Raw genomic sequence first — 137,525 nt, 5'->3', positions numbered from 1 at the left:
GTGGTTTACTGACCGTTAATATAGTAAACTATTAAAACCTAATTTTCGTAAAAGTTACTGACCATTTATGAAAAACTGGCCGTTTAATTTATTGCCTTTGAATAATAATATGAAAAAAAAAATAATATAAAACTCAATTATTTATTTCACACACTCATTTTTTTACTCCAGTATCAACAATTCAAAACTCGATTTGATATATGTACATATGTACATGTGTATTTTGTTGGTAAATGTGTAATTTGAAAACTATAACTTTCGTCTCCAAAATCATTCTTCGATTAAAGCTTTAATAATATTAATAATTTTGTTTCAAATTTTAATCATTATTTTATTCATTTGACTATTAATTCAGACCAAAATTTAAAACAATCTATATCATTCCAAACAGAGAAATGTAATAATAATAGAAGGGCCCTTACGAATAAATAATTGTTGTCAATATTACGCGGTAAGTCTCTATAATTACGCTACAACGCACGGAATACAATCGGATCAATTTACTTATAAAAATGTATCCCATATTGTTTATTGTGTGTTTTTGAATGCATTGTGCAATTTTTACCGATGCTTGCCCATCTTGCGAGTAATATAAACAAACAGAGAAGTTTTTATCGGACATACGTCGAGCACCAAGCATCAAATACGATTGATGCTAAAATTATTTGAGATTGTCTGTGGACAATCGTCACTTGACAACAATATGACGCCTAAAGCCACTTCTATTAATATAAAATTTCTCTGATTCAAAACCTCCTATTAATTTCATCAAAAAATTGGTATGCACATACGTAAATATTTCTGTAAAATTTGTAATCATTATGTACATATGTACGTGTGTAGTTATGTATGTGTGAATAAATAAAAGGCAAGGGTTGATTTCCCCGTGACCGGACATTATCGTGGGGATTATCAAAATTTGATGCGATGTTAAATGATTGTATCGGTTTGTTTGTACGGATAACGGGCGGTGGTAATAGGGGATGCATTTAACCCCAGTTTGGGGATGAACTCAACAGTATCACTACGCCCCATCAAACAAAAATACCATTCAAAGACGAATATAGTAACAAAATATTACGGCAGGTAAATTTAGTAATGTTGAATAAGTTGGCCACTTTTTAGAAAATAATATTCTGTAATATTCATTATAGCTTTTAGTATAAATATACATACAGATATATTATGTATACTAAAACAAGTTTGATATACATACATATGTATATATTCGGTAACAGTTTAAGAAGATTACACGAAAATGATTGGATTTAATTACCAAAATGTAAAACTGTACCGCTTAAAGTACATACATACGTACATATATCACTTAATGTATGTATTTTCGTATATAAGTAAATTGGTATCCATTGTATGAATTTTGTCAATAGCGTATTGCAATAGTATTCGCTGGAAGCAAGCTGTTAGTAGCAACTTTTTTCTCAGTTAGAGGTGGTATAAATTAGTATATGCAGTTTGTTTGTTTCGTTTTGTATACGTACATATGTCTGTTAATAGATGTGCGCTAACTGACAATCTATATTTAAAAAAAAAAAGCTCATGCAGCGTATTATAAGAAAAATATCAAACTTCCAAGTAGATAAAACGACAGCTAACTCTTTACAGTCACAGTCACATTATTAGTCGCTGATTATACATTCTATTCTATACATGGACCCATCCAAAACCAAATTAAATAGAAAAAAATTCTTCACATAAGCACAATTTAACCACTTTGATTGAATTTGCATAAAAATATTTTATCTATTCAAATTCTCCACCACCGCCTACTCAAAATTATATCCTGGATGCACTAGAGTATTTTATAGTATAATAATAATATATCCATCTAATATATAATTTTGAAAGAGACTTTATAACTATGTACATATGTATGTAAGCAGTGGCGGACTGGCCATACAAGCGAACATGCCCGATGGCATGTGGGCCCCACTATCTGTTAGAAAATATGGGCCCTCAGTAAAACTATTTCACGTGTGTAAAAATTTATAGGATATTGCACTTTGGGACCTAAAGTTTGGGTATTTCAACAAAGCAAATTTCTTACGATATACACAAACAACTAATATCTGCTTTAGCAGCCCAAGGATCGGTTAACTTTTTTTATTAGGCTCGAAATGTAAGTTTCAACATTTGCGTGGGCCCTTTTGCTGGGCCCATTTCTAACCTCAATATTATGTATATACTAATACCTATGTAACAACTACCTACTGAAATAAAAATGGGAATAAACAAATTTCCGTGAATTATTCCGTGAATAAACTGAATTGCTTAAAACAATTTTGATAGGACGATTCGTCATCAACCAGCGATTTAAATTTACTTCATACTTTCAAAATAACATTTGATTATACTTCGACGATTTAAATACACAATTTTAAACAGTTTCCGAATATAAAATCTATTCGTAATCTAGACAAATCCATGTATATAGAAATATAGGATAGGGGCCCCCTCCCCAAAATCCCGATTTTCGCATGATCACAAAACTTTATCTTTTGTTATTACGTACATATGTATGTATATATGTACATAGATAAAGTGAAAAGACAGTCGGTAGAAATTAAGTTAATTGATAGTGTTTTAGTGACTCGGTTTGATGGTCGATTTTTGCTGACCATGTGAAGATTTTTAGAAAAAAATTTTCGCCTGTGGCGCTTTTTTCACTTTTTACATAATATTTTTTTATATTTATTCTATCAAAAATAAGCTTATTTTTTTCATATTTTATAACTCAATAAGGTGTATGCAAAGAATATTTTCCATTTTTATTCCGATATAAAAAAGATTGTTTTCTACCGAAAGTAAAAGCCGCTTTTATGCCGCATTCTTTTATGATGCATTCTATTTACCTAGGACAAGGGTTAAAAAGAAATATACAATGTATTTTATGGATCTTTTTTGCTTTTGCCATTTCTCTTGTACTTAAATTTGTTTATTCCCATTTTTGAAATTTTTTTTTTTTTTACCCTTGATTTTTAGCGCGATGGAAAGAAGAAAATTTTGTTATATGGGGGAGGGGACAAATTTTTTTAACCCTGGGTGGGCCCCCTTCGACTCATGGCATGCACTAATTTCAGTCCCAGTCCGCCACTGTATGTAAGTATGTAAGGTTTGTTGGTAACATCGAAAACAAATCTATGACGACGATTCGATATGGTTTCGATTCGATATATATATTTTTTTCGATTCAAATAAATTTAATAAAAGAACAAATGAATAACAAAAGATAAAAGAACGACATTTAATATTATTAAAATAAATAAAAATAAAAACTATTCAAATAAATTTAATAAAATATTTACTATTAGATTCGCCATGTTTAAGCTGTTTATATTACAAATACTGAGCGAAGCCGTGTAAAACAACTAGTATATTATATGTACATACATGTAATGAAATCGACTGTATATGGTCAGAATTAAGGAAACTAGGTCCTGAGAGTTTTTTAATAATCAGCTGTTATTAAAATCGAAGTGTCAAATAGAATGGAGGCAGTGATAAAAATGGACTTAAAACAAATGTTGAGCAATTGTCCTACAGAGAGTGAACTATCACAAATTGTAACCGAAAACTTGTGTAGTGAACCAGGTTGTGGCAGTGTTTTCAAAAAACTGTCTAATTTAAAAATGCATTTGGTCCCGTATTTTTAGAAAATTCACGTTTGTGCGATTTTTCCGTATTTATTCACTTCTCAGTTCTCATTCTACTATCTTCTAATAATTTTCATTTTATTCGTTGACCTAGCTTTAAATTTTGTGTCTTTACGTTTCATAAATTATAAAGATAAATCTGAATTTGGAAAACTTTATCTAAAATAAATAGATGCTAAAACTGAACATTCTATTCGGTAAAAAGTAACATGAAAATAAAATTATAGATGCAATAAATACGGGTTTTTAAATTTAAGTCATATCTGATACAGACAAATGATTCAATGATTGACTTACTTTTTTTTAACTTTAAAGCACATGTGTATGATAAATCTTTCTATTATACGTAAAAGCCTAAGTTTGATTAGTTCCCATACAAAACTTTTTTTTGTTGAATTAAATATACATACATACATATTTACGCTATGTAGGATGTATCTACAGTAATATCTGATAAAATATAGCCATTAATCATATTGAATGATAGAATTTGTACGTTTTTATTGATACATTTAAAATATAATCACAAGAGTAAGGCATTGTGTACATTGTGCTAATTGTAGACAATAATGTGTAGGAGGGGGAAGGGTGTTGAAGCACAATCGTCGTGTTTGCATTGTTGGTAGCGCCGAACAACAATGGCGACTGACGCGCCCCCATTGTTGCCGCCAAATTAATTAAACCTGAAATGCGGTCGAGTTTTACAACAAATACAAACAACTCACTCTCACAAAAACATTTCTTACAATCTCTTTTGACGTAAAGTTAACTACATTTTCTTCTTGGAACATCAATCTCTTACGACGATTAATTTTAGTACCTGTAATATTTTTTTGTGTCACATCAAAATGTGATGCATAGGAGCGTTTAAATTTTCGTATTTGGCTTGATGCAAGTGGCAGCCGCACTCACAGCGGGAGGTCTACGGATCGATTCCCCGCAAGGGAAAACCAATTTTGGTTGACGAAAATTCATAAAGAAACTGCAGATAACTTGATCTGCAAAATCTTGGGGGTTCTACTGATCGCTTTATGCTACATAACTGCGTGTCAACGTTTGAATTTTTTTATTCTTCTTCACCTCTACTCTTTCTTGGAATGCAAGCAATAATTCATCATGGTATGATTTATCAATTTTATCATTAAGATTTATCGATTCACTCAATTTTTCAAAACTGAAAAAGTGCACGAGTAGTGCTTCTAATTATTGAATAGTCGGTCATTAAACATTATATGTATTTTTGAAATACAATATAAATGTGAATATTGAATTATTGAACATTGTGTGTATATTATACGTACTTTTAAATTGAAATTTTTACCAGGAATATAAGAAGTATAAAAAACAAAATTCAATAATGATACATATGTATATATGTTACACCGTCCTAACACATATGTATATATGTTACACCGTCCTAACACATATGTATATATGTTACAATCCGTGAAATTGTCTTTTACACGCATTCGGCAAGAGAATTGCCGAATGCGTGAAAAATGCAAACATGTTGCCCAGTTCACGGATTCCGTAAATTCTTTGGCGAATGCGTGTATTCGCCAAGAATTTGTCTGCTCAAAGCATGGAGTCGGCAAATAGACAGCAGCTCTCCGGTGTTGTTTTTTAGAACTGGACAGCGTATGTAGTCATATTATACATAATAATATGTAAATTAAACATCCTTATTCAGCTGTCACTTTGACACTTGGTTATAATATAACACGGTGTCCAGTTCACGCATTCGGCAAAGAATTTACGGAATCCGTGAACTGGGCAACGTGCTTGCATTTTTCATGCATTCGGCAATTCTCTTGCCGAATGCTTCTAATAGACAATTTCATGGATTCGGTGTAACATATACATATGTACATACACGTTCACACATGCCGGCCATTGAGAGCATTTTCGATACAAATTGAGAGCAAATGTAGGGAAACTTTCACGAGACAAAAGTTCTGCAACCGATTGTCTGATTTTGTTCAAAATTTTTTTAATACTTGGCATCCCTATAAATATTATAAACATCAAATATCAAAAAGATAGAAATAATTTAAAAGGTCAAAATACAATAATGAAATATTTAAAAAAAAAAATTATTACTTCCGGTTTACGAATTTTAGCCAAAACGTTAAAAATACAAATATAAATTTTCAACTCGATTCAAGTAGTGTGGAAAAATCGTATAGTCACAAAATTTTTGACTTTTCAAAGTGGAAAAAATCCCACTTCTGGTTTGTAAAATTTAATAATTTTTTTATATTTTCATCAAATTGATACAAGGATCGAAAAAAATAGTGAAAGAAAAATCGAAAAACCTATAACTTATTATCTTTTCGTCACATTTATTGTATATGTATGTTGCGGTCAAAGTATAATACGATGATATATTTTAACTAATTTAAATATGTTTCAACTATCGTAGCGTAGTTATTTCATGGAATTACAATCTGACCAGTCCGATTTAGTCAAAATGTATTCCGTTCTTTGTTGTATTCCGTTTCTACCATCCACTTTTTGAATATGATTTACGGAACATTTTAAATATGATCTAATTTTGATGTATGTATTTTATTCAAAGTACTGCTTTTAGTGAAAACCCCACTTATCTAGTAATTTGAGTCGGAAAGTCACATTTTTATTAACACATTCTTTGAGTTATCGCAATATGAAACTCTTTTCCATAATAGAAGTGAGTAATATTGACGCATTTTTGAATCCTAAAGAATTCTGTAAAAAAATCTAAACTGCTAAAGGTAATACAAAATACATAATTACTGGCGAGCACCGATGAAACTGTATTTTCGCCCGAAGAAACATACATACATATTATACATACATATATCTTCTAGTTAAGAGGACTGTACACCAGCGCCTTGTCCATACAAACGTATTACACTTCTCCCATCCTCAATTATGGCACTAGAGAAATTATTTTTTAATATGCTATGGATATCTACCATAGACATGTTTCTTTCTTTTTATTTTTTTTGATTAGTTATTTTTTATAGGAGCTAGGAGCCACCAAACATCTACAACATCGCCTCGTTTTTACTTTTAGCGTGCTAATTTAACGGTTGATTTAAAAAAAAATACGAAGACACAAACATAGAAAATATCTTTCTCATACCGATGATAAAATTATTTTTAAATTGTTATACAGTTTCGGAGGAGAAAACTGGAGAATATGAAACCTCGATTTTGTCGATTTAAAATAGGTATTATCTGGTCATGGTGCAACTGTCGCATTCACTCAATATATATATTGATATACAGTAAGATGCAGAGAAATCGCATCACTTTCAATTGTTCGATGTTTTCAATTTTTCGCAGAAAAACCATCTTTTTCCATATAACTGCCGTTAAAAAGGGTTTAGGGTCACTAAAATGTCCAGACAATAGTCCCGACTTACAACCTATCGAATATTCACAGGCTATTATAAAGCAAAGGGAATAAAAACAACACCCTGGGGCAAATTATGAGTTAAAAAAACTGTTGAAAATGTATGGTTTGAAGAAATTTCGGACGACATACTAAAAAAAGTCGTATTGTCCCCGCCGGCAGGTACCATCCCATCATAGAAGCAAGACGATTGTCTAGTAATTATTATATTACTATTTATTGTTGTCATATGTCCATTGCCTATGTATTTTAATTCATAGAAAAATATATACTGTAATATTATTTTAGCTAGAGACATTTGAAATACATATACTCACATACATACTCTTAGCGTTAGTAAATGCAATATTATGTCTTTTTCTCGGTCTTCTAACCCCACCTTATATCAGTATAATCTTGGTGGAACTCCACTGTGTAGAACATTATCCAAAAAAGACCTTGGCGTTACGTTTGAGAGCAGATGGAAGTTTGGTATCCATATTTCCAATATGTGCAATAAAGCTTCAAAGATGCTGGGTTTCGTTTTACGCAATGCTCACAATTTCAATAATTTAAGAGTTTTGCGTCTTCTTTATAACGCATTGGTCCGAAGCATTTTGGAATCTGATGCCATTATATGGAGTCCCAGTGAATTAACTCACTCTCTAAAAATTGAAAGAGTTCAAAGGAAGTTCCTCCGCTATCTATATATGAGGGAGTTTGGATACTACTCTCAACTGTTTCCTAGTGCTTTTGTACAAGGTTCTGTTGGCTATAGTTCCCTATCTCATCGGCGGGATATGCATCTTGTGTGTCATTTCTTCAAATTATTAAGAGGTGATATTTACAACCCAACTATATTGGAAGAAATGAAATTTTGGGTTCCATCTCGCCTCATTGATTATCGATTGCGTCCATTGTTCCAAACAATTAAAGCAAGAACTAATGTTCTTGCTTTTTCACCAATCGCTCGAGTCTTACGCTGCTTGAATTTGGTCAGCAATCACATTGATATTTTCAATATTTCACCGGATAATCTATCCGTATTTTTACTTTTAATTCAATTTAAACTATTTATATATGTGTTTTTTTTTTGTTTATTATTTTCAATTTGTAATTTTTCTTTTTTTTTTAAATTTTTGATTTTTCAATTTATTAATTCTCAATTTTTCAATTTTTAATTTTTATGTACAATTTTTTAAATGTTTTATTTTATTTGTTTTTCTATTATTGTTGTTTTATTTTTTCTTATGTATTTGATCTTTTATGTATTGTCTGGCCACAGTGTCATATTGGGGTGACCTGTAAAGACTCTGTGGTATACTTGTATATTAAAATAAATAAATAAATATAAGAAAAATGCCCTATTTTGCATGTTTTTTTTTTAATTCGTATCTCGCCTTAATTTAAAATATAAATAATCTTTTTTAATCGTAAAACATGTTAAATAGTTGAAATCAAATAATAAAACCAAAAAAAACTTGTGTATAGCTTCATGTAATTAAAAAAAATCAAAAACATCGAACAATTGAAAGTGATGCGATTTCTCTGCATCTTACTATATATTGTCTCATTCACTCAATATATACATCGAAGAAAGGAACGGCAACAAAATTAAGGTTTCGGGTATCCAGCCCTCTTAATTTGTATTCGAATGTGAATTATCTTAAAAGTCAGATAAAATGTATAACAACTAGTAATACACTTTGACGGTAACATAAGTATTAATATTAAACTTAACATTGAATGGCTAAATGTAAGTTAACCATATACTATTTTTACAAGCTTTTTATTATTTCTAGTACAGTTACCAAATTCACTTGGTAACTGTAATAATGTGTGTAATAGTTTTGTTGGTTTGTTACAATGACACTAACATTTAGTGATCGAATTTGATATAGCTATTAGACGTATAGGTGCAAGTCTTCTGTAAGGTGCGGCGCCCCCCGACGGTAATGTGATATCGGGGAGCTCTGCCCCTATGGGGGCTGCCCTGCCCTAACGAGCCTAATGAGACACTCGGCCTGATTGCTCACCACCCGCTGGTTGACCTTCATTGTCTCCAGCCCTTCGGCGATTCCCTACTCAATAAACACTTTACCAACGTCCTTGCTGATACTTTCTAACCGCATCATTGACCAGACACATTACCCAAAACCTAACAATATTCTTTATACGCTTGTTTGTAGTGATTTTTTCGATTTGCGATGGCGATAATGCTATTGAAAATGAAAGCGACAATTGGATATAAATTCGTCTGGGTGTATAATATTTCGAGCAGCAATCAGATTGTGGGGAGATTGCCGTTTCCACAGTCCCGGTTTCCGGTTCCGGTGCACTTCCTGCCCAGGAGAGACAAATTTCCTGACGCAAAACGTCTCGGCTGCTATCATTTATTCATTTTCTTACCGTTCATCGAAAACTCATTTAAAATTAGTTTTATGCATAAAGTATTTTAAATAAATTCTTCGATCTTCATGGATATATACATATACATACATACATATAATACATATTTGATATTAACATTGTCACCGAATGATTCAACGTAAATATTTCTATTTTAATTCAATTAAATGAAAAAATGTATGTGTGAATGTGCGGTTCATTTCATCAAAATCAAATTTTCAATTGTAGGGGATCATGAAATTGAATTCGTGAAAAAGGCGACCAATTCACTAATGGAAAAGTAAACTAAACAAACATACACACGGTTTTTCCATTGTAATCGGAAACTATTGTAGCCGCTTTTCACGCAGCAAGTAAATGGTCATTACTTTTTTCTATTAAAATAAGATTTGTTTCGTTCGGTGGAAAAATGAACTAACGTTCTTCAAGAAGAAATTAAAATATGTATAGATAATTAGTAGTTTTCGGAGAGTATGAGCGAAGATATCACTGAGCAACAAAAAATCATTTTTTTACTTACCGGAACGAAGACTAATCAATCTTTACTGATTTTGACCCACTCAATTCGAATATGACAATGATCACTCATTTACCGCTCGAATTATGTAGTACGATCGGATAAAAAAAATATTGAGATGAAAATCAATCCTTGCAAACGTAGTAAATAAAATATCGATATATGTATACTCGATTTGAGAAATAAAAGTATATTCTTCACTTTAAAAATTCGCTATATAATTAATTATAAGTATTATAAGTAATTATAAGTAAAAACATCTGATTTTTTATTCTAGTACTCAATTGGTACAGCAATACTATATTTTTAGTTAAAAACTACAAAAGCCAAAATTCTGTTAAAATTATACACTTTTTCAAACGCTCATATCTCATAAACAAGAGGAAACCAACAAAAATCATTATCATAATCATTAGTCTCCGCACTGGTATTTTTTTTGTTGCTCGGTGTATTCAGTTAATATAACCATAACCTTCTTCCTATGGTTTTATACAATTTAAAATTTAACTTTAGCCCTAATCCGAATAAGATGGGTCCAACGGATCCATCCGTTTCATTTAGAAAAACTTTAGTTAATATCCTTCTACTATACATTGAATATTTATAAATTATCTTTTCTGTTGATTGTGATAAAATATTTTATTTATTTAATTGCCAGAAAACAATAAATATTTTTTCGTAACGTAACCGGGCACGATAGTTCATCGGACCCATGACAATGAGAAACTAACCGTTCACAATGTATGTATGTACCTCTAAAAGATTTATCTAAAAACATGAACATTTTTTCGCATGTACATTTTTTCGCATATGTATGTATGTATGTATTTATTTTATTTTTATTTTATTTTATTTTTATTAATTGAAAAATCAACAGACAGGATGTACAGAGATAGGTATAAAAAAAAACAAAAAGTAAATAAATAATATATGTAACATCCGAGTCCAATAATAGATTTTTACAAAAATGAAAAAATGAAATGTATATTGGGTATGTAGATCTTTGAATGTCATCATCATGCAATGCTTCGACATCACATTTCCCTCCATCCCATTATTTTCGATGATAAAAATCAATGATCTTGAATAATATCTGGTTAAAAAAACAACACTCTGTACTTATATAATATGTGTGATTTATTTTCAAACGTTCAATTGAGGTTGCAGCGAACGCTGCGTATTGAGTTACCCGCAAATAAGAACAGTAACGAAGTACCCGCCCGATGTAGGGGGATCGGTAAATTTGATTTTGGAACTCGACGTTGCCCCCACGGGGGCACGCCCCAGGTGGGAGCCCCCATCTCATTCCCACGAAATGAGTGAAAAGATATTTAAAAAACCGAAATTTTAGTAACACCGAATTTGACCACAGCTGAATTATTTACACATCCATAGCCAATATATGAAGAACAAAAAGAAATGATGACTTTTTTCTCAAACTCTTTAAAGCTTCAGATGTCACTAGATGATGTTACAGTCAACCTTCTTTTCAAAATGAAAATACAAATATATCAATGATATCATAGAAACATTTGAAAAAATATTATTTTATTTCTTGAAATATTATACTTTGTATCTATTTTTCAAACTAAGCATTTTTTAGTCAAACCATGAAAGTGTATAAAAAATATTTTTGTCTCCAGCTTAAATACATGTTGAATTTAAAAACTATTATCTTTAGATATGCATATGTACCTACATATGTATGTATGTAGGTTCTCAATCTATCAAAAATCAAATTAAATTCATATTAAGCATGGTATTATTAAATCATTTATTTTACATAAAATATACATTAAAAACTTTCAACTGTCCCCTTTGCAAAATTCTAAATATGGGCGCAATCTACGTATAAATATATACATATGTATTCAATTATGTATATATGTATATTAAAATATATTACAGTCTAAGTGTACATTTCATTCGTTCGTGAACATACTACACGAAATAATCTAGCCAGTTTTAGTATACACAAAAGATCAAATTGACAAACGAACTAGCTTGTTCATGCACAAACTATTAGGCATAAATTTAAGTAATCTTAATCGTCTGTCCCATCCCTTGTACATATATGAATGCTTACCTTGAGTTGCAATATCATTAATATTATATTAACGGAAACGGGAATTATAGCAACTTTGTAATGTGGTTTCCATAGAAATTCCCTTTTAAATACGTTTTGACATTTCAAAGATTTTCACATCTCAAAAGCTTTCAGATGTGAAAAGATTCATACGACATCTGGTGAATTTATTTGAAGATAGCGTTAACTGTTAGCGCTTAAACTAAAACCAATAATTCGTATGTGAACAAACTAGTATGTTCATATACGAACTGGAGTGAACACTTGGACTTTAAAATATTCATTAACAATGTATAATATAATAGCTAAGATTGTATAATATAATATTTTGAATAGCAATTATAGCAATATTCATTTGTTTATTATTCAAAAATTGTAAGCGACATTGTTCATATAATATTTTCATTTCAAATATATGAAAGAAAAGATTTTTCTAAAATTAGAGAAATGCTGCGATAATTTTGAAGTTATAACTGTGAACATTTGTGTTTCTCCTACTGTTTTAGATCCACGTACATATGCATATTCATACATATTTATTTTAAAAATATATATGTATATGTATATGAACAAAACAAAGTTACCATTACTGTTGCGATTATTATTACAATGTATACATGCTATGGTAAAATTCGAATATGTACATATGTACTGATGTACATACATACATATGTATGTATGTATGTATGTTTGTACGTGCTCAGTACACGTTTTCGTTAATTCGGTGTCTTTCTGCTGTCACCGGCACTCACCTTTGATCTTAAACCATAAAAGATATTCGCGGCGGGATACCGTCGACTGTTACAAAACGCGGACCGGGTTCGTCGTAGCGAAGATTTTTCCCAAGACGTAGCCAAGCACGAATCCGACAGCGGGTAGGAGATCCATTCTCAGAAGACGAGAAAATTAGTGTTTGCGTTTCCACCGATTAACTCGACGCAGCAAAGTCAATAGGCTTTTATTATTGAAGAATTCGAGATTTATTAAAAAATGTAGCCTCGAGATATGTTTGTGTAACAAATCCAATAAGCTCCCTCCTCACACCCACCTCCTACCATCGCCTCTCTCTTCGTATCGAAGGGAAAGCAAATACCCCCCGACGTGCGCGCGTGTAAGGTCTCTACCATAATGGGACGATCGAGAAAGGGGAGGTTTTATATCGATAAAAAGTATAGAAGTATCTTTATTATTTATTGATTGATCAGCTTCCATATAAAGACTAAGTCAACTAGACATATATGTACATATATAAAAGGCTATATTTTCCGCTTGTTGTAACACCAAGTTAGGTAAAAAATTATGTAGGAAATTTGGAATCCTTACGATAACAGGCTGGAAAATTCTCACCTTCTCTCTGAGTTTTAATTTTGTCTTGAAAGCACCAATCATTTTTCAAAAAATCAAACTGATGAATTCTGAATCACAAATTAAAAATTGACCGGTACATTTTTATTCTTTAATTTTCAGTTTAAATTCGACATCATATGTATATCTACCCGGTCTCCGTCACGAGCCGGAATGTGAAACGCCCGAAAACGCAAATATCGGAAGGCAAAGATCGAAAATCGAAAGATCTTAAGTCGAAAGATCAAAAAAAAGAGTGCATGGTAAACGGTACATACTCACTTAATTTGCGCGAGCAGGATACAACAGGAACAAGAGGAACAGGCTTTTCCTCCCGTATTAATGTGCGCGCGCAGAATACGGGAGGAAAAGCCTGTTCCTCTTGTTCCTGTTGTATCCTGCTCGCGCAAATTAAGTGAGTATGTACCGTTTACCATGCACCCTTTTTTTTGATCTTTCGATTTTCGATCTTTGCCTTCTGATATTTGCGTTTTCCGGCGTTTCACATTCGGGCCCGTGTGGTAGACCCGTATTATATGTAGGTGGGAATGAAAAATATTTTTTCCGCCGTTTAGCATTTTTCTAGATCAATAATTAAAATATTTTTATGTAGATTTATGAAAAAAGTTTTGAACCTAATTTATACCATAAAATAAAAATTATATACAAAATATACATATACGTAGTTGTGGAATCAAAATAGAAGAAAAAAATCAATAAACATATCTGGGTATCATCATCGTTAGAGATCGTATACACGTGGTTTATTTTTTTTCTTAGTGATTGTCAATTTGTTAAAAAAGCTTGTTAATACATGTTCTGTAAGTGATGATCGTTATCATCATTTACAGCCATTCACCATCCACAACTGGATGATGGCCTCTTCAACACGCTTCCATTCGTCTTTATTTCGCGCAACTTTTATACATATGTATGTACATCTCACCCCACATATTACATATCCTAATTTCGCTCACCCATCTTTCTTTTACCCTTTTTAATTCTGACGGGTACCATTCTAGCACGTTTTTTGTCCATCTTTCGTCAATTTTTTAGTTACGAGGCCCACCCATTGCCATTTCAATCTCTTCGCTCTCTCCACTACGTCAGCTACCATTGTTATACTTATCAATACTGAGCAGACCGGAAGCGTGCCGTTCATTGTAAATTGTTCGCCGTGCTTCGTTAAAAGTTCGCCGAACTTTTTTTTTTACACTCTAGCTTTGTAAATAGACCCAAAACGCCCCGATTCCTGGTAAAAGCAAGCTTCCTATCCGCCATTTACTTATCACCCACGTATTCTGTTTCCTATCTCTACTTGTTAAGTCGAGCATACATCATTCTATAATGCTCCACAGTGTTCCATCCTTTGAGTGCTTTTTACTTTGTATAACATTTATCTGGGTATATGGAGAGTTAATTCAACAATTTTTACTTTTTCTATAACATGTCTATCAATAATTATACTATCGTAATTCGGTGAATTTTCACATACATAGATACATATCTTTCAAGGAAGCTTAAAATTTCAGAATATGTGCTATGGAATAAATCGTTCCTAGTAATGAGGACATGTCTTCCGAGAGCCTGGCAGACTGTTCTACGTCCAGAATTGAATGCTCGGCTGCAATCAGAACTTGGAACGAGTAATTCAAAATTTATTTTTATTAAAACTATTTTATTACAAATAAATTTAATTATTTATTCCCAATTATTTTAGCGAACCTGTCACGGTGAAAAAGGAACCTGTCGAAAAAGAAAATGAATGCGGTGAGTAATATTTTGCTTAAATATATAAAGATATTCTAATATTATTGTAATAAAAAATTTAAAGTTTGATAAGTGCATACGGGGACATTCAGCTTCAGTATCAGACATCAAACGCTTTCAGCCAACAATCACAGTCACTTCACGGGGGTGGCGACGCAATTTGAATATCAAGTCTACCCCCATAGTCACCTCATCCTGTGTCAATCAATTGTGTTGCCATCTGAATATCAATTATGGCAAAATATTGGGAAGAGATTCTTCTTTAAAGAATATTTTAGTTTACGGCATACATATGCACATGCATACATAGATCGAAATATTATTTTGCGTCCCTCCGACACATCCAGAGAGAGTGTATTAACTTTTGGGCTGACATGGATTATATATATGTATATATACATATGTATATTTTTATTTTGTGTATATATCCGGATTTAATTCCATTTGGTGCTATTGTTGTGCGGTTTTGCTGTGCCCCATTAGGCGACTCACACCATTGCATTAGGGTAATTGAGATGACTTGCAAATGCCGATTCACGTGTTTATACAATGTTTGAAATCTGAAAATTGTGTGTGTTATTTGTATTTACATTCGTAAGCGAAACGTATATTATATCCAAGTTGAATAAAAAATTAAAATCAATCTTTTTCCGCCCAGTCATGCGAAATACAATTTTGGCTGCCGTTCAATTACAGTTAAAGTAAAATTCAATAAAATATAATGAAATAATTATTTAATATGCAAATACGGAAATAATTAAGTATAACCTTAAACCTGCAGATATGATCAGCTTTATCACTATTTATTAAGTTGCAATGGCGACAATATGGCGTACTTTTGCATGCTCTCGTTTTCATAAGAACTCCTGTTCTTTTGAAAACGGAAAAAAACGTACTTTATAATAAAATGGATTCTTTAAGTTTTCGTCAATCAAAAACCGATAGTAAAATGAATATTAATCATAATCGCCTTACTAGATAAATTATATATGTATTCTGAAATATGTTGCCTATTTCCATAATCGTCGAGATATAATTCTGAATATCAATTCACTTTAAATGTTTAAGTGGAATAAATGCATTTCTTTTATTTTTTAGTTGAATACGTTAACCAAATTATATTTTAATACATAAGATCTATTATAATAACATTTAGTAAAGTCATTCCAATAAATTGTAGAAGTAAAGGCGTTTTCTACCAAAAAAATTACATCTTCCATTCATTTATGGAGTACGTTCACTTCAGGTTCACAATTTGATTAATAATTAACTGTGACACATTAATTGACGTTAATAATGAAAATATAAAGCCAGCTATTCACTTCATACATATATGTATGTACATGTTCTATTTTATTTTATTTTAGGTATACCTTTATTTTATTATTAACACGACGTCTATTTCATCATACAAAATTGTACATCAGTATTATTCAAGGCCAATTACAAACATCGATCATCATAAAGACATCTATGAACAAATTTTTGCAGCATTTTTAAACATCAACAGATGATGAGATATGAGAAATTTTGCGAGAAATAGGACAGGATTGTCAATTTGTTCGAACCGTTTCCAATGAAATATGATTAATTGACAAACTCTGAAAGGAAACGATCGACCATGGATATGTGACTGCAAAGTCGATCCTTGCAATCCGGTCGATCTGGCCAGCAAAAAGCCAGGGATAGAACCCCTGACCACACAATCGAAAGCATTAAACGCTAACCACTATAAATAAATACTATAGATAAATCGTTTCATTATTTTTAATGGGTTCTAACTGCACCTGTTTTAACTGTTAGTTAGAACCTATTCAAAGTAAGGTAACGATATGTTGCTGGTTAATAATATGTACATACATACATCCCCATAAAATATTCAATTTTATTGAAAGATTTTGAAATTTTAAATCAAACTACTAACCAAGTGCAATTAATAAAAAACTCGTAAAAAACTTTCAACTGAGTATTTTTTGAGCATAAGTACATATGTACATATGTTCTCGTAACATATGCCAATGAATAGCCGGCGTATTTATTCGGCTTATACAAATTCATACCTACATATACATTTATATATGTAAATTTTGGAAGGAGTAGTCACAGCTTACAACCCCATTTAAATGTACACCCTTATTTTCCTGTTTGCCCTTTTGATTGTTTGAGACACCCCAGTTTAACAATCTTAAAAGAAAACTACCTAATCGTGAAATTTCAATGTTTATATATGGTTATATCTGTATACGGTGTATGTACGTAATAATGTTCATTAAATTTAAATTTGAAAAAGTACAGCATATACATACTCGTTAAAAAACTGCATAATACTCTTTTATTTCATATTTTATTCTTCGTGCGGTGAGTTGAACGAGCGCGATGAGATAAAATATGTATGCTCGCTGATGTTTGCGAATCTGTATACTTTTTGTGAATGAAGTGGTTCGCATTACAACATTACATTATTAACTGTGCTTTGGGATTATCAACTCCCTCGAGGTATATGAAAGTATTAGCTTAAACGGATGAATAGGGCTACCAGCCGTATTACAATACAATTCGATTTAATATTTTTGCTCTTTTTTTTGTTACATTTCATATTTGTTATTTGGCTATGAATATTATACCAAATGCTTAAAAAAATAAAACAAGTAATGGGAAAATCGTATTTTTCACGATTCATTTCCAAGAAAATTTCCGGGGCCGAAGCGGATTTGCCCGCTGTATTTAAATGTAAAACTACATATGTATATACCCAGTGGTGTAGTCGGGCCAGGTCACCGACCTGGTACTTCTTTTTGAGCCAGGTCGCCGCCCTGGCACTTTGATTGATATAAACATTATTTTTCGAGCACAATTAAAAAATATTTTGCCTAAAATTTCATATAAAATTTTGTATTCCAAATATTGTGAGCAGACTCTCGTTCTAACACTCGAAGACCACAATCGAATAGTAATCTGAGCACATTCAAAACTTAAAAGACGTTTAATGAACTTTATTGGATTTTTTTTTATCTAAAACCACCCAAAACTTCGAAAGAAAACATGCTTTGAACTATTGACCATACGCACTTGAGGATAGATAAAATGAGAGAACTCAGCTTAAATGAATATTCATCTCAAAGTTCACGTTAAAATTCAAAATTCAAAGTTAAAATTTGATAATTTTTTAACATACATATGTATGTATGTATACATATGTATGTACATGCATGGTTTTGGCATTGCTAAAAGAAAATGTTGCTGTTGGCACACAAACACAGGTTTTGCAAAATCAAAGATGTTGAAGAGGGTGCATTATGGAAGTTTTTATAAAATATAAAAAAATACATTATAATTTCAAAAAGTAAGAATATTTATTAATTATTATTTGATATTTTTTTATAAATATTTGAACTGCCAATATTAGGATACAACTTTTTTTTTAGTAAGGAAAAAAGCGGGGGGGAGGGGGAATCATAAAAATTAAACACCGACCTGGTTCTTTTTTATTTAGCACTACACCACTGTATATACCGATACATATGTACATATGTCTCTCGTAGCCTAGGATAGTAGCTGTATTACTAGCCTAGGATAGTAGATGATGACAAAGATTAAATAAATTAATCTTTGTAATCATCATTTTACATACATACACCATACATATGTATGTATAACTAACACTGAAATTAAAAATAGTTACGTAAGGGTGGGTTCAGGATCCAAATGAAAGGCCAAAGTCGCTTCACAGCAGTTATTCAACGATTCTGGAGGTCCACACGAGATCACCGCTCGCTCCAGAATAATCTGATCTACCGTGTGTAATAATCCTTATAAACAACACGTTGCACACCATAGCTTCCGCAACCCATTTATGTATCTATTTCCTATACACGTACAGGTCTGGTGAGTTGCTCGCACTCGCCTGGGTCTGAGAACTTATCCATTATCCGGGCACTTACTGAGTCCCGTTAGTCTAATTCGGGATATCTATTGTTCACCCACGAATGCACTTAGACGGTGGATACTCTCTTCCATGTTCCTACGTTACAATAGTTTCGCTTCTTTACAAAATTTCATACATTTTTTTGCATAACTTAAACGCAATTCTACGTACTGACTGTAAGTCTCCGAAAAAACGAATTACATCCACATTAATATTATAAATCGTCTTGCTTTTATTTAACAATATGAAACATGAGTATTATTACTATGCAAGTGATAATCAACAGAAAAGCAACATGTGTCTAATGTACATATATATGTACATACATATGTAGGTACCTCCACAAATAGACGTAGTTCCACATCATGTCACACATATAGTCACGGTTTCGAATCCCACTGGTTGCTGCTGACCAGACCTTGGATATATGACTCCAGATCGGTCGTTTCCTATTAGAGTTTGCCAATTTATCTGATTTTCATTGAAACAGTTCCTGTAAGTTGGCATCCCTGTCCTTCTCAATTGTAAAATTAGAGTTATTCAGCATCTCGAATTTTCGCTGGTTTCTATAAATACTGCAAATTTCTCCATAGATGTCTGTCTGTGGATGTTGATCGTATTTGCCTTGTATAATGCTTACAATGCCTCTGTACAATGAATTTGACCATTGATGTCGTATTTGATATAAAAAAGCCGAGTAACGAAAGATTGTATTACAATTAGAAGGAAAATTAAATGAAATCAGTTTCGAAAGCAATTTAATTACTTAACAGTTAAATTATGAAACCATATTGCAATAGCATTTCCGTTGTTACCTCGTTTTGCTTTAAGTTTGTATGTGCTATACTTTTTGGGTGTACAAAATTATATATGTACATAATGTCTAGCAGCCCTGAAAGGGTGCAGAAAACAAAAGCTGTATCGGAAGTTGCATTACAGAGCTGTTGTTTAAACATTCATGGCTGGCAGACGGGGGTCGAGGGAGTAGCCGTCGGGGGCGCAGCACCACGAGACTCCATCCTCCATTCTCCCTCCGACGAAAAGCCATTAATTAATAACGTGGACTCATTAACGTTCACGATTAACCATCATCTCAAATATTCCCTAACGAGTACGTCTGGCATACCTAATTAATAATTTCCATATATATCTTCACAGCATTTGGAGTTATTAATTATAAATTTGGAATTATTAAAAGAATTTCACCCCAACTCTAATTTAAAATTTCCAAAAAATAATAAATCGCTCATATTATACTTACATATACATATGTAATGAAAAAAATATTAATTATGAATATCTCAGTTTGATTCATTCCACTGTTGATTTTATCAATAACTGAGCAAAATTCCAAAATTATATGTAACCCTTTCATATTCATCGATATTTACCCGATAATATTAACTATGGTAATTCGAATTAGACGCGTTTCTACATGTAGTTATGTGTATGTACATGTGTGTGTGTGCTTTGGTATTATATGCTCTTCTTTTTCCGTGTCAACAAATAAAGCAACAAGGGGAGATAATGTGCAAACAAAACGATATCCAGTTAATATAATTAATATTTACTCAACCCCTATACCGCCAACACACGTAACGAAAATTAATTAATCGTTGTAGCATAACTAGAACCGTGGCAAAATTGAAAGGGCACCAAACTTCTAATTCGAAGGTTAAAAATTCGTCTTAAACAATTTTTTTTCAGATTCCGAGTGCCCATTGCCGCAATCGTCTTGGAAATATAACGTGAGCTCGTCAAACTTTTTTAAAAAGCTGACAGACCCTTGTGAAGTATCAGGAAACGAAGTGGAGTGCACCAACACTAAACAATTACAATCTGGAACGTACAGTAGCCCAAACGAAGCTTGCTGCATGCCTCAGAGCTCTTGTTACAAAGGCCAAAGGCCAAACAATGTCAATGTCCACCAAGCACTGTCGTCTAGCAATGTCAATTATGCAAAATGCCCTGAAATCGCCAGGACTAATGTAGACGCGAGAACGAACGATTCGGTGTCCTTCAATGGATTCGGATTGTCAGCTCAACAATTTCATACAAATCAAGGATGCACTGTAAAAGAACCCATATCCAACTACCAACAACTATTGATACCTCAATTTCAAGAGCAAAATTTAGCCAAAACGCAAAAGGACAGTGTGAATAGGGACTTTGCGTATCAAAGTGATTTATTTGGTAAACACTGCGGATATGCCTCCTTGCTGAGTAACAATGTAAACCCAGATCAAGACACAAACAGACAATATAGATTTCCTAACGATAAAGACGCTCATGGCCAATATGAACGAGAGACAAACCCCGAAATCGCCTATCACCAGTCATCACTATTTCAATATCAAGATGTCAGCAGAAGTAGAGACGATGAAAGAAGAGATGTTGCCAAGTACGAAGGTTTTACGCTTTCAGACAAAGCGCCCAACGACGGTATTTCAATGGCAGCCATAAGCAGCTCGAGAAACGAAACTTACGAAACTATAGCGCCAGAAGTTCAAAGTACCAAAAGCGATGCATCTCTGACTGCAGGCAGAGGCAACATCCTCGCGAGTCCTGGAAATTCGTGCATAGTATCCAGCACGGACACAGGCAGGACGTACTCTGACGACGGTGTTGGTCAAAAACCAGCATGGTCCGACAAACCAGGTAAAATTCATACAAAATTTACTGTAATATTTAGTCGATTTCATTACATATATTTTTCTTCTAAAGGAGCTAGTGGTAGTAGGCAAGAAGTTTTGGTGACTTCTAGTACAAGATGCGAATCCTCAGCACCGCCTAGAGTTGATATTGTTTCCACTACGGCCCCAGGTAGTATTTTTGACAAAATTGAATTTCAAATATTTTAACATCAAATATTTTGGTATGGTTCAATTATTATTTTTAGCAGCCACAAACCCTGTCGTTGGACCAAACGGTCCTAGTGCTCGTCGAGGTTCTTTGCAACTTTGGCAATTTTTAGTAGCACTCCTGGATGAACCTGCAGCTGCTGGCGGATGTATAGCTTGGACTGGTAGAGGGTTGGAATTCAAATTACTCGAGCCCGAGGAGGTAGTTGCCGAATTAATATAGTTATTAAATTAAAAAATTAATAACTAAAATGAATGAGTTTATTTAATATTATTCTCAGGTGGCGAGAAGGTGGGGTATGCAAAAAAACCGACCTGCAATGAATTACGACAAATTGAGTCGTTCCCTACGTTATTATTATGAAAAAGGGATAATGCAAAAAGTAGCTGGTAAGTCATTTTAAAATTTTGTATATTTCAAAACTGGAAATAATTCAACAATGAAAAATTACAGGCGAACGGTACGTCTACAAGTTTGTATGCGACCCTGATGCTTTATTCAACATGGCATATGGACCCCACCATGCTACCACTGAAGTATTATCTCAGCATCACTCATCTAAATCTCACATAGGATCAATTTCTACTCAACTCAACGTCGGAAAGACGAGTAGTGAAAATCCTGAAAACTTATGTTTGAAACCATCACAGTACCCTTCCAGTCAAATTCCTAATATGGACTTGGCTAAAACGTCAGCTCACCAAAGCTATCATCAAAATTATGATGTGTTCAGTACGCTCTATAACACTACACATCATCTCAACTACCACGGTGCACACTTGTCTCTACAGCAATATTTGGGTGTAGGTCCTCATGGAGGCGGTATGATGAGTGGTGGTCTTCAATCGCACCCGGCTGGAGTCCTCGGACTTGACCAGCAACCTCATCAACATGAATACCATAATCAACACAGTCATCAGGTTCAAGCGAATCAAAACTGGAACGTGTCGAGATATTACCATCAAAATCAGGCTAATTACAATGGATAATGTTGCGATGCATTCAGTTAAATTATAGAAATGTGCATTTTTAATATATGCACACATGTGTATTTATGTACTTATGTATGTCTATGAATTATATCAAGTCTAGACAATATTAAATCATAACTGCATATAATATCGTACGGAATTGATTTTGTAATACACATTTGTGAATGTAAATTATGCACCGAAGCTGTTTATAATAATTATAATAAATGACAACATTATCACACTGTGGATTACAAATACAAATACACGCGTGTGATTTAGTTATTTTATCTTCAATATGTAAATATAAAATATACTGTACTTATAATATTGTTAAATATTACTATATAATTAAAGTGTATATAAATTTTGATGGTTGTGCAATTGAAATGTTAATGGTATACTGGTGACTAAATTCCAAATATCATGAAAAATATCAGTATTATAAAAGTTTTACAAAATAAACATTTCGTTTTATTTTGTGATATGAATATAATGTCATCTAAAAACCAAATATGTACATATGTATCAAAAATTAATATGAATCTTTAAGGTTCAATATATTTTAATTTGGTTTGTAATGTTTTTGGAAAATAAAAAAGTGGCTCAGATTTCAAAGCATAGTATATGTATATATACTTATATATGTAGGTGTGTTGCAAAACTTGGCACTACCACTGGGTACTGGGTAAAACTAGCCTTAATCTCGTAATACTACAATGGATGTTGGTAAAGGAATGCGCTGGTGATGTTAAAAAATAAGTTTAAATAAAGGACAATTTATTATCTATAATTACAATCGTTTAACATAGTGCAACAAAATTATTTTTTAGAAAAATATTCACTTCCTGGAGCCATTGTAATCTCTAATATGCACCAACACCCAGGCTGGAACGACCCAAATTCCGGTGAACATCATAGCTGCCAGTATAGCCATTTGCTGTAAATAAAATAATATCATATTAATAAAAATATATTAACAGAGCGACCACTATAATAACGATTGAAGTTGGAGCCTCCTAGCGGCGAAGACAGTAGTCGAGACGCAACTGTCAGAATTATATAATTTCGAGGTTAGGTGAGCGCGCTATTACGAAACGACGTAGTGATTATTTATAGGTAAGGAAAAGACGTGTAGACGAGGGCAGTCTTCGTGGGAGTGATGTTGATGTTGATGGTGATGGTGATGGTGATGGTGGGAGTGATGGTGAGGGTGAGGGTAGTGGGAACGAGAAAGGTGGTGAACGTACCGGAGCGGGAACCTTCTTCCTGGCAGGGATGGCCACCACGATGGGCGTGGCCGTCCTCGTGCGGACCGTCTGTTGGGTGACCCCTCCGGCGGCCTTCGCAGCGCTCAAGCCCGCGCTTCGCACAGCCGAAAACATGGACATCTCTGTTACTGTATGCTCTGTACTTCTAAACACGACAACTGACAGCCGTCGACTGGCGCACCGCTCCTTCCACCACCCCGCAACACCCCGCTACTTAATAATCGATAGTCGTATTGGTCGTAATATTCACGTGGGTAACCATACTCTTCCAAGGAGGAAAGGTTTTTGAGCTCTTTTTCCTACTATGCTGTAGAGTGTAGATTAACATTAGAATAATATTATAGGGGGGTTGAAGGTTTTGGACCATTTCCCAGCCTATGGAAATTCAGTTGAATTTTGAAGAGGATCTTTATTACTCGATTAATACAGGTGTATTTGTATGTACAGCGAAGTAGGTAAAGGATCCACTGGAACGAGCTAGGTCGAGTTCCTGAAGCTCACTGGCATCTGGGGACGATGCACTGGTTTATAAAGGTGTTGCTTGAGCAACGCGTAGCTGGGCTGGTGAGATCACGTTCTGGAAGATTCCGACGGGGTCGAGGTCTTCCTTTGTGTTCGATGCTCGATGCGTAGTTGCGCAGCTCCTTGGGATTTCCCGTGTACTCGTGATTGCGTATCTGGAGCGAGTCGAATCGCCTTTATGGGTAAGCTGGACGAAGTATTTCGGCCACGGCTAACTTTCGTGTACGAGAAGAGGACACGATGATGTCATTTGTACAGATTAAATTCGATGAGGGAAATAGGTGATATCACAAGTCGTGCTATATCTCTACAATATAATACTATGATTACTAACCAAATTAAATTAAATTTTAAAATAGAAAATGATCAGTAGATCAGTAGCTATTAAAATATATGTATATAAAAGTCTTTTCATACTTAACAGCACTGCACGGCTTCAGCACTGCACGACTCCGTTTCAAATATGTCATTTTATTACATTTCTATTAATATCTACCTACACGTCGCGGTCACGTCACGTTTATAGCAATTTGGCCGAGTGCAAGGCAAAATCGGCTTACTTATACATTAGAGGCCATAACGATACGGCGCAATATTGCTTACGTCGTATTGTCGAGTACTTGCAATATGAATGCATACACGTGCATTCGTAGCTACGCGTCAGAATACAAGTCAGCAAAAATGTTTCGGCGTTTATCGAACGAAAAATTATGTATAATCGCGTTGTTGTTGGAAGAAGAAGCTCAAGAAGGCAATAAAAAAGCACTGAGGCGTTTTGATGTGCATCCCATGTTAAAAAATAGAAAAACCGAAGGAGAGTTTTGGACACTGTATAAGGAGCTTGTGGATGATGGACAAAAAATTTTTAAATATTTCCGTAAAAAATTTTTTTTTTTTAAATATTTGCGCCAAAACCATGTCGAAATATTGAACAGCTGTCTACTGTCACTATCGATAATTGGTCCAAAACATCAAAGCGGCTGACTCATGACACGTAATTCGCGTGTATATTTGTAAAAAACGAATACGATACGTTGACGGATGTTGCTGTAAGGTATGAACAGAAAATGTCGGGTACTGCTGTAAGCCTGCCGTGGCGTAAACGTGACGGTTGGTATGAATATACCCATACAAAATGTACCAAAGAATACTTTTCGTACGGCCGGATACCTGCTGAAGTCGGTACGTGCTGACTAGGTATGAACAGACCTTAAGATGTATTGTGAACATAATTTCGTAATAATAAAAAGCATTTAAAAATCAAAAATACTCTTCCACTTAGAATCTATTGAGATTCTAAGTGGAAGAGTATTTTATAATTGTATAATAAAAAAAATGGGTACCTTATTTGTATATTTTTTCATAAAATTTTGTCTGAACGGCACCAACATTTTCATTTCATTTTTATCTTTTTCATTCTTCGTTTTGGGGTAATTCAAAATGTGCCGTCCCTCGGAATGTTCCGGTGTAACTTTGATGGTTCTACTGTTCACCACTAAAGGCGCTCTTCCACCGAATACGTTGACGCACACGTATCGTGACTGATGACGACGGCAGAAGTCCGTCAACGCGGCGTATGTGTATTCATATGCGTCACCGTCACTGGGCGGTGTACGTACTTCCATTAAAAACCACGTACGTAAATTGCATACTTTGGCGCAAACACGATACGTATGCGTCAACGTATTCGGTGGAAGAGTACCTTAAGGTCTGACGCACTATGCGTCTGCGACACGAACGGCAGTGTGCCGCCAAATATTGTTTGTATGAAATTGTATAATATATAACGCACTATGCGTCTATCTTATACAATCGCAACAGAGTTGCCTTTTGTATCAACTTTGCCGTGTTGTGTCATTGCAACGCAATAATTTTAAATGTGTTCGCTGCCTTCTATTGTTTTTAGAACTGACGTCAAGTCGCGACTTAATACGTCGCGGACTAAACAGACGAGCAACGGAAACGAAAACGATGTTTTCTGAAAAAAAATCGCCCAAAAATGAGAACGGGAATTGCATGCGTTATTGTGGCATTGCAACGCATGCCGGGTTCAACTAGTTATTTAATAAAATGCAATTTAAATTAAAAAATAGCACAAATTAAAATAATAAAATAAATTTTAAGATCAATTATTATTTTTGGCTATTGAAAAGGGATATTTTGAAAACTGTTTGTCAAATTTTATTTTACTCATCCATATTACGTTAAAAATCATCTAAAAATATTAGTTTAAATTCAATTTAAAAAATAATGATATCGAGTTTTCGAAATCCTAGGGTGACACTACTGTGAACAGGTCAGGGTCGATAATCAGAAAAAAAGTAGCAGTGCTCTACTTCAAGTCTAATGCTCTACTAAGTCGCTCGTGTTTTCAATGAATTCTTTAATTTTGCTTATAACTAAACAAGGATGAGTAAATGGCGCCCCCTTCAGCCGGCCCTGTTTACAAGTAGAAAAAAAGCAATGTTATTTCTTGTAGATATTCGTTTATTTTTTTATTTTATTTACAAAATTAAAAAGTCTAACGATAAAACAAAGTACTCTGTTAAATTAAATTAAGGTTCGTAATTATTAATAAAATATGCTAAATCATCATCTCATTGATAAGAAATGGCAGTAATATTACTGTTTTTGATTCGAAACGTACGATTTTATTCTTTGGGTAGGATCAAATTGTGTTCTTCGAGTGGGATTATTTGTTCTTCGGGTGAAATATTTTATGGAGAACTACTTGGTGGTCTGATGTTAAATGAAGAGGAGCAGAGTAATTTCAGAACCAGACCCGCTACATGAACCACTGTTATTATAATTACTGGGTTCCAAGTTTTCAAACAAATTTGGTTGATTGTATTTCTGTAATGACGATGATGGTGTTGGGTTTCTTGAAAGCGGCTATCGAGCTGGAGATGATACGTCTGTGGTAAATCATAGGAAGTTGATTTTGGAGTTCTTGAAGGTGGCTCATGAGCAGGAGATGAAGTTCTGAATTATGACTGGAGCGAATCATATGAAATTGGTGGATGTATGGAGGCAGCGTCAAAACTATAATTTGATTCATATCTTCCCATATCTGCTTCAAAAATAAGTTTTGAAATAAAATGCTCAACCATAGTCTTCGTACGCGAACTGTATGTTCTATGTTTATTTGCAATATGCTCTCCAAATGTACTACTAGAGTCCCTCTCGTTCCGTCTTTTAAGAGCCTGCATAATATTATAAGTTTCTTCAGCTCGTCGATTCAACGTAGCATTTCTGACGAGATTTAATTTCTTTAGCGATTTAAACACTTTCCTCCTGTTCATTGTAGGATTATTTAAATTCCTTTTATCGGTACTATCCCCCACTGATACTTTCAATGAATCATCCTGAAAAAAAAACACAGTAATTTAAGTTTTTTTTTGCAGATTCCTTAAAGTAGTAGACAATGGAAACAAATTGCAGAAACGTTTGAACAAAAATGAAATTTCCCACATTGCATTAGTGCACTAGAAGGGAAACGTGGTGGCAGTGACCAGGCCTGATCATCATGCCTGGTAGAATACATCAGGCCCTGATGAAAGGGGTGTATTCTACCTGCCGATGCAAATAACTAGGGCCGAGTCACATTTTATAATATTAAAATAATAGCGAATTATTTATCCGAAAAACCAATAATTAAAAAAAAAACTGAAAAAAACAATTTGCGCTAGTTGAAAAGATAAATAAAATTGTCTTACGCATGTGTAATGAATATAAAAAAATTCGGATGTGACCAACCCATGACTTTATCTATGTATTTGAGGAATATAAGAAGGTCGTCAAATATAAAAAACAGAATTTGGTAATGAAACATACATACATGATATGTATGTACATACACATTCACACATATCGGACATGAGAGCATTTTCGATAAAAATTGAGCACAAATGTAGGGAAACTTACACAAGACAAAAGTTCTACTTCCGGCTGTCGGATTTTGTTTAAATTTTTTATTACGTAAAATCACCTTAAATATTATAACCATAAAATATCAAGAAGATAGAAATAATTTAAAGGGTCAAAATAAAAAAATGAAATATTGTTTTAAAAAAAAAAAAAAATCCGGTTTACGAATTCTGGCCAAAGCCTTTTCAACTTTATGTTAGTACCTAAAGAATACAAATATAAATCTTCAGCTTGATAGGTTTAGTGGTATGGAAAAAATCGTGGGGTGAACAAATTGGACGAACGGAAAAAAGCCCGAAACAGCCATACCAAAACCTGATTGGATCCTTAATGTATTTAGCTACGAGTACACGTCCCGACATAATGTATTTAGTCTGCTATCTCAGCCAATTCAATAACCACTACTAGGAAAAACATTAGAAAAGCGCAAAAAGAGTACTAAGGTACCTAAAAGGAACAAAAGACATGGAAATAAATTTCCACGAGACAAATGAACCATTGGAAGGATTCACAGACACTGACTGGGCGGCATGCCAGATAGATAGGCGATCTTTCACAGGGGTTCGGCGATTACTAGTCAAATGTGAACGGGTCACAGGACAACCGGTCGCTCTAGATCGGTCACACGTGATCACCCGTCACACTAAAACTGGTGACACCCGAAAATTGGTCACGAAAAAACTGGTCACACCCAAAAATTAAAAATTGGTAAAATTTTTGGGTGTGACCAATTTTCGGGTGTGACCAGTTTTCTCGTGACCAGTTTTAGTGTGACGGGTGATCACGTGTGACCGATCTAGAGCGACCGGTTGTCCTGTAACTGGTTCACATATGACTAGTAGTCCGTTTACCTTCACAGGATACTGTTTCAAGTACGGCGGAATATTAGTGAGCTTGAACTTGAGTTGGTGTGAGGGAGAGGGTTAGGGCGAAATCACACAGCGTGGGATGCGGTATGTGGTACGTCGACAAGTTCTCCTATATTTCTTAAAACCGAGATCGATCACTGTCAATGAAGGATAAATAAAACCATACAATTTGACCGAAAAAGGTCTAAAGGGGCGGAGCGTACCGGTCCCACATAAAACACATACAACGTCCCACATACTACGCTGTGTGATTTCGCCCTTAGGGTGGCATGAATGCCTCCGACTTCTATACATATATACATGCTTATGACCAAAACTTTCTAATGTCAAACTGCACAGTGTAGTGCACTCAATAAACCGCTAGAGTTAAAACGTACATCATCTTTCACTCAACATTATCTTAAGCATCCCGCATACATCTTGACAGTATTGTTTAAAATAAAAAAATAATAAACCTAAAACATTTAAAATGTTGTTTTATTACTTACCGCCATGTCCATTGTATCTAGAAATACACGCGGCGTAAATTTGTATATCAAAAACTTCATTTTTTCAAAACCAAACCACTTTGATTTATATACTATATCGTCAGTTGAATCGCCTAGTTTCTTGGTTGCCTCACATCGTTGCCGCTCTCGTCGAAATGAAGTCAGTAGAGATTCCATTTTCTTTCTAAGATCGGTGACATTGCAGTTAAAAATTTTTGACATTTCCATCCAGCATTTGTATCTTTTCGATCTCAATTTATACTCATAATGAGTAGGATCCCATAGACTAGGCTTTTCTTTGTACAAATCAATTAATAAATACGTTTCTTCGTTTGTCCACTCTCTAATTTTATTCTGATTATTTTCCATGTCGTATTTTCCACGTATTTTAGTATGCGCCACAAATATTATGACAGCTACCACGTCCGACGTACGCGCTCGCTCGCTCCAACTAAACAATCGTTCGTTGGCCTTCGATGCCCAGTTCCCATATCCAGTTCCCAAATTGCAACCTGTGGTTACTATTTAGGAACTGGATATGGAAATATCGATAGTGTGGACGACGCCAATCAAATATTCGCACGATTTTCAGCTATTCGAATATTCGAATCAAATATCCGTAAAATATTAATTTATACTATTTCAAATGAAATTTGAAAAATATCTTAGAATGAATAAAATTGTGCACGAGCAATATATGTACATACATAAGTCATTTTTTCTTTCAATATTCCCGATCAATCATGCCGATAATGGTAAACGGGCTACATCCCAAATGTGAATCGCTACCAGGATAACCGCAGCTACGAAAATCGCTCGAGCGGATTCCTGTCGCATGAAAATTCATAGCACAGGAAAATTGCCGTACAAAAAACTGCCCAAATATTGCTCAGCAGATGCTTTTTTGTACTAGATTTGGGCAGTTTTGAACAATATTTGGACAGTATTCTCTACGGAAATTTTCTTGTGCGACAGGAGAACCGCGCGAGCGATTTTCGTAGCGGCGGTTATCCTGGTAGAGATTCACATTTGGGATGTAATCACCGATCCGCCTATAATGACCAGAGACTGACCGGATTGACAGTGATCGATAACGGTGTATCCCATATTTTAAGAAATGTAGGAGACCGCCTACAGCGGGGAGCCATGCACACGATGTGCCGTTCATCGGTCGTCTACATTCGCTCCTCCGTGTCCGCGTCCGATTTCTTTGATGTTACCGACATGTAGACGAAACCACGTTGGCCTTCGCTAAGCCGTCCATACTGAACCAACTTCCCCTTCCTATTCCCTTCGAAAATCCCCTTCGTTATCCTTCGTTGGGCCGGTATGTCCGCAGCATTAAAGTGAATCACAAACATCTTTCTACGAATTTGTGGGTGATTATAAAACCGGTTCATAATTATAATTCGACCTAAGGACTCAAGGAGTAGTCATTTAATATGTGGATTAAAATAAGGTACTCGTTTAGACGTAGCGAAATTAGTTTCGCAGCATATGCTCAAGGTAAGTACATAATTTACCGCTCGAATTAGTTCGTTTACATAAAAAAAAAATTCGGATGTGACCAACTCATGACTAGAGATAGGTAGGGGCCGCTCATTGTTCCATTGTTGTAAATCCTTTGTAAAAAAGGTTCGGCAAACCTTTAACAATGCATTTACAACATTTGAACAATACGCGGCTCCTTCTGGGTCCGGGCTTTACTCAAAAAATTATCCATGTAATTGAGAAATATAAGGTCACAAAACAAAATTCTATAATTAAACATACATACGCGTTCACATATACCGGTTATGAAAGCATTTTCGACGCAAATGTAGGGAAACTTGCACAAGACAAAAGTTCTACTTCCGGTTGTCCGATTTTGTTCGAAATTTTCTTATTACTTAAAATCACTAATTATTATATTCATTAAATATAAAGAAAATAAAAATAATTTAAGAAGTTAAAATAAAATAATGAAATATTGTCTTAAAAAAAATACTAATTCGATTTACGGATTCTGACCAAAACCTTATACAAATACAAATATAAATTTTCAGTTTGACACGTTCAGGGCTATGGACAGAATCGTGGTCTTTTTGATCTTTCTAAGAGGAAAAAATCCCACTTCCGGTTTATTAAATTTATTGATTTTTTTTATTTTCATCACATTGATACAAGAATTATACTTGAATTTTTTCGTGAAGAGCACACTTGTTGTAGGGGTCGAAAAAATAGTGGAAGAATAATCGAACAAGAGTAAACTGCCATTTCCGGTTGACGGATGCTTACCAAATTGTATACATAACTTGGTATTAAGCTCAAATTTCTAGATATGAAATTTCAGTTCAATAAATAAAAAGGTTTCTGAGAAAAACATAAAAAACCTCGATTCTCTAGAGTAAAAGTACTACTTCTCATAAACGAAAAGAAACCAGCAAAAATCATTGTCATATTCGAATTCAGTGGGACAAACGTAAAGATTGATAAATCTCCGCTTCGGTAAGTAAGATGCGTGGTTTTTTGTTGCTCAGTGTGATCAATCCACGAATGGATCCTAATTACATACCTCACATTTGATTAAAACAAGTACGCATTTTAAATAAATTTAAAAACATTCGGAATCAATTTACGATTTGAAATTGTTATTTAAAATATTAAACTTATGAAAAAATCTTCTATTTTATCGTATTTATTGAGACAGCAGCAGTTTGAACTATTTTCTGCCTAAGGGCAGAAAATAGTCTGGAGACGTCACTGGATAGATATTTGTACATAATTCATATACATATCCCTTCAAAATTTAATTAGGTTTGGGAAAGAATAGGGCAGGAAAAAACAGAATTTTTGCATTAAAACATTTATTTTTAAATTAATTATGTTTTGTGAAAAATCATTCTTATAAATAAAAGACCGAAATATGAATATACGAATAAAATTTTGATATATAGCTCAACCAATATTGCATGAGTTATAAAACTCATATACATATCAATTATTTGTAAATAGAATATTCAAGATTTACACAACAAATACTTAATAAAATTTTTAAGGGGATGGAAAATTTGCACATTTCAAAATAATAAATTATACAAAAAATTGACAATGAAATATAATCATCATTTATCAAAATTGGGAAATTTTAAGATTATCACGTATAAATTAAACAAAAGTATTTTTGTCCTGTGAAGGTTGTAATGTAATAAAATTTTATATAACAAATAAAGTATTATAAAATACAATAAAAATCACTGCTATTTTTGTATTTCTTAAATTATATATCTTTCTCGGTTTGAAACAGATTATTTTTTGTTTTTGTTATGATAACAATGACCAAACTTATTTTTGTTATTTGTGAAATTGACAAAATATGAGACATACATAATACGTAACTTCAGACAATCTAGTCTCAATATAAAGCATAGAATAAATTTGAATTTTTGAATATAATATAATTTTTGATTGAGCTATTGACAAATAGAACTGCAATAAATTCACAAGTGACATAAATTCCATTATTCTAAGTTTAAATTAATTACTGGGTTGTATATTATACTTTTCCTTATACATATGTATCTTAAACTATAAGCGCATGTTGGGTACTTAAATGCAAAAATTGCCACAATGAAAATAATATTATCATATTTAATCATTTTATAATATACTTCACATAATACATACAAAGGAATAACTTTTATAAATTTTACAATCCATGTAGAAACAATTCGAAATGATTGCAAAAAATGCAAAATCCAGTATTTTTAGACAATTTACATTACAAATTTCACTCTAAACGCCATTTTTACCTTTATATGAGTTCTTTAAAAATAATATATCACAGGAGGTTTTTATCAAATTCGGCTTCATATAATATAATGTAAAAGGCATTATTACTTCATATTTGCGTATATTGAAGGTTTCCAAATATATTTCTACTATAAAAACAATCAACATTATCACAATATCAAATGAAAGGAAAAACTTCACATGGGACGTATAAAAACTGATCCATCATTAAACGCAAAAACTACAATACTCAAAATATTCATTTGAATTATCAGTGGTGCGCCTCGTGTTAAATTAAATTATCGTGACAAGTTGATATCTTCATTTATGAGTTTTCATTCAATGCAAATACAAGTGCATAATACACATTAAACATTTGTCTAAGAGTAATCGAAGGAAATTCTAAATCATATACGTCATACACTTTCAACATATGGCACCTCGAGTTTAATATTTATCGAGCATTTATGATTTGAGCATTTCAAAAAAATAAATAACAACAGACTAGTTTATTATTAAAGATGAAAATACTGTGATTAAGTTTCAAGCATTATTTACTGCATTATACTAAGCAGACTTTTCGATATGGTATAAAATATGTGTGTACTTTAACTAAAATCCAAAATCCATTAAATGTAACTAATTGTGAATTTTCCATTAAATCATACATACGCAAGTAAACTGAAACCATAATCATTGAAAATACAAACATATCAAAAACTACTATAAATTACTAGTCTTTGATATTATTATTGTACACATTTATTGACTAATTAATCTTTCACCTTCATTCAATGTTAAGATTTTTATAAAATAATTTAAATGTATTTCCAAAAAAAAAAGGTCAACAATCATATTGCTGATTAAAATCAGCAATTTTTCAGATTTCATGGTCTAACTCAAACAAAGTTCATGTGTGATTGTCATATGAAAACCGTATGAATCAAAATGTCTAATTCCATTATGATAAAGTATTTAATCCCCAAAAATAATTAAAAACGTAAATATTGGTGTATCAAACGAAAAAAATTTACATCACATTTATTGTGTGTAAAATCAATTGTGTTTACATCGATTACTTTTAATAATAGACATAATATCTACCTATTGACAAATTATTGTTATTACAACTACAAAATAGTTATTAAATGGTCATATTCAAATTGTAAATGCAATATAAAATGGCAGCTTATGAATTTTTTGAATATTTTATATGACGTCCATTTATAAAATTCAAATTTTAAATAACTTACTGACAAAATCTTACAACAAATGTCTAATGTCAGAATTTGACCTTTGTCGATGTTGAATTATTTACAAGCTTATATATTAAATATGTTTTTATGTATTTACAAATGAATTTTTTATTATATTTGGCAATTATGTCAATATATTCGAATCTTTTTCTATTTACACTATGTATGGAATTGAAATTCTCAGTTTTATTAGTTTACAACTTCAATGTTTTACTGCCATATCTTGCTATTAATGAACTGGCTTGTGTTCCTATACAATTGTCTGTCATCAAATGGAGGTTAATTAATGTCAATTTCAATTATTATATACATATTTATAACTAATAAAAATTTTCAATATTTGTATTATATTCAATAAAATTATAATAAATCTATCATTTATTTACATTTAATAAATGCACAATTTTAGGCTCGCCAAAATTACAAAACGCATGAAAAATAAAATATAATTTGTAAAAATTGATTTAACATACATATTCCATAATTACAATATTTAAGCGTACACATAATTAAAAATATATAATTTAAAGTCTCTCATTATGTTAATGTTAATAGTATGCATTTAAATGGTTAAGAACAATAAATCAAGAACATACTAACCAACTATTGTACTAATTGTTAAGCGTTACAACTCTGCAATTTTTAACAGATCAAATGGCACTTCCATAATCATTAGATATTGTGGCTATACTCTGGGGTAGAATGAATTACGTAAATAAAGTTCTTGAAAGTCAGTGTCAAATGTCATAATTATAATCGCACAATTCCCACCCAAATATTAAAGCCAAAAATTATTTTTAAAAATTGGCATGATATATGTACTTATAATTTAATCTAAAATAAATGACTCTTCTGCAATAACGGAAAAACAAGTGAATATAAAATTAAGATAAAAGTTAATAATATATGACACATAAAACCAGTATGCAAAAATTTCATTAAACAGGTGCAATTTTACGTACTAGAAGACTTCATGTTATAAGCTAACAATTACATCAAAAATTAGATTCCATCTATATCAAAGGCAGGTTATCATTGCCAAGAAAAAAATTAATGTACTCATAAACTCCAGAGTCTTAAAGCCCATTTCAAAGGAAATAAATTCTATGTCAATGACCATGTTCCAAATATTAACATTTTCATACATACGTCAACGTATATCGCAGCACACAAGCATTTTGCTTGAACTGCTATAAATATAATAAACACATAAACCGTTTTTATTTTGCTTAAAAGTATAATTACTATGCATCACAGTAAAAAGAGGATATAATTAAAATCTAAAAACATGATATTTCAAGCAGAATTTCAGCATATGAAAGGAAAACAAAATCTTTGGTGGTGATGAAGCTTGTTAATACATAATATGTTGCACTTATGAAATACAACTTTGAAAACAGAAGTGCAAAATCTCTAAGTTTCTTTTTAAATAAACAATCATGATATACACATTTATCGTACAAGTACAAAAAATGTCAAAAATTTTAATAGAATTTTAAAAAATCATAAAGAAAATTACATCAATATTTACATATTTTCACATTTCTGGACATATGTACAAAACTTTCAATTTTGAATATATCTATTACTCTTGGCCAAACCAGCAAAATTGTTCAGTTCAATTTTTATAAACGTCAATTTCAAAATGGCAAACAATAACTATTTAATGGCACTTTCATCTTCTGATCCTCTATCTAAATATTGTTTTTGTACAATTACAAGTGTCAGCGATGCATATAGGGTACATGTATGTATATAATTGTGTCAACAGCGAGTAAAATAAATGTTCGCATCATACATACATTACATAATTACACATGAAATCGTAGCAACAGGTGTACCTTATTGAAGTGCACGTCTGGATGCAGCAGCGCGATGGTGCCGTAGAGCAGGAGCATGCTGTGGGTCCAACATTGGAGTATATCCACCAGCGATAGGTCGACAATGATGTGCATGGCGAGCGTGAAACACACGATAACCATCACGCAACACATATAATTCAGGATGTATTAAAGAAGGGTAGGAGTCACGATTTAGAGCACGGTCTGCCCGTCGCAAATATCGACATCTGCAATAATTAACATACGTCAAAAATCAATATAGATTTTTAAATTGGATATAATTAAGGTGTAGGTGAAATTTTTACTTACAATTTTGGACCTCTTTCAGATGAAAATTCGCAATGAAAAACGATAATATTTCTAGGGGTATCTCTAGATATAGGTAGAGTTTTAGATGGAAATGGGGCAAGCAATTTTTCATGTACTAAATCTTCTGTAAACAAATTTTGTGCTCCAACTATGTGACCGCCTTCAAATTCATAAGGATAACGACAATCTATAACCTGAAAAATAAACAAGACATTAAACAATGCACATTAAGATTTGTTTTTTTACTATTAATTTTTTTCTTAAGTTACATACCTGAAATGAGTCAATTGTATCTTTAAATTCGCCTTGAATAAGAGCTGCTAATGTGTCAGCCGAAATCGCTTTCAAATCTTGATGTTGACTTTCCTCTAGAGGCAAGCAAAAAGGTCTAGAAAAATCTCCAATTAAATCCGGTTCAGTATACGCTAAAATTAAAAAAAATATATTATTTACATATAAAACCATTGAAACACAAAAAAAAAACATAAAACTTTGGTTGACTAATAAATACATCAGATATGTAAATAAATAAACAAATGGTTTACCTCTAGCAAGCGCCATCTTTATAGTAGCTTCATTATCGGATATAGTTCGTTGAAGAAGCGGTCTACTTGTTGGAGCCTCAACAATACTTTGTAAAACTTGACTTCGACGTCTTTTAGGTAAAACCACACCTTCAGACCCCACCTATGTAACCATATAACAAATTTATATGGTGTCAACTATGTACATATTTTTAAATCAAGTGAGATTTATTTTAAATATAATTACCTCTGTTCTTTTGCGTGCTTTGCCAGGTGACCGGAACAATGCAGCTCTAACTTTTTCGACTCCTTCCTCTGTTTGCAAACTGAAACACCGTCGCAAAATGGGTCTGTCCATGGAAAAATTTTCTTTCGCAAATTTTTCTTCTGTTCTGTTTGGCGTGGTTTTTATTTCAGTTTTGATTTCTCCAGATATCAAAGCATGCAAACTTGAGGGGACTGTTGAAATATCATCATCTTCGCTTTCGTGGCAGTGTTCTTCCATATCAAACATACATTCTTCCATTTCAGTTACGCAGCCACTCTCCAACGAACTACTACTGATGCAACCGAATAAACGAGACGGTTTGACATTTTTGTTTGTTCTCGAATTATTTCGTTTCATCGATTTATCATCACAACCGTTATCTTCATCATCAAGGTGTCTAAGGGGAGATACAAATGGCGATAAAGTATCACCATCGATTCCTGAGTCAACCCTCATTTTCTTTGCTTTAGATAAATTGTTTTCCGTGACTACAACTTCATCTTTTTCGAAATGTGGAGACTTTTCACCAACTTTTCTCACTTCAGTTGGACTACTGTCATTAACTTTTGATTTGAGAGTGAAGAAACTATATGGTGACTTTTTATCATATTTACATGGACTCACCAAATCTGGTTTCTTAGGTGGTAACATTTTTGGTGGAATAAATTTAAAGCTTGTCGCTGTAGTTTCCAAATCAAAGTTTAACATTCTAGTTGTTTCCGATCTAGCAGGCATTTTCCTAGGTATTTTTGGAATGGTTTCGAAATTTTCAGAAGTTTCAGAATCCCCAATGGGCGAACCAAATTGAAAATTTCTTGCAATTATAGTGCCAACTTTTCCTGACGATGAACAAATATCAGGACTATCAGTGCTTATGATTTCATATTTGGAACAGGATGGTTCATGCAATTGGTAAGCTGATTCAAACTCTACTTCTAAGTCTTGAAGAGTATCAATAGATGAAAAAGGATCCGGGGGAAAGTGTGTTGTAGATGTACTAGGTTCACAGAAATCAACATTACTTTCAAAATGTTTTTCAGATTCATCCATTTCATACCTATCAAAACGAGTTTTTAGCTTTTGGAAATCATCGCAATAATCTGGCACAGTCTCGCCGATTTTAATATGATTATCAGCGAAACTTGAAGAATTTTCAAATCCAGAATCACTAGACGCAAAATCTTGATGCAACAGAGTGTCCGACAATTTTTTGGGAGATCTTGGTGAAAGATATTGCGATAAACTGTTTCGTACAACGGAAAACTAAAATATAAACAATGAAATTAATTATAACATAAATATCGGGTATTAATTTATTTGTCACTCATTATCATTGAAATATACCTTAGATGGAGTTTTGCCATTGTTCGGATCAAAGCTGCAAAAACTTTCAGACTCCCTCATTTCTAATGTTTGTCCAAAATGCTTAATGCTATTTTTACATATGGGATTAACATTTTCTTTTTCAATGAAAGATTTTGGTGAATCCAATTTATTGATATTCGAAGACGAAGTACATAAACCAGTAAGATCTGACTTACTTCTCCAAGAAAATGCACTTTTTTCCAATAGAGGTGAATTGCACAAAGTATTTTCTATAGATTTAAGAGGAGAAGAATTGCCTCTCATCAAAAATACACTACTTTTGATGGGCGTTTTTTTACAACTAAAATTACTAATAGCGTTTAAATCAAAAGAACTTTCTAATTTATTTTCACAAAACGCAGGATCAACACTATTGAGCATTATTGACCTCTCCATACATAGATCAAAATTAGCTTCCTCTTCCATTTTAAATTGCGATTGGTTTTTGGCATTCAGTTCAGATGGATCGTGCCAAGATGATGTATAATAACAATCGACTTCATCAAATGAAAGAGTCTGTGGCAACATTCGAGTAGCATATTTCTGCGCCAAAGATTCTTTTTTCCGTGATTGCGGTGTTTTTCCAGCAGAATTGATGGTGAATTTGTCAGATATTAAACTGAAACAACAAAAAATTTAAATTACAATGTTATCACTTATCAACTTAATTTACACAACGACAGAGTGATTCACACTATACATACATACACACATTCCCCATACAGAGAAATCAATTATAATAATATTCATGCAAATTAAATATCCTAACATAAAACTACCACAAGTGCCTAATTTTAATAATTATCCTATTAAAATTTACATAATATGCAACGTAACGAAAATTTCCCACCAATATTAAATGGTTTCAAATAATTTGTTCGAAGCTTGGAAATTAAAATGTACAAGAGACGATTTAAAATAGTCAATTCTCTTTGTAATACCCAACCACAAAAGATAATTTTGCATAAAGTCTTCATCGAAGGAAAATATGCACATATGTAGCTGTGTATTGTTTTCCAGTTTTTTTAAGTCGATATCAATTAATTAAAGATTAAAAAAAAAACAATTAAATAAATATTTTAAAATTGGGTTGAATAAAGTGATATCATATACAATCAAATCTATATACATTTATATAAAAAATGAATGTCTGTGTGTGTGTGTGTCTCTAATAGACTCCTAAGCCACTGAAGCGATTACGATGGAACTTTCAGGATTTGTTGTATGCATGTCTGGGAAGATTTCTGAGAAAAAAAAACGGGAAAAAACGGGAACGGGAACGGGAAAAACGGGAATGAGTGTCATTCGCTATAATTTCAAATGTGTTCGCGTCGCGACCAGGGTGTTCGCTGCCTGCGTTGTTCCGAAAAATGGGAACGGGAACGGAAACGAGAACGGGAAAGGGAACGAGAACGGGAACGGGAATTGCATGCGTTATTGTGGCATTGCAACGCATGCAGGGTTCAGCTAGTAATATATAAAACATTGTATCAACCAGAAGTAATCTTTTAATTGATTTACGAATCCTTTAAATAATTAAATATACAACGAGAGAAAACATTTTTGTATGATATTTTCCAATATATTAAAAATGTTGTCAAATAACTTCGTGACTGGAAATTCGGCACGACACAAAAGAAGTACAACCGAGAGCAAAATTGAGGGGTTATTATTTCCCTGGCAGTGTGTATGTGTGTGTATAATTTTTTTTTTTGAGGCGTGCTTTCGAGGGTGTGCGTACACAATAATGAGTGCGTTATGCAGGTTGCGACGGGGCATCATTCGAAGAAGAACGTGTTCCGAACAATGCAAGAAGAGGAGTCTCGCGCATTATTAGACGGGTTTATTGCAACCGTCAGATATGGTCGCCGACTGAGCTTTTACGGCCACCGGCTAAGCTTAACGCCTAAAATTCGCGCCATTCGATTCGCATGCACGACACGTCCTATCGTCATTCATTCATGTCTATCGCAGTAATATGCAACTTGTGCCGGGTCAATAGGCACGAGGATGATCTCATGCACACTACGATTCTTGAAAATTCAACCTTGAAATGTGGACCATGATTGAGGAGTCGACTTTTTTTCCTAACAGACATTTATTTGTACATTTGACTTCTCAATCGCTTGCAATTCTATTCAATATACATTTGTTCAATTTACGGCTGGAATTCGGGCGATACGCTTTGAGAATAATTGATTAGATAAAAGAAACCAATAAATGCCACCCCTCTCGAAATGGGCACGTATACAACACCCCCCAAATTTACAAAAAAATTGCTTCAAAAAATAATTAATTGTTTCTATACACCAAATTCCTGATCCAAAGTAAATTATGTGTTTGCTCGATATGGCAATAAATCAAACAGGATTCTATGCTAGCCCGATACACCTTCGTTTCAATCTCAATCTCATAAATCTGGATGTCGACGCTTTGAACAAAAAACTTTCACGTTTGGTCATTGAAATTAATTGCTAAAAATGTCTTGAAATCATAATTAATGGATAAATAATAAAAAAATATATTTTCTCAAAATTACTACTTAAATTCCAAATTGCACTAAAATCCAATGAATTTACCATTGACACGTTACAATATATTTTTCATTACTGTGGACAAACTTTACTTAAATTTTAACTAATTAAAAAAATCGACGTTTTATGACAAATCTCTAAGATGGATACCAAACTCGATATATGTATACATACGATGTATACGCAATCAGTCGTTTTATGTTACCAGATTATACGTATATGTATATGTAAGTCAACTAGTACTAAACAAAATTATTATTTCTATGCTTATACATAGTACTATTGTTCGACTAATGAGAGTTCTTGAGTTAACTAAAATAGTTGCTACGAAGTAAATGTAAAAGAGTATCAATCATATTTGACTTTTATTGTAAATACTATTAACGAGTTTTCAAATCATTCTAAATATGGATAATGTTTTGATAAAACGGAAGTTTATGTATGCCCAAAGGTTCGAAAATTAAAAAAAATATATATACAGAAAGACGTGAACGTAAACGTTGGACAAGCCGGATTTAGAAGCCGTGAGAATGATACACATACGTGGTGGTTAGTGGTAGGAAAAACTGGCTGGACTGGTTGGTTGGTTGGTTGGTGGGCCGCACCTCTATCGTCGACTCAATCATATCGAACGTCTTCGACTCCACCATCATCAGCTCGAGCAACCACCGCCGTCATCATCACCACCGATGGCGTTCGTCAATCGGTACGATGACCCTCTGCTGTCAGGAGCCACCCTGGTAGAGGCGGAAGTGGGAACCAGAACCAGTTTTTACCTCCTTTACAGATTCCTGAGAACTCCGGAGGATTGTGGTTTGGTCTCCCGGATCAGATATTCCCTCCAGATCGGCCGTTCGACTGCTTTTTCTTCTGTATTGCGGTTGGTCACAGTCTTCACCCTCGATAAAAGCTCTAACCGTGCTAAATGCGGATACATACCATATTTATTGTCGATTGGAAAAGATCGATATTCAACATCACAGCATGTACATAAGTACAATGGCAAATAAAAGTCTACCAGTAAAGCAATACAGAAAAACAAACCATAGTGCTTAAATACGAGTCTGGTTCAAATTGAAGGATCCTCATCGCACATGGGTTGCATTCCAACGGCTTTAGATTATGGTTTTCAACAGCATTTGAGGGGAAGGGATGAAGAAGATCCTTTTGCCCGAGGCATCATTTGATCCGCGGTCAAACCTGCCTAAATGGTAACCACACTCACCAGGGATATATAAGCTCGTTGAAGAGGCTATATGTAGACGAAAACAAAAAACCTTTCATAAATCCTACGGTTATACACACTAACACGCCAAGTTGTTCCAAACATCTGGTATGCAAATTCAAATTTTATCGTTCGATAACCAATCCGTCGTGCTTATTATTAAATAAACACCATGTGCTTAAATTATTTTATTTATTTATTTTAGGAGTCGGAAACATTTTAACGGTTATTTCATAGCAGATTACAGATCCAATATCCCACCGAATCACACGCTTAATTCGAACTGAAACAGATTTATGTGATATAAAATTGCATATTCAATAAACGCGTAGTTTTGAAAAAAAGTGATACATGACTCTACCGTTAATTTTTCAATAGTTCCCCTACGTATAAACGATGATAATAAGCAGAAAGGTCCCATATAAAAATGTCTGTTCGGGATTAGAAAGAAAAAGGGTGGGAAAAAATGTGTGATCGCCCGAATTCAATAAAAATAAAATCTAGAATGAAACTCTTGCAAGAAGCAGTACAATAAAATAAAGTAAGACAAAACATGTGTGAAAAAGTCTACACGTGTTAGGGACCGTTGCGGTTTGGCTCCACGCAAAAACAAAACCCGTATTAGCCCAATCTCGAATTAGAATCGAAGAAAAATATATGCCAGGGCGCGACGTGATTTCTTGAAGAGACCCCCGACAGTCATAAATTACCAAATGCACCGGATATCTGCGACAATGATCACGCATGGCTCTCCCTTTGTAACCAGAAACGACCGTTGGGTGTAGAAAAATGCGTAAACAGATCCCGTTTCCGAGAAATTAGTCCAAAGAACCTGCCGAAGTAGACCATTTCGGATTATAAAAAATCGACTTGGCGGTTGGTTGGTATGCGATTTTTCTCGCGACACTTGAAACTTTTGCGGTGGAGCAGGTGATTGGATTCCGAGCCCAGAGTCAACCCAGACATCTGCTTGCTTCTTTCTGATGGAGCAAAAACGAAGGAGAGATTTCCACAGGGTGTGTGAAGTATGATATTGGGCAAGAAAGTTTCTCTTTAACTTTCAACAACAAATTGATTTTCCCGTGCATAGGTACCTACAGTTGATCAAGATGGTTCAAAGATAAACGAAACCAAATTGAAAAAGGCGGGAAACTTTTCAATGTGAAGATTTAACATTCGTAACATTCACCCGTGAGATTATGTTCTATACGGCTATAAAGCCGAATAATAATTCTTAGCTTGTGCTTTAGAATGCAAAGACGCGAGTGAGACTGTCTGACAGGAGACCGAAATTGAATATGTAATCGAGTTCCTGTTGCTGAAATTTGCACCATGGTAACCACATATTCCAACGGGATTTGAATTGCTGCTCAATAACGCTCGAAAAGACCGTTACAGTCACGTACAAAAACGTATCCAAGTTTTGTTTCGCAACAAATTATATAAACCTATTTTAAGCAAATAAATCACGCCGACCATTGGTCATATTGATTAATAAACTAATATTAAAATCAAAAGAAATCATATAAATAATTGCTACAATTATCAAAAACATGCTTGTATCTAGGGATGGTGGTTATGTTTCCATTATTACCAACACGTGCATTCTATGCCATTCACCTGACCTTACACAGTATCCTTTCCTCGTCCTCTTGTGCCACTACGTAACTGAACCAGAATTTTGTGAACCAGAAGTATTGAGATAAACTGTGCAGATTTTTATATAATTTTATCTTTAATTACTACCAGGAAGACCTAACAGGTAACCCCAATGCGCCTTCCTGGCCAGAAACATTGTACATTTGTTACAAATATTATTAGTATTATACATAAATACATATCAATTAATATCCACAGAGACATCTATAATATATGGTCAAATTTGTTATATTAGCGAATTTCAGTAAATACATCCACAGAGATATTTATGGTCAAATTTGTAAATCTGCAGCATTTTTATACAATTCAGCGAAATTTGAGATTGCTGAAAACTCAGGATTTTGCGAGAAACTGGGTAAGGTTGCCAATTTGTTGGAACCCTTTCAATTAAAATCAGACAAATTGGCACACTCTGATAGGAAACGATCGACCTGGAATCACAAATCCAAGGTATGGCCAGCAGAAACCAGTGGGATTTGAACCTGTGACCACCATGTTCAAAGCATTATATGCTAACCACTAGTCTATTCTTCTGGTTAATAATGTATGTATGTATTATCATACTTTCTTAGCAATGACAGTAATGTTTCAGGGAGTACCCACACGTTTTGTACATACAACGTAGTGTGACCCGTTTGCGCGGTTGAAGTCTTCCAAACAATAAAGAGCATGCGGGTCGTTCCCAGAACAATGCCAGCAAATAAAGACAAAAAGAAAGCGAGACGTTAACGAGTCGCGAAAATGTCGCGAGCGGAAAACTCGCGCCGGTACCCTTGATGATGCTGGACCGCTGAATAAAGATCGAAGATACGAGGTGTTGCCGACCGTTGGAGACGGACAATGGGGGTCCTCCTGGCGGCGGGAGGGTCCTGGGGCCTCTCAAGAATGTAGCGGTACAATAACGGCCACAGCAGAACTCCAACCGCAGAGAGGGAAAGTGAACTCGCCACTTCTCGCCGCTGACTTTTTACCCGAGGAATACAAAAAAAAAAGGAAGAATGCTACAGCCGAACAGCCATCGGCCAGATCCAGTCGAGCCACAGTCAAAGCTCGCTTTGAACTTTTTCTGTTTAGAGCGTAACCGCCAAAAGTGGCAGAAGGTGACTTACAACTTACAAGCTTCCCAGCTCATCCACCCACACACAAGCCCAAACGGCATTAATCCAACAGCATTAGAGGCCCAACCGAAAGCAGTTCAAATTCAAAGAGGTTGAATATGCTTTCCACATAGATATATAGGTTCGGTGATTATTGGTCACAAAGCGCTCCACCCAAAGTCACTAAAATCTCTATAACGAAACAACTGGCAGCCGAAAAGTCCATCATACTAACGATAACTATCATACTAACGAGAACTCGAGTGCCAAATATTCCGAAATTCGCGATTTTCATGGCAAAAATTGTCTTTTGGGCGATCACAACGCGACTAATAATCCAATTACCAGATATATAAAGCTCACCTTCCTTAAACTGCTAAGTGATGATATATCTGTAATGGGGGCCATTCTCGTAGATGTTTGTTGGTACCAGGGCTGTGGAGTCGATTTTTGTGAGATCAACTTTTCTTGCCAACGTATAAAATTGTTAGTAATAAAAATAATAGCGATTTTCAAAATATAAAAAGTAAAGGAATTAAAACAAATCGCTAAAAGTTAACGCGTATCATAATTTATTGAATTATTGGTAATTAAATAGGTATAAATAAAAAGTAAGCACATTAAGAGTATGTGTATGAATTTCATACACATATAGTTCAGTGAGAATAAAAAAAATTATGAGACGTAGGAAACAATCGGTTTTGGCCACAACACATCGAAATACGTGCAATTCAACGATTTTATTTACAATGTAATTTAAATTAATGATTTTTTTTAAAGAAATTATTAAATTTAAATTTATTAATTACAATAAAATTGGAGACTCTAGTTAACACATACCGTAATATAATTATATTAACTAAAAAAATAATAAAAAGGTTGTTATCGGTTGATATTTAACGACTCTTGACTCCAACTCCGCTTGAAATGCTCCGACTCCACAGCCCTGGTTTGTACACAAGTCTCTCGTAGGGTCTTTGGCTACGACATTTATCACGTCGTAGGCGGTCGACAGATGATTTTCAAATAGCAATAAACTACCCTATTAGTGTTCAAAGCAAGAAAACAAAATATAAAAGCATTTAAAAAACATGGCTTTCTATAAGAAATTGACAATAGTGAATCATTTTTTGTGCGAAAAGCATCCATCGAACGCCGATCTTTATTAATCACTACGTCAGATCCTGCGAGGGACGAATCTCTAAACTTCGTCGAATAATTGTATTATCGAATACGAATTTGAGTCTTAATTTCGCTGTTACAAATATATACATACATAAAAAGATCAACAGCACTTGTTAAAAAAAAAATATGTGATTGCAACGTCCGTTCTATTATTCAATTATATTTTGAGTCATTGAGAAACGGCGAGGGCGCATCTAGGATCACTCGACTGATAAGTATGTATTGTGTCGAACTTTTAAAAGTCTGCAAACAAATGGATGGATGGCAACTTTAAACGAAACAGTTCAAAGTTTATACAAACTGTAGACTCTTACAGCACATGACATATGTATATATGTATAAAAGGTAAATCTAAAGCTCATAATTTGCAATTAAGGTGCCTGGGCACAATCAAGCACCATAACACGTAATCGTAAAAAAAATAGGCGACACGGAGAGGAAATGCGATACGACAATTTTTAAAAAGGAAATTGCGGTTCGAGTCCTGCCGGTGTACTCAATCGCGGTTTACCAGTGTATCAAGCCCAAAAACTATAAATAAAATCATAACAGGTTTTAAAATAACAAGAATTAAGTAAATAAAAAGGTCAGAACATTTGAAAGAAAAATCAAGATACAAGGATATTTATGTATGTATGTACTTAGAAGCTCAACTAAGTTTTCCAAGAAAAACGGACCCATCGACGAGGATGTGATGCATTCCTTGTTTCAGAGTTGAAACGTGGAGGCATTTGTTTGCATTCGTATCCGAAAACCATCAACAACTGCAGCCGACTCCAATTAACATCCGTTTCCGTTCACGTCTCACGTACATATTCCACAAGAGTAAGCCCGCGTTCAACAAGAACATTAATTGCCGTAGAGCGCGTATTGTCAAAAATTATAAGGCAAAACCGACTACTACGTATATGAATGAAATTCAGGTTTTTGACAGGTGTGGTGAAAGCCGCACACTTCTCATAATGAGGGCAAAATTTAACCTTGAAACATAAGTATACTATGTATATGAATCTAGGAGTGTCATTGACGAAGATTTAAAATCTTATGCATACAAATTAAAAGCCCATGCAGTTTCGACGAAGGATGTCTGGTCAAGTGAGATAAATTGTGAAAATTTAGATAAGCATTTTCGGCTTGGTTTTGATGCGGCCGTTAAACGACCAACATGTGTGCGATAAGCTCAGTAACCGTTATAACGCGTCCACGCAACCCCAGATAACACCATACACACTAACATACACAGCTTATGCATACAAATTTATTCCTCATCTACTCTCCCAAGCATTTGCAGAAAAGTAACCATGTATGTAATGTATATATTTGTACAAATATTGACAAGGCTCAATCTTTAGCGCTGTGTCAAGTCAATTAGCCGTTTCCTTTAGCGGGCAGATGGCGGAGCCGCAATTTTCAAACGATGCTGATTTTGCATAGATCACCAACAAATAAACCAAGTCATTATGCAATTTCACAAATCAACAATTAAAATTTTATGGAAACGAAACTTTTTTGACAACAAAAACAATGAAAAATATTACGAATCCTCTAGATTCTACACACAATAACAAAACGCAGTGTACCTCGGCTTTTGCGTTAATGCTAACCACCGAAATGTTGCCGGGTTCGATCCCTGGATTGACCTTGATTGAAAATAATTTATACCGAGTATTTCTGTAGAGCTGCTGTTAAGACTTGGATATTTGTAACTCCAAGTCGGTCGTTTCCTTTAAGAGTTTGTCAATTTATCTGATTTCATTGTTGGAACGGTTGGATCAAATTGGCAAACCATTCTACCGATTGTGTCACCATATGATTTCAAAAATTTATATTCTATAAATGGCAAATTTGATTTTGAATACTTAAAACAGTAAGTATCGCAAGTCTAAAAAATTATTTTTTATTTCTCCTACCAAAGTACAAACTAATAGACTTACTTGCCTTATTCAAATTATTTAATTCAGAACAGTAGAAATGAATGCAAACATAAGATGCTAAAGGATATGTTATTATTACAGATTGGCGCCAGCGTGCAAAAATGGGCTCGTCATATTCAATTTCTCTTGTTTTTTTTTTTTTGCTCTCTAGCTTTGTAGTTTGCCCTCTTTCCTGGAAAATAGCACGGTCGCGCCTATCCTTAGTTATTAATCTTATTATTATATTTTAGGTTTTAATCAGGGTTGTGAAAGTCGGAGTCGTTTAAATTTAATAATTCTTTTATAAAAATCATGAATTTAAATTACATTTTAAATAAAATCGTAAACCGATTTTTTCCTCCGTCTCATACGTTTTATTTATTTAAAATTTTACTCTCGTTTTTCAATTAAATTGATTTGTTTATGTATGAAATTCATACATATACACTATGAATGTACTTACTATTTATTACCAATAATTCAATAAATTGGGTTCCATATCAATATTTGGTGATTTTTAAATCTTTATTATTTTTTTTATTATTGTTATTAAAAAATTTATACGTTGGCAAAAAAAGTCGATATTTCTATACGGTAAATTTTGAAGCAGACCTGATTTTAATATATAAAAAATGAATTTGTAAAATTTTTGTTTTGCCACATTTATCACATTCGCATTTTACCATGTATGCATTGGTTCAATGCGAGGCAAAGAAATATTATAACATGTCGTCAACTGTAACAATAAAGCATAATATATACACATATACATATATTGGGTATAGAAAGCACATCGCATAAATTATAGAAACTTCAAATAGATAACTTCAAATTCAGGTAGATGAAATAACAATCGACCCCATACATTTAACAGAAAAGACGGTTTCAAACCTGACGAAAGTGTTTGGAATACATATCACCCATTTGCATAACAACTTTGTAGATCAATCGGCGTTTAGATTGTCGGCGATGTGCTACCCTTTTACAATAGATTATTTCACTGTAATTGTTGACGTCCGGCTGAGAAAGACTTGGAATAGTAGAGGTTGGCGACCCGCTCACGGGAAGTGGATATTGCGAAAGCTACTAACTACTACGCATCGCAAAAACAAGCATCTTCCCCTTTTGCAAAAGTCGTATATGGCGATGGTGGTTGTTGGTGGTGGTGGTTGTGTTGTCGACGTTACGGTGTGTGCACTTTATGAAGGGGGGGACTTCCCCTGCACAAACGGCATTGACCTCCGTATGCAACTATTCTAGTGGTGGGGTTGGGCCGCTAGACGTGCAGTTTCATTAGCAAATTAACGGCCCATGGGGTAGCTCGACGCCAGCTGCCAGAAAACGACTAAAAATAAACGTTAGCGATCGATACCGTCGGATCGATTGGGGTTGCAGCCTCCCCTGCTCTTGCGTGTCTCATCTCGAACGAGATAGCGTGTCACGACCAAGGTTAAGCAGTTGGGAAAAAGTTGGCTTTTACGTAATGACGCAGCGCTGGTCGGACAAGAAGACATCTGCACTTGAAAAGTCCGTTGAGAATCCAGCAAATTATTTACAACGAAACGAGTCTCGGTCGGTTGAAGCAATTAAAAATACCAGACATCTCATATAACGACATTCAATCTCCTTGCGCGCCAGTCTAAACAAACTTTATTACTGTAATCGTTTTACTTATACCCACTTTGTCGTTGTCATAATCAGCCGTGAATTATTTTGGCAACTATCGGATTAAGGATTCTCCATGATTAAATTCAATGAACAATAAGAAAAGCAACTTCTTTGCCATGTTTCAATATATGTACATAGCTACAATAGTAGAAGTAGTCGATGATTATTTATATTTAGAGCAAATAATAGACATGTCCGGTAGTAAAGAAGAAGAAATAAAGAGACATAAATGAAATTAGGATGGAGTGCATTTGGACGAATGAATACCGTTTTTAAAGCAAAAATACCACGTAGTCTGAAGAAAAAGTTCTTCGATCAATGTGTTTTGCCAGTGATGACGTGTGGATGTGGAATACGTGGGTGAGAAGTATAACAAGGGTAGTGTACATATACATATAGTGGATAGTGAAGAGATTGAAATGGCAATGGGCGGGCCACGTGGCTAGAAGAATGGACGAAGGGTGGACAAAATAAGTGCTTGAATGGTACCCGAGAGAATGCAAAGGGGTAAAAGGAAGACCGCAGAGAAGATGGTTGGAGGAAATTAGAAAAATGTGTGGGGTGAGATGAGAGTTGCGCAAAACAGAGCGTGTTGGAGAGGCCTTCACTCAGCAGTGGCTGGTGAATGGCTGTAAATGATGACATATGAAAGAGTAGGGAATAAAATAATAAATGGCTGTAAATAAAGTAAGACCCATCCAGAGTATACGAACATCTCGTATCTTTTAATATTCCGCAATTTTAAAACCTGATAAATTGAGCTATTATTTTTCATTAAAATTTTAAATCGTTAATATATAAAAAAATCTAAATAACCACTTATGGTAAAAAGACAAAAAATAGACTATAGAAAGGATTCTCAAATGCGCGTTAAACATTTAAGTTACATATGTACTTGCATTAAGCGATACTAAAAAAAGTGATTCAGTAATTGTTAAATATATACATATATACATACATACATACATACATATTCACATATGCTTAGTTTGAGTTCACATATGCATACATTTATTTTCCCCTAAAAAAAGTAATCGCATTTAAATAAAGAGGGATGATCCCACCATTTTTAGAGATGACTGTTAGTTAATTTTAGCTGCCATTGCGATCTACAAAATCATTAGTGGTTTAATGTATCGCACGTCACGGCGAGAGTTCAATAGTTCGCTCTGGCATACGCATACATATATTGCAGAGTCCAATAGCCTTGATCTCACGCGAATTCCTCTCTAGAACCAACCAAAGATTCTGAAAAAAAAAAACTGGTTGTTTATCAGACGAACGGGGGAGAGGGGAAGGAGGACTAAAGAATAACACCATAGATTTGCGGTATCACTTTGTAGTGTTCGAGAAAGAACACCTTGCGGATGGTTGGGTGGCCATGGACCACCAGATGATTATTACATATTGATTTTTTATACACGAAAGATTTTATCAATATTGCTTTGATACAATAAGAACGTGGATGTATAATTATTAAACCACGTTCAAATTATATTTCAGTTTTAAAATTTGGTTACTACTCTCGAAGTTCGCCCACCAACATTCTGCTACCAAAAATTGACCCCATCAACACTAAAAATAAAACAAATTACTGCTACAATTTCTTTCAAGACTAGCCATTGAAAAAGTATGGAAAAGATTTTATCATGCGACAAACTGATATTCCGAACAGGTAGGTGAACAATTAGATTATTATTTATTTATTCTAAACAGACCATTGTGGCATAACAGGAATTCCTAAAGCGCCACAATGGTCAAAAAATATAACACAAAAAAAAAAAAAAAAATAGCAATTAAACCTGTACATACAAACATCGTATAAAATACTTCATTTCCACTAACTTCGCAGTATGCAAACTCTACCTCTCGATTACTATTGGTTGTTGAGCTTTGTTTTGAACTTCTAGCATACACGAGTATAGCATACGCCATTCCTATTTGTAAGAATATCTGGTTGACCAGTAGGAAAAGCGCATATTTTCTTCCTACACATATAACTGGACTTATAAGGCGGAGTAGAAGGGAAATGGCTCAGAAGAGTTAAAGCCTAACGTAAAGCTCAGGTCGTTGAGGTCACTGGAGCAAAACGCATACACCTTTCGTGTTCCGGCCACGTGCTCTACAGAGCGTGCTTCCTACCCTATGCGCACACTCCACCACCAACTATCGTTGCGGGGGCAGATGGTTTAGTCGTTTTGGTCAATGTACGGCACGAGCCATGCTCGCAAGTGGTAATTACACATTTGCAATGGTCAAGTAGATCGAAAACGACGATAATGGAAACCCATCCCTGCGTTTTACTACGTCAGCAGGACCCTCAGTGTCAACGACGCCTTGCTTCCCCTACCACAGGTTACGAGAGGACGACTTTCCTCACTGAAGCGTGCCCACGTACGAAACACACAACTTCAAAGAATAAATTTTAAAAGGGGTCGGTCAATTGAGGGAGATCTTGGAAGGAAACAACCTTCAAGACTTCCGTTCCATTCAAGAAAGACATACGAGATGAATATCTATTATACATAATACACACGTATGAACAAGCATGATTTTATGCTTAGGCTTATTTTGTGGTAAAAATTACAACACAAACGTACATCATCAATAACAATATATATCTGCTTCAAAAGAATGGGTCGATCTTCAATTGAAGCCCGAAAATGGACCAAACTACCTGTTCCCTCCCTTGACACACCTTGTTTGCAATATTCAGGGTCCAACAGTTTTTCTTTATACACCCGCAGAAAAAAATGAAAGAGCACTCACGCAAACGCAGAAGTAACAATTAAAACATGATTTTCCAGTGAAAACCTAAGAAAAGGGACAATCTTTCGGGTATTCCTATCAAAAATATAGCTAAGTACTAACGGTAAAAGCTTTCACCTTGACAAATTTTATCTGCATCGTCTATTCACCCTACCTGATATACCTTTCGAACACATACATACAATTAAGGTGTCCCGAAGTGAAAAAATCCTAATTTCGCTGTCAATTCATCGATTATTCAATTCACAACTTCCAAAGTTAACCGAAAACGGTACCCAATTGACTTTTCAGTGACCCACCATATCTGTAGCAGTCATCACAAGCCAAAAAAAGTTTTAAAACTGTTCAAATTTTATGTAAAATACAAAATAACGCGTATGACCAAATCAATAAACATGAAGGTTAAAAGTTCAAGATTATGTATACCCAGCAGGCATGACGATATACACACATTATATGTCGAACACAATGAAATTTGCAGATAGATAACGCAAGAAATGTTATCTGGCGGATAAATATATCATAATTCGGTTTAAATACGGCATACATAATATACGAAGCAGCTGACAAAACATTCAAACTACAAATATATGTATGCAGGGCTCTACGTGTGGTCGACATCAACGCGGGAGACTTAAGATTAAAAAAAACAGACGATACTTGGGTATACTGTGATAAACTTTAAACGAAAACTCGTTCTGAACAAAATCAAAAAAGATCTACAAAAATATACGTCGATACTGATAGCGCCGGAGAAGCTCTCAAATGGGAAAAGAGGTATAGAACAAGACAGATATGTGTGTAGATCCTTTTAAGATAAAGTCCTTCTAATATCTAATTGAACAGTAGTGCTGTTATTGAACACCAAACCATTCAAAAATGATCAAACCAAATAGCCTTGTAATAAAAATACATATACACGCACAATTGGGAAATAGTTACGAAACTACATAAGTACAAAATTGGGAATATATAGGTAGATATCGTGTAGAAGTAATATATAGATATCGTGTTATCATGTAATATATATATAAGAGGTATGTAAAAAAATGGATGGATGTATGAGAGTATGTGGCGAGTGCATCGACAAGTATGGAGATTTCAACAACAAAAAAATTGAATTACCAAGAGTTGTTTCATCGATTTCGATTCGGGTTCCGTTTCCGGTTCCAGTTTCGGTTTCGATTCCTATTTCCGGTTGTGCGACTTCGGTTCCGATTGCAGTTACGACGACAATATTGCTGTTGTTTGTTATTATTATTATACATATAACTTTATTTTAATTCTTTTTCCGAAACCAGCCTTTGAAACATCGACGGGCACAATACTAGTGATAATAATAGTATATAAAAAACGGACGGAATGTTTGTGTACATATGGCGAGGGCATCGACAAGTATGGAGATTTCAAAATAAAGATTCCCATTTCCTACTTCAGTCCAGATTCCGATTCCAATTTCGGTTCCGGCGACATTTGTTGTTAGTCATTATTATTATATTAAGCATGTAGCTTTATTTTAATGTTATATGTATGCCCCGAATCCACCCGTTGAAATATCAAAGGTCACAATACTAGTATTCAAGAATATTCTTCGAAATAAATATTAATATATAATTTCGAAAGAGACTTTGTATGTTACTATGTAACTATTGTTGGTTCGTAGAATTTCAATTTAAGAAAAAAAAACAAATGAATATTTAAATAAAATCAAAACTATTCAAATAAATTAAATTAAATGTTTACTATTAGATTGACCATGTATAATCGGTTTATATTACAAATACACTAGTAAAACCACTAGTACTATATACATATATATACATTTTTCATAAGAAACGAATACAATAGAAAACCTAGCTTTTTACTTGACCATTTTGCATGATTTGTTGTTTTGTTTGATCAAAATTTTATACGATAGAAACATCTTTACTAAATAAAAAATCAACTAGAATTGCACGATTCATTTCTTTTTTTTATTATATGGATCTAGTTCATCTGCAAATGTCGTCTGCAGCGCTGAATATAAAAATTTCAACCACCCCGCAATTAAAAAAAATTAAGAAAGTTTACCAATGGAAAAAGAAGTGTAGGGAATATCGCCAAACGGGAACTGCGGCTACAACAAGAAGTTTAAACAGTTATGTGGATGTACATTTTTTAGAGTTGCAAATGGCAAACCACCAGCTGATGCACGGGTCGAGATCAGTTCGGCGTGCAGCTGATCGTGATGCAGCACATCAGCAGAGTCGGTTTTCAACGCAAAAAAGAGTCCACCATTCCACTGACCGACGACAAAAACTAGTCAATTGTCTCAATTAGACATACGTATGAGTGCTTTCCATCAACGATTGGCACAACTTTTGGTTTGATTTTCTCGTACAAGAACAATTTTACAACACAATACATATCATAATAAAATAAATACAATAACATTCTGACCAGTTTTGTCGGCAACCGGTCTTGTCGAGTTCCATCTCTAATAAACGCGAATCAAAGCACGAAACTACCCAGAATTGAATATCCAAGATATAATAATAATAATCTCCGATGAGTACAATATTTTGATTCATTCACCTTTTCCTTACACGCTTTTGCGGTGTTATCTCATACGACAAAATAAATACGTATTAATATTCGCGGTTCACCGCCACGATGTACATACATATATATGTATGTACGAGAAGATATTGCAAATTGCGAAAATAAAATTTGTCGTTTGCGGTGTCTCGATGTGTGTATCTCATCTCGAGAAGTGTGCAATAAAATAAATAGTGTGGACGTATGTATGTAACGAAGTGTGTGGTAAAATTAAAGTCGAGAACGTTTTCGCTTTCGACGCGCGATATCGAAAGTCGCCATTTGACCGCGAAAACCCGGACGGGCAAACCTCTCACGTATTCCATTACATTACGTTTCGATACGATTTGCCTGAGTTTTTGCAGTTTTGTTTCGAAAAAGCGATCTTCCAGCATCCGATCGACATAGACGCAAATAAAGATCGACGAACAAAACCGTCCCCGTCTTTTTCATCCGTTCGAAAAGATTGATGAACCCTGAAGGAGCGCGATGCGCACCAAGGCTAGTTAGTGCCAGTACAAGTACGAGCACAATTCAAACGTGTTTAGATGAATTATTTTTTAAATTGTAAATTAAATCGTGTAAACGAGTGGCGTTACCGAGAAACGGCAGCTGTCCGTCTTAACTATCTGTGTGAGATTCGACTCAATTACGGCCTATTCAAACACAACTCGAAGACAAGATATAACGATTGGTACAATTATAGCGCCTATTATGTACATAGATACAATATTTTAATATAAAATTTCGAAAGAGACTTTGTAAGATTTAATGTATGTAACTATGTAAGGTTTGGGTGGTAGACTCCGTGACGTTAAATTTAATAAAAAAAACAATTGAATATATTCAATTAAAGTTAAATAAAGTAAAACTATTCAAATAAATTTAATAAGTTTACTATTAGATTAGCCATGTTTAAGCGGTTTATATTACAAATACCGAGCGAAGTCGGGTAAAACCACCAGTATAAAATATTCATTTAATTTTATTCATATACATATTGAGAGGTAAACAAACAACAATGCGCTTTCCTGGTGGATATTCATTAAGCTGATTTTTCTCAAATACACTTCACATACATCTTTCTTTTAATATATAAAAATTTCAGACATAAAGTAGAACATTCAAAACTTAATCGACAACATGATTTCAGCTCAAACATTCATATTTGAGAGATCAACTACTAATTGTTTCAAAAGTATGAAATTATTGGCTTTTAGCCTTTATTAGTAAAAAAAAAGGTTTTTAATTAGTTTCATTAACTGGTTGCACGTTGCGCAATCTTTGTTCATTTTGAGCCACTTCACTCTTCCGATAGCTTTGATATTTTACCGTGAGCTCGGATTAAAGTAAACAAATATCTCTGACATAACACTTGAGGAATTTAACCATTAAGGAAATCATCAAAATTTCATTCGAATCGACTATCAGATCGACGCTATGACAGCTGGCTATCAGAAACGCCTGCTCGCCGCCCCTACTTAATTTTACAGATTATTTAGTTGAACAGTTATCGTGCAATTGCAAATAGCAATACACTGTTCATTAGTGTACAAAGCAAGAGATCAAAAAGCATGGTTTCTCTATGAAATTAACGATAGTGCACTGGTTTTTTCATATTTCATATAAACATTTTGAATCTTTGAAACTCTTATATGCCATACAATCTGAAGTTGATAAGGACGATTCAACGACAAAATTCACACGATTGCACATGCACAATGTTTCAGATGTTGTTTACGATGCAGTTTTTCATTCGATTTTTTTTTGGATGAGTAATTCAAGAGATATAGTATCTACGCACGACTTTCAATAGCCATCGAACGATTCGAACACTCGTTTCAAAGAAACCCACCGTTTCAAGCACCAAAAGTCTGAAATTACAATACATTCAGTGCAAAATAAGGCGAGAGCACGAACACCGCTCGGGGGGAGATCGGCGGGTGGCTTTTATCTCGACACAGATTCACCAACGAACTCGCATCAGTATTGATTTACAATACACGAAAAAAAATTTAAAAATAAAAACACCAGTGAACACTCAAGCAGAGTAGGATGTGACGGAATAAAAAAGCGCTCACACACTGAAAGGACAGCGGGGAATATCAATCAGTTAATGAATCTCTATTGACGAGAAACGAGTCGTTAACGAGAAGAGCGCGCGTCTCATTAAAATTGAATAAGAGCCGGAGAGGGACGAGGCAAAATGGCACTCGAGTATGTAAACATGCAAAGAGGGCAGATAGACAACGAAAGTTTAAGACAATGAGCGATACTCGGGGCTTTTCATAGTGGTCGTCAACCTTTTCGAGTGGCGGCGGCCAACATCAAGGGATAATAACACTTGTCAGGCAGTGTGTGCGCATACGTGCGTGAGCGCTCTTTCGAAGACCCCAACAACATAATGATAACGTGTCCGAGATGAGAGGCTGCGGTCTCCTCACTAAGTACCAACATTGCAATTCAACATGGCTTTTTGTTCTGTTTTTACCACCACGACGACCAAATTTAGTCAATATCGTCGAGCGCAAAACACGAAACTCATTCTTAAAAATGTTCGGATAATACAGAAAAATTATACGTATTTTCTGTGGCGGCATTGAAATAACCGAATATAAATACACCCGTCAAAAATCTGTTCGTTTGTACTGTTTTCATCAGAAAAAAGTTAAAAAAAAATACGTATGTATATGACTCGTGAGATAAAATACATCCCAACTTAATATATCAACATACATATAGAAAATGAGATACTTTTGCGTATTTATTGACAATGTTTTACCATCTTGAACATCCTGTCTCTATTATACATATCCTGTAAGAATACTAGAAGACTTTAGTTCTAAAGGGGTGTATAGAAACCTGATAAGTTCCCAGTTTTGTATAGATAAATATGTACATTTAGTGTACAGTATTTTTACTAATTATACCTTCGTATAGCGATATACAAATCTAGAAATGAATAACAAAAAATATAAGCATATCCCTAAAAGACGTATTATTATAGATAAACAGTCAATAAAAGAGACATTTTCTACATTTAAAGAATATAAAGTGCTTTGCGAACATCATCAGTTACAATTCTGGTCATAGCTGAAAAACATTTCACAGATATACAAAAAAACAGTGATTACAATTCTTGGCGGCCTCAATTTTAAAATCCAAATTATGATGAATATAATAATATACGTACACCTTATCAACAATTTCTTCCACAAAATTACATTCAAATCGAGAGTCACCCAACTGTTTACGAGGTTCGGTAATTAATCCACAAGAAGCGATCTCGCACACGTCACTAAAATCTCGATCACGGAACATCTGGCACCTGAAAACTCCAACCATACGAACTATCATACTAATGAGAAATCGAGTGCCAGATATTCCGTCTTCGCGTCAACGATTGTTGTGTGCGCGATCGCAATGTGCGAAATAATCAGTTGACCGATTTACGAAAACACTTCCGAGTGATTCAAAACAAACTGCTATACGAACAGTGCAGGGGGGCGGGCACACGTGTTATTGAACTTCCTTTCAATGATGGGATTGTTTTAACTTTATTACCGACTGATCAAGTGTGATCGGCGTTTCCGCTCAACCCTTTGCCAGTCCGACGAGCGAGATTTTTCAACGGCCAATCGTCAATACCATCATCATCATTGTATGGTAATTCAAAAAAATAAAAAAATAAACAATCAGGCGCGACCCGAACGAAGGGTGCGCCACTTGTCCCACATTCTCGAAGAGAAGAAAGGGCCAATTAACATTGCAGTACTTCCACAAAATAAAACATGAATGTACTCACTCGGTGAGATCGCACCCGTCTTGAACATCCATGATGGCTCCGAGTCTTCGGATAAGAGTGAAGGGATCTTCGGGTAAGAGCGGTTTCGGATCGATTAGAGCGCGCGCCGCACTTTGAGCGCCGCCCGGCTGCACCGTTTGACAGCCAGCGGCGCCTTTGCGAAACGCATTATTCCAAAAACGCGCGCCAAAATCCGACACCAGACCGAATTCAAAACTTCATGGTCAAACGACGAGAGCGGGCGAAATCGTCTTCGTCTTCGGCTCTCGTTTCCATTCACGACGGAGCCTGCAACAACAATAACAAACACGGTTTACAAATATTCGCATCCGAAGTGCATTCATGAATGAAAATCGGTCGACCGTTGCAGCGGACTGGTGCTGCATAAGTCAGTGTTTACAACGCATGCATCGTGATAGGGGAGGGGACGAGGCAAAAGGAAAGGGAAGAAGAAGCGACGGGATTGTTTGTGTTGTTAATGTTGTAAATATAATGAGGTAGTGCGTAACGATGTGGCGAGGATCGTGGTTGAATTTTGGCGGGTGTTTGCGAGTGTCGATTTGCACTGACCGTTGCGAGAGGTGGTCAGTATATTCCGTGATCGACGTTCCACGTTCGACGTTCGACGTCAAACGCCTGACGATTGAGGAGCGACGAACGAAGAGCGACCGTTGCGGACGGAAGCCTCGCCGCGACTGGCTAGGGTTCGCGGCAAACCTCGCGACCCGACTGGCGTGGCGAACCACCCGACCCAGCGACACTGATCGTGGATAGTGGAGAGTCGAGAGTGGATAGTGGCTACGACAGAGCGGTTGCTCGTGCAGTTTCGTCCTTTGGCTCTCTCGCTCTCTCGCACTCGTCGGCTCTCTCGCCGTCTCGCTCCCTCCGCGTAACGAACGTCTGACCCTATCGCGGCCGTTCAGCTGTTCGCTTATGTAACCGCTCGCGCCAATATCGCACTACATTTGAATGTGATGCAACTGAAAAAGCTCGCGGACTTTTTCAGTCGCTTGTGTTGCCGCGTCGCTTTTGCGTTCGAAATTGCTCACACGGTACCAACTTACGATTTTTAAGCGCTCGTAAAGAAAACAAAAGAGTGCATTTAAATTGTTTGAAAATCGATTATTTGCCGGTATCACCGTCGATTCAGACATTTATCCACATGTTTCTCTAGTTCGTTTGATCAGCGTGACTACGTTCGAGTAGTAGTTGATTAAAGATTTAAATCAGCGTTTTTCAAACTTTTTGGACCAGTTTGAGCAAAGTTTGAGCACCTTTTTGAGTTCAATATTTTTCTGTGCCCTTCCTACCCATAATAGTTGCTCGAGAGAAAAATAAAATATATTTTTAATGAACCATACTCATACACATACATATATTGGTACTGACCATTGATGTAATACACATTGTATTATACATCAATGGTACTGACTGTTGATGCAAGACATTCCCAATTTTTCTCAGTGCTAAATAAAAAAAAACCAGGGCGGTGTTTAATTTTTATGACCCCCCCCCCCTCTTTTTTCATCACTTAAAAAATATGTATCCTAATATTGTTAGTTGAAATGTTTTAAAAAAAAAATCAAATGCTAATTAACAAAAATTCTTGTTGAAATTATGATGTTTTTTATATTTTCTAAAAACTTAATAAAATAACAAACGAAAATGAAAATGTAGAAAAGATATTGGAAATGAAGAATTACAAAAATCTTCAGGTTTAAGAAAGACATCTAGGTTGTTTTTAAAAATATTATGGTTTTCAGAATTTACTACATTGTTGGGAAGATTATTCCAAACTTTAATCACTTTTTTTAAAAAGAAGGAATCTCTGATCAATTTGTTCGATTTTTCTTTTTGGAGTTTGAGAGTGTGACCTCTAAGATGAGTGTTTTCATTGAACGTTATGAGTTTGGACATAATCCAATTATGATGATTATTTGTTATTTTAAAGATTTCGATTAAGTAGCCTCTTATTCTTCTCGTCTCAAGTGTTATTAATATTAGCCAAAATATTTTTTAATTTTACTCATAAAACAATTTTCATATCAATCAAAGTGCCAGGGCGGCGACCTACCCCGACCTGGCCCGACTACACCACTAAATATTATTATGTATGTATATGTTATGTGACTACTTTCATTGCTTGAACTTTATTTTTTTTATGAATGTATGTACATATAATATGTATTTATTTCTGTATAGTTTAATTTTAAAAATAAAATGAAATAAATATATTCTTTTTGACAAACAAAATTGATAGACTTTATTTGTTAAGCAAGATATTCCATTGTCCGATTAGATCTCTCCATAATCCTTCATTGTTTCACATTAATCCCTGTTCTACCAACTATTCCTGTAATTCCATTTTACAAGATTTTTTTTATACATATGTATATGTTCATCTTGCTCTTTTCTTCACAGTATTCCTCCTCATATTGCTCCATTTTATTGCTTTCAATTTCTACTAATTAGTCACTATTCTTAATATCACATATATCTCATATTTCCAACTATTTAAACCTTTTCTTCTTTGTTTTTATTTTATATCATTGTCAGAATTTATTTTTAGAAACTTTTTTGGTATCAATGTTATGTTATGTACGTTGTAATGTAGTTTGTTTCTGTTAAAAAAAAAATAATATCGTAATGTAATAAATTTAATAAGTTTACTTAATTTAATGTTGGCAATGACATGAGATAAATAACTCATTTATCTCCTCTCAAAATACTCCAGATTAAACGAGATAAGACAATGTAATATAACCTTCAGCCCTTTCTCAGAGCTGTGGAAACGTAATCGCCATTTCAATGATTATCCAGAAATTTAGTTTAAATCTAACTTGATCTCTCATATTACTTGATTTAAGACTTTCTTGCAGTTCAAAATTACTATCAATTACAAAATTTATCACTGTTTCGACTTCCACCTGTCTTTGTTTATGAGATGCAAATGTCTGAAGACAAATAAAACATTTTAGCTTTATTTTGGAATATCATTTAAATTTACTTTTATTTTAATCTGATTGTGACTTCACTGGAGCTTGTCATTCCTCCCCAAAAGTTGATCTTTGACTTGTGCCTCCCTTGAAATATTCTGGGGCCCCAAGTAGGCCACGTGGACTTGAAAAACGGACGGTTGAAAAACGCCGACTTAAATAATCACTTATGTCTCAAATACTTGTATTTCCCAACAACAATTTATACTACATCTTCAAGTACAAATACAAATGAAGTTTATTATAGACGATCAATATTACTAACGCGTTTACTTCTATCTCTATTTAAACTCTATTTTTTCTATGTTTAATATTTTATTTTATTTCTGTTTAATACGACAAATCATTTAAATTAATATGATAATATATGTACTCTATACTGTCAATATAATAAGGAAGCGTCAGCAAAATTAATCGTGTAAAGTGCTTATTAGGGCAATGGAAGTACTTATTTATAAAATCAAAATAATAATTTTACCCAATCGCAGAATACAATTTTAATAAACAAATTCTTGTGTAGGACAGCTACTTACTAATACTTACTAGATTTATGTATTCTTAGTCCTTAAGTGTTAGAGATAACATCTTAAAATTGAGAAAAAAGGTGATAAAGTATGTGAAATTGATTATACACATTATCTATAATATGATTATGGATAGTGAAATATAATTCATTTGAGGGTTACATAGGTCGTAATTTACGACTAATATAATTCACAAGCTATGACCCATGTAACTCTGTAAGTTATGATGAAAAAGATAACACAGATGAAACTGCAGCAATAAAAATTATGAATCTTTTAATAATATTTAAGAGTTATAACAGGCTCTAACTACGAACATTGACGAATCATTGACAGTATTTTGTATCATGTTACACTTTTCAATGTGAATTTTAATTCAAAAAATATCAACCATAAAATGCAGATATTTTTTTCGTAAATAAATTTCTACGATTTCGGATGGCCAATGAATGGATGAACTAAATTTTTTTATTGGAATACATTAGATGAATATTATATGTACATACATATGTACATATAACATAGGCAGGAATGAAAGATAGAAAAAGCTATCATCCATTGAATGATGACGAAGGCCTGACATAATTTATGATAATGGCGACTTCGTTTCAATTACCAAGACACTATGGAAATAAATGTGTACCGTTTTTCCCCGAAAATAAAACCCTGCTTTATATTAATTTTACACTCGAAAACTGCACTAGGGCTTATTTTCGGGTGTACCTTCTTACCTTTAGGTACATATACCGATAAAATCTTTTAAAATCATGGTAGGGCTTATTTTCGGGGTAGGTCATATTTTCGGGGAAAGACATGTACATATAATACATACATACGTTGCCGATATTGGTCGAGCAGGACCAATAAGGACTGAATTTCAAGCCACCCTTATTAAACTAGCATTAAATATATTATATACTAGTTGTTTTACCCGGCTTCGCTCAGTATTTGTAATATAAACAGCTTAAAAATGGCGAATCTAATATTAAATATTCATCTGTTTTTATTTTTTATTTATTTGAATCGAAAAAAATATATATCGAATAATCGTCATAGAAACTTTGATTTGTTTTCGACGCTATCAACAAACCTCACATACTTACATACATACATACATAGTTACAAAGTCTCTTTCGAAATTATATATTAGATGTATGTGAGTCGGGATCTTTACTTTAAAAATGTTTTTTTTTGACATATCGTTCGAAAAAATAGTTATTACGAAAAGATAAAATTTTAATTAAAAACTATTTTATGATGTTTTCTGCATTCAAGGAATTACTACTTTAAACCACTTTAAAATTATCATCTAATATATACTTTGTATGTAAGGTTTGTTAGGAACATCGAAAACAAATTAAAGTTTCTATGACGACGATATCGACATCGTTGAATTTTTTTTTTGATTCAAATGAAACAAATGAATGTTTACTCTAAGATTGTTTTGCCATATTTAAGCTGTTTATATTACAAATACTGAGCGAAGTCTGGTAAAACCACTAGTATTTTATAATTATATTATAATTAATTATATAAAAACATATTTTGGAAACAAAATTGTAGAAAGCTAAACAAAAACTATTCCTATCTCGGCCCACTGTATTCCTATCTCGACCCACCCAATATTATATTCGCTGTTGTTGAAATAAGAAAATTACAAAAGTGATGTAATAAAAGGTTTAGACTTTAAGAGATAGGTAAGAAAAAAATGGTCAACAATAGATTTCTTCGACTTTTATTTTAGTTACTCTCGTCTATGAAGATGAATTGAGGTGAGTTATTCTTTCATTTATAATATAGATTTCAAGAACGAGTCAAGGAGAACTATTATTGACTTTATCGGGTCTAATCAAGGCTACAATCGATCTGTATGTACACTCACATACATTGTCAAATTGTAGAACTGGACATGTGAAATAAGAAAGTCACGGAATGGGAACCGCGAACTGGTACGTAGCGTATGGAGAAGTCGTAAGGCAGATGGCGGACATTTCCTAACGGAAACTTATGAAAGAGAAGAAATAATGGTAGTTCATGGGGGAGTTCTTACACTTACAGCGAGAAACTAATAATTATAATTATATATGAAAACCAAATATATGTAAGTATGTACATACATATATGAAATTTCAATTCAGCTCAAATTGAGAATTAAATTTTAATACTGGTACTCAAGGTCGAGTCATTCTCGAGCAACATCTTATTAAACATTGCAACCATAAAACTGGCTTTTTCCAGTTTTTGAAATCCTTTTACTAAGTGATATTCTTATCATCAATTACAGATAAAAGTTTTATATTTATTTATTTATTTATATTAACATTTGTATCTACTATGTTTGTACCAAACTATTTTAGTGTGGTACAAACATAGTACATACATAGGTACAAACATTTTGAAGACCAAAAACAATATAAGTATAAGAAAAAAAACGAACGAGAGAAAACTACCACTTCCGGTGAAGAAATCTTCATCAAATTAATTGTATCACTTAACTTTGAGCTGAAACTTGTAGATATGAATTTTCAGAGAAAAACTTGAAACTCACTACTTCCGGTTGAAAATGTATTTTCTAAAATTAATTATATGTATGTATTTACTGTCCATTCAGTAGTTTAGAAGGGAAAAGAAAAGTGAAAGAATACGTATATTTATGTATTATGTACTTACAACATGTAAGAGGAGTTACAATACTTAAGTTTACAATAAATTAGTTGGATAAGTCTTAATAAAAAGTTGTAAAAAATGAATCACAATATATGTACATGCATATGTACCTACGTATATACGTATATGTATATGTATATGTACCTACATTGCTGCATATTATTACGTATGTACAGACGTACATGAGCTTATCTCAATTATATATATGTATGTATATATTTTCGGAACGTTATTTTAATTAATTTATGAATGAAACATTGCAAACGAGTTCAACGGTTTTTATTTTTTTTTATTACACATATGATATCTATATTTGCAATTGCAGTGCATTTTTTTACGCATTTTTTTATTCCACATTAGCATTGAACCGAGAACTCATCTTCATTTAAATTTTTACATTAATAATTTGAATGAAAACACGTTGAGAGAATATAATCGATTATGCACATTTTTTTTATACATTTACATTATCAGCTCAAGACATTTAGAAAACAAATCATGAATCGTAAAAAGAGCTAAATAATATATACAACGTCATACTTCACAAGAGGTAAAACTTTATTTTTAATAATTAATCAACTGGCTTTGAACATTTATAGCCAACACGTCTTAAATGAATTGTATCGTATAATATGCCTGCAGTGATGAATCTCAAGCAACAAATGTCGTTTTATGGCATTAGATTTCAAACGAAAGCCGGTACGTTTAGAGGTTATAAATTACTAGACGTCCAATCCGGTTTTAGAATTGGATCTGGGATTATTATCCAGATTTGTACGCCAAATATCTACATACTAATGAAGATTTGAATAAATACATACTTAGCATCATCATTTGATATATGAAACAATTCTAACTACATAGGGTTATTTACAGGTACATTTTCGAATACTACTTATTATATATACATTTATACGCAGTGAGTAGAAAGGCATTGATATATGAGTATGCAATATATTACGATACCTTAAAGGGAAATGTATTCATTAAAATAAACGAGATTAAATGAAAGCAATAGTACATTAATATTAATGAATGGTCTTTTTTTAGGCGGAACTAAATTCGTGTGTAATTATAAATTTATCATTATTAGATAGTTTCATTTCAAGAAGAGAATAAATAATATTTATATTTTTTCCGTTGGTATAAGGTCGTCAAGTGAACCTCGTAAAAATCGGGTTCACAATCATAATTGCGGGGTCAAACTTTGCCAAAAATCCTACACGATAACCAGACCATAGATACATTTGATTTTCGTGCGTACATAAGCCTAGCGTATATAAATATGTGCGGTTTGAAAAATATGGCCAGGTTCAAAGATCTTTGTTCTGCTTGGAATTCAAAACCTGATCCAGTATCCTGTGCCGTTGGCTTCGTCTACTCAACAGTGTTGGCCGTGTTTACATGACTGCTTGTATCCTTCTAGCACTTTTTCATTAACTTGGGCCTATTAACTTACATAGATTTGAAGCTATACGTATTAAATAGGATAAATTGAAATAAGGATAGAGAATATCTACCTGTAGGATAAGTACGTCAACGGATATCTTCTAGCATTGATAGCCTTTTAGACAGATAGAATGAGATGCTTCTACATACAATCTACGACCGTTACATTGACTCAAATATCAATTATCCCAACGACGTTACTTGAATATCAATATTCTTGAAACTTATACTGCTTTTTACATACCTCTTTTACGTTTTTTTGGTGATTTTAAGGTGAAACAAAATTTATTGAATGTGAAGCTTTCGTTCCAAAGTCATGCACTGATTTGAAAACCGTAATAAGAAACACCAAATTATATAGAAGTGAACGTGAGGTATTCCTGATTTAAATTACACACTTGTTGGTAAGCTCAGGTAAAAGGTAAGGCAAGCAATCAAGTATACTTATACGGAACGCCTCAAAAAATTAAGTTTCTCAAAGTGAAACATGACCAAATTAAATTCGAAACTTTCATGTTTGATGTATCCGTACGTCAAATGCATGTACATACAATGCCAAATCGTCGAAAATAATCATCATTGTTATTGCGATTAACGTAAATAGACACTTTTCCCGCCAAATCGGCTCGCATATGTTTCCCGCCAAAATCAGCTGACGCCATCCCACCGGTCATTATGCCGGTGTGGGTGTGTTGTGTTTTTTTTTCCTGGCGAAAAACCTTCTGCTTTGTTGTTCCTTTTATTTAGCCAAGATCAATACACTTGTCCCGAAAGATCTGGGTGTTTGGGCCATTTCCACTGGAATGCTGTCTCTCCAGGGCTCTCCAACTTTTTAATCCAATTCACAATTAAACATATAAGTGATATCGAAATGCATATGGAGTGTATACAGAAAAAATAAATGATTACTGAAAGTAATGCTATGTATATATTTTAGACGGGTAGCACAGCACACGTGTAGGTTATTGAACATCGAGAAATTTCTTCAGAACCGGTTATTTCAATATACAATCAAACAAACACTATTGGTTCTCATCAACTTGACACTTTAATGGCTCATATCAGTCAGGACTATTTTTGTTTGATTGATGAGTGTGTATACATATTATTGCTATTTTAAGATAAAATTTAGATTTTTCAGAAAATCTATTGCTTGCAGTTCCCTGTGGATGTCAGTCACTCCTGGGAAATGGCAGAGTATTTCTTGAAGCTCTGAAGACGACGTTATTCAATAGGAAAAATGGCGTTAGCGCACAGTCTCATGCGCCATAATCTTTTATTCAAATCTGACAACGGTCAGGTTGAATTAGCGGCATCCCTCTCTTGCATGCGACACTTGTGCAAGTGCAACAGAGATGCAAAGCGTGCAGACGAAGCATTCCATTGAAAGCCCGCACAACAAGAGACCGCCACCTTCCGCGGTGAGCTTTTTGTGAAAAAAAGAAGAGAAGAGAACCTCCTCGGTAATTTCTCAGAAGATCACCTTTATCTACTGGTTTGGAAATACCTCCATTATCAGCTGTTACCTGTTGTTGTGTACACACTCACATAACAGGACTGCACATATACACAAACACATCCACAAGAAAAGTATTGGAGTCCTGATGGGACATTTGAGTGTTAATAAATCTTACAACTTTTGACAATCATATGTTTCCATTGGTACTCAAATTTATAATACCTAAATGTCCTAGAAAAAAATATACACATATATACAACAGTTCCTGAAATCAAATGTGGATTGTTTATATCAAATTATTAGTAGGAGAACGATTGGATGTACCGGTTTATTAATTACATATTGACCGTTGTAATGTAAATCATTAAAATTAAATAATACTGTATTAAAAAAAATATTTCGCAATTTTCGGGGCATGTATTGTCATTGACATGCCTCAAAATAAAGACATGCCAATTATTTTACGTAACTTGCGACACAAAAACACGAAATTGGTACATACGCATCAAAACGTGTAATCACAGTGTATAAAAAGCCCATTGGTAAAAAAGCGAAAATGCCGCACCCGTCTCGTTGCAAGAAATATCGTTACATATATTACGATACGTATTCGATAGGTAAAACATGTATTGTTTAAACAATAAATCGATGTTTCAACACTCGGAGAGTATTCATGAATTATTTATTTATTTTATTCATATGAGTGTTTAAGATTACATTCAAATTAAACTCAAAAGGGGACCAAAGAGGCTTCAACGATTGTTGCTTTCACAGGTGAATGTGCGTGCATACCCACTGAAAAATCGTTCCATTGATCGCCTTTGAAAAGCCCTAAAAAGTTGTCGCAAACGAAACATTTCAATGCAAAGCCTCCAAAGGCCGTACCGAACCTGTAGGATTCTATTCACGATCTCGCCATAAAAACCCCAAAACGAGCTTCATCTATAAAAGTGTCATCTCAAGTTTTATGACCGACAAAATTTTATAACAGATTTGATTCACATCGCTACATACATATTTTGTAAAAGAACTAGGTATTAAATTTTATTTATTTATTCGGTTGATATCATTCGGATGAGAGTAAATATATTGAAATGGCAATTGGGCGGGTCACATAGCTAGAAGAACGATATACATATGTAAGTGATCGAATGGTACCCGAGGGAATATAAAAGGGTCCGCAGGACAGGTGGGTGGATGATATTAGAAAAATGTATGGGATGAGATAGATGAGAGTTGCCCAAAAAAGAGACGAGTGGACATGATGATGATATATTTATACGAAAAATGTACTGGAGTAAGGAAAATTCTGACGTGTGTCCATTTTATGTACATACATACATACATGTTACATTGATTTCATAGTAGTAGTGAAAGTATACTTTCAATGGCGTTTTAGGGAATTCATATTCCGAAATTTTACATTTCCTTCGTATACTTCTATTAAAATTGTGTCTTCTTCTTCTACCTCCAACAAAAGTTTTTCGATATCTTATTCAGTGTATAAATGTTTAATTACATTAGAAGGTAATTTGATAATGTTTAACCAAATTTTACAGTTTGTTCAAAGATAGCTTCACGTGGGGACCGTTTATTTACTGAATGTAATTTCCAATTTTTCATAAATTTCATAATTCTAGCATCTAAGTTGACAGCAAGTTTTCAATGTCCTGATTTGTGTGATATGCTTTCACCGACAGAGTTGGAGAAATTATACTTCTACTAGTATAATTTCACTGGGGAATACAGATTCACTGTAACATACATATAAAATCTTATATATATATATATATACAAGATTTTATATGTATGTTACACTGAAAACAACATCTATCTTAACCTTATTTTCTGCCAAAGGCTGCAAACACGTCATAAATAATTTATTTATTTAACATACTTGGGGGAGGCGGCAAAGCCGATAGACCCAAGGGGTTTGACTTATAAGTGCATATATATAAATGAAATGAGAAAAAAGAAATAAAATAAAATACAAAGAGATAAATAAATAGAACAGTAAATTGATAACTAAAACATAGATATAGAAAAGGAAGAATTATAAAAACCATTTAAGTCTAAGAAAGACATCTAGCTTGTTTTTAAAAATATTAAGGTTTTCAGAAATAAGCACTCTATTGGGAAGACAATTCCAAACATTAACCAAAGTTATGATCAAATTCGATGGATGCTTTTCGCACAAAAATTTGTTCACTATTGTCAATTTCTTAAAAAAAACCATGTTTTTTTGCTCTCTTGCTTTGAATACTAACGGAGCGATTTATTTTTATTTGAAAAGCATCCATCGACCGCCTAAAACTATGTAGCTATGATTCATAACTTGGTGAAATTGAGTTTTATCATCTCCATAAATATCAACAAAACAAATCAATTTAATTTATTTCTTGATAATATTAGTAAAATTCTTTGGAAAAGTACTGGAGTGTTCTCCGCCTTGAAAAAAAGTACAGTGAGCTCTGGTTGTGACTTCATTGTACTGCTGTTTAAAGAGATTTTCTATAGATGTAAAATACTTATTAATAGGACTAAAGCTGGTACCAGCACAAGAAAAACATTATGTTACCCGTTTCATATTCATGAAAATCTTCTTTTGACTTGTTAATACCTGAATGTTTCTGTCAATTGTTGCTTCTGAATTTATAATACAAGTTATACAGTGTGTAAAATATATTTATTTAAATTATTTTTAATTTGTTGAACGGTTAAAACAAATGAAGTTAAGAAAATTCGAAATGACAACACGGGTAGAATTGTTCCTGGTAGTGGAAATGTCATTTATTTTAATATATGGAAACATCTCAATAATTGTTAAATTTCTAACAAAATATTTAATATTATCCAAATCCTACTGGACGCTTTTAGTAGATACTACCTATGTTAGATAAAGAGCTTCTTCACTAGATGCATCTAATCGCCGCAGGACTTGGTATTGGTAACCGTTACGAACGTTGTGCTCCAGTGGTCTTATCAACCTGCAGAAGACCGTTGTTGCTTGATATGTACTACATTTATATAAGTGATCGTTGTTTTCGTTCATTTGTCTTGTCTTCACGAAGAGACCGGTTTTTTGTTCGAAACTGCATCCCGACCGCATCACGCACCTTTGTGCATGCAATTCGATCTATTGATCTCAATTACTCGGTCATTTGGTTCTCACGGTGCTTTTTTATCGTCGGTGCAATGCTTGTGGCTGTATGTACTCTTTCAATATTTCGATAAACTCGAATGAAGCAACAATCGTACGGCAGCACGAAGGACGATGGGTAGATTACCTGCGGAAAAGTTCAATTGATTCAATTGTATGAGCTGTGGTTTAAACTTTATAACATTACGTCGGTAATTGCGACGAAGAATACTGAATACATTTTTTTCGGTAGCGATAGGGTTAATGACGAAATTGCTGTTCAAGACAGCCCAAACGAGTCGATTAACGAACTAATTTCAAAAATGGACATGCACGTCTCTCTGATGAATGAAGAATGCAGTTCATTCTCGTTCTGAATCCTTGTACGTATGTATCAGCATTTCGCCGAATTTATATTTTTCAACTATCAGCGGTTGTGTAATAATTTATTAATAGTTTTGCATGCTTTTTGATGGTTCTGCGACGGTCACATTTTTGTTCAATGACTTGTGTCAATATTTTTTTATAGCACAATGCTGTGCAAGTGTATCATCTTTAATGACATGATGTTTTTTGCATCATATTTTTTTATAGATGTTTTAGAAGTAAACCACATATTGAACAATACGAAGACGTTTCTGGCTATTTTGGAGCACCGAGACGAATGTTTAGGGTGGGTGTGGTATACCCAGCGTGAGGTAGAGGTTGGTCGAGGGTCATTAAGGTTAGATTTTATCTCACCAGAGCAGGTAACAACATCACCACGTAGAATCTGTTCTTTTTATTGTGGACCGCGTCGTCATAGAATAATAGCCACTAAACCTTTACAAGCAAGACTATACATTTTTTCTTTTGAAATAATAGAACTACACTACACTATCTTGACAGCATACGATGAATATGTGAACGTGTAAATATGTTAATTTAGTTTTGAGACGATCCAATTCATAGTGTGATGTTAATTTTGAGGCTTAACAACCCCAAATTGTGTGTTTGGGAAGAATGAAGCCAGTATTGATTGACGCCTGCTGCAAATATTGCATGGGGAATACGATGAAAGGCCGCTTGATTGGTATCAGAGGGATGTGTTATGAATGCACAATAAAGATTAACATGGCTAACACTCTTTTTTTTATTATTATGTGATATGTGTACACAAACGATATTGGATTCAATACACGAATGTTTTTTTTCAACATTATTCATACGTGTATGTATTATATACATATATATGATACATAAATCGGTTTGAAAATTGACAAAATTTAGTTAATAAATCTAACTTTCAATTTGATTTACCTCGGAGGGACTTGATTCCCTTCTACTCTCAATGGCATTGAAAACGTTAAAGACCGTAGATTCAAAATAAAAATAGAACATGAAAACCTCGTCATAGTATAATTTACTCTTGAGTTACCACCTGGACTTGAAACGTGTTATTCGATCATACGAAAGTAATTTAACCCTTCCACCCAAGACAAGACCAAAAAAAAGAGTTTTTTTTAGATCTAATGGTTCTTCTAAATTATTTTTTTTATTACAACGAAGGACCACAGGCAATTAAAGGTCAAAAAAAGGCCCACAGTGTGTGGGAAATTTTTGACCGTTCCTACGGCGATAACCGACATTACATGAAGGCTTTTCTCCTAGGAGTAGCAATTCAGACTCTGTCTTAGTATAAGTTTTGGTAAACGGTCGGTTCCCATTTCCCAGAAGTGAATGTGAACATATGAATATATACATAATACAAAATACAATAGAACGTCCTCAAACAGGTTTGGTTGTTCGTTGTATCGGTGACGACTACGTACAATATTTGCTCGTGAAAAAAGGCTGGAAATGAAATGTTTATGTATGTAGTATATGTACATACAGTACACTCCATGTGACCAGTTGTCCAATGTCAAAAGTGCAAACAACGGGTCAGATAATTTTTAAAAGTCGTGGAAATAACCACTGTCGACACGCCGTCCTTTCAAAACTGATCCCATACCCACGGTATGCCAAAAGCAATTCGGCTGAAAAGACGGCTAATGCAGCTGTTTTGATATACATAGATAAGCAACGTCCATCACAAGATGAGACTGATCTTAATTAGGAATCTTAAATTTTAATCATATTTACATACATATGAATGTATCGCGATACTGAATATAGATAGCTGTAAAATATATTCCAATGGATATATTTGATAATATCATGTCTCATATGGCCTTAATCTTCTGTATGATATAGATTTTAGTTAATTTTAATTAAAAACAGCAAGTTTAGAGCGATTTGAACCGCTTGCACATATCCGTCTAAACGGGGGCGTATTTAAATAGGGTAGATAAGCAGCAAGCATGGATGATATCAGACGGAAGAGACGGAAGGTCGCGTGAGAGCGATTCGATGCATTGTGTTCCGGGAGCATCTTGGTTGTTTCCTTGGGGGAAACTGGGGTGGCTGGGATGGGGTGCCAAAATGGGGTGAAAGCCTCACAGCTGCTCCGCCAACACAGCTGCTGCACCAGATTGGCACAAACGGTCGTTCACCCTTTGACAGATTCTTGGCGAATTTCGCACACGAGGACATTGGCTACCGAACAAGCATCCCCCAAGTCAGACAATCCGGAAGAATACAGATCCGTGAAAGGTACGCTATAAATATCACAATAGAATTGGTTCAGAGAGAACTTATGTTGCCCAACTGCTATAATTTACGAGTAAATACTTGCAAGTAAACTGCAAAAATATCGATCAAGAACTGCAAGTAAAACTGCTAAAAATATCGATCGAAAATTTTCAAACTGAATTTAAATTTTCAGTTTATATACATGTAGGTATTTATAACTATGTTCATATGTACATACAAAGATTAAGCAATATATATGTATAATATGAATGATGAAACGCTCAACCAGAGACTGCTCTTTCAATTCAAATTGAATGAATTGAATTATTTACATGATAAGATTCAACGTGCTACAATATCAATCATGAAAGAGTGCAACATGAATCCACTATGTTGATTAACAATTATCTTGATAAATCTGAGCATATTTACATACAATGTACGTAATATAAAAATGTGTCAACTGCACAGCTGATTGTAAATGTCAGTTATTATAATTAAAACAGGAAAAATGCACCGCGTGTGAAATTTTTTTCTGATTAGTATCAATCTGTATACGTTATTTTGTTCTAATTTTTTTAAATAAATTTGTTTAAAAAAAGTATATAGACATTTCATTAGAAATATAAATATGTCGGGGCAAAAAAGGGTATCTCTAATGCTGTATCCAACGTGGTGGGTTGATTATGAATATGTTCAAGTTTTGTATGATTTGTGATGTTATGAAGAATGCATATGTATGTATGTAAAACAAAAATAGTAATAAACACAATAGGGCAGACAGTAATATTATAATAATAAATGGTAAATGAGGGCTTGTAAGATTATGTCGAGCGAATTGTTGAGGGCAGATGCGTGGAATGGGCCCGTTTGAAAATAATTGTGATCCGCTTTTGCTTTGTAAAAGTGTTGGTGCAAAAAGGAAAATGTCACATTTTTTTATGTACACATATCGAACATACTGAAAAAATATATATGGGCCACAAATAAGGGGAAGCGTACGATAAGGGTCATGGGAATTTGGGTGCCGAAGGGACGGTCGTTGAACTCTTTATCTGTGACACCCCTCTTACAGACTGCAATGAAGACTTTTGAAATTTTCAGTACCACGTGGGTAGATTCGTGTAATCTAAAGTCAGATGGGTTGCGTGACGCTGGATTTATAATTTTTCAACGTCGACTCAGTTTGTTAGGGGATGTGCCAATGAGGACGGACAAATTGGCGGAACCTCGAGATGATGATGATGATGGTGTAATCAGCACTGTACCAGCATGGCTGTATGCAACTCGATATGTAAAACAGGTCGGTCGGTGTCGGGTTCTTATCCCGCACACGAAGGAAACAGGAAGCTTAACCGTGAAATCTGTCTCTTGTGAATGATTTTTGCGTTAACGCCAAATTCATAAAATATTACAACGTTTGCCATCTGTCGAAATATCCGGCGTCCAAGAGAACGCTGTTTATAGTTTTTCTTTTTCTTCAAAAACTCAAATTTCACAAGGATGGAGATAAGATAGATAGGTTTAATAATTTTACAGTCTATATGGTTGAAAAACAGTCTCTATAACATTGTTTTGTCATTCTTTCATTTAATTCAACATCAATTCTAATTTTATCAATTCATTTCAAAAACACTTTTTTGAATATCTTCAATCCAATAGTTTAGTTATATATTCTGCACATTTCAACCTCTATAATGCATTCAAAATGTAAAATTTTTTATTAACAAATCTATCCTACTTAAAATATCCGCATTAATTCCTATGTATGTATGTACTTTCCACCTCAGAAGGCAAATAGGAAAGTACTAGAGAATAAAAGTTTTTTCACACACAACGAATGGTTTTTTTTTATATTATATGGATACATAAGGGAATCGGAATTGAAATTTGAACTGAAGAAGGAATCCGTAACCGGAACCGAAAAAGGAATCCTGGACCAGAACTGAAAAAGGAATCCAGAATCGGAATTGAAATCAGAACCGGTAATAGGAACTGAAATCAGAACCGGAAATCGGAACTGAAATGGGAATCGGAAATCGAAACTGAAATCGGAATCGGAAATTGGAATCGAAATCTGAATTGAAAACGGAATCGAAATCAGAATCGATATCGATATGGTCATCATAGCAAATTAGATTTTTTCGATAACGTCAGGAATTCTACGAACCTAACCTTACATAATTACATACAAAGTCTCTTTTGAAATTACATATTAGATATGATGTCTTTCCATTGATTTGATACCCCTGAAATGTAATAGCATGGATATAGAGTAAGTCGCATGTTCACACGCTCTTTGCATTGACACTGCTCCGATTAACAGTTAATCACCGATACCAAATGATGAAAATTACGAAGACGATACACGTTTGATACATAAGTTCGAATGTCAACACCATAAGTACATACACAAAACGTTTAGATGATTACATATTAAGTTTTCACCATAATATATTTATACGCAATTTTTTTTGTAAGACTTTTTTTTGAATGACAGTATATTATGATAGTATGTACATATATTATTATATTTTTGCATTCCAGGGATGATGATTCCGAAAACTTTTTTCGATTTCTTATCCTAATTAGAAACTTGGGTTGATATTACGAGTCAACGCCGTTATTTATTGACGTAGCTTTAAAGCCACGTCAATAAATAACGGCCCTATCGATTTTATAACAACCAACACCCTATTTTATATCATCGGTCGATTTATGCGGAGCTTTTGTCGATACGTTTCCACATTTTGAAGAATAGTTTATTTGACTTTAGCAAGAACTTTGCAATGGTCGTAGCTTTTTTTTTGTACAGGAAATAAAACTAGAAGTGACATGGCTGCATGTTTAAAACAAGTTTTTTTTTATTATTATAAGCGATTTCAAGTTTTTTAACCTTTTTGATTTCATTCATGAGTGTATGTAGCGAGAGGTGAGCTTGTAGTGTGATGTAGTAATGATACGCCAATTTCTATCTAATGGTTGTTAGCAGACTTCTCACGAACTATTGAATCATTTCCGTCATAGTCTCGAACTGCTAAATTCCTCAACGTCCGTTGGACGTTCAACAATTACACGTGTAAACAACTATGGCGTCTGTGCACATGCGAAAGCTCCCAATTATTAAATTTAATCAACATCTGACAGGTGTTTCGATCGAATCAACATATATATTTGATATTAAATCTGATTATTCTATTGAATCTCATTAAATCTGATAATTCGCTAATGAATTTATTAACATATGTACATACATATCAGTCAGCTGTAAAATTTGAATAAAAAGATAATGAATATTTATATAATAGTAAACAGGTGCACACATTTCTGCACTTGATAAAAGGTGAACACCGTTTACTGTCTGTACGAACTATCAGTGTCAGTTGACAGATTGCGGATGCGCATTGTAGATATTACGTCTCCATAAATGTAGATACTCCATTATGTATTAGATATTTACTATTCATCATTATCATCATTCACAACTATTCGTCATCCACTGCTGGATGAAGGCTTCGACAACACCTTACTATTCGTCTCTGTCCTGAGCAACTTTCGTCCATCTCATTCCACATTTTTTTCTAATTTCATCCACCCATCTCATTCCACATTTTTTTATAATTTCATCCACCCATCTCCCTTGTGACCTTCCTTGCACCCTTTTACATTCTATCGGGTACAATTCAAGCACTTCTTTCGGCCATTTATCGCCCGGTCTTCTAGCTACGAGACCCGCCCATTGCCATTTCAATTTCTTTGCTCTCACCACGTATTACGTTTTGTATCTCTCCTTGTTATGCGAGTCATACATCGTTCCATACTTCTTTTAGTGCACTGGACCTTATGCAGCATTCTGGCTTTCAATGTCTATGTTTCGAATTCATACGTGATCACTGACAAGCATGATTGTGGAGTCGGAGTTGGAGTTGTGGAGTCGGGGTCGTGGAGTTGGGGCATTTCAAGCAGAGTCGGAGTCGTAAGAATATAGAAGAGTCTTGTAAAAAAAAACTTACAAGAGTTATTGTGTGTATGTCCGCGATGGCTTCTGTAAAAAAAATCTCGAGTTAGAATTTTTACATGGTCGCAAAACTTCATCTATTGTTACTACGTACATAGATAAAGTAAAATCGCCCAAAAACGGGAACGGAAACGGGAATGAGTGGCATTGCAACGCAATAATTTCAAATGTGTTCGCGTCGCCACCTGGGTTGCTAGGGTAAACAATTGAATAACTTCCGACAAATTATCATTACTCTAATTCAATTTGATTATTGAGTATTAATTTGAAACTGAAGCATTCACTTATTGAAACACATTGAGAAACGGGAACGGGAATTGCTTGCGTTATTGTGGCATTACAACGCATGCCGGGTTCACCTAGTTTCTTTATAAAAATCATGAATTTAAATTACATTATATATAAAATCGTTGAATTGCACGTATTTTGATGTGTTGTGGCCAAAGCCGATATTTTCCTCTGTCTCGAACTCCATTATTTTTATATTCTCATTGATTTATTTGTGTAGGAATGTAGGAAATTCATACACATATACTTAATTTTTATTTAGACCTATTTAATTACCAATAATTCAATAAATTGGGTTACCTATCAATTTTTGATTTTTTCAATTCCTTTATTTTTATATATGTATTTTGAGTAATTGAATCACATTGCGATCGCCCAGAAGACAATTTTTACCATGAAAATCGCGAATACGGAATATTTGGCACTCGAGTTCTCGTTAGTATGATAGACTTTTCGACTGCCAGATGTTCCGTTATAGAGATTTTAGTGATTTTTGGGCGAGCGCTTCATGACCAATAATTACTGAACCGTATTTTGATACTCGCTATTATTTTAATTACTAACAATTTTACAGGTTGGCAAAAAAAGTCGATGTGACTAAAATACATTGACACATTGATCGAAGATCTTTTTTCTTCAGGCTCAATGGCATTTTAGATTTGAATACTGCATTCATTCTCCCAAATGCACTCCATCCTAATTTCACATTGGAGACGAGAAGAACTAGAGGTGACTTAATCGAAGTCTATAAAATTCTTAATAATCACTATAATTGTCATATGTCTAATGTTATTTCATTCAACATTAACACTCACCTCAGAGGTCACTCGCTTAGACTCCAAAAAGATTAATCTAATAAATTGATCAGAGATACATTCTTTTCTAACAGAGTGGTTTCAGTTTGAAATAGTCTTCCCAACGATTTAGTAACCTCTATTAATATTAATATTTTTAAGAATAAACTTGATACTTTTTTTAAAACCAAAGGATTTTTGTGATTCTTCTTTCCCATAATCATATTTCTGTATTTTATCTTTTTTGTTTATATATTTTATATTTTTTTTCTTCTCTTATTTTATTTTATTTTAATATTGTTTTTTTAATGTATTTTAATTTTTCTCATTTTTTTATTGCATATATGTATAATTTGTAAAATATGTTTATTCAAACCCCTTGGGCTTATCGGCTTTGCCGCCTCCCCCAAGTATATTAAATAAATAAATATGTCTCTTTATTACCAGACATGTCAATGATTTGACCAAGATATAAACAATTTTAACTACTTCTACTGCCCTATTAATATAATACAATACTATCAGGCATATATCCAATTTGTTTTCTATAACTTTATAATCTGCCCTATAGAATTTTCAAAATATATCCTTGTGAGATGAAAACAGTATAAAACATAAATAGACCACATCAATTCATACATACAAATATAATGCAAATTTTTTGCGTTCAGAAATCTACAAGAAAAATATATAAGAATATATAGTGCCTATAAGAAAAATAATGAGGTCAAACGTTCCCCAAAAATATGTCTATCAGGTATTAGTATATCATATGTATATTTATAAGAAACATAATAAAAAGCTTATGAAAAGATACTTACTACTTATATTTATTTAGGTTAAAAAAAAATACATTAAATGAGCTTAAGTTGTAAAAAATATACAAAAATATTTTATTGATATATGTAGTACGAGTATATAGAAGTATATCAATATTAGATAGTTAAAAGAAGACTATTGAAGACTGAGAAATGTAACAAACATTTCTCTGATTGTAGATAAATAATTCAACCTCTCAATGGTTTCGTATTTTCTGCAAGCCAGGATTTGGCTGAACCCCATTGAAGACTGTCTAAAACTGGACTCACTTTCTTCAAAACCATGCTGTGATAGTTGTCAATGTATTGAATCTGTGAATTCATTCATATGATAAGTAGGTAATATTTATTTAAATAAGATATTGTTGCAAAATTTATAACACAATACCTCCTCATCAGTGAGCATATTGATATCGATCATTTTCCTTTGAATGGGAGACATGGTGATTGTCTCAAACCCAAGCGCCCCTTGTCCAGCAAAGTTTCCTCTGAGACCGCGAGGTAACGGTGTATCTTAAAAATGCATATAATTATACAATCTGCATATTCTATAAAAATTAATCATAGCTAATATATTTTACCTGTATTTATGTCTCCTGGTGGCACCAGTGTGACAATTCTTATTATGTCTTCGATACGTATACCATATTCTCCATTTTCGTAATATCCCGGCTCTAAATATTAACATGATAAGATTAATTTTGTTTATGTAATGCATCAATATTAATATATTTTTAATTGAAATATCATTACCGTTACTCAAAAACATATTGGATACCAGGCCAGGATCATCGGGCATTTCCCTCCATGAAATTCCCATTGGACCTTCATGAACATTCAAAAAGTAGCCTATTCCATGACCAGTACCATGGGCATAATTCATTCCTTTTTGCCATAGATACCTTCTTGCAAGTGTGTCTAATACGTTTCCCTGAAATTATTATGTAGTGATTTTAAACACACTTCTTTAAATAAAGAAATATTTATCTATATATTCAATGTTTATTAACTTTAATTCTAGTTGGGAAGACTGAAGTACCGAGTGCGATTTGGCCTTTAAGTACAAGAGTGAAAGCTTCAATTTGATCTTTAGTCGGTTGTCCAAAATGCATGGTTCGAGTAACATCTGTTGTGCCATCCCTTTAAATGAAATAAAAATTAAAATACACTGAGCAACAAAAAAAAAAAAAAACGTTTTTCTTTACTAGTGTGGAGACTAAACAATCTTTACTAATTTTGATCCATTGAATTCGAATATGCTAATGATTTTTGCCGGTTTGGTCTCATTTATGAGAAATGAGCGTTTAAAAAAATGCACAATTTTTACAGTATTTTGGTTTTTGCAGTCTTACCTCAAAATTAAGAATTGTTGTGCTCAAAGTGAGTATTTGAATCAATAGTCCGATGTTTTTTATATTGATTGTGATTTTTTATTGCTTTAAAATACCTATAATTATTTATCTAGTGATTTTTTTTCCTGTGCTATTTTACATTTATTGGGCCAGCTTTATATTTCTCTGCGTTTATTTTCTACCTCAATATTTTTTTTAATCTAAAAATACTGATTCGAGCGGTAAATGAATTGATTCCAATACCTACTTTTGACATGGAAAAACTAGATTTTGAGTTAAATACTGCAAAAGTCAAAAATCTGTAAAAATTGTGCATTTATTAAACGCTCATATCTTATAAACGAGACCAAACCAACAAAAATAATTGTCATATTCGAATTCAGTGAGTCAAACTTAGTAAAGATTGATTTATCTCCAATCCACTATTTTTTTTTGTTGCTCAGTGATATTGTTACAGTATTTATGGAAAATATAATTTAAGAGCGTTCATACCAAAATTGAGCTCCCGAATCACATAAGTACAAATCATCAACAGATAGAATTCTATTAGTCTCAGGTTCTGGATCGTAATGGATGACAGCACCGTTGGGACCCGATGAGCTTATGGTATTAAACGAAAGACCCACATAGAGTGGTAGTTGGCTGTAAATTAAAAGTATCATCAGTATTACGTTTATACAATTATTCATAATATGTTATGATAATATACATATGTACCTTCTAAATTTCTCTAGCGCGTCAGCAGCTGATATTTCTGAAATGCTTTTATTACCTTTATTAACTAGCTCGTCTTCCAACCACGAAAAGAATTGTGCGAGTGCAGCACCATCTCTTACATGAGAGTTGATCATTCCCTAAAATACACAAGTAGTTTGAATGAAAAATAAATATCATGTACGAAATATGTACAAATGGTATTTGTTGAATAAAATGTATATTGACCTGTGTCTCAACATCATTTTTGACAGCTTTCATAGCATCAATTGGTGTAATATCAGTTACCAAATCGGTTTTAGATGAGATAACTTTGGCAGCTAAATGAATAGCTCTACTAGAACCATGAGAAACCCATACTATTGTATCTTCATCTGATTCACTTTTTGCTGTCAAATATGTTGTAACCTGCATATTAAATATGATTGAAATGTATATTGTTGAAACTCGTATTTTATTAATTTTACTTAATCAAATGAGCACTAACTATTTCTTGAACCACGTTAAGGATGTCGGTATAAGGATGTATCTTCAATTGTTCTTTTATTCCTTCTTGGTCGAAGTGAGCTTCTACACTCTGATCAAATAACTCTGGTCTTGTTACAAAATGAATTTGATCTGGTTGACGCGTTACAATAACATAACTGTAAAACACAGGATTGTATGGAATGTCAGAACCACGCAAATTCAGTAGATCTGAAATTTAAAACTGTATTAATACAAAATTATAAGCTTTTAAATATATGTATTTACATAAAAAATAAATTAAAAACTTACATGCGACACTATCCAAAGCTGTTATGATCAAAATGCTTGCATTCTTTTCTACCATCTTTTCTCGAATATCGTTCAACTTTTCAGATATAGATTTACCTGAAAATTTCAATGGCAGAGGAAATATACTATTTGATGGTTGTTTTGGTCTTTCAATTTCATCCTCGTTCCAAACTGTATCTATCAAATCTGTTTCAACCGGAATGAGAGTATGACCAGCTTTGTGCAATGCAGTCTAAAAGACATAAATTTGTGATCATTAGCATACTACTTACCTACTTATAAACATGAAATTAAGAATGCAGTTTGTACTAATTTATGCATACTTGCAAAGGTTCCCATTCAGCATTAGATAAAAGCATAGGATTAGCACCTACATTAGATTTGGGTGGAAGATTTTTAACAAGCCACTTATCTCTAGACAAAGTTGTTGGAAGCGCTATAAAGATAAAATACACATAATCATATATTTAATGAACGTATATGTACAAGTTTCAATTAACATAAAATGCAACAATATATACTAACATTCCTTCATTAATTGCCAATTACTATCCAACTGAGTGCTGGCTTGAAGATAGTATCGACCATCAGTCCAAAGCAGGGCTTCATCTGGGGTAACTATAACGGTGCCAGCAGATCCAGTGAAACCAGATATGAATGCCCTCTTCGAATCATAACTGGAAATGTATTCACTCTGGAAAATTTGAAAATAATTAGTGCTAAAATAGTTACAGAGTTTAAACATACAGTTCATTTTTAATACTTGATGAGCATCTGCTGTAGGTATGATGTATGCTTTCAGTTCTGATGAGCTTTTCATAAGAGCTCTGAGTCTTGCGAGTCTAACGGCAGATGAAGCCAGCTGGGAAGTCATTCTTTTCGATAGCTGATGGTCGTCTTTATTGAATGATGACGACTGACCTTCAGTCAATGAATGATTAAATATACTAAAAGCTGAGATACTGAAATTAAAAATATGAAATATATTATTTACATGTATGTAAATTAGTTAAAATTTTAATAAATGTGCGAGAGTTAGAATTTGCAATAGACTTGATATAATAGTTGGAAAAAAATAATACACTTTTTTTTTTTAATTTATCACTTTTCCACTGCACATCTGGTATTTGTAGTGATAAATTTATAGAAGCTACAATATAGTCAAGAGTCTCAACTTGACTGTATAGCAACCATTATAATATTACAAATCTGATAAATTGATAAGATAAAAATAAAGATGGAATATAAAAAAATAATCTGATTCGGGCATAATCGTTTTATAGGGATGTGTCTTAACTTAAAAATATATTAAATTATTAATTATAATTATAAATTAATAGAAATTAAAGTATGAACATTTTTTTAGTATAGAGAATTATATAATTTATTTTTAACTTACTAATGCAAAATACAAAGGAATATTGAAGTTTTTCCAATACATTTGAATATCATATTGGAAAGCAGTGAATATGTGCGATGTGAATGAATATCTGCCTTCTACTGGTCTATTCAATAAGCAAGCTGTAAATTGCAACCACCAGTAGTTGAACATACGGTAAAATTAATTATATTTCTTCAATATAAAATTTAAAATATGTTATTTCCCTAAGCAATTGAAATCATGTTTGGATTAATTTAATATTTATATTATACATATATAACATCATGTGGTGACTTACTCGATACTACATACATATGTACATCAGATCTAAACCAGTTTTGTAGTAAAAAAACTGGTATTAAGCACATGTTTGATAATGATTTAAATATTCAAACATATGGTTTTAAAAATTGCTAATACCTATTGTGAATTTTTTGTAATTTGCACAATCAATAAAGTAGCATGCATTTGATCGACACATGAGTAGGAAAATTATATACAAACTTATTTGTAAACATATGGAAATTATAATGCTGATTCAGTTTGTCACTGGAGTTGTTTTCACTAAGATGTGTAAAATATCAACTTAAAAAAGTATTGAGTACATCTGTACATTGTGTTAATATTCCAGTCACACTTGCCATTATTCACAAGGACATTGAGAATTAACATATTTCATTGATAAAAAAAATACGATGTACTTGCCTTAACAATGCATCTTTTTGATTGCTATTACATCAAGGTTCTTTAAAGTAGCAGTATGAGTTCACATAAATATATTTATGAATTGTGCAATTTTTCTATTCTTTAGCGATATGTATGTACATACCATATATGGTTTTAATCAGATATTTGGAAATATTGCAGGCAAAATATGTATAGACAGTTCTTGACTTAAGACGATCCGTACTTATCACAAAGAAATCAACGATTTTTAGAAAATTATTTTTTTAAATGACTATTAAATCAGAGGCGGTATGAAATGGCGCATACTTTCGAGATTTAGTAGATATGACATAATTTTCTTTGTTAATTCATTATTTTTTTTCAGTCATGAAGATAATACGTTTGCACAATTGATTCATTTGTTCATTATTGTTTTTAGATGTGTATCTATGTATATTTTGTCAATCTTGAATTTTCATTTATAAGACGATTTATTACAATATATGTACATACAATATACTTTATATTTTTGGTGTGTTAACAATTAACAAATTGTGTCCATAATGCCTGGTAAAGGAAATAGTGGTAAAAAGGTGATTTACTTAGTTTGTGACCTAAAATTGTCTCATTCAACGATCTCAACTATTTTAAAAGATATGGAACGAATTCGTGAAGCCACTAAAGCGATTTGGATCGATTATAAGATTGAGAAACAAATTCCATTGCGCCTAATAAACACATGAACAAAATGAGTGAGCATATCCGAAGCTATGAAGTAAAGGAGAAAAAAAAAACATTATAAAAAAGGCGAATTACAATGATGTAAAAAATGGTGACAGCAAATGACGAATACAAAGCTGTTAAAGACTTCATTAAAAAATTCGATACGTTGATTAGAAATGAAGAACATATGATGGAACAAATTTTGAATGAAACCATGCTATTATAGTTTGCCTTCCTCAGGCATTTTCTTCCAATTAGTTCCATCATGCCTGAGGAAGGCAAACAATTTAAGAAATGGATGTAGATAAAGAAATATTTTCAAGTGTGAGCCACCGAATTCAAGAAAATATTGAATGCTGCAGAAGAAACAGGACACTGTTCGATCAAAATTAGACATCGTATGTACCTATATTTTTTTATATATCCTATATGTATAAAAAAAAAAAAAAAAACTGACACTGCTTCACCTCTCCTTGAAGATAAACAAATTTATTGTACTTATATAAGTATAGATGACGAGGAAATTTTATTTGTTATAAGTCAAGATTCATTTGAATTATTAAATATATACATTTTCAAATAAATGAAATCGATTGAATTGAAATATTTTTATTATTTTTTTGACGATTCATATGAAATTCGATTTATGACCGACGTAAGGCAAGAACGTATCTTCGTCATAAGTCAAGGTATACCTATATTCAAAACTTGTTCTTTAATTAGGGTATTTTCTTTCAATTTATATTTATTTATTCTAATTTTAAGATAAATAAATTTTGTTAAGCTATCGAGTCGATAATACATACATATATCTACAGGAAAATTAAATTAAGGCAGTCTGGAAATTTCTGGAATTATGTTCCACGAGTGCATTGATTATCAAGAAAATTTTGAATAGGCGATAATCAGCTATTTATAAGAGCGTTTCATCTAATAATCATTTTAATATGTTTAAATGTATTTTCGATTAACTTTGATTAACATGGTAGGAAAAGTACATACATAATTAGAAGAAATCTAATAAAAAATCTTGATATAGAATTTTCTCAGATCACAATACTCCAACTATTGATATGCACACAGAGAAATGTTATAATAACAGAAGCGCCCTTTCGAATACATTTCTTGTTTCAATAACACGCGTACCGTTTCCATAACTACGAAATATTGTACGCGTATGCGTATGCTAGCTGTCGCCAAGACGCTTTCATGAAAACTTTCATATACGATGTTAATTGAATAATATGTTACTTAAATGATCAATTTACTTATAAAATGTATCCCATGTTGTTTATTGTGTTTTTGAATGTATTGTGCAATTTTTAACGATGCATTTGCCCAGAGAAGTTTTTAATGGACAAACATCGACCACCAAGAATCAAATACGACTGATGCTAAAATTATTTAGGATTGTCTGTGGACAATCGTCACTTGACAACAATATAATGCCTAAAGCCAATTTTATTACTATAACATTTCGCTGTATGCACATAAAGTAAAAAAAATGAAGTTGAATAAATAAATAAAACAATGGTCAGTGTTATGAAATTTTATTATTAATATCAAAATAACTTTATTATATGCTACATACATACTTCTCAATAGAATCACAGATAAAACTCTTTGTTCTATTTAAAGGAAGGAAAAATAAAATATTTTGAATTTTATAAAAGTGAATGGTGATTCTATTGATATCATAATTTGACGAGTAAAAATACTTAAATTAAGTTTTTTCGTTACATCAATATCACACTTCTATTCTTTAACCTTTTTCGGACCCTTTTACATTTTAATATTTTCAGAACTGACATTCCTAGTTTTGCACTGCCTTCGTTATCATATTATACAATAAATACATATTATATTTGAAAAAAAAAAAAAAATTAAAGAAATGTGAAATGAAAAATAAAAATTTCAAATGTAATACACTAAAATAATAACAAAATGACTTATATAAGCGTAAGTTCAATAAGCAACAATGTCGATATTTAAAACTGAGGAAAACGAGTATCAATAAACTATAAAAAACATTAGTTGTTAGATAAAAATTATAATGTACATATATATGTATTGTTAAAATAGCACTTGAAAAACTTTATCAGGTATTCATCTGGTTGTTGACATATAAACTATGCCTATACATACATAATATTCTATATTATATATAGGCATAATATTCTATATACTATACTCTTCTGAATCCCCACTGCATCACTCTTATTTATGAAGTCTCTATGCATTTACAGTCTATTTATGGTCAATTTTAACGTCAACACTCCAACGCAGCTACAGAATTTGAGTTATCCATGTACGTCGATATCGGCGGTGGAGGTGGTTGAGCAGGCGCATTATTCGAAGGTGCTTCATCCCAATTCACTTTGAATCTAGTCACTCTAGGTTGAGAGCCCAAAATATTCCTAATAACCTAAAAAAAAAAACAACAAACGAAATTAATATTAAATTATTATTTACATAGTTGATTAATTTTACACCTTTCGTAATAATAATCAGTTATACGTAAGCACTTTCTAAAACTGCTTTGTTTATTTTATCACATTTGATTGATTGTATGTTTGATAAACCATACGATAAACCAACTGCCTATATACAATACATAAGATCTCGTTGAAATTTTTCGTAATTGCTAATTATTTTAAAGATTTAGGTCAAGTAATTTGTATTTCCACTTTGTTTAAAACATCTGGTATATAATTGTGGTGCAGGTTGAGTAATAACTTAACCCTTTGAATGCTGACCTATGTCGATCGGCGTTTTGCTTACAAGTCCATAGGCCTACAATACGTCGATAGGCGTTGTAAATTTTGTAAGTAGAAAGTAAACAAGAATGCTAAGCCTTTAAAGGTAGCATTGAAAAAAATGCATTGAACATGGGTCGTGTAATCCGTGTCATTCAGATGTCAACGTTTATAAAGACTCGAATTTATAACCACAGCAGAATTATCCGATGGAAATCCCTAACTGCTGAGTATTTTAAATTGTGACTTGGAATTTAGATTGTGAGCATTAAATTTTAACAACAATAAAGAAGATGGAACTAGTTTTGGAAAAATACATTCATTAATAGACTTCTTTTGTTTATTTTATATTGTTGCAAGATATATTAGAGAGTCTAAACACACCTTCATAAAACTCGAAATCCTCGGCGTTAGTTATCTAGGGTTTGTTTAGACTAGCTACAATTTTTATACCTGCTTCCTATTGGATTACTAAATAATTCTAGTTGGAAATATTGGCGAAATTTTCAGCGTGGCGGGCTTTCAACAGAAAAGACGTCAGCACTCAAAGGGTTAAGCATATAAAAATAAAATGTTTCATTTCATTGGAGTCAATTCATAATTACACTAAAATAAAAAGATACGTGGAATATCGAGTTGAATGGAACCAATATTATTTAAATATATAGGTTTGACTCCCTTCAACTGGATACATCATCAGAAGAATGCAGACACAATCATAAGGATGAATTGAGTGATTCATTCAAATCTGCTTCATAGAGACCACCAACTGAGTGAGGCAGGGAAGTATTGTCTACGTAAAATTTTGCTTCTAAGTTTAACTAAAAGCATTTCAAATGAGCTTTACACATTTTATCTGTGATTATAATGGAATGAATGAGCAAAAGTTACAATTTTATGCACTTTCTCTTTAAATTTATGTAGATTTCTAACGGTATACTACAATGTTTTGAAATCAAGCTTAATTCATGCTTTAAACTTTAACCAGTTCACATACTATCTCTGCTAAAACTGATTGAGTGAGATACAAAGACGTAATAAAATTAATCTATGGAAAAAATCTGCATTTTTCAATATAAATATTGAAATTATATATGTATAAACATGTGTGTGAATAAACAGTTGGATATTTTTTAAATACATATTTTGAAAAATGACAAATTATTCTCATTAAACAATGACGATGATCAATGACTTAAGAGGGCTGTACACCCGAAACCTTAATTTTGTTACCTTTCCTTTCTTCGATATATATATTGAGTGTATGTATATATTGAGTGAATGCGACAATATATATCAATATATTTATTGAGTGAATGCGACAGTTGCGCTTCAACCAGATAAAACGAATTTTAATTTGACAAAATCGAGGTTTCGTATTCTACTATTTTCTCCTCCAAAACTGGACCAATTTTTAAAAAAATTTCATCATCGGTATGAGAAAGATACTTTCTGTGCATCTATCGGCGTATTTTTTTTTAAATCGACCTTTATATAAGCACGCTGGACTCGTTTCGTGGGTGTAAAAAAATGGCGATTTTATAGATGTTTGGCGGCTCCTAGCTCACATAAAAAATAATTAATCAAAAAAATAAAACGATAGATGCACCCCAATGGTGGATATCCATAGCATATTAAAAAATAATTTCTCTAGTGCCATAATTGAGGAAGGGAGAAGTATAGTACGTTTGTATGGACAAGGCGCTGCTGTCCAGCCCTCTTAAGGTCATTTATTGAACTGATACTTTCCAATAATAAACCGTATTTCCAAGTTGATCATTTTGTTTCAAATATATGAAAGTATTTTGTTTAATGCTAATAAATCAACTTATGATACATTATTTAAATAAATTATAAAAAAAATGAATTGAATATAAACCGTCACATTTTCAATTATAAATGTGACGTATTAGTTAGTGCATTGATGTATATCATTAAGAACAAAGTAATTGAAAATATATGAATGTATACCTTATCAAAGTGGGGTTTGGTAGGTGGGTTCTCTCGGAGCTCGGGTTCGGTATCGGCGTACTCATTATTGATGAAATATCCGACCCGGACGAACTCCTGGCCTCTGTAGGCGCACGTGAGCAGGACAACGGTGACTCCGAGGGCGTCTCCTTCGGGGATGCGAGACACGTCCGGCGGGGGGGCCTGGAAGACGAACATGTGCCGTCCCTCGGGGATCGGCCCCACGTAGATGGTGTCGAGGACCTGGTCGTGCTCCTCCGTCTCAGCCGAGCCCACGTAGATCATCTTCCACTCGAGGTCCTCCTTGAGCTCTTCGATGCACTCGAACGTCAGCTCGAACTGGAACGGGTTGAGGAAGGGGCTCGGGTTGTCCAGCACCACCACGTTGGTGATGTGCACTTTGGCCATGACTACAAGCACAAGTTACAACTGGTCGTTCGCAATTGGCAAGTGGCAGTTTCCAACCGGCAGTTCGGTGGCCGAATGACAGCTGCTATTTGTGGCGCGCGATTGCCGCCATCGGCCACACGACGCAATATTCGCGCACTTTCAACCTTTTCCCTTTTACCTCACCTTACTTTACCTTTTCTATCATTCCTTTTCGTGATTTCGAAACCACGCCATAGATGAGCCCTTTTCAAAACTTTGTCTTATCGCAATGTTAAAATCGGTCGGTGACGAACGTAAAGAGTGACGAACAGGCACTTTTGTCTACGTGTTCAGCGAGCAAGTTTCGACGTGTTCGTTCAAGACTAAATATATAATGGGGCAATTTAAAGTTTTTTAATGTATTTTTGTCAGTATTTAAATATGAAAGGTCGGCATTTATATTGAGCGGTCCGTATCCATCATTCAGTATAAATAATAAAGGGTCAGTATTTATAATAAATAGTCACCGGACCCAGAAGGTGCCGCGTATTGTTCAAAGGTTGTAAATGCATTGTTAAAGGTTTGCCGAACCTTTTTTACAAAGGATTTACAACAATGGAACAATGGATATCACTGTGACTATACTAATAATAAATGGTCAATATTAAGGTCTATTCATACCTATCCAGCACGACCTGTATCCTGCAGGTGTCCTGCAAGTGCGGATAGTATTCTTTGGTACATTATATGGACGTATTCATACTCCATTAGCGCATGCGCATTTACGCATTCATGCGCGTCCATATATTATGTACTAAAGAATACTGTTCGGGTCGTGCTGGATAGGTATGAACAGATCTTTAATGTAAAATGGTAAAAGTTTCATTGTGACGAATGTACATACAATATTACTTTTTGGTTGGTATCGCCACAAGGTTGATACGATCTTGAATGGCGTCGTCCACACACACACGGTATCTACACCCGATATTTACGAAATTTTCCATATCCAGCTCCCATATTGCAACCTGTGGTTGCTATTTAGGAACTGTTTATGGAAAATTTCGTAAATATCGGGTGTAGATACCGTGTGTGTGGACGACGCCATAGACACATATAGATGTAATAAGGTAATAAGAATAGAGGGGCCCTTACGAATAAATAATTGTTGTCAATTTTACGCGGTACGTCTCGCACGGAATACAATCGGATAAATTTACCTATAAAAATGTATCCCATGTTGTTTATTGTGTGTTTTTGAATGTATTGTGCAATTTTTACCGGTGCTTGCCCATCTTGCGAGTAAAATAAACAAACAGATAAGTTTTTATCGGACATACGTCGAGCACCAAGCGTCAAATATGACTGATGCTAAAATTATTTAGATCTGTCCGTGGACAGAATGTCACTTGACAACAAAAGAACACCTAAAGCCACTTCTATTAATATTACATTTCTCTAGATAGACAATTCTAGCCAACAGGTATTGCTATTTGGGTTTGGTGATTACTGGTCCCAAAGCATTCGTCCAAAAGTCACTAAAATCTCTATAACGGAACATCTGGCAGCCGAAAAGTCCATCATACTAACGAGAACTTGAGTGCCAAATATTGCGTTTTCGAGATTTTCATGGCAAAAAATTGTATGTGGGACCACCGCAATGTGACTAATAATCCATTTAATGTGTTCCGGCAAATGAACGTTAGATTTTTGATAAATGTATTATTTCGCACATTGCGATTGCGCAAACGAGAATCTTTGCTACGAAAATCGCGAATACGGTTTGTCTGGCACTCGAATTTTCGTTAGTATGATATTTCACGTAGGTAAATCTCGATGGATGGAATTTTCGGGCGCCAAAAGTCACTAAAATCTCTATAACGGAACATCTGGCAGCCGAAAAGTCCATCATACTAACGAGAACTTGAGTGCCAAATATTGCGTTTTCGAGATTTTCATGGCAAAAAATTGTATGTGGGACCACCGCAATGTGACTAATAATCCATTTAATGTGTTCCGGCAAATGAACGTTAGATTTTTGATAAATGTATTATTTCGCACATTGCGATTGCGCAAACGAGAATCTTTGCTACGAAAATCGCGAATACGGTTTGTCTGGCACTCGAATTTTCGTTAGTATGATATTTCACGTAGGTAAATCTCGATGGATGGAATTTTCGGGCGCCAGATGTTCCGTGATCGAAATTTTAGTGACGTGCGCGAGATTGCTTTGTATGAAATAATCACCGATTATTTGAAAAACTATAAATCATTGTTTCAATTAAGTCAGCATTTTATTACATATATAAATAATAAATCCGGGCATTTGATAAGTTGATTTTACAACATAAAAATATAAAGCAATCTAAAATTAATGAAATGCGCACTAACGCATCCTATACATATGCGCATCTCGCATATATTCACTTTCGCGACGTTGCCACGTTTCTTGAGCATTATAATGACCAAGCACCATTTTTTTCATTTAGCATTTCCTGTTTTTTATCTGCTCATACTAAAAAATAATAAAATAATGTAGTAAAGAATCTTTATACTACAAATAAAATACTGCTCAATGTGACATTTTATTTAACAGAAATGCGTATTTTTTTTATTACTAAGGAGCAAAGTTATTTTTTTTTAAATGCACCGTTAAAGGCCTGCTTATACCTAATCGGTACGTATCGGCAGCAGCAGGCAACCTGCAAGTACGGGCAGAATACTTTTTTTTACGAGATTTTTTAAAAATCTCGTAAAAGAAAAGTATTTGCGACCAATTATACAAGCAGTTTTCTTGCGACCAACTTTCCTGTGCGACCGATTTTCGTGCGACTGGAGATCCGCGCGAGCGATTTTCATGTAAGCGGCTATCCTGTTAGCAATTCACATTTGACAAGTAACCAGTTTACCGTTTGCAGTGCTGTCACCCCAATTTCGGAGCAAAGGGTTTCCAAAAATGGTTCGGTGATTTTCCGCTCAAAGCGATCGTCACTAAGATCTAGTTCACGGAACATCTGGCACCCGAAAATTCCATCCATCGAGAGCTACAAACGCGAACTATCATACCATGTAACGAGAACTTGAGTGCCAGATATTTCGTATTCGCGATTATCGAAACAATCCGTTTACCTCCAAAAATATAATATAATTTTTGTGCAAATATATTATATATTTGCGGAGGAGCAGTATATAATATAATAAAAAATATATATCATAATAAAATTTAAAAAAAAGCGCCACTGAAGAATATTTTCATCAAGACATTCTTCGGATTTTTATCAATGGGTTTCTGGAAACCTTCGGAAACCCGCTGTGTTCATAAATAAAAGTATATTGATGGAAGAAAAGGGTACTTGTTTAGTAATTAGGCTCGCGCTTCATGCTACAAAGTCAATTATGCGACATCACGTTTCGTACTAGCTAAATGTCACGTTAAGACAGAGAAATGTAATATTAAAAGAAGTGGCTTTAGGTGTTCTTTTGTTGTTAAGTGACATTCTGTCCACGAACAGATCTAAATAATTTTAGCATCAGTCGTATTTAACGCTTGGTGCTCGACGTATGTCCGATAAAAACTTCTCTGTTTGTTTATATTACTCGCAAGATGGGCAAGCATCGGTGAAAATTGCACAATACATTCAAAAACACACAATAAACAACATGGGATATATTTTTATAAGTAAATTGATCCGATTGTATTCCTAGTGTATTCCGATTGTATTCCTGTATTGAACTAGTGTTGTACCCGATGACATTATTATCGCATGGGTGTTGGCATATTAAGTTATTAACATTGATGTATAATACACTAGATCCGCCCTCACGTCTTATACTGGTCTCCCTTTTGGCGCATGCAAAATACATGGCGCATGCACAGTTTCTCTCGGTAGGTAGGTAGGTACCGCTGCGTCGTAGGGAAAAAAACATTTTTTTTCCCAACTTCCCCGCTAGTTAAGCCCCCCGCACCCCTCAGTTAGTGAAGACAAGATCTCCGACCAAAATCACACGTCAGGGCCCATCTATGTGTATTATACATCAATGGTTATTGAATAAAAAAAAATAAAAGAAATGTGTCGGTTCGATCCGCCGCTGTCGATTTTTTTTCAAATACCTTAGAAATATATTTATATTTAATTGTTTAATATGAAAAAAAGGTAAAAACTACCCACTTACCTACATGTAAACAATATAAAACACCAATAGAAAAATTAGTTAACAAATAAATTTTCAATATATTGCGGTAAATTTTCTGCCAAGAGGAAACATTAGTAGCAAATAGTATATATGGAAGTTTTTTTTCTTTTGTTATTGTATTGTATATACGTTTTGGCAGTGGTTTAGCTGTGACGTACATATGTACATATGTCGGATCGAAACGACTATTATAGTACGGCGAGCATTATCTCTCTCACACAGACAGACAGACAAACAGAATAGCGATATTATATATATGATAGTCATCTAAATAAATGTGTAAAACGAATAAAAATTTATTGGAAAAATAAAAAAAATCACATAGATGGCCATCAAAATGAACGTTACGACAAATGTCGAATAGGTGAAAATTTGACAATCGAAATATTTTCCCGAAAAAAATCTTTACAGATCATGATAATTCTTATTGCAGTTTGAGAAAATTAATTCACGAATTGATTATATTTAAATGTATTTTTCAGTGTTATGTTTTCGTCGAATGTCGCTTTTCAAGATGGAAACAACTTTACTAATACCAGAAATGATAATACAATAATAATGAAACGTAAACAAACCGTTTGTTACTCCTAATAACCGTTTGGATGAAGAATCGTGCAGTTCAAGAAGCTATTTCGAGACGATCGGATACCAATTCACCAAATAGACATGCCGATGTCACTTCAAACTGTATTTTCGCCGGTGGCCCAAAATAATCAACTATTCGTCCATGACGTCCACTAGATGTGTCTTAAATTTTTTTTTCTCGATATAAAATGTTTTTTTACTTTGTTTAATTTCATTACGCACTTACCTACGTTCTATAAAACTTTCCAAAACAAAAAAATAAATAACATCTTTGCCAAAATTGACAAACTCGATCCCAAGCCATTTAAATTCAGCAAAAAATTGTATTTGTAGTATCGTGTTATGCTATTTGGTTATATTCTAACAGAAAATTTTGATTCTTAAGAAACTATTGCAGCAATACGATGAGTATATAGAATAAGCTGTTGCTTGAATTATAAGAAAACGCTGTAACAATACACTTATGTATATCATATTTCAATTTTTTTAAATTTAATATTGCTACACCATTTTCTATAAACCAGGATAGTATCAAACAATTGAAAATGGCAAAGAATAAGGCACTTCTAAAATGTTATTTTGATGTAACCAATTGTATATTTATTATCTGATTATAATTGAATAGGTACATACATACATACATATATAGTGTGAAAATTTAAAACAATTTTTGATTGAAACTTATATTTTTTTCGCATTTATTAAATTTTTTGATATTCTGCCGCAAAATTTTAGTTCATGTTTTGTTAAATTTGAACGATAATTTGTTTTAAATAGACAATTTGTACATGAGTATTTTTGTTCATTAGCATGAGAAACTTTGTGGTTCCGTAAACCAGAATCTGTTTTCGCTCTGAAAATTATAATTTAAATTAATAATTAAATATTTTTTTATCTATTTTGTATTATTAAAAAAATTAAACCTGTAATCACACAGATCGCATGGATATGGTCGTTCACCAGTATGTTTCCTTTTGTGTGCTTTTAAACGGAAATTTGAATAGCATTTATAATCACAGATATCACAAACATAATTTGCATCACCAATATGTCTTTTTCTAAAATATTAGAATAATGAATTAAAAATTGTTTAGACTTTCTGATTTTCAGAAGCGTATCATCAATTGTGCAAAGTGGTGTAACTGCACCAGGGCTCTAAGCTATTTTATAGGACTTTCAATTTATGAAAATATAAGAATAGTAGATTTTAGTTAAGCCCATACTTTATGAACTATAAAAAATTAATTGTCATTTCAATCTGGTATATTGAACAAAGTTGATATATGTAGCTTATAGCTTAACATTATTTATTTAATATAATTCATTAAAATTAAATATGAAAGTTTTCATATGGGCGAAATTTTGTGTTATAAAAATTATTTATGGAGGGGGGGAACTTTATGGGACCCACCCTGTTGATGATACACCAGTTCTATTTTAATACACAAATTTAAATTTAAATTTACTTATGTATTTTGAGGACGCTGTTTGAGATGCAAGAATAATTACACATATCACATTTTACAGGTTTTTCTCCAGAATGCTTCTTTTCATGGTTTTGTAATGTATATTTGCTCTTTGCTGCAAATTCGCAAATGGAACATGAGAATATTCTTGGACTATCACTATGTAAAACATTGACATGCTTTTCCAAATTTGATTTCTGTAAACATAAATAATGATATTATGTACATATAAACATTATATTATATGTATAATAAAAATCACTTAATAAATTACTTGTGAAAAGGCCAAACCACACTTATCGCAAGCATATGGTTTTTCACCGGTGTGTACCCGCATATGAACGTTTCGATGTGATGCGTTATAAAATCTTTTGCCGCATACTTCACACGCATGATCTCGTTTCTCATGATGTTTGCGAGCTATGTGATGTACCAAACTATAATTTGTATTTTAGTTTAATTAAAATAAATTACGTGTAATAAATTAGAACTGTGAAAAATCATATTATATAATATTTAAGTACTTTGCAGGATATTTGCAAGTGTATTCACACATATTACAACTAAATGGGCGGACATCTTTATGTGTTGCTGAATGAATCTTAAGTGCATATGAAGTGGTTGCACGGTATGGGCAAAATTCACAAGCGAATGGTTTCTCTCCTGAATGTTTTCTTTTGTGTTTAACAAGTGATTCCACAGCAGAACATCTTAATAATGGATTTTAATACATTATTGGGCATATTAAAGATCAAAGCAATGTTTACTAATTATATTAAAATTTACCGATAATTGCATTCATCACAAAATATGGGTTTGTATTCTGTATGACATCTGTTATGTTTTTTGAACTCGGTTAACGTTTTACAACTATATTGGCAAATTGAACATTGGAATAGAGATTTATTTGAGTCATAAATTTGATTAGCCATTTGAACTTTAGAATTTTCTATATTATTTAAATCAGTAAAATTTTTATCATCCGTTATATAAGATGAAAAATTTTGATGTACTTTTAAATAATGCTTCTCCAATGTGTTTCCACTTTTAAAAATTGCATGGCAATTGATACATTCAAATCTATAAAAAAATATCAAATTAACGTTTGATTTATGATTTTTATATATTTTATTATGTAAATTTAATGTATGTATGTTAATATTTAAAAAATAAATGTACAATTTTTTAAAACTGTTTTCAGTTGAAAGCCTGTCTTTTTTTCGTTTCTCATGTTTTTTGGAGCGTTTTTTAATTTTCTTTTTCAAATCATTTAATGTCCCATCATTTGCAGAAGTTTTAGAGGTAAATTCTTCAACTTTTTCAACTCCAATATGATTACTTAAAGGCATGTTATCTTCAGAGTCAAATTCAATGTTTTTTTCATCATCTCCATAAAAGAAAGGATAATTTTCAGATTTTATCCGTTTTTCTTCCATTTTAAAGGTGGTATTTATAGTCTACAAACAAAATTGAATTTTAAACATATGTATTACAAAAGCATGAGTTTGTGTATGCAAGTGAAAATAGCATAGTTGAGAATTTTATATATACGTTTTTTTGAAATCGTAGTATTTTATCAGATTCTTCGCATTTTGTTTTAAAACCATATGCGGTGATGACATCCGATAAACATTTAGGGCATATGTAATGTGTAAAGCCATCTTCTTTGGAAATCTAAAAATGTAATTTTAAAATCAATTGAGTATTAATCAAATTTACTATACAGAATACAAATAGACATAAAGGTATCGAAAATTACTGTGACGGTTGCTATGTTCATTATCATGTCTCGCACTGTAATGATAGAGTTCATGGCTTCTTCGAAAATGGAATATAGATTTTCCGTAGTCGATAGGCATGCTCTGCATTTACCATTCATTTTTAAGTCTTCAAAGTGTATATTCTCATTCATCGTCTCTAGTTTACTAGTTCTTTTACTTATTCATTAGGGAACACTATTGAAACGATTACCACAAAAACGGATTGTTGACAATCGATTTGTTTACATCAGTTTTTGGTCTACGTACGACGATTGCTGAACATAACATTAGAGGAGGGGAGGGAAGAGGGAATAAAATTTTGAGATGAAAAACATTATTTTAGAATATGATATAATAATAAGTTTATATAAAAGGAGTCACAATGGAAAATATGATCATAAATTTATTGCCTTAGGTAAAATGATTCACTGGATCGATGGCCAGCTGGTTACTTGAATTTTTAATGCAAAATAGGAACCTATTATTGCAAAGGTTTTTTTGTGCTCTCGATGGTTCTTCTGTTCACTACTAACTGATAACACAAAATTAATTTAGTATAAGTTAGTGCCAATCAGTGGCGGCTCGTGAGAATTCATAGAGGGGGGGGGCTGCAGAGGCTAATCGGGTTGTATGAGCTCGTTGACCATACCGGTGATCAAATGCAGACAAAAATAGCATGCATATGTACTATACTAGGAGGTCTGCAGCCCTGCAGCCCACATGGACGGCAAAAATAGCATGCATTTGTACTATACTGGGAGGGCTGTAGCCCCGCAGCCCATATAGACGAGCCACCACTGGTGCCAATGTATTATTTCAATTCAAATGGCCAGCTACTATTGCATGGTCAACGACTGTACTGTTTCCCACACCTATTGTGCGTGATTTATATTTATTTATCTAATTTATAATTTTGAAAGAGACTTTGAATGTATGTACATATGTAAGTTTTGATACGTAGAATCCGTGACGTTATCGAAAAAATCAAATTTTCTATGACGACGATATTGATATCGATTTCGGTTCAGTTTTCGATTTCGATTCCGTTTTTGATTCCAATTTCTGTTTCGATTCCCCTTTATGTATATAAAAAAAACCTGGCGTCGTTAAATATTATTTTTTTTCGATTCAAATAAATTTATTAAAAAAATAAATAAAGTTTACTATTAGATTAGCCATGTTTAAACGGTTTATATTACAAATACGGAGCGAAGCCGGGTTAAACCACTAGCAATTTATATTTATGTACATACATATATGTATATTTGAAAATGAAATCGACAGTATATGGTCAGAATTAAGGAAATTAGGGCCCGAGGGTTTTTTTTAATAATCAGCTGTTATTAAAATCGAAGTGTCAAATAGAATGGAGACAGTAAAAATGGACTTAAAACAAATGTTGAGCATTTGTCCTACAGAGAGTGAATTATCACAAATTGTAACTGAAAACTTGTGTAGTGAACCAGGTTGTGGCAGTGCTTTCAAAAAACTTTCTAATTTACAAATGCATTTGGTGAAACATCATAAGATTGGCCAATTCGAACCCAAAACCAAATCTGCCAGATATTTTTGTCCCCGGGATGATTGCGTTTATAATATTTCTTTTAGCAATGGAAAATCTTTCAATGAAAAACGGTTATTGAAGCAACACTTTATGAAAGTGCACGCCTTGAAGAATTATTCTTGTGATAAATGCGGATTGAAAACTTCACTCGCTTCTACTTACAAAAGACACATTCAAAATTGTGGTGTCAAATTTTCTTGTGGTGCCTGTGGGTGGGAATATAATTCTAATGAATCCTTATTGGTACATTTGATGAGAAAACATCCTAATATACACCAGGCCTATATGCAAAATAAAAATACGAAACAAAGCGGTCTACATGCCAGAAAAGAAAAAAATTCTGTTGACCGGTCGAATAATATAAAAATAATACGCAATGTTAGAGAAAGCCAAGATAGTATTATTCAATGTGAAATACCAGATGTCATTTATAGAAGTACCCCAAGTGACGTGGAATGTACAAAGAAAATTTTGAATGTTTTGAATGATATTTCAACTACTCATGTAATAAATGAGGAATCTTTAATCGAAAATAAAGAATTTGGACATAAAAATTTCGAAAACAATTCATTAACTAATAAAGAAATTGAAGTAAATATTGAAGAAAGCAAACTTGTTGAACTTTATAACAATATTAAATTAGAACATAATTATGTGACTTTTATCGATTGTAAAAATGACAATATAAAGGAACAATCATATAAAAATTTAGGTAAATATTTTATGATATATATTTATTTATTTATTTTACATACATACATATATACCAGGAAGGCCTAACAGGTTAACCCCAATGTGCCTTCCTGGCCAATTACAAACAATGCAGCATTTTTATTACATACATAAGTCGCTTAATTACGACACACAAAAAAAAATTCGAAATTAACGAGACATCGTTGAATTTAAACTTGTACATAAATCATATTCAAATAGTGGTGACATAGTGGGTGGAATGGTTTTTAGCCAATTTAATCGATGAACCGTTTCAACAATGAAATCAGATAAATTGGCAAACTTTGATAGGAAACGATCGACTTGGAGTCACAAATATCCAAGTCTGACTAGCAGTACAGATAATATACTCGGATTAAATTCTTTTCAATTAAGCTCAACTCATGGGATCGAATCCGGCCATACCGCTGGCTATATATATAATGGATTTCTTTATTTATGCCAACAAAGTATTTTTTTTTATTTTCAGATTGTATTGATCAACTAAATAATGAGATTCACACTATTCAATATGTTAATGTAGTAGAGCAAAATGAAGGTGATAAACTCAACATATCACTCGTGTTGGCGGAAAAGAATCCTTCTTATGTATTAGTTCCAATTAATTTATTCAATAAGAATAATTTTTCCAACGTCAGCACAGTAAATGGTAAGCATTTAAATGAATACATTTTATTTTAATAATGAAATGAATGTTGATATTAAATTAAAATTTTATATTTCAGAAAATATATCATCGTGTTCAAGCAATGATGGAAATTGGATTACATTACCCGAAGAAAAACAATTATTCCAACCACATTGCTTTGACTCGAAATCTACAAATGCGATTGAACCAATGACTAAACGTGTAGAACACAAAGACACATGCACACAAACAGCTTTAAAATTACGTAAAAAATCTAAAATTTCATCAGTTAATAAATCCAGTGTCGAAACTCAAACTTTTAATCAAATGTGGAATCCTTCAAAAACAAAGAATAAAATTAAACATGTCGATGCGATGACACAGTCTGTTCATCTTAAAAAGCAAAAACATAAACAAATGATGTTGCGCCAACTGGATTTAACTATTATGAAAAATAAAAGGAGATTCAGGAATATTCAAAGGCATTGTAGTATTAAAAATATTCATAGGAAAAGGAACGAATGTAATGTAAACAAAGTTTGTGAGAGTTCTAATGATATTAATTCAGATTTCAACGTTGAATCTAATGAATTATATACAGAAAACAATCAAAACCATATTAAAATTTCAAAGAGCAGTAAAAATGAAGTGAAATTGCGTAGATTCGGTTGTATTGAGGCAGAAAAAAGAAAATTTCCAATTATTCTTAAATCTCACAGTGAAACCCTTGATGCTATTATGAATGATGATTTGAACAATGAATCCAAGATAGATTGTAAAATTACCGATGATAGCTCAAATACTTTTACCTGTAACAGTACGGATTTCAATTGTCAATTTGACTATGAAGACACTATAACTCAATCGTCTGATATCGAAACTCAAACTGCTTTAGATGAGTTACTATATTCTAACACATCTAAATGCGATGATATTCAAGATATATTTTCAGAACTTATTAGCTTATCAGATATTCAGACTCAAACAACTTGGCCTTTAAATTACGCTGATAGTATATTAGAACCCGATGAACTGACTTGTGCAGAAAATAAGTCACATGGTTCTATGCTGATATCGACAGAAACGCAAACAACAGATGATATAGCACAGGATCAAAACAGTCTCGATTTCGCGACATCAAATTATGTATACGAAATGGATAAGAGTTCTCCATTTTTTGAAGGTACTTCAGCACATTTCTGTTTCAAAGAAACTCAAACATGTTTCTGTTTTTTGGATTCGCCCAAGTTTGAAGATTCATTGAATCATAAAATTATTCAAGATGTTAGTTTGTTGGAAAGTGCCCAAAATGATATCTCAAAACCCACTTACGTTTGCTCTAGGAATTTAAACGACAATTCAAAGTTATCATTATGTGCATCGACATCGGCAGAGACTCAAACTCAGTTTTCTTTTGAAAATTCGCAATTTTTAAGCAGAAAGAGTGATGTATTACTATCGTGCAGTACAATTGAAACACAAACGTGTTTTGAGGGTGATTATTTGGAGGATATTATAGATGTAAATCGAGCAAAAGACATTTGATATTGGCTAATTAATTAAGTACAAACGTTATTTCATATCTTTATAAAATTAAGTATTTGAAATACTTTTTAAACTATTACTTTACTACACAATAATTTGAGTAATGCTTACCATAATATTACATTTGAATCACCTACATACGTACATATGTATATTTTATATGGATTTTTAGTTACCTTAGTAAAAAAACTTTTTACTAAAACGATGTTTAAAAATTTCTGTTTGTTTTGTTTTATTTGTTTAATAATTTGACTATTATGTAGACAACGATGGATTTTTACAATAAATTTTTGATCCAATTACACTGACTTAATATTCTTGAAATTTTGCATACATGTTGATTTTTAATGGGGCCGTCGACACCAACAATATCACTAACAATATTTTCCATATCCAGTTTCCATATAGTAGCCTGTGGTGGCTATTTAGGAACTGGACATGGAAAATATTGTAAGTAATATTGTTGGTGTCGACGGCCACAATGACAGTACATACAATATTTTAGTTAATCTCCTCTCCCTCCTCTACCCAAGTTTGTTTATAAGGTTTTTAAATTTTTTTATTTCGAAATTTAATAATGAATATGAATATTGAATTACTAACTACATGTTATACATTAATACCCAAATGTAAACAGATCTGAGACGCAATGTTTCTATATTTGTCCAGGGATGCCATTTCAACTTTTTTCAGAGGGCGGGTAAAATTTGGTTAGTCTGTTTTTGTATTTTATTAGACTATTTTTTTTGGAAGGAGCATCTGATCGACGAGTTTAAAGTTGTTGCAGCTTTTGCTGATTTAAGCTTTTAGTAACGAATAATAAATTTAATTAAGATTTTTAGTATTTATCAAATAATATGTACATTCCTGACTTGGCCATATCTGGAGAGGGGGAGGGGAGACAATGCTCCTCCCAAATGACGTTCCTGTCTTTGTCTCTTTGTCATGTTTAGGGTAAAATTGAGGAGAGAACTGATATTTGACGAATTCATTACGTCAAATTCGTACATTTCATTAATTTTATGTATGTACATACATATATATTCGTAAATAAAAAATTAAGAATTTTAAAAATAAAAAAATTAAAAGTCAACGATTTACATACATCAGCTCACTACATAATATTGTTGCGTAGGGGTGGGTTCAGGATCCAAATTAAAGGCCAAAGTTGTTTCATAGCATTTATTCAACGATTCAAGAGGTCCACTGCTTACTCCAAAATAATCTGATCTATGCACCTTGTGTACAGGTCTGTTGTTACTGATAGTTGGCACGTTCTTGCACTCACACAGAAGCGCGCGAAAGGGACAGAGCATATTTTTATTATTGAATGCAGTATGACAGCTGCCATACACTTATTCACCGACACAACACAAACGCATTTGTTTGCGTAACATGGTAACTCTCGGTAACAGACCTGTACCCCCTTATAAAGAACAAGTTGCACATCACAGTCTCTCCGATCAATTTATATATCTATTGTCTAGGCACGTAAAGGTGTACCGTGGTGAGTCTATTGTTTACGCACGCACTCACCCGGGTCGGAGAACTCCAGCGTATCCTTTGTTCGGGCACTTACTGAGTCCCGTTAGCTTAATCCGGGGTCTCTATTGTTCACCCAAGAATGCACTTAGACAGTAGATACTCTGTCTCATGTTCCCACGTTACAAAATGTATGTATAAGCATCATTTTTCATTTTGCGACTTTTGACTCTTCACAAAAACTTATTTTGCGACTTTTGACTTTTGACACGAGCACAAAAAATGATATATTTTTTGTGCTCGTGACGCTTAATTTAAATGTCAGCATCATTTGTATTAGCATTTTATAATAAGTAAAGAGGCGATTTCAAAAAATGAATAATATTTTTGAAGAGTTTTATAAAAATGCATTGGTAACAGTGAGGCTTGTGAAGTAAACAAGCGAAAAGGGGTTGGCAGCAGCAGCAGCAGCAACAGTGGGAGCAGGTAAATTGGTCGAATGCAATACACCTAAATCAATTCACCTAATGCAATTCCACTAATGACGCTTTTACCGAAAATCTATTGACCTAATGGTAAATTCACCTAATATCTTTATACCGAATGACACATTCACCTAATTTCGAGTTTCAAACCAGCAGTAGCCGAGTTTCAAACCAATAGTAGTAAATTTTATTATTTAGTAATTTTTCGACGCGATATCAATAGATGGCGTAGTAACATAGACAGATAAATGTTATAACATTTCTTTGCAAATAGCCCTTAAACTCTATATACACCATATTGCGCCCGACAGAAGATTTAAAAAGGATTTCCCACCTAATGGCGACTGAACTAAATTAAGGACATTGAAAAAATTAATTGCTTTTGTAGCTTTGTATTATCTTTTGCTATATATACTATACTATATTATATAGCAAACATTGTACATATTTACAATAAAATTTATGATAAAACAAAGTAATAAAAAGGAATCAAAAAAGATATACAGATTTTTTTTATTGTACATATATTAAAATTGGCTTTCCAATCATCAATATTAAAAGAAGGTGAGAAGAAAACGCATGTATAATAGACAAACTAGTACAATTTCTACGATTGATACAATTTCCATAATAAATAATTAATAATTTTAAATATACGTAATAAATATAAATTATGATGAATACATAACAAATATAAATCAGTTAGTAATTTATACGTAGATTGCAAAACACAATGAAATATAAACAATAATAGCAAGACAAGAAACAAGCAATACAATAAATAATAAATAATTTATTAATCAAGTTACAGAAATAAACCAATTTATAATAAACATTTTCATATAATAAAAACTCATGAGTGGTATTACAGATGGTCAACTTATTACAGACAACACAGAACACATATATTCTTTTCAATATATGAATAATCAATATGTAAAACAACTAACGTTAAAGAAAATTGACTATTGTATCAAGTCATGTAATAAAAATACTCTTGTGTGAAGCTATAGAAGTTTTTTAAAAAAAATTTGGTACGTATATAAACGAAAAGACGTTTGCTAATTTCAATGACCATCTCTTCTCCACCGATCATGGTATTTGGTTGTTCTATTAGTGACACCACACAGACCCTAAGTAAATAATGATTTCAATCAATAACTGTAGCTTGTGACATGTCTAATTGTTTCGCACAAAATTTAATGCTTATCAGCTCATTCACACAGCGATAAATAAAATTTAACATTGGAAAGAGTTTAAAAATTTGAAGCCGCATATTTTTTCGAAATCCTTTTTTAGTTCAGAATTTAATATCACATTTATAATTGGGTTTCAAGCGTGGAGCTAGGATTCTAAACGTACATTAAATCCAAATTTCAGTTCTAAATATACTAGAACGAAAAATTTAAAAATAGCATAGTATAAGTAATATTTATCAATAAATTATGGAATTCAGCATTTTTAATCTTGACATATTCTCTAACGCAGATTGCCTCCCTGCGACGATAACTGTAAACGAAACAGCTCCCATATCAAATTTTGCTAACACAAATGTGATACTGTTCCATTAGTTGTCGCATAAATCTACTAACAACAAATTTAGGATATTCTTGGCTCGATGAGTAGGACCAACGGGTCCTCAGTAGTTTCCACAGTTATTCCAACCCTTTCCTCTTCAGAAATAGTTTTCCAATGTCTAAAAAAAAAAATCATTACCTTAATTGATCCCATGTTATCAAAACTTAATAAATAAAATAAGTAGGATGAAATTGATTATATTGAGTAATGAAATGTTTCGTGCTATTCTAAGATAATGTGATTGCAATTGCGAAATATAACTTCACTTAAATCATACGTGTACTTCATATTAATGGTTGTGGTTGGTGAGAACAACTGCGGGAAAGCTTTGCTAGCGTTTAATTATTACATTAAATAAAATAGTGAATTTGGCATTTTTCTAAAGTACAATATTCTAAATGAATTATTACTGGTATGAATTATTTCAAGTTTTATGGAGTGATTTGGCATACAATATAACTGTATATATGAAAGTATTGAATTTTGACATGTTACATTTCAGCACAAATAAAAGTTGCATATTATATATTTTCTTGAAATGTTCATTATGAGTATAACAAAAGTACATTTAAATGATAAAAAAGAGCCTCGTAAAAAAGGCTTCATTTTGACTATAGAACAAATGTACGACTTTTGCCGTGCAGAATCAACAAGACTTGAGTATGCATTGCAAAAAATATTTTGATTTTTCAATGGAGAAGTTATCTGAATACCAAAATCCGACATTTTGAGCAATCCAGATGTTAGGGTTTTTTGCAGACACGGGTTGTTCCTTATATTTAGATATGAATTTCTCTAGTCCACCGTATTCGATTTCCTGGTCTTCTTTTAAGTACTTTTACAACATTTTCACTGTTCTGGTAGGATAAACAATCTGCAGTATTATTAATGGTATCTGCATCTAAAACAATACAGCATTATAAATAATTGTACTAGTTCAAGAACGTATTATTTACACAGTTTCATTATGATTTTATTGATGTGAATAATTTATCTCCTGAGTGATATCACATTCATAATAATATAACATCATCAGTGATTATAATTACTTATAGCTAATGATGATAGAGTATGAATTAAAATATGAATAGAATGAAAAATCAGTCCCACCGTATCTAAAGTGGGAGGTATAATTAATTCAACATTCGTGTACATATTTTGATTGGCCAGTATCGCAATATCCTGGGCCCTGGGAAAATTTATTCTGGGTCCTATGACAAATTAAAAAAAAAAGATCTTAAAAATATATTTTAATGAGTTAAAAATCTATCAGAAATATTATAAAAGTACCTATATGTTAGTTGCTATTTTTTAATTTAAGATGTCGGCTGCTCTGCTGTCCCTTTCTCCATCGTAGTGTGCGTGGGATGCGTGATGTGGAAAAAAGGGAGGAAATTGTAAACCAATGAAAACAGGGCGTAAATCTGTTTATGTATTGCGACTGTATTAAGTTATACAGAGATCAAGCAGAGCAACCGAGGAAAGGGGGGGAGTAAACAAAGAAAGCAGAAAGCACGCGTGCCTTTTGAGGTTAGCCACGCGTAGCTGGCTACGAGTTGTTGAGTAGCTGCCTTCTGGACGACAACTGAGACAGACCCTCTGCAGACAACTGCTTCCTCTGGCGCACACCGCTATACTGGCGATACTGGAGCTGGTCGCTGGTCTCCAAGTATCGTCACAACCCATCACCAGTGGCCGAGCTGGTGATTTCGGTGGCGACAAAAACTACGTGTTTATGCCGAAGCCGTTGGCGCGCGACTGTCAGTCAGTCTGGGGTGGCCAGCACAAAAATATATCGGACAAATCGTGGAAAATTCTCGAGAAAGTATAATTTTTTTTTTTTAATATAGTGAATTGATTTTTTAGCATATAAAATCGACAACATCAAAAGGACACAAACACTACATATGTATATCATATCAGGGGTTTATAACTTTTCATGGTTATTGTGTGGTGAAAAGACTGATTAGCTTTAATACTATTGCATAAATCGCCACCCCATGAGTTTTTTTTATATTTTAAATATTTGTATACGAGACCAATGATTAAATACTGTGTTTTCGTTGATTTCCGAATTGATATGTTGTTTTGAATTGTTGTTATTGTGGAATGAATTGTTATGTAATGACTGCCACTTAAAATCAAGTTTTGCAAGTGATGTGTCACCGCTCATGGTTATTGTGTAGTGAAAAGACTGCCAATAAATCACCACACCATGAGTTTTTTTATATTTTAAATATTTGTATACCAGACCATTCATTAAATACTGTGTTTTCGTGTTTATTAATATTTGTCATAACTATTGTGTATTAAAAAAATTTCAAAAGACTCTATTTCTTTCAATTTAAAAAATTTTACTGTGTACTTTTTATTCCCATTATTTAAATAATTAATATATATTTACTTTTTCTTTATAATTTTTAACTTCAGCAAGTGGAGACTCTTGTCTTCTACAATCTAAGACGAATTGTCGCCGGAAGATAAAGAGTGATATATATTTTCTAGTTTATTTCCGTTCGATTTCTTGTTTGAAAATAGATTTGAAATGTTGTTCAGTAAAACTCAAAGATTGTTAATGATAACAATGCCAGCTGTTCTCTAGAGTAAGTATCAAATGAAACACAATGTTTCCACAAATCTTTGACTTTTTCTAGTGTTCGGGTAAAAAGTATATATCTATATAAGAAAAATATTAACAGAGTACATATGTATAGTAAAAGTGTATTTACCTGTTGTAATATATTCTGATTAGTCACAATATGTTTCATCTATCCCATATATAATAATTATTTCATATGACAATGGATTTAAAATATGACTTATCGGAATTAGTCGATATGTAAAATGGTAAGTGTTCATCGTATGACATTTCTTCGCTGAATTCCGTTTCTTCTATCTACTTAATGAATATGATTTATAGAACCTAGGCTTTCAATGAATGTAACACAGTATTGCTTATCACTTAATAAAATGGCACTTGACTTGCAATTCGAGTCGGCATGACACTATCAACTATTAGTTTAATGTGAGTATCCAATAGTTTCGAAAAAATCAGCAGCATCGGCAGCAGCAGTCGCATCATTTTTGAGATTTGTATGTAATAAAAGGCTCGTTTCCGGTTTATAAAACTTATTGATTATTTATTATTTATGTAATATTAATTGAAGGACTATATTTTTTCGATAAGAGTAGACATTTAATTAATAAGTCCAAAAAATAGTGTAAGTTCGAGCGTACAAGTTAATACAAGTTATAGATATAAAATTTCAGTTCGATACACGGTCTAGGATATATAATAATTCAAAGAAAAATAATGCTACTTCCGGCAGATTTGAAAATGAAAAAAAAAATTATAGCGCAACGATTAAAATTTTATTACACAGTAAAAAGTTTCAGTGTTTCAGTTTCAAAGATATTTAATGGTGTTTGAATTATTACTAAAATACACAGCCAAACACGCACATTTTTTAAAAACAGTGATCGACTTCATCTATTAATAAAATATAAATTTTAAAATACAACTTAATATTTTATTTTGTTTTAAATAATCTTGAAATTATCAATGCAAAAGTGCCATCTATCCGTCAACGTAAAACAACCTTCATTCGATCAATTTGTATTAGGTAAACTGCAGTTAGGTATGTATGACATTAGGTATGGTCGTCGTTCGGTATGTTGATATTCGACCAACTCGCTTAGGTATACTCGAATTAGGTGAATTGCATTAGGCGAACTTACAGTGAATCAGCAACAGTATCGGTAGTGCGGCGAGGGGCGGTCGCGGGGGCCGATGCGTCGCTGTCGGTGACATGTGGGGCGAGGGGACGGGGGCGCGGGGGGCCGGGGAGGGGGCGGCGGGGGCGCAGAGTCTGTGCGCCGCTTGCAGTTTGCGGGCGGCGCAGCCCCCTCGAATTCTGCCGCCACAGGTGGCCTCAGCAGCTCACTCCATGGGACTTGAGGTACTCGAGCCTACTTCTAACTCTCCATTCCATCTCCAACTAAATCACCAACACCAACCGAATGTCTAAATAAATTACCTATTTACTATTTACTTATTTATTTCACCCCCCCAATCGCAAATTTATTTGTGCAATTGAGCAATGCTGAGGTGTGTGAATGCAAATCGTACTTTTAATTTGCTATACAAAATATTATGATAAATCCATAGTAAGAAATATGTAATTATATACTTATCAGATTTTTTTTATATGTTTATGGATGGCATCAGGATGGATGACTCTGATTGAATCTGTTATTCAGTCTCAAAAAATTGAAATAATTAATATAAGTGGTTTTATTATTGGGACAAACTGGGTCTAATTAGACAATAATATGGAGATTTTCTTTTAAATTTATGTAGGTTATTGTGAATAATCCTAATATCAATTGTGATAAATATTTAATTTCATACTTTCAGATATCCGGTTTAAACAGTCTTCCCACTGCAGTTTGTAACGAATGTTTCGTGTCTATTCACAAATTTTATTTGTTCAGGGAAAGAAGTAAAAAATCTCACAGTATCCTTGTTAATTATCTTAAAACTCTCAAAGCCAACGAAGCGGTAAATATTTAATTTTTCTTATCTTACTTATAATTTATGTGTTACTAATTTATGATTCGTTTATCATTACAGATTAATTTTGATATTTTGAAAAGTGAACGAGAAAAAATATTTCCACCCCTCACTCGTTCTAAAACTCTAGTCTTCGATGTAACGTGTTCAGAAAATCCAAATCGATGTAATTCAGATGAAGTTGAATCCATCAAAACAACTGGTGGATTGAATTACCAAAGTAACACAGTAAAAGATGAATGTTTTGAAGAAAATTTAAATAGTGAATCGGAATTTAAAAGAACCGAGTCTAGATCCAGTTCTTGTTCTAATAAGGTAGATATGAATCTCGGCATGGATTTTTTATATGAATTGCCTTTACAAGTACCAGTTAAAAAAGAAAATGAATTTGAAAATGAGATGCCAAATAACGACGAGAGAAAAAGGGAAGCTAAAGAAGTGGGAGAGCGAAAACGAGCATTAGATACGTCGTATCAAGAGAGTGAGAATGAGAATGATCTTTTTGATTTCGGTGATGATGACTCGAGTATGGATGTACCGATAAAAACTAAGAAAATAAAAAAATCTCGAGATTCAAAACATAAAAAGAGAAAAGAAAAAGTGAAAACAAAAACTGATTCTACTCAAATTCAAATTGTGAATTCTACTCAAAATGTAATAAGTGATAAGAAACTGAGTAATCGAATGGTTCTTGAAACAGAACAATATAAGGTTTATAAAGAATCACTTGCTTTTATTTTAAATTATTAATTAATTCTTCTAATAATGTTTCTTTGTTGATTTTAGGTGATAAAATTAAATAGAGATCAAATTTTAGCCGAAATGGCAACAAATTCAAAAAGTAAACGATATTTGAATTCACCCCACAAGTGCACTCTTTGTGTGAAAGGATTTAATTATGAAGACGTTTTACAAAATCATATGACAAAACACGAACCTGTTAGTTTAATCTTTTTATCTTATTTGTCTATATATATGAAATATCGATGGATATATCGTGTTATTTTATGTAAACTACGTAAAATATATTTTTTTTTAGAAAAGTAATTATTTTGAATGTGATCTTTGTCATCAATTTTTGCCATCAGCAGTATCGATGCGAGGTCACAAAAAATCGCACAGTACCAAGTATCAATGTAAGATTTGTGACGTTATAAAGGCTTCTCGTCAACACCTGCTGGAACATTACATGTTGGTTCATGATGGTGCCCCGCGTACCTATATATGTAATGTGTGTGGAAAAATGTTAACGTAATGATTTTTGTTATTCAATTTCTAAATTAGTAATTGACTTTTAAGTATATAATAATAATTACTATTTTGTTTTAATATTTCAGTAAAAGAACTATGTTTCAAAAACACATGAGAATACACTATCCTTCAAACAAAATAGCTTGTGATAAATGTGGAAAATTATTTAAAACCATTGAAACATTAAGAGCTCACATGCTGTAAGTATTTTATATATGTATGTACATATATATATATATTTTTTATTTATTTATTTTACTTCATTCTTTTGTAGTTTTTGAAATTTTTATCGTTTCTTAATGTATAAAATATATTTTTAACAAAATTTATCCTCATTTCAAGCCATCATGAAGGTGGATCATTAACGTAAGTGTAAATTCGATATTAGGATCAACGGAAACTTAGATAAACATAATGATGAAAGTTGAAACAATATTCATTTTATTAAGCTGTTTGTTTTTTGTTTCAGTCGACACACAGATGTAAAACCTTTTTCTTGTGATCAGTGTTTCAAAGCTTTCCGGTATGCGTCCTTACTATATACACACAAAATTACCCATCTTACCACTCGTAATTATTATTGTGTTGAATGTGATGTACGATTTAAAACACAGTCTAATCTGCGACTTCATTTGAGAAAATCTTTAAAACATGTCGACCCTGATTTGTTAAAGTATGTTTCAATATTACTTACAATACTAAGTGCAAAAAATAAGTTGTCGTTTTCATAAGCGATGTATTGTTTTCTTTACAAGGTTCGGATGTGATCAATGTGACCGACGGTATGAAGACGAAAAAAGTCTACGGCGTCACATAGAATGGGTTCATCTGCGTCAGAAAAATTATAAGTGCTCGAAATGTGAAATGCAATTCGGCTCTCCAGACGGACTACGTAGTCATATGAAGAAAATCCACGATGGCATTAGACCACCACCTAATCACGTCTGTAAAATATGCAATAGAGCCTTTAGGGTGAGTCATAAATATGTCCTCCGAAATCATACAATTTTTTTGTTCATTGCTTACTTTAATTTAATTGATATATTTATAGGCGAAGGCAGTGCTTGTAAAGCACATAAGGGTGCACACCGGTGAAAGACCATATGAATGTCATGAGTGTGGGAAGAAATTTGCTCAAAATTCGACAATGTCCACTCACATAAAATTAGTACATTTAAAAATGCAACGGCAGGTCAACAGAAAAAAGTCAACGGATATTGTCCAGATAGAAAAAAAGCCACTTCAGGAAACTGTAGTGCCACCCACTTTTACTTACCATTCATCTCCTAGTGAGAATCCAGATTCTACTTATTTTTATGGAACCGGTTCAGCACAGTCAGCGCAAATAATGCGGCCTAATCCTGCTGCACCGTTTCCATAGTATCATGGTGATCCTCGACAAGCAATATAGTGTTGTTAAAATCAATATATGTATTATATTTAATAATCTCAATGTTCAAAAAGAAAGTCGAAAGATCTTTCGTTTCATGCATTAATATATAGTATTACTTCTGTACATATGGACTCGATGATAAGATATTTTTGTCTATTTATTTTTTGTACGTGCTTCTATGATTGCAAACATGATATGATTCTATCATCCAAGAACTGTTTAGGGAATTCTCATCTTAGTTTTTAGGGTAGTATGTAGTAGTCGAAATCCTTATATAATCTGCCCAGATATCGCACTTTACTACATTTACCAGCATTTTATGTTTTCAGAATCTGGTGAAATTAGAATTGTGCCATTTGTAAATATTATGTATGTATTAGGTTCCATTTTTTTAAGGAATCGTATTGTTTATAAATCGCAATATTGACTGGAGTTGGTCAATCAGTAATTTAATCATATACAAATATGTATTATTTAAAATTGTATTATTTAAATTGATTTTGATATTTTGCGCTCTGGAGTTTGAACCTATAATGATGAATTCGTTAATGCAAAGCTTAAAATTATTTATTGATCATTTTGATCAGAGTTTTTTTTTTGTTATTCTAGGATTTGTGAATTTTTTATATGCTCAAATTTATATGCTTTAGAAAATCATGACAAACAATATTTATTTAATCTCTGCAAAATTTGCAGTAAATCTAGTCCCAAATTTGAATCTCTGAGATGGGTTGTCTGTAAACTTAATACACATTCTCAAATAATTATTATACATATTATATGTACGTATATTTCAAATTTTGAATGTATCAGATCAAAATTAGTTAATAGCTTTAATGGATATATATATTTATGCATAGTTTGTATTTTTTATACAATTTATTTTAACTTGTATTGTGATCTTGTGAATTATGTGTACTGATAATATTAAGTTCAGTATTAAAATACTACAATATCATAAGGAGTTTGAACTGAAATAACTTTGTATGGAAACGAGCCAACATAATAGTTTTTATAATCATCAATAAACTTATTGATCAAAAAGTATTTTTGTTTTCTTTTAATTCTTCACTGTTGTATGGTGTGTCAAGAAAGCACATTTTTATATAGAATCTTTTTTTATTTATAATTACAGTTACATTCATACGTTAAAAAAATACTAACAATAATTATAAGTATTTGTGCTAAATAATTAATTACATTTACAAATCGGAACAATTTCACATCAATATAATAATTTCCTAAAAATGTAATATGAGATCTATGTATGTATTATATTATAGGTTTATAAAATTAATCGCAGATTACATATGGAAATCATCAAATTATAAAAGAAGCGGTAAAATATTTCTATTTTATTTGAATTGTATTTTTTTTCGATTTGAATATTACGACAACGATTCTATGTTTTGACTACGGTAAAGTAAGTGAATTGAAGGAAGCAATCTTATGGTATTTATTGCAAGAACTTGTAAATGTATTCCACTCGACGTAATGATTTTCAGTCGAGGTCACCAATTGATATGTGTTTATCAAAATGTGCTCATAATAAATAATAACAAACTTTGGAGCGTAATTTAAAACAATATCAGCTCATTGCATGCACATTTACATATAAAAAAGTTTAAAATGTATTTACATCACTTGGTAATATGTGGTATTTATATATAATATATTATATATACCATATATACATTTAGAGAGAGATAGTCTAGCACATTAAAATCTAAGGAAAATAATACCTTATTTTTTACTTCATTAACCTATTGATAATTAATAATCTTACTATATGCATGTCGAAATACACTTATTATTGCTTAAGATGACTTAAATTTATTCCAAAATTTGTTTAACGCATAATTTAAGACGAGGTTACAGGAAGATACATACTAAATAATCTCATTAATTAAATTATACGTATATACAAATGATTGGGTAATTAGTGATGAGTATATTTAAACTAAAATAAAAACTTAAACAATTGCTTTAATGGCATTCAAAAAATATATAAATATAATCCATATAAATTTTCTCTAATGTCTTTTAGATATTAAAAATATCAATGATATAAAAATAAAAGGTACGCAGAGCCAATAAGAGGCATGACAACATTCTACTTGATATAATCTGTGGAAACACTCTTGTTTCCAATTCCCCTATAGGCATTAGTATTATATTTGCATAATAGTAAATTAAAGTATCACGGATTTATTTAAAATGCAATAGTCGAGAAGAATATTTGAGCATTATTACAAATAGTTCTACAATCTTCACATAATATAGAATTGTATGCACACATTCAATTGAGTTGGTCTTTATTTTTAATCCTATGGCAGTTAGACATGTGGTTAGCATGAGGTTCTATGAATATGACAAGTGTTAAAATGATATACCAGTGATTATCTTATTTCTATGGCGTTTTTAAGTACTATGTTTATTCACAGTTGAAATTTCATTGGTGTGCATTCAGATTGCTCCCTTCAAACCTGTTCTTTTTGGTTTTTTTTTTTACTAGGATTCCATACTATCTAAGTATATGAAAAGACTAGATAGGACATGTTTATATTTTTTTACATTTACAATCATGCAAAACAAACAGAAACCGTTATCTTTCCTATGAAAAAATATATAATTAAAATTTGCGGCAAATATAATATTTGCTTAGTTTAAGTAACTTGATAACACATTGCACTAAATAGCCGTATACAATCTAACACATATCTAAAATGTTATATATATATATATATATATATATATGTAATATGTATGAAATAAAAAATAATTTATAGATGTAATTTTAAGCGTGAAAATTCCTAGTTAGATTTGATGTACACACATACCCATTCATACATTACATATTCACACGTTTTTATATGACGATATTAAAAAATTGAATCTTTCTTTTAATGGCGGAATGTATACATTTGGTCAAGTCATCTAGTATAAGCAGTCACATATTTTTTCAATGAATTAATATCATATCAGTGTAGATTTGAAGGTCGGGTTAATATTTCTTTGGAATAATTTATTGATTTATTTTATTTTTTTATATGAAATTAGCAAAATTCAATCTGTATATTGCGTCAGTATCAATTAATGAGGTGATAGTATTCGAATGGCACCAATTAGATTTTCAATAAATTATAATATTATCAAGTGTTTCATTTAATTTTACTTCAATCATCAATAGGCAGGGTTGTAGAATAGCCGGTACGCGCCGGTACAGCGCCCCGCCACCTTTTATCGGCACCGGTACGCGACCCGGCATAAAAATTTCAAAAATCAAAATAGTGTAAAAGTTTAATTTTTTCAAAAAGTTTTACCACGTTTGCAATATTTTTAACCCAAGCTCGATGACAAGGAGCGCTGTCATGCATAAAAATGCTGTCAGGATCAAGGATACCACCAGGCCTTAAGTGAGGCACCAGATGTATCTCTAGCACATTTAAATATTGGTCCCCATTCATGGACCCATTGATGAAATAAATGGGTCCTGGACCTTTTTTTCGCTTATGACGGCTCAAACCATTGTCTAGGGTGGATGTTTAATTGTGCTATCGGTACATGAGGGTAGGTAGCGTTCTCGGGGGCTGCAACTTAAAAACGGCTTTGTCTCATGAATTAAGGATACATTCATCGCTCGAAGATTGCTTTGAGGATACACTCGATGCATTTCTTGCATAATGCAAAAAAAGTGCAAAATCGAGCGTACCGGCACCTCAAAATTTAGCACTACATCACTGCTGACAATAGGTATCCATAGAGTTTGCATTATGTGGATCTTTTTGATATCATTATGAGCATTCGACAAATCTTTCTTTCTTTTAATATTTGCATGTAAAACACTTACAATATATCTCTTTTGTTGAACAGTCTATAAACGACTCGCCGATATCGGTGTCATACAAATTATTTGCTTATAAAAGATATGCTTTATATATAGATTAAATTATTATATCGACTTCTCCTGGTATTGTTTGCATTTAAGTCGAGAGTTAATCAAAACATACTATAAATTTATGTATTAATAAATTTATAAAATTTAAAAATTATTTTATAAAATACACACGTCTTTCATTCGGTAACAAAAGAGAGCATTTATATTGATAATCATTTTTTTGACTTTTCAAGATAAATATACAGAGAAGGTTTCACATTTATGTTTATGTTATTATTATAAATATAAATATTCATGTAATATATATCGATGCGATACGAAGTGTTTGGTAAACTGTAATCATACGATATATATATTAATAAATATTATTTAACACTCCGCCTAGGAATATGTCATTTTGTGAAGTGACGTAAAAATTGTTATAATAAACGCTATGATAGTAGTTACTAAATAAATAGGTCGAAATTTATTCGCTGCATTGAAGGGTGGAGGAACACCACCTTCGGCTGCGTGCACGTCCATGATACCTCGTGTGTGAAATTGAAATATGTCACTGACCTGAAAATGCAACAGATATAAATTTTCTATTGCTAAAACAATATTGTAATTCATATTTTCCATTCAGATAATATTAACCTCGTTCCATCCATATCGGTTTTTCGCTTGAACAATTACTTCATATACAGCACCAGCACGTAGGCCACGTAACTCGTGTGTTACTCGATGTGAGAGACTTCCTTGCACACCTAATCTCCCTACTAGAGATACATCATGCCATCTTCCTGGTTGTTGAAATGATTCATTCACCTGTAATCGTTCAATTGATTTGACTTAATGGCATGATACATATTTAAATAAAAAAAAATGTATATTGTTTACCATTAGTTGTCTGTATAGTAAACGAAGTTCATCGAGTGTGGGATAGCTATCCAATTCAAATGTCAAATTGTACGCGTGAGGATATCTAGAGAGAGGTGGAGAGTGGAATGAAGCTGGACCTGGTCGCCCCGATACTTCAACATGTTGTTTTGATCTTCCCAAAGGATTATCAGCGGCACAACTGTAAAAAATTTAATTTTTTAAAATTAATTCTTATCATTTTTTTTAAGTGACTGATATATTATATTATATATTATTTATATTATTATATATTACTGACTGATATATTATTTATTTTATTTTATTTTATTTTTTTATTATTATTTTTTTTTTTTGTGTTATATTTTTTGACCATTGTGGCGCTTTAGGAATCCCTGTTATGCCACAATGGTCTGTTTAGAATAAATAAATAAATAAATTATAAATATTACCTGTAATTTCCGAAATCTTCAGGTTGCACATTAGTTATGAGCAGAGAGTGATTTTGATGACGTGATGACATTGTGATTCTATCATTGGGTGATATTGGAAATGAGTCTTGATACCAAGATACCTAAAATTTTACATTACATTATGCAAAATAAACTAAAACTGTTCATTTAAAAAAAAATCATATTTATAAGCGTGAGAAAGTAATCACATTAACCTCTGCTGGAGGATCGGCTTCCACAGTGCAAACAAGCTCCGCTTGAAATCCCTCACCACTGTGTACCCAAGATCTTTCTACTGTTATTTCTGGAGGGACTAAAAAAATAATAAATTAAAATTAAATCATATTTCAATTTAATGACACATGTAAAAAAATTCAACTTACATAATACTTGTAGTACAAAATCTTTGTTTAGGGCTGGACCTACACCGTTATCTACTATACACCGGTATTTACCAGCCGATGCTCTGGTGACTTGATCCATCACTAATTGTTGCCCTTCTCCGACTCGTGTACTGTCGTTCTACAATTAAAATAAATATGAATACATTTTTACTGAATGACTAAATAGATACATAACACATGCAATGTCAAGAACTAACCAGTCTTAACCATGTAACGGCTGGGACGGGATTCCCAGAGGCTCGGCATTCTAACGCTGCAGCACCACCTTTTCTTGCAGTGGCTCTCAGTGAATCTGGAGTGGTTCTGACTGATGCCGGCACCAAAATTTCAACTGTGTGTATTTGATCACGATTTTCACGATCGCTAATTTGACAAACATAGTCGCCTGCGTCCTAAGAAAGTTTAATAAATACCATCATCAGCTATTATATTTTATTAAAAATATTTAAAAATAAAATTCAGTAGTAAATAAATACTTGAGGGCCGACTTGGGTTATTTGTAAATTATAGCCATCGACTAAACGAAACCGATCGTCTCTTGTTACCATAAGACTTGCAGCTGTGAGAACGGCTGCTCCCCTCCTCCACAGAAGCACCAGTGAACCTGAGGATATAGAAAAATTATGCGTCATTACAATTAAGTTGGCTAACCAATGATATTTTAATAATACATAATTGTGTTGGAATATACCGAGGTTTTGAACTTGACATGGAAGTAAGAGAGTATCTCCGATAACCGCTCTGTATGTTTGACCTCTTGACAAAAATTTTGGACCATCTTCTGAAAGTGCAACGATTTTATATAGTGCATTATAAAAATATGATTTTTTTTTATTTAACGTCTAGAATTTATATTAGTGGGTACATATTATATTACAGAACATCAAAATATTAACTGCATATACATAGTGTATGCTCATTCAAAATCAAAATAGCAAGTACACATATACATACATATGTATATAGCTGAAGCCACATATTGAATTAATTGCAGCCATCTCAAATAAGTATTTTTGTCATTTTTTCAATTACCTCTGTGTTGAGCATTAATGATGGTAATCAGCCAGCAGGCAGCTAGCGCTATGGCCAGCGTTGTCTTAGCACCACTCATATCGTCTCTACCATTATTCTTTTATTAGCTCCTTCTTTCTTCTGTAAATAAAATTTAAATCTTATTATAGTAATTTGTGAATTACTGTTAGGTGATTCACAGCCATATCGAGAGGGGGGGGGGGGTAAATATATAAATCATATAAATTAGCTTCCCACATGCTTATGGTTTTGTTTATTATTTGGCAGTGTAAATAATTTAAACAATATTGGTTGAGTTCATTTTATGGGTAAACTGTACTATTAACATATGTATGTATACGGTTTCCCTCACGGGACCGAAAGTGAAACGCCCGAAAACGCAAATATCGGAAGGCAAAGATCGAAAATCGAAAGATCTTAAGTCGAAAGATAAAAAAAAGGGTGCATGGTGAACGGTACTATATATATATATATATAATATATATGAGTGGCATGCGATGAAATTATCTCTCTTTTTGTCATACAGCCTTGTTTAATGTGCGCGCGCAGAATACGGTAGGAAAAGCCTGTTCCTCTTGTTCCTGTTGTATCCTGCTCGCGCAAATTAAGTGAGTATGTACGACGGGGGGGAGAGACCCTTTTTTTATCTTTTGACTTAAGATCTTTTGATTTTCGATCTTTGCCTTCCGATATTTGCGTTTTCGGGCGTTTCGCTTTCGGTCCCGTGATGTAGACCCGTATGTATATAAATACATATGTACATATTATCTTTCTAATTTCAATTTATTTTCATTTTTAACTACATACATATGTATGTTGTTTCAAGGATAAGTCTTAAACAAATAAAATCATTACAAAAATATATGACAAATGAACAAAATATGAAAAAAACGGGATTTTATATTCGTTGCTAAATAAAAGAGTAAAAGAACACACGTCAAAGAAGGTAAAAAATTAAACGACAGATTATTATTAATTTGTTGGAAAGCTAATCGAAAATATTTTACAACGTTGATTTAATGATGACCTTCAAATGCATTTTTTTATCTATGAAAATTAAATAATTTGAAAATAGTTGTGACGGTCAATGTATTTATTATAGTCGGATTTACGAGGCTTTGTTCAGGCGAGTAAAATGTGTCAAAAAAAAAAAAAAGTGAAGTCTGTGGACTAAGATAAGGTAACATGAGATGATAATTGGATTATTACGCACATTGCGATCGCCCAAAAGACAATTTTTGTCATGAAAATCGCGAATACGGAATATTTGGCACTCGAGTTCTCGTTAGTATGATAGTTATATTTAGTATGATGGACTTTTCGGCTGCCAGATGTTCTGTTATAGAGATTTTAGTGACTTTTAGGCGAGCGCTTTGTGGGCAATAATCACCGAACCCATGAGATAGTACACTAGATTTGCTGGTAATATAAACATCTATACATTAATAAATAAAAATAATCTAAACATTAACAAATAAAAAATGCAAACGAACAAAAATCCGACTTTATATGTACATATATTAGAAGATTATGGCGCGTATGACGCAATTTTTATTTCCTTTTGTTAATGTATGTAAATACATATGCAGTACGTACATATGTATCATTGTACATATAAAATATGAAGAACAGATGTGACGCTCCTAACCAACAGACTCATTCAATGTCCACTACTGTAGTTTCAGAGTGAGGTAAAATCCTAGAAGATCCATCAAAATATACAATTTGTCTTGCGTCTTAAGTTCTTAGTGGACGTCTTCGGGCGAATTTCGGATTAATGCGAATTAATTGGCCCGTTTGATCGACCGCTCCAGTAATAAACCTGCTCGTAAAGTCGCAAGGGATGAATTCGCGACGCTCTGAAACAGGCATTAGAGTGCTGAAAATAGTGGAATTTCATTATTAACAATTACTCGGTCCCGCATCGCCCGTTGAAGCGGAGGAGCCATTAATTTAATAGAAGTTACGTAGTCGGAAAATTCTTTCGAAGTAGGGAGAGGGATGAATTATTGCCGAAGGCTAAAACCTGAACGGAAGCCCTGAATCTAATCATACGTAAATACTACACTAGTGTTTGGCAGTTCTTTTTATTCGAACGATACTAAGTAGAATGAATAGTGGGAGGGGGGTTTGCGGAAAAGCAAATTGGAGAAATCGTGAAACTGAAAATCACCGCGTTGTTTGATGTTAACTCAAATTTATGTATACATATGTATTATATATGTACATATATATTGAGTGTTATGTATGATTTGATACAATTTAAAAGTCATTTATTGGAACGCATTATTGTCGGTTGTTTTGGAACCGGACGCACGAAAATTATTCAATTAAATCGCATTAACAAGTCCTCGGCGACTAAAACGACGTGGGAATTGACACAACTCACAAAATGAGTAGGAGTTTTGGTATAAATCAAAAATTGTTTTCGGCAAAGGAGGGGAAGTTGGACAGCACATATGTATGTACATATATTAGTTTGTATTAGACAGAAATATCTATTAAGGTCGAGTGAATGTCGATAAATATAAAGCTGGAATAATAATAAAATTTTAGTTATTTAAAAACTCTAGCGGGAACGAAAGTATCGAAGTTATAAAAGTTTGATACAGTGTATAAATATTTTTGAACAGTTTGAGCTAAAATTAATTTTAATTTTAGTCGATTCAATTGAAATGTTTAAAAATACACATTAACTGGCAGATAAAAATATATCCGGTTTGTGTATGAGTATATACCGGGCCTTTTTATCTGAAACAAATACGTACGTATTTGCATTAACAGCCTTTCAAATTTTCATTACATATAGAGTAATTATTTATTAAAAAAAATACATTTTGATTATACATATTAAGAGGCTGTACACCCGAAACCTTAATTTTGTTGCCATTCCTTTCTTCGATATATATATTGAGTGAATGCGACAATATATATCAATATATATATATATATATATATATATATATATATATATATATATATATATATATATATATATATATATATATATATATATATAATACATATGTATATGCGTATGAATGGTATGTTTATTCGTCTTAAATAAACAGAGAAATGTTATAATAACATTATTATAACATTTCTCTGTAAATACCATTTTGAGATGAAAATGATTTAACTCCGGACAAATTCAAACACATAAAATATTTTCAATTTTTTATATATATTTTAATGAGTACTTTCATTTATTTTATTTATTTATTACGAACTTACATACAAATGTATACAAATTCAAAATAATTAAATTGATTTTACGATGTAAATAGTTTTATATAAAGAAATCTAAACTAAATACGGATTGTGTCACTGAGAACACAGGAATCTCTTAAGTACTTAATTTTCATAAAAAATGGAAAATTTATATAGAAAATTTCAGCTCAACTTTCTAATACATCGGTATTTTCATCGGAGAAAAATTTTATCGAGAAAATTTTACATACATATGTATGTACATGGACAAAATACACTGTAAATTAGCCACGTTCGAAATCGAATATAGAATTAAAAACAAAAAAAAGAAAACATCTTGATTCGTTAATTTTTCTCTGAGATATTTTATGTGTAGATATGTACATATGTACATATATTTTGAACACGTACTCGATACATGTACATGCATAGCTATAACTATGTACTTGAAAGAAAAATATCCCACCCATTCTCATTTTCTCATGAGGTTAAATAGGATGCAACATTTGGTAGATGTTAAGCCGTATTTATCTATGTGTGTACATATGTACATACATAGGACATCAAACAGATTTTTTGTTTTTAAACATGCAATTTTTAGTATCAGATATCATATTCGTTATCACATTAACGTTTTAATGACTATTTCGCGCAGGGGAAAATTGACTATCTAAGAAAATTTTCGTTACGCTTCACGAACGGTGGGGTCGATAAGCGCGTCTATATTTTCCGGTCTGGTGAAGATTGGGGATCGCTGGTTACGATGGCCTCCCCTGTTTGGGGTAGTCGCGCCCTACCCCTCATTGTAGTACAGCTAGGGTGACCTATCACACATAATAAATAAGTACTTTGATATTTATAGCCCTTACAAATGCGCGCTGGTGGTACACGCGTACGGGTAATACGAGTGCATCTATTTAACGCGAACCGTTGCGCAATAAGGGTCGACAGCCCTGTACAGATTTATTCTATTTTTTTTACTATAATTTTTCATTGTGCTGTGTTACGCATTCTCATTTTGTACTTTTTTTTTTTGAATGAAACGTTTTGTTGGCGAGCTCAGTAATGCGACGATAATAATATGTTGCGAACACAACCATTGTTGTGGACGAACAAAAATATTATATTAAACGAGTGGGGTACAGAATAGTACTATGTACATACTTATGTATGTATGTTGCAGACAAATCTAGTGTGAACGACGAGCAAATTTTCTTAAACTTTCATTTTACGTTTTATGATTAATGGATAGGCTCGTTTGTTCTAATTAAAATTAAATCACTCTCATCACCTAGCTAAATGAATGGAAACTTTTCATATGTACATATATTTAAATCACTGAATGCAATTTAAAGAGTTTATAAAATTTTATGATATATTTAATTTTATCATAGGTCCCATTAAAAGTTGTTTCAAAGCGACACATGAATAAACTTTGTACATGAATATGAAACACATTCTACAATGCACATTCATAGGTATACATATATAAAAATCGACAAATTCAGATTTGGGATGAATTTTGTACAAAAGTAAAGGGTGGCGGGAGGGGGGTCGAAGATGCCGAAGATTTTATTGGATCCGTCACAAAAATTGAGTTAGATAAAATGACAAACTCTATCAGGTGACGGTTGATCTGGGTTTAATAACCATCCAGAATTGCCAGCAGCGTATATAAAACAAATAATGCGCTGTGGCTGATCCGAGGAGATGACGAATTCATATAATCTACCTATGTATATTTTTATGTAAATAATTAATTTCTACAATACATATGTACATATGTACTACATAGTAATAATATGTAATAATAACATATTATTACTAAATAGTACATATGTACATATGTATTGTACAAATAAAGTAAGCAGCCTAAACACTACACAATTCTTTCATGACATACATAGATACTACATATCTTATTCATTGACATTAAAAAATGGAAAATAAAATATTTTTAAAAAAATTAAGAAAACTCAAAAAAATAGAAATATGATTAGGTATAGATTAGATATGTATATGTATGTATGTATGTATGTAATAAAATAGAAATATGTATGTATGTACATATGTATATTATTGGCAAATTATAATTTTTATCAAAATTATTTTTTTGTTAAAGAATTCAACTCAAACTCATCCGTTCATATACGGTCAAATTGACACTAATTTTATCGACTTACTAGTTGTTTTATAAAAAATGGAAAATTACAGAAAGAAAATAAGGAAAATTACAGTACGGAAATAAGGAAAATTATAGTACGAAAATTTACATAGGAAATTTCAGCTCAACTTTCTAATACCCGGCTTCGCTCAGTATTTGTAATATAAACGGCTTAAACATGGCGAATCTAATAGTAAATATTTATTTGTTTTGTTATTAAATTTATTTGAATCGAAAAAAATATATATTGAATCGAAACCATATCGAATCGTCGTCATATAAACTTTGATTTGTTTTCGATGTCACCAACCAACATTACATACTTACATACATACATAGTTACAAGGTCTCTTTCGAAATTATATATTAGATTGAGAATAATTAACGCTGTTAATTACGCGCTGAAAACCAAACACATATTACTACGTAGATCAAGAGCGTGTTTTTAGAGACACATGTGCTGTAAAACATGTGTCATTAAAATAAGCGTATAAAACAGAAAAAAAAACAAGCTTATTTATGAATGAATAAAAATTACGAATAGTCAACAAAAATTATTGAATACACCTACTTGTATGAGTTTAATACAACAGACGGACGAACGGATTGAATATAACCCTAATTGCCTATCTAATATTTGCAACCCCTATAAAAAAGCTCGCAAATCCCTAGACATATCCTCCCCTTCAAAAATTGAATTTGCAATTATGTTGATGAGATGACTTTTGATCGACGGCATATGCGCATACAAAAGGGACGATGATTAAAAAAAAGAGATAGTAATTTAACTTTCGCGCGAGTAATTACAGAACCTTTGTTTTATCACAGTTGTACATAAACAATGGTAATTACCCGAATTATATCGAACCGGAACCGATTCCGATTCGCGTCTGGAGATCGACGATAGTTGCGCGCACACCTTATACACTTTTCCGGAACGAGACTTCCGCCATGACGAAAAAGTCGAAGATTTTCCGGGTGTTACCGGTCGCGGCGCACACTCACGCGACGGCCATCTTTATCTGGAAAATCTGAATGGAAAAACTGCGGTGGTGTGGGGGGGGGTGGTAGTGGAAGAGAGGGTAGACGGAATCGGAAGGCTTTTCTTGACGGGGGAAAACGCTTTTCTTTCGATCGAAGCTCCGAAGCACTACGTTTACGTCGCGGCAAACATGCTGGATATATGGCGCGAAAGCAATTAAACGGCCAGGGCTGTCGCACGTTTTCAGATTGCGATTTATCTCGATAGCGAATCGGTTTGTTGGTGGGGAGTGTAAATGCGACCGGTTCGCTCGGAGGACTGCTGTTCACTTGTCGGCGCGCGACATCGATCCGCTTACCCACCCCTGACTAGAACACACACACACTCGCACGGACGCACATGGTACTTATACACAAGAAAAGCAGAGCTTTTGGGTGAAGTGTTGCCAGTTAGGAAAATTGTATGCAAATCATACATTTATCCCAATTTTTTAAAACAATTATTTCTTATAAAATACAGTCGGTTTTATAAGAAAGTTTTTTTATACAAATGGACGCTGCTGTAATCGTTTAGTTCAACCGATTTAAAAGTTTCCACACTTTCATCGGTTCGAGGTTAAGGGCAAGACATAATCTCAGTATCAGTACGATAATCTCAGACCAAGATTGATTCCAGGTCGATATCCTTTTCCATGTTCCCCGACTGATTGGATATTGGCTCGGCATTATTCTTGGATTGATGCTAGGATTATGACTCGTTCTTAATCTCGAACCCGTGAATATTTCATCGCATACGCGATATCGGCGCACCTACATATGTAGGTTTCAATTTGGTGGGGAGGGAGACGGATTAAACGTATAAAAAATATATTTTGCAAATTGAATAAAGTTTAATAAATGGTTTTACAAATTTATTCAAAAAAATAATTCAGCTGTTTTTTTTATTATTACAAAACATTTGAATATTTGTCGCGGTTTTTGAAAAACTTATTTTAAAATTTTTTTTGTGGCATTTAAATTTAGGTTTTTTTTGTGAGGCTGAAATCTAAACCTATCTCCACTATTTATTTGGTTGAGGTTCATTTTGGAATTTGCTCGTAATCTCGAGTGGTTAGTGACTGAAAATGTTGAAAGGTCAAATTTTTCCAATAAGTAAAGTTTAATTTCTGGTTCTCTTCGTACGATTCATACGGGTGACCGTGAAAATATTCGTTTATCATGCATACATATGAAAAACGGTTAGTATATATGTATATCAGTGGCGTGCGATAAAAGTCTCTCTCCCTTCGTCGTACATCCTCACTTAATTTGCGCGAGCAGGATACAACAGGAACAAAAGGAACAGGCTTTTCCTCCCGTATTCTGCGCGCGCATATTAAACAAGGCTGTATGACAAAAAAAAGAGAGATAATTTCACCGCATGCCTCTGATATATATATAATATATACATACATAGTACCGTCTACCTTGCACCCTTTTTTTATCTTTCAACTTAAGATCTTTCGATTTTCGATCTTTGCCTTCCGATATTTGCTTTTTCGACCTTTTCACTTTCGGTCCCGTGAGGTAGCCCGATTCATACTTACATATATGTAATGATAAATTAAATAGAATAATTCTGTCGAGACTGTGGAGTTGGATCAAAATTTACCGACACTGACTCCGACTCCAACTTTATTTTATGATTCAACTCTTACTCCGACTCCAACTTGATTTGAACGATTTTAGTGAGATTGATTTTTCTTGCCAACGTATAAAGTTGTTAGTAGTAAAAATAAAAGTGATTTTCAAAATATAAAAAATTGAAGAAATTAAAAAAAATCACTAAAAATTGATACTTACAATCGCTTTTGGACATAAAACATCAAAATAGTGCAATTCAATAATTTAATTTAATTTATAATTTATAATTTAATTAAAAATAAGATTTTTATAAATAGGTTATTAAATTAAAATTTATTAGTGGATTTACTTCAATAAAATTTGATACTATAGTTGACAAATACTGTAATATAAAATAAAGAAAATAATATTAGGTATGTATATACTATTAATTAGTAAATCAATCGGAGTCAGTTGATTTTCTTACGACTTACGACACGGATTCTACAGCCCATCTTTTTAGAAAATAAGAGTAAATAATATCATATAATAATAGATATAATAATAATAATTACTTTTTATTCCAGACGACAAGGAGAATAGTGCAATCCCCATCGTTCATATTAATAATATATAGATAATACAAATGAATGATAAAATAAATAAATGCAATATAATAATATAATACTAATAATATATATACATATAATAATAATATTACATAATAAATAATAATAATAATAATTAATTAATCATGTGAAAGTCAATGAATGGCGGTCGGTGAAGTAGCTCCATCTACCGAACGTACAGAGATGAGCGTAAACGAGAAGGGGCAGCAAGAAAACAATTTGATATTAAAACACGACGACGTAGAGATAATTTATATAACAAATATTATTTTATATTAACTAACTCAATGACAGCAAAAAAATCTACGTACATAGATAAAGTAAATAGGTTAATGAAACACCAAGCCTGTTAGATATGTATATACGTATGTATGATGTAGGTATATCTGATGCTAAGAAAAGAGTGGAAGAAGATTCGAAAGAAATAAAAAGCTTAGACTTTTAGTTTATTCAATTTATTGATTAATTTTTCACATACATATGTATATAATTTTTAAAATCTACATATGTATAAATATTATATAGTAGATTAACTTATTTTTAAATAATATAATATAATTAAAAAAAATTTCATTAAGAAGCGGTTTTGGACGGCAAGTGCTTATTCCATTAATAAATACGAATTAGTCAATTTTGTCAATACTTATTGAGATTGTTGCATTATCTCCAAGCAGTGGGTCACCGAGGAAAAGCGATTGTTTGGAAGTCAAGACCCGACTCCACGAAACATTTTTCAGACTTAAAACTGGCGCTGCCAACTTAAGAAGAGGACGTTGAATGTATTTTTTGAAAGATTTCTTCTTATCTACTTCCTTTATTTTTTCTTCGATTTCAGATTCAGAATTCACTTCGGGCGTCTCATCAACCAGAGAAAGACTTCTTTTTTTGTCACAATGCACGTCTTGTTTATCGGACCAAACTTCAACGCCCAGTTGATATTGAGAAGACACACTACTATCATCACAAGTCCAGCACCATACTCTTACACCACCATCACTATAACGTAACGAGAAAATGATTTATAAGCAAAATACATCATAAATATGCAGCGATGGTGCATTCAATTAATTGATCACCTTTCGTCACGCTCGCATTTCGGATAAAACCAATGACCCGTCGAATGCAAAAGGGCTTGGCAACATTCGCGTGAACTCGGCTCGATGTTAGTACGATCTTCTGCTCTTAAAGTTAATTGGACTCCATGTGCTTTCAATATATGCTGATGCAAGTCGCCTGAAATAATAAATTAAAGGTACTCAATACTTTTCGGTGACAAATTTTCATCGGTACAATAATTTCACTTTTGCTAATTTCTCAATTTATTTATAAAAACTATGTATTTTATTTTTACCTGTTATTTTTACACGACAATTCTGATCAGCTGGGCAATTTATGTACTGGTTACATTTACGATTTTTTGTTATTTCTTCGTTGTCAGTGTTAGAGTTGTCATTTTCATCAAACCTTGTAATATCTACACAATAATTAAAATAAATAAGTTTGAGTATATGTGGATTAAAATCCATCCAATCAATTCCTACCTTGTGTAGAAGAGTGGAAATTGGTGGGTGGTAAGCTGGCGCATGAACCACCTGCAGTGCACGCTAAACTATTCAGAGAATTGCTTTCATTTCTGTTCGATTCCCTGTTTTTGAAAAATAATATTTAAAATCAAGATACTTATTAATTAAGCGGTTAAAATTAAAAATTTATTCATAGTTACCTGGCTATATCAAGAGTAGAAAGTGACCTGGAAATATCTCTGTCTTCAAGGAATATCATGTCTCTGGTTGAGGCTCTAGTTGCTCTGGCAATGTTTCCAGTAGAGCGAGCTCGACCTGGTAATAATCTAATCTTAAAGATTAGTTTGTATTCTAAAAGTGTGGAAATTTATTTAATATACAAATGTATGTACCTCTGAAGCAGCTTCTGTGTGCCCCATTTGAGCCCAGTACCCGTCATGTCATGAGCTGGAAACTCTTGTTCGTGTGCGGTTTCACCATTTTCGCTCTGTTTCGGTTCTCTTTTAATGAATTTCGCGTCTCCGAACAAGTTCTGGGTTAGTTTGCTTTTCGCCTTATCGCCCTGCAGCTCGAATGCTTCCACTACACAATTGTACACCTGAAAATTTACGAAAAATAAATAATATTTTTATCTTGGCTATTGATATTGTTGAGTAGCATTTGATTTTCACCCTACATGATAAGCACTCCCCCTCATTCCATTAAGCATTATACCTATAATTGATTCAGTACGCTTTTCCCCAAATGTCGTAATTCATTCGTTCCTTGGTGAATCGAAACCGGTTATTTTTTAAATTAAAACCGGTTTTAATATGTACATACACAGATGATGTACTACAATGTACATATGTACATACATTGTACATACATAAATTTCAAATTTAAATTCAACATTTCAAGATCTTATTACCGGTACAATACTATTATTATTTATATACTAGTGGTTTTACCCGGCATCACTTGGTATTTTTAATATAAACCGCTTAAACATGGATAATCTAATAGTAAACATTTATTTCTTTTTTTTATTAAATTTATTTGAATCGAAAAAAAAATTAACGACAGCCAATCAGAAATGAATTACACACACACAACTGGAACTGAAAAAAGAGTCCGGATCCGGAACTGAAAAAGGAATCGGGATTCAGAACTGAAACAGGAATCCGGAACCAGAACTGAAACAAGAATCCAGAACTGGAACTGAAACAGGATTCGGGATCCGGAACTGAAAATGAAAAAGGAATCTGGAACTGGAACTGAAAAAGAAATTCGGAACCGGAACTGAAAAAGAAATTTGGAGCCGGAATTGAAAAAGGAATCGGGATCCGGAACTGAAACATGAATCGGATTCGAAATTTGAACAGAAAAAGGAATCGATATCGTCGTCATAGAAAATGAGATCTTTTCGATAACGTCACGGATTCTACCACCCAAACCTTACATACATTAAACCTTCAATTAAAACTTATATACATATATGTAGTAACATACAAAGTCTCTTTCGAAATTATATATTAGATTGTACTATTATTTCATATTTATTATTATTTAAAATACTTTTAAATTAATTATATTTGAGTTTTTTAGTATTTAACGCACAATAAGATTTTTTGTCTTAAAGTGTGATGATGGTTTTTTTCGTATTGAAACCAAAAATTGTACTTCAGCCAATTTTGAACAGTTATTACTCATCAACTTGTTTTCATCTGAAATTTCCGAATAAGCAGAGAGTATTTAATTATAATAATAACAATAAAAGAGGTGACCACTCCGGGTCAATTTGTGCAGAGTCAGCCAGCTCATGAAACGTGACCCACCGTTGATGGTGTGGGTGCGGTGAATAATGAATGTGTTAATGAAATTAATGATTACTTCGTCGGCGAGTAGATTTCTGAGAGGGGGTCCTCCCGCAGCCCCCAGGGCGGTCCGACATATGGGGCAGGCGGCCAGAGGCGCTCGACAGGGGGCACAGAGCACATGACCCCGGGAGCACTGTACTGCTGGGGGGCGCACAGTTGAAACACAAATTGGGCACTCCAGTGCACGAAGAATACCAGCTACACACGATCCAAGACGACCCAGAGCACCAGGAAGAGGACCGCAGAATAAAGCCTGAAAAAAAGCAGGGGATATCACTATGTAGAATGACAAAACTTCAATGAAAAGTGTCTACATACATATGTACTAGCAGTACATATTTTAGATATTAGGTCACTGTTTTTCGTGTGAACAACAATTTCCGAATATCTTACCCGAAAAGACGTGTAGTCAAAACTTTATAATTAATGGCGAAAAGTGTCGTCGACTTTCTGCTAACTAACTACTTCACTATCCATTAATTACATCTTTGAACAAATATTTTGATGTACGTATGTATGTGTTTTTTTGTAATAAGTATACATACATATATTCATCCTCTCTTACTGGATACAAGCTTACATATATTTATATAGCACAAAAAAAGGACAATCGATGTAATTGTTGGCGTCAACGCTACAAAGTGTGGCAATGGAAATAAAGCGTTCGTCATACAAAATAGAAAATCTTGAGATCTTGTCTTGATTTTAATGAGAGTCTTGATTGTATGTAGGTATAAAATATTAGTAATTTTTTAAGTGAAAATTTTTATAGCAGGGTATTGTAAGTTCGTAACGTTAAGAAATGAAAGTGGAACACTAATAAGGAAAGTGCTATTATCAGTTAATTATTATTTATATTCATCTTTGAGTTAATATTGAGACAATTTACGTAAACATCTCTATTGGTGTTGGTGAAATAAATAGTTCTATACAAATTGTATTCTATTTTATCGAAATAAAATTTGTATTAACTCATTATGGGCCGCTCAAATTTTCCGAAAAAATTCTAGGAGAATCTGTTTATTTTTCGCAAACTGACAGTAAAAATAATAGACTTTGTAAATTAAACATTTTTATCAATTAAATTGACATTTGGAATACAGCATCTCACAGATATCTTCGACCGTATAGATGAACAGATCAGCGTATTTAATTTTGTATCAGTATTCATATAAAATTGAATACATTTCAATATATTTTCACATAATAAACAAAAAGTATATATCTTATACATGGATCATTGTGTTTTTCGTTTGAATGAAAGATTTCGGTCAGTTTCGATATCTGGCTATTTGTTCCGAAAAATAATTATTATGAAATATTTCAACAGATTTCTTGGAAAGAAAAGTCAAGCTTTAAACCATAGAAATCTATATAGTATGGTATCATATATATGAATGGAAATTTGAAAATAAATCTTCAAAATATAAATATTTTTTTTTGTATGAGTTTGGAGGATTTAAAAACACACGCTGTGTTGACGGCCTTAGAATGAAATTTTGTTTAAAACACAACGTATGTGTGTTTTAAACGTATATATTACGAGTATAGTAGAACATTTTTGACCACAAATTACGTACTCTACTTTTACCAGTCGTATTTTTCTACTTTTACCAATCGGAGGTTTTACTCCTACCGTGCGCAACTTCACACATCTATCTTTATTTTAATTTAATATCAAAAGGTTCAAAGATTATTATTTTTATTAATAAAATATGTAAAATTTTTATTATATGTACATATGTAACTATGTAAAATAAAAACCATAAAATATAATTTAAATATATGTAGAATAATTGGGAAGTATATGTATGTACAAATAATATGTAAAATATGTATGTACCTCTGGATTCCAATCAGTGAGTGGACCACTAGACCAAACCAGCAGTTGAACTGATCGACCTGACCCTTTTACCAAACGAGCCACGTCGCTGATCTGAAAATAAATAATAACGTCACTGAAAGTATTATGCTTTAAAAGTATAATTTTATATATAAAGGGGATGGTTTTATTATAAAAAGGAAAAAAATACGTTTTACAACCTTGAGTCCGACAACGTCTTCTCCAGCAACCCTTAGCAAACAATCACCATCTCGTAAACCGGCTGTCCCAGCAGCAGAATCAGCATCTACAGTCTTCACCTGAATTGGGATCGAAATGATTTGATGAAAATCGTGAAAATTTTAATTTCCGGAATTATTCATTCAGAGTGAGTTTCATTGAATGCTTTCAATGGCATTCATAATAGCGTGTTGGCTTTGAAATAATGTATCAAATTATTGTAATAGATTTTCTATCACGATAGCGCATTTATTTAATGTGGTATAAACGTTGCTTTACATATAATATTTTTTTGTGATTTATATCAATCCAACACGCTTGAAATTAAAATCGATTTCGAAACTTCAGTGTTCATTGAAAATATCATCCGTTGAAAAGCGCTGCTAATCGGAAGTAAGCGTGAATAATACGAAGTGCGTACCTATGAAGGTACCAGGAAAGACTTGTTTTTCCTCATTGTGCTAGACTAGGTTATCATATATCCGATACATAACATAGTATTATTATATTAAATAAAAGCGCATAACTGTATATCAAGGTGATCAAGCGCGAAGGTCGTTTTCTCCACACATCGTAAAGGAAGGTCAGAGTATTGACACTTGGTCAATGTGTTGATCTCAGAAGTAGCAGGACGAATTTAATTTATTTGATGACTCAAAGTCTGAATCAAGGAAAATTTTCATCGTCGTAGAAAGTATAATATATGTACCTATTATAAACAATGAATGTTTCAACAGTAAGGACTAATGATATTAACATAAGAGTTAACCGCACAGGGTCAGGTATATTAGGTACAATGAACCTATTCATAATTTTATATTTATTTGCCTTGAATATGGAAAGTTCGGTGATGACTGTCTAGGACAGTCAATGACCCAAAGACGTTATTTCATATATAAATTATTTATAAGAGGAAGTTATTCTTGAGATTCATTTAAAAGAAAAAGCAGTGGAATTAAAAAAGTGCATAAGTTTGGAGCTGCTTTTCAGAAACGTTTTTATGTCTCAATATTATTGATTGATTTTTATCTTACAAAACTTTCCTCAAAATATTGTTTTTAACAAATTTTTCCTGCTAAATTGCGCGCATTTATCTAAAGCAGCAATCCTCAACATGTTCGGACAGGACGATGTTTTACTCCAGTGAAGCTGGTACACAATTTATGATTGGAGCGTGGACTAATTTCAAAGTGTGGTACGCGACCGCTTACGTGTCTGGAATTTTTCATGCCCTAATTATTTATGAAACGTGCTATATTTAACGGTGAAAGATAAATTAATATTTCATTTAGAAACATTGCAGAAGTTGCTCACAAAATAAATTCTACAACTAACTAATGAAACAGAAAATTATAAACTATTACTCACCCAAGGATATGGATCCCATTGGCTCCTCGTCAAATTGAAACCGATATGCTCTGATGATTCAGGTTTGTTTACCTGAAGAATAAAAATATGTATGTAAGTGCAAGGGTTAAATAAATAAAAAATTGTTTATTTTTTTCATATTGATATGTATATAAAGTTAATTGGGTAACAATTTTCAAATGTTTATTTGTTTGGTTAATAAAGAGTGTCACATCATTTAATAGTTACCAGAACAAGTCGCACACAACCGTCACAATTTTTGCTGTCATTTTCAGTCTGAATCACGTCGGGTAAAATCTTTCCGGAATGTTTCAGCGTACTATCTTCACTCGATAAGTTTTTTTGTTCTTCCATCTTGTGGCTCTCGCCATTTAAGTAAATTTCTGTCATATTCCTTAACTTTATTGCAACATCGATCACTATAATGGCATCACACAAGATATTATCATCACATCGTTTTCCAATACCAAACAAGAAGTAACACCTCGACTATTACCTAAGTGAGAAACAGCTGCGACTTTCACTAGTTACTACCGCAGAGGAACAGGTCCCACTGAATACTGATTCGTAATCCTGAAGATCAAGCGGATGCTGTTTGTCTCGATGGAGGGGTACGAGGTTGTTCATCAGGCAAGGCCACGGCTGCAGGTCATTGATAAAGTTAGTTAATGGATATATGTATGTATATATGTATAGTATACATACATATATGTATAGTATACATCAGTGGCGTATATTGGGTGTGTGCTAGGTGTGCGGCGCACACCCGTGAAAACCAAAGACCACATAAAGTAGTATTTTAATACAAAATAATGTGTTGTTGTATAAACAGGCATTGATGTGTATGGTGTATTTACCGCGTGCGCTAAATGTATGGTGTGGTGTATGGTGTGGTGTGCAGTCTGCAGCGTGTTGTGTGATGTTAGATGTAGTTTGTGCGCCGCGACGAGAGAATACCTATGCCGTGCAGCAAATTGGTGGGTTTGGTTGGAGTGT

At 33.0% G+C, this 137,525-nt stretch overlaps 10 protein-coding genes across 12 annotated transcripts; 2 read left to right on the top strand and 8 right to left on the bottom strand.

The window, feature by feature from the left end:
- Positions 1–23,700: 23,700 nt before the first annotated feature.
- COX8 (Cytochrome c oxidase subunit 8) lies at positions 23,701–25,192 on the bottom strand. The gene is made up of 3 exons (XM_077427416.1): positions 25,145–25,192; positions 24,185–25,034; positions 23,701–23,874 (listed from the first exon to the last, which is right to left on the bottom strand). The coding sequence occupies exons 2-3, from the start codon at positions 24,323–24,325 to the stop codon at positions 23,776–23,778; spliced, it is 240 nt and encodes a 79-aa protein (XP_077283542.1). The 5' UTR covers positions 24,326–25,034; positions 25,145–25,192; the 3' UTR covers positions 23,701–23,775.
- A 2,041-nt stretch (positions 25,193–27,233) lies between these two features.
- LOC143909453 (uncharacterized) lies at positions 27,234–30,551 on the bottom strand. The gene is made up of 2 exons (XM_077427445.1): positions 30,012–30,551; positions 27,234–28,092 (listed from the first exon to the last, which is right to left on the bottom strand). The coding sequence occupies exons 1-2, from the start codon at positions 30,378–30,380 to the stop codon at positions 27,715–27,717; spliced, it is 747 nt and encodes a 248-aa protein (XP_077283571.1). The 5' UTR covers positions 30,381–30,551; the 3' UTR covers positions 27,234–27,714.
- A 5,714-nt stretch (positions 30,552–36,265) lies between these two features.
- On the bottom strand, positions 36,266–60,539 carry LOC143909905 (uncharacterized). Its single transcript, XM_077428163.1, has 8 exons — positions 60,348–60,539; positions 59,778–60,065; positions 39,325–39,964; positions 37,960–39,243; positions 37,734–37,875; positions 37,462–37,613; positions 37,189–37,382; positions 36,266–37,106 (listed from the first exon to the last, which is right to left on the bottom strand). Exons 2-8 carry the CDS (start codon positions 59,807–59,809, stop codon positions 36,881–36,883), a joined length of 2,670 nt encoding a protein of 889 aa, XP_077284289.1. The 5' UTR covers positions 59,810–60,065; positions 60,348–60,539; the 3' UTR covers positions 36,266–36,880.
- A 19,985-nt stretch (positions 60,540–80,524) lies between these two features.
- Positions 80,525–96,190, bottom strand: ApepP (Aminopeptidase P). Of its 3 annotated transcripts, none has more exons than XM_077428159.1 (14): positions 96,021–96,190; positions 84,149–84,347; positions 83,911–84,079; positions 83,709–83,821; positions 83,386–83,617; positions 83,096–83,304; positions 82,837–83,016; positions 82,612–82,748; positions 82,387–82,536; positions 81,553–81,682; positions 81,296–81,473; positions 81,124–81,216; positions 80,931–81,055; positions 80,525–80,854 (listed from the first exon to the last, which is right to left on the bottom strand). In XM_077428159.1, exons 2-14 carry the CDS (start codon positions 84,257–84,259, stop codon positions 80,732–80,734), a joined length of 1,950 nt encoding a protein of 649 aa, XP_077284285.1. In that variant the 5' UTR covers positions 84,260–84,347; positions 96,021–96,190; the 3' UTR covers positions 80,525–80,731. The 3 variants fall into 3 exon arrangements, with proteins under 3 accessions (XP_077284285.1, XP_077284287.1, XP_077284286.1); XM_077428161.1 differs by lacking the exon at positions 96,021–96,190 and adding an exon at positions 91,466–91,636 and having other exon boundaries at positions 80,532–80,854; XM_077428160.1 differs by lacking the exon at positions 96,021–96,190 and adding an exon at positions 84,470–84,604 and having other exon boundaries at positions 80,532–80,854.
- On the bottom strand, positions 87,690–91,399 carry asf1 (histone chaperone asf1). Its single transcript, XM_077428162.1, has 2 exons — positions 90,883–91,399; positions 87,690–88,580 (listed from the first exon to the last, which is right to left on the bottom strand). Exons 1-2 carry the CDS (start codon positions 91,288–91,290, stop codon positions 88,425–88,427), a joined length of 564 nt encoding a protein of 187 aa, XP_077284288.1. The 5' UTR covers positions 91,291–91,399; the 3' UTR covers positions 87,690–88,424.
- Positions 96,191–96,530: 340 nt separating the features above from the next.
- LOC143923163 (uncharacterized) lies at positions 96,531–100,064 on the bottom strand. The gene is made up of 9 exons (XM_077446707.1): positions 99,256–100,064; positions 99,048–99,170; positions 98,676–98,953; positions 98,283–98,576; positions 98,021–98,206; positions 97,771–97,933; positions 97,497–97,693; positions 96,954–97,088; positions 96,531–96,883 (listed from the first exon to the last, which is right to left on the bottom strand). The coding sequence occupies exons 1-9, from the start codon at positions 99,406–99,408 to the stop codon at positions 96,712–96,714; spliced, it is 1,701 nt and encodes a 566-aa protein (XP_077302833.1). The 5' UTR covers positions 99,409–100,064; the 3' UTR covers positions 96,531–96,711.
- A 507-nt stretch (positions 100,065–100,571) lies between these two features.
- Asciz (ASCIZ zinc finger protein) lies at positions 100,572–104,027 on the top strand. The gene is made up of 3 exons (XM_077446714.1): positions 100,572–101,532; positions 102,022–102,201; positions 102,278–104,027. Exons 1-3 carry the CDS (start codon positions 100,623–100,625, stop codon positions 103,723–103,725), a joined length of 2,538 nt encoding a protein of 845 aa, XP_077302840.1. The 5' UTR covers positions 100,572–100,622; the 3' UTR covers positions 103,726–104,027.
- A 1,592-nt stretch (positions 104,028–105,619) lies between these two features.
- On the top strand, positions 105,620–115,526 carry LOC143909901 (uncharacterized). Its single transcript, XM_077428158.1, has 10 exons — positions 105,620–105,683; positions 111,019–111,229; positions 111,688–111,831; positions 111,904–112,554; positions 112,630–112,782; positions 112,883–113,094; positions 113,181–113,294; positions 113,564–113,767; positions 113,850–114,066; positions 114,146–115,526. Exons 2-10 carry the CDS (start codon positions 111,080–111,082, stop codon positions 114,473–114,475), a joined length of 2,175 nt encoding a protein of 724 aa, XP_077284284.1. The 5' UTR covers positions 105,620–105,683; positions 111,019–111,079; the 3' UTR covers positions 114,476–115,526.
- Positions 115,527–118,766: 3,240 nt separating this feature from the next.
- LOC143909126 (limbic system-associated membrane protein-like) lies at positions 118,767–121,316 on the bottom strand. The gene is made up of 11 exons (XM_077427026.1): positions 121,296–121,316; positions 121,222–121,251; positions 120,791–120,941; positions 120,576–120,703; positions 120,297–120,491; positions 120,079–120,217; positions 119,911–120,008; positions 119,696–119,817; positions 119,265–119,445; positions 119,022–119,192; positions 118,767–118,943 (listed from the first exon to the last, which is right to left on the bottom strand). The coding sequence occupies exons 1-11, from the start codon at positions 121,314–121,316 to the stop codon at positions 118,767–118,769; spliced, it is 1,413 nt and encodes a 470-aa protein (XP_077283152.1).
- A 9,009-nt stretch (positions 121,317–130,325) lies between these two features.
- On the bottom strand, positions 130,326–137,240 carry LOC143910099 (uncharacterized). The gene is made up of 12 exons (XM_077428472.1): positions 137,026–137,240; positions 136,758–136,948; positions 136,530–136,601; positions 135,143–135,241; positions 134,943–135,035; positions 133,113–133,352; positions 131,633–131,838; positions 131,441–131,566; positions 131,259–131,362; positions 131,069–131,191; positions 130,794–130,950; positions 130,326–130,713 (listed from the first exon to the last, which is right to left on the bottom strand). The coding sequence occupies exons 2-12, from the start codon at positions 136,917–136,919 to the stop codon at positions 130,341–130,343; spliced, it is 1,755 nt and encodes a 584-aa protein (XP_077284598.1). The 5' UTR covers positions 136,920–136,948; positions 137,026–137,240; the 3' UTR covers positions 130,326–130,340.
- Positions 137,241–137,525: the final 285 nt, after the last annotated feature.

The sequence above is a fragment of the Arctopsyche grandis genome, chromosome 3, assembly GCF_051622035.1.
Source record: "Arctopsyche grandis isolate Sample6627 chromosome 3, ASM5162203v2, whole genome shotgun sequence".
NCBI lineage: Eukaryota > Metazoa > Arthropoda > Insecta > Trichoptera > Hydropsychidae > Arctopsyche > Arctopsyche grandis.
The sequence above is the reverse complement of the archived record's forward strand: the minus strand, read 5'-3'. Positions and strand labels throughout refer to the sequence as shown.

Excerpts from the sequence above, each read along its gene's own strand:
- asf1 (XM_077428162.1), bottom strand. The coding sequence starts at position 91,290 with ATGGCCAAAGTGCACATCACCAACGTGGTGGTGCTGGACAACCCGAGC. Across the intron at positions 88,581-90,882 it reads CCAAACCCCACTTTGATAAG|GTTATTAGGAATATTTTGGG; the intron begins GTATACATTCAT and ends TTTTTTTTTTAG.
- LOC143923163 (XM_077446707.1), bottom strand. The coding sequence starts at position 99,408 with ATGAATGAGAATATACACTTTGAAGACTTAAAAATGAATGGTAAATGC. Across the intron at positions 97,934-98,020 it reads ACTTGCAAATATCCTGCAAA|TTTGGTACATCACATAGCTC; the intron begins GTACTTAAATAT and ends TACAAATTATAG. Across the intron at positions 97,089-97,496 it reads AGCGTCCTCAAAATACATAA|AAAAAGACATATTGGTGATG; the intron begins GTAAATTTAAAT and ends CTAATATTTTAG.
- LOC143909126 (XM_077427026.1), bottom strand. The coding sequence starts at position 121,316 with ATGGCTGTGAATCACCTAACA. Across the intron at positions 120,704-120,790 it reads ATGTCAAGTTCAAAACCTCG|GTTCACTGGTGCTTCTGTGG; the intron begins GTATATTCCAAC and ends CTATATCCTCAG. Across the intron at positions 120,492-120,575 it reads TAACCCAAGTCGGCCCTCAA|GACGCAGGCGACTATGTTTG; the intron begins GTATTTATTTAC and ends AAACTTTCTTAG.
- LOC143909453 (XM_077427445.1), bottom strand. The coding sequence starts at position 30,380 with ATGGAAAATAATCAGAATAAAATTAGAGAGTGGACAAACGAAGAAACG. Across the intron at positions 28,093-30,011 it reads TAGATACAATGGACATGGCG|GATGATTCATTGAAAGTATC; the intron begins GTAAGTAATAAA and ends TTTTTTTTTCAG.
- LOC143909905 (XM_077428163.1), bottom strand. The coding sequence starts at position 59,809 with ATGGATGTTCAAGACGGGTGCGATCTCACCGA. Across the intron at positions 39,965-59,777 it reads GACGGGTGCGATCTCACCGA|TTTAATATCTGACAAATTCA; the intron begins GTGAGTACATTC and ends TTGTTGTTTCAG. Across the intron at positions 37,876-37,959 it reads AAGCACGCAAAAGAACAGAG|GTGGGGTCTGAAGGTGTGGT; the intron begins GTAATTATATTT and ends ATGGTTACATAG.
- Asciz (XM_077446714.1), top strand. The coding sequence starts at position 100,623 with ATGGAGACAGTAAAAATGGACTTAAAACAAATGTTGAGCATTTGTCCT. Across the intron at positions 101,533-102,021 it reads ACAATCATATAAAAATTTAG|ATTGTATTGATCAACTAAAT; the intron begins GTAAATATTTTA and ends TTTTATTTTCAG. Across the intron at positions 102,202-102,277 it reads CAACGTCAGCACAGTAAATG|AAAATATATCATCGTGTTCA; the intron begins GTAAGCATTTAA and ends TTTATATTTCAG.
- COX8 (XM_077427416.1), bottom strand. The coding sequence starts at position 24,325 with ATGTCCATGTTTTCGGCTGTGCGAAGCGCGGGCTTGAGCGCTGCGAAG. Across the intron at positions 23,875-24,184 it reads GGAAGAAGGTTCCCGCTCCG|CAAATGGCTATACTGGCAGC; the intron begins GTACGTTCACCA and ends TTTTATTTACAG.
- ApepP (XM_077428159.1), bottom strand. The coding sequence starts at position 84,259 with ATGACTTCCCAGCTGGCTTCATCTGCCGTTAGACTCGCAAGACTCAGA. Across the intron at positions 82,749-82,836 it reads AAAATGATGTTGAGACACAG|GGAATGATCAACTCTCATGT; the intron begins GTCAATATACAT and ends TGTGTATTTTAG. Across the intron at positions 81,474-81,552 it reads TCTTCCCAACTAGAATTAAA|GGAAACGTATTAGACACACT; the intron begins GTTAATAAACAT and ends TAATAATTTCAG.
- LOC143910099 (XM_077428472.1), bottom strand. The coding sequence starts at position 136,919 with ATGACAGAAATTTACTTAAATGGCGAGAGCCACAAGATGGAAGAACAA. Across the intron at positions 135,036-135,142 it reads AAGACGTTGTCGGACTCAAG|ATCAGCGACGTGGCTCGTTT; the intron begins GTTGTAAAACGT and ends ATTTATTTTCAG. Across the intron at positions 131,567-131,632 it reads ACACAGAAGCTGCTTCAGAG|ATTATTACCAGGTCGAGCTC; the intron begins GTACATACATTT and ends CTTTAAGATTAG.
- LOC143909901 (XM_077428158.1), top strand. The coding sequence starts at position 111,080 with ATGTGGGGCGAGGGGACGGGGGCGCGGGGGGCCGGGGAGGGGGCGGCG. Across the intron at positions 113,768-113,849 it reads GTCGACCCTGATTTGTTAAA|GTTCGGATGTGATCAATGTG; the intron begins GTATGTTTCAAT and ends TTTCTTTACAAG. Across the intron at positions 114,067-114,145 it reads TATGCAATAGAGCCTTTAGG|GCGAAGGCAGTGCTTGTAAA; the intron begins GTGAGTCATAAA and ends ATATATTTATAG.